General features: G+C 41.3%; 7 protein-coding genes across 8 annotated transcripts; 2 read left to right on the top strand and 5 right to left on the bottom strand.

Moving 5' to 3' along the window:
* Positions 1 to 21060: 21060 nt before the first annotated feature.
* LOC146633348 (uncharacterized) lies at positions 21061 to 25786 on the bottom strand. Its single transcript, XM_085352176.1, has 2 exons — positions 25711 to 25786; positions 21061 to 21671 (listed from the first exon to the last, which is right to left on the bottom strand). The coding sequence occupies exons 1-2, from the start codon at positions 25784 to 25786 to the stop codon at positions 21061 to 21063; spliced, it is 687 nt and encodes a 228-aa protein (XP_085208302.1).
* A 19474-nt stretch (positions 25787 to 45260) lies between these two features.
* litafd (LITAF domain containing) lies at positions 45261 to 50316 on the bottom strand. Its single transcript, XM_085352175.1, has 5 exons — positions 50283 to 50316; positions 46120 to 46169; positions 45930 to 46019; positions 45634 to 45835; positions 45261 to 45378 (listed from the first exon to the last, which is right to left on the bottom strand). Exons 2-5 carry the CDS (start codon positions 46163 to 46165, stop codon positions 45261 to 45263), a joined length of 456 nt encoding a protein of 151 aa, XP_085208301.1. The 5' UTR covers positions 46166 to 46169; positions 50283 to 50316.
* A 10264-nt stretch (positions 50317 to 60580) lies between these two features.
* On the bottom strand, positions 60581 to 68317 carry slc2a6 (solute carrier family 2 member 6). The gene is made up of 8 exons (XM_085352173.1): positions 68273 to 68317; positions 66198 to 66469; positions 63870 to 63966; positions 62937 to 63036; positions 62547 to 62740; positions 62253 to 62428; positions 61781 to 62076; positions 60581 to 60891 (listed from the first exon to the last, which is right to left on the bottom strand). Exons 1-8 carry the CDS (start codon positions 68315 to 68317, stop codon positions 60581 to 60583), a joined length of 1491 nt encoding a protein of 496 aa, XP_085208299.1.
* Positions 68318 to 69554: 1237 nt separating this feature from the next.
* ptx4 (pentraxin 4, long) lies at positions 69555 to 73059 on the top strand. The gene is made up of 4 exons (XM_085352925.1): positions 69555 to 69680; positions 70680 to 70858; positions 71081 to 72084; positions 72377 to 73059. The coding sequence occupies exons 1-4, from the start codon at positions 69555 to 69557 to the stop codon at positions 73057 to 73059; spliced, it is 1992 nt and encodes a 663-aa protein (XP_085209051.1).
* A 1379-nt stretch (positions 73060 to 74438) lies between these two features.
* clcn7 (Cl-/H+ antiporter 7) lies at positions 74439 to 91785 on the top strand. 2 transcript variants are annotated; one of them, XM_085352171.1, is made up of 25 exons: positions 74439 to 74660; positions 75811 to 75888; positions 79966 to 80031; positions 80439 to 80504; positions 80646 to 80778; positions 80924 to 81033; positions 81430 to 81510; positions 81597 to 81659; positions 81773 to 81856; positions 82029 to 82122; positions 82994 to 83058; positions 83277 to 83393; positions 83488 to 83542; positions 84040 to 84100; positions 85362 to 85503; positions 86250 to 86343; positions 86424 to 86596; positions 86947 to 86998; positions 87104 to 87231; positions 87879 to 87964; positions 88081 to 88213; positions 88507 to 88566; positions 88652 to 88828; positions 90121 to 90201; positions 90340 to 91785. In XM_085352171.1, exons 1-25 carry the CDS (start codon positions 74547 to 74549, stop codon positions 90424 to 90426), a joined length of 2400 nt encoding a protein of 799 aa, XP_085208297.1. In that variant the 5' UTR covers positions 74439 to 74546; the 3' UTR covers positions 90427 to 91785. The 2 variants fall into 2 exon arrangements, with proteins under 2 accessions (XP_085208297.1, XP_085208298.1); XM_085352172.1 differs by lacking the exon at positions 75811 to 75888.
* A 4190-nt stretch (positions 91786 to 95975) lies between these two features.
* Positions 95976 to 102190, bottom strand: rpusd1 (RNA pseudouridine synthase domain containing 1). The gene is made up of 6 exons (XM_085352170.1): positions 102126 to 102190; positions 100486 to 100709; positions 100278 to 100401; positions 97752 to 97854; positions 97497 to 97598; positions 95976 to 97296 (listed from the first exon to the last, which is right to left on the bottom strand). Exons 2-6 carry the CDS (start codon positions 100671 to 100673, stop codon positions 96878 to 96880), a joined length of 936 nt encoding a protein of 311 aa, XP_085208296.1. The 5' UTR covers positions 100674 to 100709; positions 102126 to 102190; the 3' UTR covers positions 95976 to 96877.
* Positions 102191 to 111522: 9332 nt separating this feature from the next.
* arhgdig (Rho GDP dissociation inhibitor (GDI) gamma) lies at positions 111523 to 143236 on the bottom strand. The gene is made up of 6 exons (XM_085352169.1): positions 143164 to 143236; positions 125947 to 126120; positions 125204 to 125287; positions 117027 to 117103; positions 112405 to 112468; positions 111523 to 111719 (listed from the first exon to the last, which is right to left on the bottom strand). Exons 1-6 carry the CDS (start codon positions 143234 to 143236, stop codon positions 111523 to 111525), a joined length of 669 nt encoding a protein of 222 aa, XP_085208295.1.
* Positions 143237 to 144179: the final 943 nt, after the last annotated feature.

Below are 144179 nucleotides of genomic sequence, written 5' to 3'. Positions count from 1 at the left end.
TCTTCCTTCCATCCTTCTTTCCTTTGTGACAATGCATGTGATTCTTCCTTCCATCCTTCTTTCCTTTGTGACAATGCTTGTGATCCTTCCTTCCTTCCATCCTTCTTTCCTTTGTGACAATGCATGTGATTCTTCCTTCCATCCTTCTTTCCTTTGTGACATTGCATGTCATCCTGCCTTCCATCGTTCTTTCCTTTGTGACAATGCATGTGATCCTTCCTTCCATCCTTCTTTCCTTTGTGACAATGCATGTGATTCTTCCTTCCATCCTTCTTTCCTTTGTGACATTGCATGTCATCCTGCCTTCCATCGTTCTTTCCTTTGTGACAATGCATGTGATCCTTCCTTCCATCCTTCTTTCCTTTGTGACAATGCATGTGATTCTTCCTTCCATCCTTCTTTCCTTTGTGACAATGCATGTGATTCTTCCTTCCATCCTTCTTTCCTTTGTGACAATGCTTGTGATCCTTCCTTCCTTCCATCCTTCTTTCCTTTGTGACAATGCATGTGATCCTTCCTCCCATCCTTCTTTCCTTTGTGACAAAGCTTGTGATCCTTCCTTCCATCCTTCTTTCCTTTGTGACAAAGCTTGTGATCTTTCCTTCTATCCTTCTTTCCTTAGTTTAGTTTCAGTTTTCAGATTTATTTGTCATATGCAAGTTAGCACAGGGTCAACATTGCAATTAAATGTGTTTGACGAGCAGCAGTCACTCAGCAGCATGCACAGTAGGAGAAAATATATTAAAATAAAATAAAACAATAAAGAAAATAGAAAAATAGTAAGGAGCAAAATATTAGAGAGACATGGTAAAAGAGAAAAGATGACTGAATATATATGTATCTATAAATATAAATATATGTACATTAGTGATTAAATAAGAAAATCTTGAAAAGAAATATGACGGGAGGGCAGATGGGATATTGCACAGGAATGAGCAGCAGAAAATTAAAGTATTGCACTTGTGACAAAGCTTGTGATCTTTCCTTCCTTCCATCCTTCTTTCCTTTGTGACAAAGCTTGTGATCCTTCCTTCCATCCTTCTTTCCTTTGTGACAATGCATGTCATCCTTCCTTCCATCCTTCTTTCCTTTGTGACAATGCATGTCATCCTTCCTTCCATCCTTCTTTCCTTTGTGACAAAGCTTGTGATCCTTCCTTTGATCCTTCTTTCCTTTGTGACAATGCATGTGATCCTTCCTTCCATCCTTCTTTCCTTGGTGACAATGCATGTGATCCTTCCTTCCATCCTTCTTTCCTCTGTTTAGTTTTAGTGAGAAGGGTCTGGCTGCAGCCACTGTGGAGCTCCACAGTAGCCGGAAGCACGTGACCTCCACAGTAGCCGGAAGCACGTGACCTCCACAGTAGCCGTAAACACGCATGGATACCGTGGAAGTCTTGCAAGTTGATCGCAAAGGTTAGTTAAGTCTTTCTTATATAAATTTGCCGTTAGTGATTTCATAATTCTAGGAATCGTCTAGTTTTCTTACAATGATCATGTTGCCACTTTTTTTGCGTTACAACAACATTCCTCCTTATTTTAATGTTTTTTCATCATGCTCCATGGCAGAGAAACACACAGATATGCTTTTTCCTGGGCCTGGTTTTAGTAAGAGAGCTGGATTAACGGCTTCTGTGGGCGAGAAGAAGCAAAAACCACATTTTGCATTACAGTATGATTTATTGTTGGCGTCAGAGACGCAAAATAACGAATACTTCAATACTGTACTTAAGTAGAATTTTCTGGTATCTTTACTTTACTGCTGTACTTTTTTGTGCCTACTGTATACTTCTTTATACTTCTACTTCTCACATTTTAGCACGCGTATCTGTACTTTGTAATCCGTACATTTGTAAATCAGCACGCGTGCTTTGGACGCAAGATTACTTCAAAATTTTGTACATAAATTATATTTTAGACCCTGTACTTCTTACTTCGACTTGACTAAAAAGTCGAGCCAGTGCTTTCTAAACAGAGGTATCTAAACTGTAGTAAGGAACGTGTGTACTTGTGACACCTTTGGTTAGCGTCAACACTGCAAATTTCATCACAAACAGATTTATATATTTATCAATACTTCTATTCGTCATTCTTTTCTGTACAGCTTTTTTATTGCCCAGATTTTAGTTAGCCTCTGTTCAATTGACTGTTATATGTCAATAGAAACATATCTCACAGATTAAAGTGTCTTTTAAAATATTTGGGGGTTTTTTTTCAAGAATTTTCTTCCCAAATCTATTACATGCCAAGTGTAAATTGTTATTTCTGCTAAAACCTTAACTTAAATGTGTATATGGTGTTTATCTGTTTCTCTCTGTGTTTTAGATGCACACATCAATCTGGAATTCAGGCTTAAAGCCAGAATTGCAGGAATGCAACACGTGTTGCAGAGGACTCTTTCACTGCCCTCTGTGCCCCACTTTCAGCCCTACTGTCAGGGCAAAGATTGAGGAGCATCTAAGTGTGCATATAAAAAATGCTTTGCCTTTAAAAGGTATGTTTGTATTAAATATACTTTATAGTTATAAATATGCACTTTTTTAAGCACTTCTGCAGTATCTTTGTTGACTTAAAAGTTGCTGTTGATATTGTACAGTTCAGTGCATTCATCTGCAACAAAAATAGTGTTTTTATAAAATATATTTTTATTTACTTTTCACCACTTTTCTTGACATAACTTTTGTGATCCATACCATTTTGCTTTCATTATTGAGGTTGGCTTGGATGTTTTTGTTAACATGTACAATCTGATTGTTAGACAAATTGATTGCATTCTATACAACTACATTTAAATTACATCTGTTTGTTTGTTTGTTTTTTTCTCTTACAGATAAAATGATATGCCGGTGCAGGCAGCCTTGTAGGACAACAGGACACTTTCACTGCCCTGTCTGTAAGATTACAATCATACGGCGTGGGGATATGGCAAGGCATTTATTGTCTTGTCAGCATTCTTCAATGCCAAGTCAGCCACCATTATCAGGACTGCTCCCCGCTGAACTCTTCGAGGAGACCCGTCTCCCCCCCCCAAGGTTTTGTCTTCGGTATCTGAACCATTTTCTGAGTCTTTGTTAGAACATTCATAAGCTCTACCCTCTGTGTTCAATAAAACTGCAGCTGATGGAAAGTCCATGAAAATGACATGCCCTCACTGTGGCCTTACTCTTCGTAGCTCTGGCAAGCTATTTGCACACTGGAGAGAGGAAGCCAAAGCTGTGCTTGAAGGACAACACGTGCCCATTTTCAGACTGAAAAAGCGCAAGTTCCAGGAAGTCAGTCAGGTCAGTATTCACTTTAAACAGTAGTGTAATTACATGGTTAGTGACATTTGAATAACTGTTAAAAAACTGTTCTGCAACAGAGAAATAACTATGTTTTCATCCCCATTTGCCTGACACAGGAGCCAGCAGTTGTTGAAGATCTGCGTCCTGCTGTGCAGTGGGCTGTCCAAAATAAGGCACATGTAACAATGCCCAAATATCTGTCCTTAAATCAAGGGGACCAGCAGAGGGTCTTAAGAGACATGTCAGAGGAAGAAGACACTGGAGCAAGGGACTTGTTCCTCTTTGTTTTTCAGTTTGCAAAGGACATGGAGCTCTTTTTGAAAGCATGTGCTGATGATCAGGGGCTAAGGGTCAGTGCTATGTTTGACATGTAATGGACAAATGAAGGCACTGGCTGTGTTTGTTTAATATGTTGTTGTTGTTGTTGTTGTTTTGTTTTTGCATAGTACAAAATTCCAATTAAACTTATTTCAAAATGTTGTTCACTTGATTCTGTGTCCATACTTATAATAAATGATTACAGTGAAACAGCATTAAATGTAAATGTAACAGCATTTTTTTAAACTTGTAATTTCAAAATAAAAAGCTTATTGTTGATATTAACAGTAAAGAATTGTAATCAATAATATTTTTATACATTTTAAACATTAACACTCTGGGCTCTATCCTGGCTATCTGTGGACACTTCACTTATTCTTTTTTTTGACTACTGCACTGCAGTGGACCAAAACAATGACACGGGTTTGATCTTAAGGATCTAATAGTTATGTGTGTTGTGCATGACATTGCCACACAAATATGTATTTGCAAGATAGAGTAGAATAAATTATGACGCATGAAATATTACATAGGCTGCAGTGAATTTCTGTTGATACAGCCAATTGAGCTTTGAGTTTCCCAGTCAAACTTAGCTTTGAAGCACCTGCTAAAAACACTTTTACTCTTTTACATTTCATAACAAGACACCATAGCCAAAATATTAACAAAACATATATTATTAAAAAATTCAAAGCTGCACATACAGCAACAAACACCGTTAGTAAATGTGTCCTGGAGTTTATGCAGGTGCAGAAAGTGCTGCTGCTGTAAGTCAGCCTAACAGCTTACAGATCACTTATTTTTCTGGAAAGATGGTAGGAAGGGCATCACTGCTCATTTCTACAGTCTCCCAGATCTTGGAATACAATCCCTTTGTACCATGAAACCACTTCGCAGTACTAGGAGTCCACTAAAACCTATAAAGAGAGTGATCCTGGAAGAAATGGGGCACACACTAGTGACCTCAACAATTGCAAGACGGCCTTTTCCCCGATGCTCAGATGGGGAAAAAAAGGAAGTTTCATGAAAACATTAGGACTTTATCACCGTTTTACCAGAAAAGTTAATGGTAATATATAACCTAACTGGCTATAAAGAGTAAAACATTTAGATACAATTTTGATTTTGATGAAAAGGACTGGTGCTATTTTAAAGAGTCACGTCGGTAAAAGTAGATAAATGTTTTAAGAAATATACATTTTATAGCATTTTGTGAACATACACAAAAAGTGGCCATTTTTGGCAACAAACAAGCTGAGAGAGAGTTGTATATTTTTGGCTCTCCTTGAACAAAAATAATAGTGCATAATAATCAATGTTGATGTTAATCAATTAGATGTCCCAGACACTACTATTAATAATACAGCGGTGCCTCGTTTATCGCTGGTGTTACGTTCAAAAAATAACCCGCGGTAGGTGAAATCCATAGCCAACTTTATTTTTTACAATTATTACAGATGTTAAGACTGTAAAACCCCTCACTACATGCTTTATACACTTTTCTCAGACAGGAATGAACATTTTCACACTTTTCTCTTTGTTTAAACACTCTTAGAGTTCAAACCTTTGTAGAAACACAAGTCCAGTATTATGGAATGAAACCTAAAGGTGCATTTGAGGGTGCAAAACGTTTCGTCGGCATTGTTGTGTTTGTTTGGGAGAAAACTTCCAAACGTACAGTACAGCACTTCAGAGTTACACTGCTAGCGATCGAAGATTTATGTAAATTCGACAAGCTAAACGCATTCTGTACTGTACAGCGGGAGTCCCCAACCTTTTTTGCACCACAGACCACTTTAATGTCAGACAATATTTTCAGGGAACTACCTTTAAGGTGTCGCGGATAAATACAACAAAAGAATAAAAAAAAGAAACTGTGGTATTTTGTAAATATAATAATAAACGTGACTTGAGCTGTGCGCCAACAACAATGACAGTGACATCCTCCTCTCTGCTTCTTAACGCTCTCTGGTCGCTATGGTAACGCGTAAATAGTTCTTTCAAAATAAGACACACAACTACAACCATACATTTCACACCGGAGGATCAACCCTCGCGGAACGGTACCAAAGGACTCACGGACCGGGACCGGTCCGTGGGCCTATTAGGGACCGCTCCTGTACAGGAGACACTGGACTAGATTGATTGACAATGGTCTACAGCAATCAGAACGCACAACACGATGTACTGTAAAAATAATAATAAATCAGCGAAACAGCAAGTGTCACTTTTGGCCACGAACAATTTAGGGGATGGTGAATTTTTTTTGAACAAACCCAGAGTGTTAAAAAAAAAACCCCACTTAAAACCATTTTATAGTAACAAAAACGCAATTTAGTTTTCGCTGTCAAAGTCGATTTAACCGAAGTTACGTGTTTACGGCTAGTGTGAAGGTCACGTGTTTCCGGTTACTGTGGAGGTCAAGTGTTTCCGGTTACTGTGGAGCTCCACAGTGGACAGTGGCTGCAGCCAGGTGCTCTTGGTTTTAGTTTTCAGATTTATTTGTCATATGCAAGTTAGCACAGGGTCAACATTGCAATTAAATGTGTTTGACGAGCAGCAGTCACTCAGCAGCATGCACAGTAGGAGAAAATATATTAAAATAAAATAAAATAATAAAGAAAATAGAAAAATAGCAAGGAGCAAAATATTAGAGAGACATGGTAAAAGAGAAAAGATGACTGAATATATATGTATCTATAAATATAAATATATGTACATTAGTGATTAAATAAGAAAATCTTGAAGAGAAATATGACGGGAGGGCAGATGGGATATTGCACAGGAATGAGCAGCAGAAAATTAAAGTATTGCACTTGTGACAATGCTTGTGATCTTTCCTTCCTTCCATCCTTCTTTCCTTTGTGACAAAGCTTGTGATCCTTCCTTCCATCCTTCTTTCCTTTGTGACAATGCTTGTGATCCTTCCTTCCATCCTTCTTTCCTTTGTGACAATGCATGTGATCCTTCCTTCCATCGTTCTTTCCTTTGTGACAATGCTTGTGATCCTTCCTTCCATCCTTCTTTCCTTTGTGACAATGCTTGTGATCCTTCCTTCCATCCTTCTTTCCTTTGTGACAAAGCTTGTGATCCTTCCTTCCATCCTTCTTTCCTTTGTGACAAAGCTTGTGATCCTTCCTTCCATCCTTCTTTCCTTTGTGACAATGCTTGTGATCCTTCCTTCCATCCTTCTTTCCTTTGTGACAATGCATGTGATCCTTCCTTCCATCGTTCTTTCCTTTGTGACAATGCATGTGATCCTTCCTTCCATTCTTCTTTCCTTTGTGACATTGCATGTCATCCTTCCTTCCATCCTTCTTTCCTTTGTGACAATGCATGTGATCCTTCCTTCCATCCTTCTTTCCTTTGTGACAATGCTTGTGATCCTTCCTTCCATCCTTCTTTCCTTTGTGACAATGCATGTGATCCTTCCTTCCATCCTTCTTTCCTTTGTGACAATGCATGTGATTCTTCCTTCCATCCTTCTTTCCTTTGTGACAATGCTTGTGATCCTTCCTTCCATCCTTCTTTCCTTTGTGACAATGCTTGTGATCCTTCCTTCCATCCTTCTTTCCTTTATGACAATGCATGTGATCCTTCCTTCCATCCTTCTTTCCTTTGTGACAATGCATGTGATCCTTCCTTCCATCCTTCTTTCCTTTGTGACAATGCTTGTGATCCTTCCTTCCATCCTTCTTTCCTTTGTGACAATGCATGTGATCCTTCCTTCCATCCTTCTTTCCTTTGTGACAAAGATTGTGGTCTTTCCTTCCTTCCATCCTTCTTTCCTTTGTGACAAAGCTTGTGATCTTTCCTTCCATCCTTCTTTCCTTTGTGACAAAGCTTGTGGTCTTTCATTCCTTCCATCCTTCTTTCCTTTGTCACCATGCATGTGATCCTTCCTTCCATCCTTCTTTCCTTTGTGACAATGCATGTGATCCTTCCTTCCATCCTTCTTTCCTTTGTGACAATGCATGTGATCCTTCATCCATCCTTCTTTCCTTTGTGACAATGCATGTTATCCTTCCTTCCATCCTTCTTTCCTTTGTGACAATGCATGTGATCCTTCCTTCCATCCTTCTTTCCTTTGTGACAAAGTTTGTGATCCTTCCTTCCATCCTTCTTTCCTTTGTGACAAAGTTTTTTATCCTTCCTTCCATCCTTCTTTCCTTTGTGACAATGCATGTGATCCTTCCTTCCATCCTTCTTTCCTTTGTGACAATGCATGTGATCCTTCCTTCCATCCTTCTTTCCTTTGTGACAAAGCTTGTGATCCTTCCTTTCATCCTTCTTTCCTTTGTGACAATGCTTGCGATCCTTCCTTCCATCCTTCTTTCCTTTGTGACAATGCATGTGATCCTTCCTTCCATCCTTCTTTCCTTTGTGACAATGCATGTCATCCTTCCTTCCATCCTTCTTTCCTTTGTGACATTGCATGTGATCCTTCCTTCCATCCTTCTTTCCTTTGTGACAATGCATTCTGACAATGCTTGTGATCCTTCCTTCCATCCTTCTTTCCTTTGTGACAATGCTTGTGATCCTTCCTTCCATCCTTCTTTCCTTTGTGACAATGCATGTGATCCTTCCTTCCATCCTTCTTTCCTTTGTTTAGTTTTAGTTTTCAGATTTATTTGTCATATGCAAGTTAGCACAGGGTCAACATTGCAATTAAATGTGTTTGACGAGCAGCAGTCACTCAGCAGCATGCACAGTAGGAGAAAATATATTATAATATATAAGGTCAAAAGCTTCAATAAATGATCATCGATGCAATGCTTGTTGCATGATTCTCATACACTAATAATGCTGATATTAAAATAACAGTAAAACAACCCCTTTTATCCCGTTTCACTTGACCCATAAACGTTTATAGATGCCTCTTTTAAATTTTATTTCCCCCTGGTTTCTCCCCTTACTGACCACAGCAGGGGGATCTTAGTTTTGAATCAGCCATGAATCCAGCTCACCTGATTCATCAGTGAGCTCCACCATCACCTGTGTCTGACAGGGTGGCGCTGCATACTCTTTCTTTAATGTCACTATTTTCAACCTGTTAATTAAAGTGCTTAAACCCGAAGTCGACTACGTCCACAACAAGTCAATACAGCTGTAAATGTGGCCAATTATCAATCTATTACCGATCAGTAACAACAGATAACTTCTATTTTATGCATGCTTTTAATCAACCACTCACCCAGAGGATCTCCAATCCCAGGAAATTCCTTCTCCTCATTTAATGAGTCTGTCCTCCTTCCATGCCCTGGTAACTGGTCCATCCAGAGCCACATGATCTCAAAATATACATACAACAAGCCAAACCACACCTTGGTCACACCAACCCTCCTCGGCCCCGAAGATGTCCAATGCCATCCTAGTATGGACTGAAAGTGGCTTTAACGCTGACTGTCCTGACAATCCATTTTATAACATTCCCTGGTCAGATCTGCCAATCTCCGCCCCAGGGTTTTAACCATTTTGCAATTTTCATTAGTTTCTGTGTTTTTTCTAGTCTTGCCTCCAGATTTTCAATTCTATGGCAGTTGTAATCAGTTTTTACCAATCATTTGCTAGTTTAGTCTAGTTTTTATTTTCTGAAAATCCTTAATTTTAGCTTAGTTTTGATTAGTTTCAGTTATAGTTTTAGTTGTGTTTTGCAAAACTTAAGTGTAACCAAATCCCAGTTCCATCATATCAGTCATGCTCTTCTGGTTATCCTTGGGTGTTGAGACTAATAACTATTAACTCTTGCCGCACCGAGTGTTCCTAATTTTGGTTGAAGTGAATTGATAACCTTTTTGAAGGCGATTGTTTCACACATTTATTTAGATGTCCCAGTCCTGTTATCTCGGGATACATCACGCTGCCTTATCTGGGGTTAGCTGTTTTCTGGGGATGCGGATTGAGTGGGGGAGCTCCTCAAGGAGGGGGAGTGTGCTCCCCCTGATGAGCTCTTCAAGGTAAGCTAGGTTAACCTTCTTGTGTGAGCTTTTCAAGTGCACTTCGAGGTTTGTGGGATTGTTAGTTTTATAGATGTCCCTCATAACCCCCTGATGGCCCAGTAATTCATTTTTGCGCACTGTAGTACACATTTAGTTTTTGCTTGTAGCTCTCATACTCTACTTGCCACTCCTCTAAGTCCTGATGTTTCTTAGAGAGGACAACAGTACCTTTAAAATTATATCACATGTGTGGGGGTGTGGCCTTGCCAATTGTTTTTCTTTTTCTTTTTTTTTAAACTCAGGTTTTGATTAATTTTCAAAAATAAACATCTAGTAAATAATTCGAGGGGTCTTTAAGGATTAAGCTTATTTAGTTTCACGGAGAACATGACTAATTTATTAATGTGTGCTCTACACATTGGGACTTTGTACTTATATTTATTTCACTTTTTCCTAATAGACAACTCTTTGACAAAGGCAGAGAGAATTCATAATTCAGGGGGAATTCATAGCAGAATAATTGAGCGAGATTCAAGCATAGATTCTTCTGAGGATGCGAGTCATGTGAGCCAGACACGAGAGGGTCACAACCCAATAAGAACCACACAAAGATTATCAAGATGCAGTGGCAGATGTAATAGAGAAAGACACAGGGCCACCTGAAAACTGTCGTCCTATCTGGTCCAAAACCAACATGTAGGAGAATCTGGAATTTTGATTTTGAGTTAAAAATAAAATATGGGTAAAATGCAGAAATGTTTTCCAGTAAAGTAAAAAATAAGAGTCGCAATTATAGCTGAATCCATGACATCTAATTGTTTCTACAAGATCACGTCGTTGCTAAAAGTTACCAGTGATCTCAATGTGCAAACAGAACTCCCAGTATCTGGAGTTCAAGCTCCTCTTGGCTGAGAAACCAGGGACAAACATGTGAACAAGACCTGAATAATACCAATAATGAAAAGTTCTCTCCGGAAATCAAGAAAAGGAAGCCCCAATCAGATAAGAGTGTAGCAAAATATGGTTCACTCCACTTGCCTGAAATGGTTAACAGTCCAAGGCATTTCAGTTGTAGAATGGTTGGGTGCAACAGTAAAACATATGTGAGATGTGGGAAGTGCCAAATGTTCCTTTGTGTCTCCAAATAAAAACAATCACAGTACTTCCTCAGATATCATAAACGAATTAACTTTTGTGAAATAGAAAGCCCAGTGCAATCACTTGTTCCTGAACCAATGGCTTACAGCTAGTGAAGTGTCAGTGACTTCTAAGTTGATCCCTAATCTACATTTTTATGATATTGTTATATAAATAAGTTTTAATATCCTGCTTACAAAAATTTCAGAGGAACATGTAATCTTCTTAAATAGCTCTTGAATGTTGTTAGTTTCACATTCGTGATCAATGAACTCCCCTTGTGCACTGTAGTGCACATGTTGTAAAATTTAAATAAAATTAGTTAAAAACAATTTTGTTTTTGTAATGTGTTTATTTTACCGTCCCAACACTCTTGATTTATCTTAAAAAGAAAAAAGAAAAAGAAAAAGAAAAAATGAAAATACTTATCAATGCAACTAAACACATTTTGCTATAAATCTAGTTAATTTTAGTTAGTTTTGTGAACATTCATTACAGTTTTGGTTAGTTTTCCTTTTTGTTTTGATTTTATTTCCATTAACGCAAATTTTTCCACTTCTAGTTTTCGTTATTTCATTTGTTGTCTTTCATAATAATAATTTTGCTCTGCACACTGGAATAAACATAATCAACATGATCAACATTTTGCTTATCAATTCACCATCTTATCGATTCAAATGCTCCCGCCTTATGTGGTTTGTGACATTATGTTTATCTAAATCTCCACTCTGTCTCTAAATGTTTGAAGAATTTTTCAAGTTCGGGGTCAAATTTTGAGAATTTGACCATAAGTGAAAGTTATGGCGTTATCACCCCCTTTCGGGATTACCTTTTTCCAGTTTTGATGATATTCCTCCCCATTCTCTATTTTTTGCAAGTACCCCTCTTCGGTGGCGAGAAACTGTTGGTGTGATCAAGCAGGTGCTGTAAAAACAAAAGCTCAGGACAGAACAGTCACCAATCATGTACTTCATTCAAAATTAACATATATCGAACTTCATATTGATCCTCTGAGTGTAATGGTACATTTTAATTTGCACTTCTCAAAACTAAAAACAATATTTTCTTTATTTTACTCTTGTTCTTGTGCAGCACCACCCCTCAGCACATGCCCCTGTTATTCTATCTTACTTTTAAATTGTTGACTACTTCTTTTTTTGGAAGTCAATTGTTGACTACTTCAAGAAAGCTGTCACGGAGGAGCAGGGAGGACTCGGCGCAGACTGAAATCTCAGAAAAACAGGTTTATTTACACACTCCAGGTGCACTATATACAGGTGAAGGAGAAGGGGGCCAGGGTTCCCAGGGGTGCAGAGCGGGGTCGGGAAAAGCGTCCAGAGTCTCCAAACCAAACACGAGAAATCTGCATACAGAGAACAAGGGTTAGCACGGAACTTTCACGGACAGAGCTCAAAACTGGCTGAGGCTAAAGTAGCACTGACGAGCGTTATTCAATAGTCCAGCGGCGAGGTGCTCTCAGTCACTGCCTTAAGTAGCGGGAGCAAACAAGGTGAGGAGCCACAGGTGATTGCCTACAGGTGGTGGAGGCCGGGAGCTCACAATGAGCTCCGCCCAGGCAGCGAGCAGAGAGAGAGGAGAGAGAGAAAAGACAAAACATAACATGTAGCCACACAGGGCCAGCCGAGCAGGCACGGGGACCATGACAGAAGCGCCCAAAAGGCGGGGACCAGTGTTTATCATTACATATCTCCATTTTGAGTGTGGCTGTCTATCATTCCCCTGTTATTCTTAGACCTCGGTGGAGGTTTTTTGTTTTTGTTTTTTTTTTACCTCTATAAAAGTTAATTGACTCTTTACAGTGACCCACTATGGTTAATAATAACATGTTCAGTCATGAATGGAATCAAACCTTTTCTTCACTTTAGCATTTAACATTCCCAACCATATAATATGATACATTAATCGAAACACAGCTATTAAAACACAATTTTCTTAATGCAAACATCAGTAACTCAAAATTAGCAACCAAAGGGTTCAGTCTGCAGCTCACACTCCTGTGAAGCTACAGCCTCCCCCTTTAGTCTCTGTCATTCTTCTGTTATTACAAAAACAAAACAAAGCAAGACAAAACATCCACCCTTCTTTTACAGACTGGGTGAATTGTTTGTGAACATCCACTAATCCTAAAGTCGGCACCGTGTTTGTCTCAGTACCAAGTCAGTTAAAACTTTTAGTCGTCAGTCCGTGACAGTCCAGTCACATGCATACATCCACACACATTCATACCAGAAGTTGCTGATAATGGTGTCTCACGCGCAACCTATTTGAGCCTCCCTCACCAGCAAGATGACGTCATCATTTTAAAGGAAACAGTTCCTTGTTTTAGGACTGGATTGACTCGCTGCAATCCTTTTAGGCTCAGGACTTCTCATTCGATCAGTGTCCCATATAAGTGAATTTCTCCCAAGCCCATTATAATCATGGAGAAAAAATACTTTGCAACTGTTTTCAATAAGAATATTTTATAGCGCTTTAAAGTTCAATCTCTCAGGCCTGGATTAAAGAGCTGATTTGTTAAATCAGGAACTCACAAAATACCAAAATATAACCACCGGTGGATCCTACCTCTCAGATGTTCTTATCTCAGTGCACTGTAACAAAAGCAAAAACAAACGTAAACAATAAAACACTCATATAATAACAGATACTGGGGCCCATTGTGAACATGTCCAAAGATCAAACCATCTTTCTCTCTCTTAGGGAAAGAGAACAATCCAAACCTCACTGATAGAATCAACCTAGTGTCAAACAAAACCCAAAAGTCAACCAAAACTTCACACACTATATTGTGTAGGCATACAGGCACCGTAACTCCTTTTTGCACTGACAAAAACATGTTGGATTAGCTTAATTCAATAGTGGACACTGGTTGCACACAAATGTTTTGCTTTGGCAGAAACTTAAACAACTGAGTCAAATCAACACAACCTTTTCATATTCTCTCCGAAATAAAACTCACATCATTCACTCATCATTTTCACTCTGTACCACTGCTCCTTATCAGGCTGTGTGAAGCACAGTAAACAATTCAGTGGAGGCTTTGAGCCATACACAGACATCACGCACAGACATTGTTTTCACAACCAAACTACTTTAGACCTTGTCCCCTAAATCTACACAGATCCCCTCTGTGTGGCATGAAATGCATTTAACCAATATACAATCAATGAGTTCTTATTGTTGTAACCGACTCCATATTTGGATGTTTGTGTGCAGCATTTGTTAGTAAAGCATTTTTCATTGCATCAGCGTGTGTGTGTGTGTGTGTGGATCACTTCTCAGTGAATTGAATTAGCATTTCGATTTTTTGCACGTGTGTGTGTCATTTCTCACTCAATCAACGAGTGCATATGTTCATATGTGTGTTTCTCTTCATTCTGAGTCAATGCATGTAGATGTGTGTGTTTGTGTGGGTGTTTGTGTTCATCACTTTCCTGTTCTGGTGTTCTGAATAAACCGCGGCCTGAAGCGTGCCCTGGGGTCCTGCCCTCCTCCTTTTCAGTCCGTTTGCATCCGTTGGTGCTGCTGCTCAAAGTTCTGTCCATACTGGTTCTGGCCCCAATTGAGGCAGTGCTTTTCTCCAGTGTCCTGCATCTTCTCCTTGTTCTGCTCCTCCTTAACTTGACCCTTTTGTTTCTGTAGCTCCTTCAGGCCTTGCTCCTGCTGTTGGAGCTTTTTCGTCAGGTTTGGCGACCTCCTGCTCCAGCAAGCTCCAGCCTGATTTCAAGTCCTGTGTCTGGGACTCCAGGCCTGATGGGTTCGATTATCAACCAGCTCCTCTTGAGCCATGGTCAGTTTCTGCTCTGATGCCTTGAGCTCTTACTGAGGACAGAAACCTCAGAGTCTTGACGTATAAGTCAGATTGAATTCCATTGATGTTTTCCTTGCTTTGCTCCACGGCCTTTTGCGGTTCTGCTGTTCGGCTCTTCTCAGAGGTCAGCTCCTGGCCGAGCCCCGACACCTGTGCCTTCAGCTTATTTTCTCCTGGTGCTTTTGTTCATTTCAAGGTGCCTCCTTTTGTCTCTGGCACGCACTTTTTGCTGCCCGATCATCCGTGTTGGTCCGTCACTGTCCTGCACAGTTTTAATGCAGAGTTGTTAAGGTCAGCATTGTCTTGCTCGGCCTCACTTTTCCTCCGGGCTTAATGGGCGTCTCGTCACAGCTCTGTCAGCTGAAGCTGTCTTTTTCCATATGGCAAGAATGTGAAGAGTGTGTGAGAGGGGTGTGTCCGATCAGGCACAATGCTGGTGGCTTTGCGAATGCCTCGTTTTCCAAATTCAGATTTTTATTTGTCACGTACACAGCAACAGAGAGAACAGTCTGTTGTTGGGATGGCTCAGGTCCTTCACGATCTTCCTGGCCTTGGTCCAGCACCGCCTGCTGTAGATTGAGTGCAGGTCAAGGTGCTCGGAGCGGATGGTGCGCTCAGCTGATCGCACAACCCTCTGTAGAGCTCGTCTGTCCGGCATGGTGCTGTTCCCGAACCAGACAGTGATACAGCTGCTCAGTATGCTCTCGATAGTTCCTCTATAGAAGGTGGTCAAAGTCATTGGTGGGAGCCAGGCCTTTCTCAGTCTTCTCAGAAAGAAGAGACGCTGACGGAAATCTCCCCGTGTAGTGAAACGGGCCTTGTATTTAACTCTCTCCGTCTCTGCTGCATGAGATCATTTTCCTGCAGCACTGTTGACATTTTCCAGTTGTTGTTGTGGGTCCAGCTGCTTTAGCATTTGGTCAGGGTCACATCAAAGATGGTAGACGAGTGAGCAACGATGGTGGAGGGGAGAGCAAGAGTCCAGGGTCAGCCTCGGCTTTCCGGCAAAGCAGCCTGTAATCAAGTATAAAGAGAAAAAACAAAACAAACACAAAACAAAAACAAACGAACAGGAAAATGATGTTATTTTGGCTGCGTTATTCAGAGAGGGGAGAAACAACGGGACCAGGCCCTGTGTCAGCCTTCTCTCCCCCTTTTTTTGTTTTTTCTCACCATATAATCAACTCGTGACCCACTAAGCTGACAGGACAACACAGGTACATGTTAAAATTCTTAAGATCGTGTTTAAAAGCACAAAAATTGGAATTTTCTTTCATCTAGTAATCACTTGTATTAATCAATCAGCAGAAAATATGTCACAATTTGACTTTTCTAACCACTGAATTTGTCGTGTTATCACTGGTTGGTCAGACCAGTGCCTTTTTTGAAGTTAAGTTGTTGTCCTGCAACCCAGAGAGTTTATTTGTTAGTAGTGGATAAACTTTATTATTTAACAACACGTGTATGTTAAGTTTCACTGCTTTAAACTTGCTGGAAAATCTTCACGTGTTCATGGGTGTAAGCTGTTTCTTCATTGCGTGTATCTGCGTTTGTAGGTGGGCTAATTTAACTTTTTTTTTTTTCTCAAACAAGGCATTTCTCTAACATGTGCCTCTCTCTCACATTTTGTGTGTTTTGTTTCACCTTTTTGTTGTGATGCTCCGGACGCCTTCCCAACCTCCACAAGTCTGTTGGCCCCAATTTTATGTGTTAAAACTTCTCTTAATTTCTCCTCTAATTCTTTGCTAGCTGCTGTCTTTTCCACAGCTGCTGGTTCTTGTTGAGTGTGGTTTCCATTACTATAATTTGCTTCGGCCGCTGTGCTTGTGGGGGCAGTTGGTCCAGGCCCTCTCCATCGTTCTGCTCCTCTGAGGGGGTTGGGGTGGATGAAGTGTTGGAATTTGGAGTCCCAGGTCGGCTGTTTGGCCTGCTGCTGGTTTTGCGGTCCAATAGTCGTACCTGGGCCACTCGTAGACCAGGGCCTGTAGTTCCAGTCCCCGGAGGAAGACCGTCAAGCTGCAGCCGGCCAGCGTTCAGCTGCAGCTCCACGGATGGAGAGGCAGAGCGCTTGGAGGAGGATTTCTCTGGCAGGTCGTTGGTCTGTTCAGACTTCTGTTCTGTACATAGACACACAAAAAAAACCCAAACACTGATTTAAAAAGCCATCTCTTGACCCTGCTGTCCTACCTAGTTAGAGGCGAATCGCCAACCTTCCTTTTATCTCAAAAATTCTTGAAAAAATAATTTTTAAAAAGCTAACAGATAATTTTCAGAGGAATGGCTTATTTGAACAGTTTCAGTCAGATTTCAGAGCTCAGCACAGAAACAGCTTTAGTGAAGGTTACACATCATCTTCTCATGGCCTCAGTGCAACGTTCAATGCTTCTGACCGTAATATTTTATTAAAGCAATTAGAGCATCCTGTAGGTATTGATTTCTGCAGTGGTTTGTATCATATTTATCTAAGGTTAACTATGGATGTGCTAGGACCAATTCTGTTTACAATTTAAATGCAGTATCATCAGAAGGCATAGTATACATTTTCACTGCTATGCAGAGGACACCCAGCTCTATCTGTCCATGAAGCCAGATAACACACACCAATTAGTTAAACTGCAGGAATGTCTTAAAGACATAAAGACCTGGATGGCCTCTAATTTTCTGCTTCTAAATTCAGATCAAACTGAGGTTATTGTACTCGGCCCTGAAAATCTTAGAAATATGGTATCTAACCAGATTCTTACTCTGGATGGCATTACCTTGGCCTTCAGTAACACTGTGAGGAACCCTGGAGTCATTATTGACCAGAACATGTCCTTCAATGCACATATTAAACAAATATCTAGAACTGATTTCTTCCAATTCTAATCTTTGTGTAATATCTCTGAAATAAGAAAAATCCTGTCTCAGAGTGACGCTGAAAAACTACTTTATTACTTCTAGGCTGGACTAGATGTGTCATGGTCCTGGGTCGGTGACCCAGCGCTTTTAGTTTGTTATCATTTTCTAGATGATGATGATTGTTTAAGTTCTGTGTGTTATATTCGGTCTGCCTCTGAGTCTGCGTCTGTATCTGTCTGTCTATGGTGTCACCCCATCTGTTTGTGAATCTGTCTGTTTAGTTCAATGTCTTGTCTGGTTCCATGTGTCTGAGTTTCCTGTTTTATTGTGAAGGTCTGTGTCATATGTGAGTGTGCTCAGTTTACGTTTCCCCTGTCCCGTCAGCTCAGATTCCTCCCAGCTGTGTTGCCCTCCTGTCTCTCATCCCCTGATTACTGGTGCGTGTGTGTATTTAAGCCCTGTGTGTTCTCCTGCCTGTTGCTGGTTCGTCTGTATCACTCAGTGTCAGTCTGTGTTACCCTGTGTCCTACGGTGTCCTACGGTGTCCTACGGTGTCCTACGGTGTCCTACGGTGTCCTGTGGTGTCCTGTTCCTCGTCTGCGTCTCTCTGCTTCTCATCCCATTGTCGTATGCTCCCAGGTCAGTTATGTTTTAGTTCTCCCAGTTTAGGTGTCTTCAGTTATTTGTTATGCCCCACTGTTTGTTTGCCACTACACCTCTGTAAATAAAACTCACCGGCATCTCATCCACTGCCTGCATCTTGGGTCCTTCTTCTAACTCCACACGGCTTGCCTCGGCAGCCGTGACAGTACGAACCGGCCACAATGGACCCAGCAGCATCCAACCCGCCCGAGGAGCTCCGGGAGGATATTATTTATTCTGTGGACCGTTTAATTAATTTATGGCTGGGGCATGAGGAGAAGGGATTCCGCCAAGCCCTAGCTAATCGATTGGAGCGACTGGTTTCCGGTCTCCCCTGGCTGTTCAGCTCACTTCACCCACTTGTTCAGAATTTCTTTCTGAACAAGCTGCACCCTCACCCCCCTACCGCTCATCTGCTCAGCCCACCGGAGGATATGCAGTCCGAACTGCCGGATGTGGAGTTACCCGGCCTGTCGGAGCGTTCTCCGAGGAGGAAGCAACGTTCGCGTCATAGGCGCCTCACCCCACAGCCGGGTGGTGGGACTTCAGAACCACCGGCTGTGGTGAGTGAAAAAGACACTCTTTCTGTTTCACCAGACTTTGGGACTGTTAATTCCGGGGCTGTGTTTATTCAGTTAGCCGCCCGGCCTCCAGCTCCGTTAGCCGCCCGGCCTCCAGCTCCGTTAGCCGCCCGGCCTCCAGCTCAGTTGCCACCTCCAACACATTCAGCCTCACAGTCCATAGCTCAATTACAATCACAGCCAGACTTATTACAAACCATGTTACAATCCATAGCCCAGTCTGTAGCTCAGTTGGCAGAGGAATCATTAGCCCTATCATCAGTTCAGCCTCCTGTTCAGCAGCCACTAGCCCTGCGTCCTGTGTCACCAGCTCCTCCAGTACAACAAGCTGAATCTATGCTATCCGAAGGGAATTGTTTTTCATCCGTCCATTGTAAGCAGAGAGACAAACCAGTTAATAATGTAGTCGTCCCTCAACAGCTGACCAGTTCTGAGACTGTGATGCACTCCGGGGCCTCCCCAGAGGCTGGGTTTCAGCCCCCAGCAGACTCTGGACCCCTGGAGGTTGGGAAGCCAGCTGAGGGCCACACCCGGCTGTCGCTGCCTGAGCAGAGTCGATGCTCTGTGCAGCTGCAGCCTGCTATGTGTTTGCCAGAGGACACCGTGCCTGCTGGTTCTATTCTGTCCCTGCCAGAGGCCCGTGTGCCTGCTGGTTCTGATCTGTGCCTGCCAGAGGTCCCCGTGCCTACTGGTTTAGTCCTGTGTGTTCCAGGGGCCCCTGTGCCCACTGGTCCTGAGACTGTTTCCGCTGGAGGGCCCGAGGAGCCCGTCCAGCCTCCTGCCTCGTCAGCTGGGGGGCCCAAGGAGCCCGTCCAGCGACCTTCCTCGTCAGCTGGGGGGCCCGAGGAGCCCGTCCAGCAACCTTCCTCGTCAGCTGGGGGGCCCGAGGAGCCCGTCCAGCCACCAGCTACTCCACCAGCAGCCTCATCCACACCTGCAGCAGCAGCTGCATCCACAGTTTCATCCACACCGCCGCCTCCTGCAGCGCCTCCGTCTCCGGCTTCCACGCCGCCGCCAGCTGTAGCCTCTGTGTCTTCATCCTCGCCAGCTGCAGCCTCCGCGTCATCAGCCTCGCCTGGTCCAGCCTCCGCGTCATCAGCCTCGCCTGGTGCTGCAGGGGCCTTCCAGACTTCCGTTGCCGCCGCTGCCTTCCGCGTGGCCGGCGTCCGGAACTGAACTGTTTTGGCCTCCTGTGCTGTCAGCCTCCAGGTCGGCCCCCTGAACTTGACCGTCTGGGCCTTTTTTGACGCTGTCCCTCCGTCCTGGGCCCCCTCCGCCCGCCCTGGTCGGGTTGTCTTCTGTTTTGTTTTGGTCAGTTTTTTGTGTTTCTGCTGGGCTGTCTGGAGCCAGCCCTTAAGGGGGGGGGGGGGGGGTACTGTCCTGGTCCTGGGTCGGTGACCCAGCGCTTTTAGTTTGTTATCATTTTCTAGATGATGATGATTGTTTAAGTTCTGTGTGTTATATTCGGTCTGCCTCTGAGTCTGCGTCTGTATCTATCTGTCTATGGTGTCACCCCATCTGTTTGTGAATCTGTCTGTTTAGTTCAATGTCTTGTCTGGTTCCATGTGTCTGAGTTTCCTGTTTTATTGTGAAGGTCTGTGTCATATGTGAGTGTGCTCAGTTTACGTTTCCCCTGTCCCATCAGCTCAGATTCCTCCCAGCTGTGTTGCCCTCCTGTCTCTCATCCCCTGATTACTTGTGTGTGTGTGTGTGTGTGTGTATTTAAGCCCTGTGTGTTCTCCTGCCTGTTGCTGGTTCGTCTGTATCACTCAGTGTCAGTCTGTGTTACCCTGTGTTCCACGGTGTCCTGTTCCTCGTCTGCGTCTCTCTGCTTCTCATCCCATTGTCGTATGCTCCCAGGTCAGTTATTTTTTTTTAGTTCTCCCAGTTTAGGTGTCTTCAGTTATTTGTTATGCCCCACTGTTTGTTTGCCACTACACCTCTGTAAATAAAACTCACCGGCATCTCATCCACTGCCTGCATCTTGGGTCCTTCTTCTAACTCCACACAGCTTGCCTCGGCAGCCGTGACAAGATGTTTTCTAATATTTTGGGATATCATTTCAGAGACAGAACATTACTTTTTACTTACCACATTGTTCATTCTCGCCAATGTCTGAGATGCAGCAGACGATAATTTACACTTTGCACTGTCTTCGTGGATTATTGGTTCATTTTACACAGATTATATAATAAAGTCAGTCTTGTATTCCTTGCAGTCATATCAAACACACAGGCCAGCACCAAGAAAAAAAGAAAAGTGCAAGACGCACTGAAAACGCTGACCTGTGTATCTCAATAATAAAAAAAAAAAACTATATACATATGTACAGAAATAACTCCTCAGACTAGCCGCATCATGATGGTCTCTGTGTAAGATGGAGAGGTGTTTCCAGCCTTTCCAGATACAGCGCAGACATGAGGAGTTTGCTCCAAAGCACGAGGAAACATCCATATGCCATATGTCCAGGAAAGGCTTCATTACTGATCACAGCCGGAGACGTTTCCTTGGTGGAGTGGGGCTCCTGCTGCTGCTCTCCTCCTCTGCAGGCTTCCTCTTTGCACCCTGTGTAAACCTCTTCAGAAACTGGCAGAGCACAGACATGATTACTCTGCCGTCAGAGGTGTAGTCCGTAACTCTCCATCGATTTGTCATTTCCCTTTCCTCTGTGGAATACACAGTGGAAATGACTCTGGTGATGGTGTCGCCGTCGACATCCAGGGTGCAGACGCAGTTCCTCTGATCTGCCTTGAGGACAGAAAGATCTGCCTTCTCTGGAAGCAGAGGTGTGAGGAACCGTGAATGGATGTGGGACCCTGCAGGCGGCACCATTAAACCAGCTGGTGAGTTGGTAGGAGGAGATGGAGTGGTGTTCTCCAACTGACTCTCTGGCACATGGGTGAAAGGTGTTGTCAGCAGCAGTTTGTTAAAGAATCCCCTGAAGGCAATATAAGGAAACGCCTTCGTCCCCGTAACCAGGTTATGGTTTAAGGAGAGGACCAGATTTTTCATAGAGTCCACATGGCTGGGGCTCAAAGGACGGTTCCTCAGGTTGGAGATGAACATCTGGCGTACGCTGACAGGACTCACCAGCTCAGCTACAAGAAAACAAAAAGATCATCTGTGTTAATCGTGACATAATCAGACAAATTACGGATTTAAATGTCAAAACATGGCTTTATATCATCATATGCTATTTCTACACACAGGCAATGAGAGGCCCGCAGCAGAACTCACTCTTTATGAAAGCCTTAAGATTGGTAGAAGGTGAGAAAAATGGTTTTGCACTGTAAATGACTAAATTTCATGTTTTAAACCAAAGATCACAGCACCAAACTCTGCTTGTTAGCATGTTTAAACAGTAAAAATGTCCTGCTGATAGAATTCATTTGCAAATTCACATTTTATCTGCATGTAAATTAAAAATGTACAGCTCATAGTAAAGAATAACTTTGTGTGTTCTTGGTGACTGTGAACAACATTTCATGATAAATGAATGTCATCCGTAATATTTGTGAATTATGGACACATTGTCAGTAAGGCTGCATAGAGTTTCAGTGATGTTTAATAATGAATTCATGTTCAGCACTTATTCTTATTTTATTTAAGCATCAGTCTGTTGGAAATAAAACAGCTAAAGTCAGGTGAGAAACCTCCAGCCTGCTTATTGCATGCACACAGTTTCAATTTCTCACCGAGCACATAACATACATCTGGACACCTGTACAGACACGGCAATACTCAATGCACTCACATAAATATGATATACTTGATTCAGCATCAGTAGCTATAACTGATTTTGCACATAATGCGTGCAAGATCAAATTTTGGCCACATCTCCGAGGACTCCCTAACCTCCCTCAAAATTTCCCAGCTTTATAAACGCAACGACTGCCTCTGTGAACTCTCACAGCTCCATCATGCTTCTATACAGATTCGTAATTTATTAACTTTATCGTCTAATTCAGGGCCAGTTGCTAAAACATGTAAACTCAAACCCTCCACATACAAAAACAGGACTCCAGGATGACCGCACTGACGTCAGACGTCAGCCTCCCGCAGGTTCTAATGACTGACGTCGTTTCCATGGCGCATACATTAAATTGAGTGTGTGTTTGTTTTTTAGCATTTTTCAAACCAAAACTGATGTTTCTAAAGTTTGACATATTTCACCTGAAATGTTCACACTCAGAATCAGAATCAGAATCAGAAAGGGGTTTATTGCCAAATGTTGAGCAGGTTTACAACATTAGGAAATTGCTGCGGTGCTTCAGTGCAAACATACTGTCATAAATAGCACTTAAATAGACATGAAAAAATAAAAGTAGGAATAAGAATTAAAAGTGCTACGTAGAAAGATATGTGCATGAGATATACATGAGATATATACATGAGAATAAGAATTAAGAGTGCTACGTAGATAGATATATACATGAGTGCAGGTGGTGATCAGTGCCAAACATGGAATGATGCAGTGAACACAGCGTAGGGTCATGTGTTAGTGGTGGGAACAGTCATATGGTTATTGTTCATGTGTCCAACAGCAGAGGGGAAGAAACTGTTCTTATGGCGAGAGGTTCTGGTGCGAATGGACCGGAGCCTCCTGCCTGAGGGTAGCAGGTCAAACAGACTGTGTCCAGGGTGAGAAGGGTCAGCTGAGATCCGAGCTGCACGCCGCAATGTCCTGGAGGTGTATAGGTCCTGCAGAGATGGGAGTCTGCAGCCAATCACCTTCTCAGCAGAGCGCACAACACGCTGCAGTCTCTGTTTGTCCCTGATAGTGGCTCCAGCGTACCACACGGTGATGGAGGAGGTGAGGATGGACTCGATGATTGCAGTGTAGAACTGCATCATCGTCCGTGTTGGCAGGTTGAATTTCTTCAGCTGCCTCAGGAAGTACATCCTCTGCTGGGCTTTCTTGATGACGGAGGTGATGGTGGGCTCCCACTTCAGGTCCTGAGTGATGGTGGTACCCAGGAAGCGGAATGAGTCCACAGAGGTGATGGGGGTGTCAGTCAGGATGATGGGGGGGAGTGGGGCTGTGTGCTTCCTGAAGTCCACAATAATCTCCACTGTCTTCTGGGCATTCAGCACCAGGTTGTTGTGGCTGCACCAGGACACCAGACGTTCAACCTCCCTCCTGTCAGACTCATCCCCGTCCGAGATGAGCCCAATAACGGTGGTGTCATCTGCAAACTTGATTAGCTTGACAGACTGGTGGGTGGAGGTGCAGCAGTTGGTGTACATGGAGAAGAGCAGAGGAGAAAGAACACAGCCCTGAGGGGAGCCGGTGCTGATGGTCCGGGAGTCCGAGACATTCTTTCCCAGCCTCACATGCTGCTTCCTGTCCGTCAGGAAGTCAGTGATCCACCGGCAGATGGGATCAGGCACATTCATCTGGGAAAGCTTGCCTCGGAGATGGTCTGGAAGGATGGTGTTGAAGGCAGAGCTGAAGTCCACAAACAGGATCCTGGCGTAGGTTCCTGGGGAGTCCAGATGCTGCAGGATGAAGTGTAGGGCCATGTTGATGGCGTCATCTACAGACCTGTTGGCTCTGTATGCAAACTGCAGGGGGTCCAGGAGGGGGGCCGTGAGGGTCTTGAGATGGGAGAGAACTAGGCGCTCAAATGACTTCATGACCACAGATGTCAGAGCCACGGGTCTGTAGTCATTTAGTCCAGTGATCCTAGGTTTCTTGGGGACAGGGATTATGGTAGAGGACTTGAAGCAGGCAGGCACATGACATGCCTGCAGTGAGGAGTTGAAAATGCCAGAAAACACTGGGGCCAGCTCGTTTGCACAGTGTCTGAGGGTGGCAGGAGACACACCGTCTGGGCCGGGAGCTTTTCGAGCATTCAGACTCTTAAACTGCTTCCTCACATCTGCTTCATGAATATGAAGAGTTGTGGTGGGAGGAGGTGGTGTGAAATCCTCTTTTGTGTGGGGTGAGGAGGGGGGTGTTGTAGGTGAACAGTTTGAAGGTGGTGATGGCTCTATGGAGGGGGGAGAGGTGGGGGAATTAGTGTCCAAAGTGCCTCTATTGTTGGGGCCGTTGGAGGTGTGAAGGCTGCCTGATGGCTCGTCAAAACGGCAGTAAAAGTCGTTAAGGGTGTTGGCTAAGAGCAAGTCATCAGTGGAGTGGGGGGTTTTAGGCTTGTAGTTTGTGATATTCCTAAAACCTTTCCACACAGAGGCCGAGTCATTCTCTGAGATCTGCTGCTGCATCTTCTCAGAGTGCTGATGTTTAGCAATGTCCACTTCTTTAGTGAACCTGTACTTGGCCTCTCTGTAGCAGTCCCTGTCTCCGCTTCTGAACGCCTTTCTCTTTTCCAGCCACAGCTTTTTGAGTTTAGGAATAAACCAGGGTTTGTCATTGTTATAACTCACCCTGGTGCGTGATGGCACAATGCTGTCCTCACAGAAGTGGATATAGGAGGTGACAGTGTCCGTAAACTCGTCCAAGCTGTTAGAAGCAGCCTTCAATGTGTCCCAGTCTGTAGACTCCAAACACGTGCGAAGCTCCTCCACAGCCTCGTTGCTCCACAGTTTTTTAGTCCTCACGACAGGTTTGGAGAGCTTCAGCCTCTGTCTGTACGCGGGGATTAGGTGGATCATGGCGTGGTCAGAAAGTCCGAGTGAAGCGCGGGGCACCGCGCGATAGGCCCCGCTGATCGTGCTGTAACAGTGGTCTAATGTCCTCTCCTCTCTGGTCGGGCATTTAATATACTGCTTGTATTTGGGAAGCTCATGGCTCAGATTGGCTTTGTTAAAGTCCCCAAGAGCAATGATGAGAGAGTCCGGGAATGTCCGCTCCATGTGGAGAATCTGCTCCGCGAGTGCGCTCTGAGCTGCCTGCGCATCTGCGTCTGGCGGGATGTAAACAGCGGCCAGGATGAATGAAGCAAACTCCCGCGGAGAATAAAACGGTTTGCAGTGGATAAAAAGATATTCCAGAGAGGAAGAGCAGTGCTGAGCAATCACTGTCACATCTGTGCACCAGCCACTATTGATGAAATCAATAGTGGCTGGTGCCACTATTCATGAAACCTTCCTCACTTTAAAGTACTAAAAGGCCAGTCTAAGGTGTATTTGTTTGCCTAAATACTCTATTATACTTATTAGGTTACTAAGCTTTACCATAGCGCTCATCCAGAATACGGGTGACACCAAGGGAGAGCAGGTACCGCTCGTGCCGTACTCCACTCCAGCTCATTTTTGGGGCGTTTGAATCCTCGTTTCAAGCACTAGTTTTAAAACTTTGGAAACAAACAGGTTTTCACAGCGCTATTAAACAGACCTCCTGCTCGCACTCTCATGTGAAAACCAACTTCGAACGTTGGTTTCTGCTTTTATACCTGCCGCGCTACACGTCATCCTCGTCACCTTGACTCCCAGGGTCACGCAGGCGACGCGGAGTGATTCAGAATAAGTTTCCTATAATTATCAGATTTTTTAAAATAATAATTCTCATTTAGTTTCGCAGTTTCTAATCATAAGTATTTTAATTATTGAATTATTGTAATATGTAATGTTTTTTTGATCATGAATTCGCCTCCTTATAAACAACAAGTAACTGAAAGCCATAAAGAAAATTCATCACGTTAATTAAGTCTGCTTATTTCCTTTGTTAAAATGAAGTGAGTTAGTCCCTCCGTTTAAAAAAAATATTTAAAGAAAAGAAATCACATTTATTCAGGAAAAATAAATAAAAATATTCAAATGAATGAATAAAAAATGAATATAATAAACAAACGAAACGTGTATAATAAAGTCGTTGTACTGAGAAATATGTCACTTTATTTAACTGTGCCTTTGATAAAAAGGTTTCCCCTTTTCCCCGTTGTAGTTGTACAGAGTGAAATTCACCTGAAATTTGTTACAAACTCTTCAGTACAGTGATTTATGTGCAATTTTTGAGGACTCTGACTTTAAACTATTTTACAAACGCGAATTTGAAACTTGAATAAATAGCGATCCCTTGAGCTTTTACAATAGCCTATGAAGGTTAGTATTTAAGCTCAATAAGCTGCTGCATTTATAACATTTTTATTAGAAATTTATCTCCGTAAGCACAAAAATAAATCCATAATAAAAGAAATTTTACCGTTGAAGGAACTTCAGTGTTGATCGTAGGTCCACATGGTAATGCATGTAAAAGTAGTAGTAACTGTTGTGTGCCCACCTTATTACTGAATTAGGCAGAGCACGCTGAATTAAATCAGGACATAAAGCACGGTCTTTCTCTTGCTTTATTGAATGCTGTCGATCTGACAACTAGCCATGTAACGGGGCCTCCTTCGGACCAGCACATCCAGTTTAAAAGTCATCACATTAAGACAGCCATGTGTCAGTACATGACATCCCCCTTTTCCTTAGATTAAAATTTTTAAGACTAAAGTTTGAATGTCATTTTTTTTCTTTAACATTGAACATTCTTTCTTGTCTTACTTTCGAACAATTATATTATCTAACTGCCTCACCACACAAACTGTAAAAGAAAATTCAGTAAAAATACAGTACAATCTACTGTATAAACGTGAAGGAATTTTCCATATTAGTCAATTACAGGTATTTTTCTGTATTTCTCAACTACTGCAATGCATTGTGGGGAAAAGAACCTGAAAAGGAGGGAAAAGTAAGCGCAAGAGCAGCCATTAGGCTTCTTTCAGGCTTCATCTGGATTTTGGACTCTGAAGTTGGAGAAACTGCCTTCACATTTCTGTGGTAAGTATTAAAACTCATGTTTCCTTTTATTAAAATGTTTTTCAAAAGACTCCGCGTTTTTATTTAGAAAGAATCGTTAATTCTTTCTAAATTGTTAATTAATGCCACTATCGCAAAAGAATTGCGATCGTGGCTCAAGAGTTGGGTGTTCCTCTTGTAATCGGAAGGTTGCCTGTTCGATGTGAGTGAAGTTGGCCCCCCCACCTTCTTCAAATCAAACAAAATTGATATCAAACGTTTGTGCTACGTTTGTGCTGGTTTGTGCTGCAAAAATTTTCGTTTGTGCTACTATCATTTTAAAGATATTAATAGAAATTTCTAGAGGTCATCAAAGGTCAACCAGCCCCCCCATATTAATGGAATCAAACAAAATTGATGTCAAACGTTTGTGCTGGTTTGTGCTGCAAAAATTTTTGTTTGTGCTGCTAACATTTTAAAATTTTTAGGCAAGGCAAGGCAAATTTATTTGTATAGCAAAATTCAACATTTACAGAGACATTAGAAACAAAAACAAATAAAAAGCATGATTTAAAATTGATTAAAACAAGCAAACAAACAAACTAACTAAACACACACATTCACATTCACACCTGTTCGCGCGATCTGAACCCTTATCGTAAGGGGAGCTACCAGTCCTTCTGTGGACGAGCTATTTTAATAAAATAACGTCTTGATGCGTGCTTAATCATCCAGGTAAGTAAATCCCAAAAGGTTGATTCTGTTCATCTGGACATTTTCAGTTGGAGAAACGTTTCGTCACTCATCCAAGTGACTTCTTCAGTCTCAGCTGACTGCAGGTTTCCCCAACCTTACAAACACACGTGAGTGAAGTTGCCCCCCCTACCTTCTTCAAATCGAACAAAATTGATGTCAAACATTTGTCCAGCAAATTATTTTGTTTGTGCAGGTTATGTTTCCCTAATTTTATAAACAGTACATGTACAGTGAGAGAGAGATGTTACATCTGTCTTCACTTGCATCCCAGTCATAGAAGCGTCGGAGGTCGTTCATAAGAGATTACAGGATCATCCCAAGCTCAGCAACAGGACCACTCTCAGCACTGATCAGTTGTGTTTGCTTTTGGAACTGTGTCTTAATTCCACCTATTTTGCATAAGGGTCAGTACAGGCAGAAATCTAGGTGTGCCATGGGTTCCCACAGGCCCCTGCTCAAAGTCACCAAACCAGTTCGTAAGCAGGTACAGGTGTGGCCAGAAGGGTCCTCAGAGGCACTGCTTTTCCACCACAGGCCGCCACACACGACAACACCACAGACTTTCAGGAATATACAGAAACATCGATGATGTCACAGAGACCAGGACTATCACTGTCCGGGCCAATCAGAAACCATGGCTCACAGGTCAGGTTTAAATGCTCCTAAGGTTGAAAAATGCAGCCTTCGGAGCCGGGAATTAGGTGAGTCTAAGAACAGCAAGGGCAAACCTGTCACGTGGCATCAGCTACAGCAAAGCTTCAGCGACAGCAGAAATACTTGGAGGCAGTGGCAAGGAATACAAACCATCACAGACTAAAAGCCCACTCTACAGACCGTGGTGACACAATCCCCAGACAGTGTGTGGAGATCCCTTGCCAAAATCAGTACACGCAAAGCTCCAGGTCCTGATAACATCCTTGAACAAGCACTGACGGACTATGCTGTGGAACTCACAAATGTCTTCACAGACATCTTTAACACGTCACTAGGGTCAGGCCGTCGTTCCCACATGCCTCAAAGCCTCCACCATCATTACTGTACCCAAGAAGTCATCTATCTCCTGCTTTAAGGACTACCGTCCTGTCAAACTCACCTCCATCATTATTAAGTTAAGTGCTTTGAACGGTTAGTCATGCATCAAATCAAATTATCGCTTTCCCCCAACCTGGATCCATTTCAGTTCGCATACCGGTCAGTCAAAACGCTCAACCGATGATGGAATTTCAACTGCCCCTCACTCAGCCCTCACACATCTGAACACGAGAGACTCATATGTCAGAGTGCTGTTCATAGACTTCAGTTCAGCATTCAACACTGTCGTGGTTTTCGGTAGGGAAAGAGACGACACCTTGTAGAGCAAACAACTTCGACCTTTATTTGTCACTTCCGGTACCCAACACCTTTTCACCATAAACCCGGATATACTTAAACAGATAACACCACATCCTCCTTTCTCAGAAAACAACAACTTATTGAAACATTTACTGCGTAAGGGAAACTGTACTTTCGTTACTTCTTAGAACCTATTGCAGAAACATACAGTTGTGGTCAAAAGTTTACATACACTTGTAAAGAATATAATATAATGTCTCTACCGAGTGTCCCGTTATTTCTAAAACTCTGATTTTTCTCTGATAGAGTGATTGGAACAGATACTTCTTTGTCACAAAAAACATTCATGAAGTTTGGTTCTTTAATGACTTTATTATGGGTTAACAGAAAAAAGTGATCACATCTGCTGGGTCAGAAATATACATACAGCAGTGCTAATATTTGGTTACATGTCCCTTAGCCATTTTCACTTCAATTAGGTGCTTTTGGTAGCCATCCACAAGCTTCTGGTTGAATCTTTGACCACTCCTCTTGACAGAATTGGTGCAGTTCAGTTAAATTTGATGGCTTTCTGACATGGACTTGTTTCTTCAGCATTGTCCACGTTTTCAATGGGGTTTAAGTCAGGACTTTGAGAAGGCCATTCTAAAACCCTTATTCTAGCCTGATTTAGAAATTCCTTTACCACTTTTGATGTGTGTTTGGGGTCATTGTCCTGTTGGAACACCCAACTGCGCCCAAGACCCAACCTTCATGCTGATGATTTTAGGTTATGTTGAAGAATGTGAAGGTAATCCTCCTCCTTCATTGTCCCATTTACTCTCTGTAAATCACCAGTTCCATTGGCAGCAAAACAGCCCCACAGCATAATACTCCCACCACCATGCTTGATTGTAGGCATGGTGTTCTTGGGGTCAAAGGCCTCACCTTTTCTCCTCCAAACATATCGCTGGGCATTATGGCCAAAAAGCTCGATTTTTGTTTAGTCTGACCACAGAACTTTCCTCCAGAAGGTCTTATCTTTGTCCACATGATCAGCAGCAAACTTCAGTCGAGCCTTAAGGTGCCGCTTTTGGAGCAAGGGCTTCCTTCTTGCACGGCAGCCTCTCAGTCCATGGAGATGCAAAACACGTTTAACTGTGGACAATGACACCTGTGTTCCAGCAGCTTCTAATTCTTGGCAGATCTGCCTTTTGGTGATTCTTGGTTGACTCTTCATCCTCCTGACCAATTTTCTCTCAGCAGCAGGTGATAGCTTGCATTCTCTTCCTGATCTTGGCAGTGATGAAACAGTGCCATGCACTTTATACTTACAAACAATTGTTTGCACTGTTGCTCTTGGGACATGCAGCTGCTTTGAAATGGCCCCAAGTGACTTTCCTGACTTGTTCAAGTCAATAATTCGCTTTTTCAGATCCATGCTGAGCTCCTTTGACTTTCCCATTGTAGCATTTGTGGGCGTTTGTATCCAATGAGCCCTATTTAACCTGTCTAAGAGAAGTCACCAGCTGTAGTCACTCATAATCACTCACAAGAAGTTAAGAGGCCATGCTATGAAGCTCAGTTCACTGACAACTTTCTAAGTCACCAAAATTGCTAATTCATGTTGCTGTATGTATAATTTTGACCCAGCAGATGTGATCACTTTTTTCTGTTAACCCATAATAAAGTCATTAAAGAACCAAACTTCATGAATGTTTTTTGTGACAAAGAAGTATCTGTTCCAATCACTCTATCAGAGAAAAATCAGAGTTTTAGAAATAACGGGACACTCAGTAGATCCATTATGTTATATTCTTTACAAGTGTATGTAAACTTTTGACCACAACTGTAGCTACTCTATTTTTAACTCGAGAAGCTTTGCTTTATTTAATCTCACAAGTTCAATCTTTGTGGTTTTACGACAACTCTGCCAGCTCTAGTTCTGACAAGACCTGGGACTTCTGTCTTGGGAGTCAGAGTTGTAGACATCGATAGGTTGGGAGCTGGCAGGGTATTTTCTCTGGGACTGACGGGGGTAGATGGGGTCTGTAACTTTGGTGTGGACTCTGGCAATGGCTGGAGGTGACGTCTATTTCTCCTGATGGCTCCTGAAGGAGTCTCAACCATATAAGAGCGGGGTGTGGAGTGAGAGGAGATGACAGTCCCTTCACGCCTAGTGTCTGTAATCCACACTGGTTGCCCCGGTGCGAGTGGAGGAAGTTCAGTCACCCGATGTCTCCTGTTGTACGCATCACTGTCCCTCGCCCTTCTCTCTCTCGCTTTTGCCAACACTGTATTCTTATTGGGCAGGCTGGGATTGAGTAGGGAAGGAAGCTGGGGAACTGGCGTGCGCAGTCTCCGTCCCATCAGTAGTTGCGCCGGGCTATATCCGTTAGCCAATGGTGTTGCTCTGTAAGCTAGAAGTGCAAGATATGGGTCTTTTGCCTTCTTTAGCAGGTTTTTCATAGTTTGGACATGACGCTCAGCCTCGCCATTGCTCTGTGCAAATCTAGGACTGCTTGTTACATGTCTGAACCCATAGGTTGCTGCAAAGTCTTTGAACTGTTGTCCTGAAAACTGAGGTCCGTTGTCAGTGTAGAAAAGCTCTGGAATTCCATGTCTGGAAAAGACAGATTTTAGGTGTACTATAACATCTTCCGATCTGGTGGGGGTAAGTTTGGCTATTTCCACGAATTTCGAGTAGTAGTCCACCAAAAGCACATAGTTGCTGTCATTGAGTGTAAAAAGGTCTGCACCAACTTTTTGCCATGGCCTCTCCGGGAGTTGGCTTGGCATTAAAGGTTGTACTGGGTTAGTACGCTCTTTGATGCAAATGGTGCAGTTTTTCACAAGTTCATTTATTTGCCCACTCAGACCAGGCCACCACACTGCCTCTCTGGCTCTCTCTCTGCATCTAGACATTCCCTGGTGCCCCTCATGTAGGGCACTTAGGACAGAGTGGCGCATAGCAGTGGGGATTACTAGTCTGGTGCCTTTCAGTAGCAGATTGTCATGTACAGTTAAGGTCTCTCTGTGTGGCCAATATGCTTTAATTGGGCCTATGAGATGGCTATATTCTGGCCAGCAGCTCTGACAAAAAGTCATGACCTCTGAACATATGCTGTCGGTTTTTAACTGTTCTTTTACCTGTGTGATGTATGTCGAGGTAGCAGGCATGCATTTGACAATTTCATCCACATAAATATTTGTGTCTTCCAGAAATTCGGCTGTAGCTTTTGAATCAGGGTCTTGGTTAATGGGTGCACGTGACAGTGCATCTGCTGTGAGGAGTGCTTTACCAGGAGTGTGTGAGATGGTGTAGCTGTACCTCATAAGCCTTAGGCGGAATCGTTGGATCCTGGGTGGAAGCTCGGTTAGGGCTTGCTGGCCTAACAGGCTGATGAGTGGCTTGTGGTCAGTCTCTAAGGAGAAGTGTCTCCCGATGAGGAAATCTTTGAATCTTTCACACCCCCATGTTAATCCAAGCGCCTCCTTCTCCACCTGTGCATACCTCTGTTCTGTTTCCGTTAAAGAACGAGACGCATATGCAACAGGTCTCCATTGCTCTCCCTCTTTTTGAAATAGGACTGCTCCCAGTCCATAGGAGGAAGCATCTGCAGACAGTTTTAACTCTTTGTTTGGGTCATAGAGTGCAAGAATGGGAGTTGACGTCAGATCGCCTTTCAGCTGCTTGAATGCTTTTTGCTGTGCGCAGCTCCAAACCCACTGATTTGGTTTACCTAATTGGTTTACCATCCCAAGAAAGCTGCGCATTTCACTGACGTTTGATGGCTCTTTCATTTCTGAGATTGCTCTAATTTTGTCTGGGTCAGGCTGCACTCCTTCCGCAGACAAGATGTGTCCAAGAAACTTCACTTCCTGTTTGCTCAGCTCACATTTCTGCATGTTTAGTGTGACGCCGGCCTCTTGAAGTTTACTGAGCACTGTGTGCAGTCTGGCATTGTGCTCCTGCTGATCCTGTCCCCAAATGAGAATATCATCCATGTGACAGACCACGCCTGGCAGCCCATTAAGGATTACTGACATTCTACGCTGAAAATGTTCTGGGGCAGACGCTATTCCAAAAGGAAGTCTGTTGAAGTAGAAGCGCCCAAAGGGTGTAATGAATGTCGTGTAGTGTGCTGACTCTGGTGACAATGGAACCTGCCAGAAGCCTCTGTTTGCGTCCAACTTGCTGAAGACTTTAGCTCCCGCCAGAGAACCTAGAGTCTGTTCAACCGAAGGCAGGATGTACTTTTCTCTGCACACTGCTTCGTTGAGGTGGGTGAGGTCAACACAAATACGTACTGAGTCGTTTTTTGCTGGCACCGGGACCATTCCTGCGCACCACTCCGTTGGTTCTTCTACTCTGCTGATTACTCCCATGGACTCCATTCTTTCCAGTTCCTGTTTCACTTTTCCTAACAGTGGAATGGGGACCCGTCTCGGTGTGGCCAGGGAAAAAGGCACAGCCTCAGGCTTCAACTTAATTGAATAAGGTTGTTGCATTAAGCCTAAACCCTGACACAGTTTCGGGTATTTTTCGTGCAGCACATTCATGTCAATACTGTCGGCTCTACACACTAGGTTCAGCTTGACACTCGCCGGCCTGCTTAACAGTGCTACGTGCAAATCTTTGATAATGTACACATTTTCCTGTATTCCCTGTTCACCTTTGCAAAGTGTTTCTCTGCTCATACCCAACACGTCAAGTGGGGAACCACTCGGACCAAACAACGGTCTATCTGGTTTGCATAACCCTGTCTCGTTCTGGTTTATGCTGTAAAACGTCTGGGCAGGGATAACAGATACGTCAGCTCCTGTGTCTATCTTAAATCTGACCTTGTGGTTTCTGATAGTGAGATCTGCATACCAAGGATCTGAGCCTACGTCTACAGAACCAAGAAACACGGGTGTAACATCGCTTTCTTCGGCTTCTATCACATGCACAGATTTAACAGATTTACACACTTTACTGAAATGACCTCTTTTACCACATGAGTGACAAAATACATCTTTCGCTCGGCATTGATCTTTACCATGTGCAGGGGTTTTCCCACACCTGTAGCATGATCTCCCATTAGATGTTTTGTCCTTTGATGTGTATTTGCGATCTCCACGGGGTTTGAACGTTGAATGCCTTTGTTCCTTGTGCTTAGCTGACACAGCGTCTATTTCCATTTTATTTTCCCCTCTGATGTCCGACTGCTGCTTCTTGATGGCTTCCGACTGCCTGGCTTGGTTAACCGCTTTCTCTAACGTCAAATCTTTGTCCATTTGAAGTCTCTCCGCTAGGCTGATGTCCTTCAGACCCACGACGAGGCGATCTCTTATTAACTCATCGTGCAGCGCACCATAACTGCAGTTTTCCGCTAAAGCGTAAAGTGCAGTGACAAACGAGTCTACAGTTTCATTAGCTTGCTGTGTTCTCTGATTAAAGCGGGCTCTCTCGTAGATAATGTTTTTTCTGGGAACAAAGTACATCTCCAAAGTGTCTCTTACTGCTTGATACTGCTGTCTCTGTATGTCAGATAACGCTTGTCCTCGGAGGATATCATCTGCTTCATCCCCCATGCAGTAGATGAGACTGTTCACCTGGTTAGCCTCGGAGCTAAGGTGTAGGTTGCTTGCGAGTCGAAATCTTTCAAACATCCTTATCCATTTTTCCCAATGCTGTGGCTTCGAGAAATCGAACAGCTCGGGGGGCTGGATGGTGAAAGTGGCATTCGGGGGTAGGTTGGCGTTAGCATTGTAGCCGCCATTAGCTCGCTGGTGGGGCGGTGGCGTGCGAGGCCGCGTAACTGTTGCGCTAGCTCCCGCTTCTTCGTCCGACATCTTTCGTCTCGAGAAAACTCTTTATCACTCCCAAAGTCGCTTGCTGTCACTCCCCGATGATAAGGCACTTACATCCATCCCACTTCTGACACCATGTCGTGGTTTTCGGTAGGGAAAGAGACGACACCTTGTAGAGCAAACAACTTCGACCTTTATTTGTCACTTCCGGTACCCAACACCTTTTCACCATAAAACCGGATATACTTAAACAGATAACACCACAAACACCATCATTCCCCAGCAACTCATTCACAAACTGGATCTGCTGGGGATCAGCACCTTGCTGTATAACGGGCTGCTAGATTTCTTGACAGGAAGACAGCAGACAGTACGGGTCGACAGCAACACCTCCAGCCCAAGAACACGGAATACGGGGGCTCCCCAAGGATGTGTGTTGAGCTCTGCTGACCCACGATGAGATCTACTACAGGGGTGAAGTTAACCATCTGGCAGAGTGGTACAGCAACAACAACCTGTCCCTGAATGTGGAGAAGACCAACAGCGACTCTACGTCCTCTGCAAACTGAGAAGCACAAGAGATTCAACCCCCATTATGAGCACCTTTTACAAAGGCACAGTTGAGAGTATCCTCACCAGCTGCATCACTGTGTGGTATGACTCCTGCATTGGGTTCTGCAGGAAAAAATGACGACGGCTAGTGAGAACAGCCGAGAGCATTGTGGGGACCTCTCTTGCCTCCCTCCCCAGGAGATCTACTGCACCTGCCTCATCTGGAAGGTCCTCTCCATTACAGGTGACTCCACTGGGGCTGGTTGACCTCTAGAAATTTTTATTAATATCTTTAAAATGATAGCAGCACAAATGAAAATTTTTGCAGCACAAACCAGCACAAACGTAGCACAAACGTTTGATACCACTTTTGTTTGATTTGGGTAATGTGGGGGGGCTGGTTGACCGCTGGTGACCTCTAGAAATTTTTATTAATATCTTTAAAATGATAGCAGCACAAACGAAAATTTTTGCAGCACAAACCAGCACAAACGTAGCACAAACGTTTGGCATCAATTTTGTTTAATTTGGGTAATGTGGGGGGGGTGGTTGACCTTTTGACCTTTACATTTTCATTAATATCTTTAAAATGATAGTAGCACAAACGAAAATTTTTGCAGCACAAACCAGCACAAACGTAGCATAAACGTTTGATACCACTTTTGTTGGATTTGAAGAAGGTGGGGGGGCCAACTTCACTCACATGCCGGTTCGAGCTCTGGCTCGGACAGTCTCGGTCGTTGTGTCCTTGGGCAAGACACTCCGCCTACTGGTGATGGCCAGAGGGGCCGATGGCGCAATATGGCTGCCTCGCTTCTGTCAGTCTGCCCCAGGGTAGCTGTGGCTACAACTGTAGCTTGCCTTCAGTGTATGAATGTGAGAGTGAATGAATAGTGGCTTTGTAAAGTGCTTTGAGGGGTCCCGAAAAGCGCTATATAAATGCAATCCATTATTATTATTAATTTATTTGTTAACTGGTTTTGGCTGTCTCCAGACAAGTCAAGAATATTTTGCTGACTCATTTTTTAAAATAATTGTTATTTAGGTTTAACATGACTTAAGCTTTCCATTTTAGTTAATGTTAAAATAATCTTTACTGTGATACCACCAGTTTTGCCCTTCAGTGGCTGAACCAGTTTTCATAAATATTATAGTTAGCTGTCTGAGTCTCTCTGGGTATCCGGTTGTTCAGTGATGACGCGACGAATCCTACATCTAAAGTAGTCTGCGTTTAATATGGCTTTTGTGTTGTTAACATGTTTAATATACTGCAACAACATGGGAATAGAGCAGCTGCCAGAGAATTCAACATTAATGAATCAATGGTACAGAAGTGGAGGAAGCAAGAAGAATGAGTTTAATAAAGTTTGATTTATCTGACTGCTTTGTTTCGCTTAATGTGCCTTATAATCCCGTGCACCTTATGGTCCGAAAAATACATACTGCACACTGCAGTTTAATGTTGCAAAGCACCTCTTTTTAACTTCAGTGGATATTATACATGGTTATGCTCAGGATATGTCAGCCCATTTCTACTGGAAATGCCTTTTGGTTAAACTTTCAGCAAGGAATTTGCATTTGCACTGTTAAATTTTTATATAGCTTTAATGTACATAAAAACCAGCTTCTTGTTTAAGTGAAAATAAATGCAAGGTTGTCTTTTTGCGCTAGTAATGTTGTGGAGTTGTATTTTGTCTCGCATCAATTATATCGTCAGTTATATCGTTATCGCAAATTTTCAAATATATATCGTGATAAATATTTTTGGCCATATCGCCCTGCTCTACTAGTAACTACACTCAGGTAGTAAACGGTTGTTTTTAAACTATGCTCAGTTGGTGGAAAGCGTGCCAAGAAAATATTCCCTACACCAGACCTTCCCAAAGTGTGGGGCCCGCCCCCTACGGGGGGCACAGAGCCATTGCAGGGGGGGCGCGGCATGAAAAGGGAAAAAAACAAAAAAAACAAAGCTTGGACACTGCTAGCACGGGGCGCCTACACAAACGCAAAGCAGGAGATGAAGCATATGTTTCCAAACCAACTTCATTCTAAGCCAAAGACTAGAAAATATGGTGAAGTATATCTTCCCTTCGGTTTCACCTGCACAAGTGCCGAGGTAGGTCTCTCCTGCAGAATTGGTTTTCCCTTTGTCGAGAGCAGCGCTGGGCTGTTCAAATCACGGACAAACAGTATCCCACATTCTTGATTTTTAGTTCACAAACACTTGTTGTAATGACTAACTACTCCTGACATTTTGGAGATGTTAGCTCTTTATACAGTAAAGTTACAGTGGGATACAAATAATATCAGGCCGTACCTGCCACGATTTGTTCCCCGTATCTAAATCACGGACAAACAGTATCCCACAGCTGTTTATATTTTTAAACCCATTTTGCGCAGAGAGGCATTTTTTTGAAAAATTTATTGATAGCAATGTTGAATATTATTACACAGGAAAAAAAACAATTACACATAAAATAATTACACCGTGACGCCTCTGCCTTTGTAAATGGAGGGACAGTAACTGCGTGTTTATATGTAAGCGTGTAAAACCTGAAGATAGTCAGAGACAAAATACTGTTAATCTATCTGCCATTCTGCAATTCATCTCATGTAAACAATAACATGGCGCACAGCTGATGTGAAAAAAGGCACATACCTTTGACCTTGCGTGACGAACTCTGTATTCCTCGTCCACACGTAAATGAAAAAAATGAGTTATAAAAAATCTCAGTTTTCGGTGATTCGAAACGCCGTTTACATGTGGACAAAACAGCTGCGTTTTCAAAAATACCAGTGTAGGTGTGGACGTAGCGTAAAAGAGTTAGTAGTTTACTTTCTTACTACCTGCAGATTACTTGTATTTGCTTAATTGTTTACTAAATGTTTGAGGTGTGAAATAAACCACAATTGAGCAAAATATGTGTGTGTGTGGTTGGAGGATGTGTTAGTGCGTGCGTGTGGGTGTGTGTGTGTGCGGGGGGGGGGGGGGGGGACATTTTTCTTGTAAAACAAAGGGGGGCCCAGCAAAAACAATTTGGGAACCACTGACCTAGAGAATCTGATAGCACTTCACCTTTGAACGTCATCGTGTGAAAACATATTCATCAGAGCCTCAAAAAGAAAACCTACAAACTTCAATTTTAAACAAGATTTAACAACAAAACAACTGAAACTACACTGAACATTTTTGGTGAGTACTTATATAGGTAGTTTTAAGGTCATTTGGTTCATACATCTTAATAATACACTAGACTCTTTCAAATCCCACAATTAGTTTTTCTTCAAAAATGTGCCTGAATCTTGTGTTTTACTGGGTCCTTCAACTTGAACACAAAGGAAAAAAAGGTCTGTTTAAGTTATTGAGATGTTGTTTAATGGAGCAGTAAAGTCAGGAATTCACAGGAAAAACCCAAGAATTTAATTAAAATTCAAAACAGATGATGCAGTGGCATTATGAGAAAGATTTACTTTAAAATATGCAGTATTTGAAAAAATCTGTAAGCAGTAACTTCCTTCACACAGCACACAGTTAGAGATGATTTAATCTCTTTCAGTGCATCATACCAACATCAGGTTATCACAGGAATGCAAGTAAAACTTGTACGTGCAGTGTACCTTTTTACTACTGCTGTTAAATAGTTCTCTCTGCATTATAGTTCAGCATAATCAGGTATTAAATCCCACAAGTCAGTATTTTAAATTTGTAACAGTTTGACTTAAATCTGAACTAAAAGGTTAAAAAAATGCTTTGAATCAGATGAAACTGTCATATAACTTGTTAGTGTTGTTAAATATTATATCTCTGATAATTAATGTAGATTCTTGACTATATATATATATATGAACTATTTCAATGTTTCTAATGAACAACTGCAACCCGTTCACTATATTATGTACTTTTTGGTATTTGACTTCTTCATAAAATACATATCATATTTTAATTACTAACTGACTTTAACTGATAAGTCCTGTTTGCACATAATACTTGTCCTTAGTTTAGTTCTGTATGATATAAAATGTCAGTCCCAGTCTAAGAAGTTCAAATTCCTATGAATGTGTGCCACAGGATCCCAGAAAGAGAACAATTCTGTCCCAAAAATGGCACAGCTAGCCAAAGACAGGTGAGACACTCAGACAGTTGTCGTTAGATTTTTATTGATAAAGGTGCTTGAACCTGTTGGATGCTTCAGGCTAATGAAAGAAAAACAGTTTAGTTTGCATGTTTCTGTGCTGTTTATCATTATTAGTCTTTGAAATGCTGGACTAAGTGTCAGTATTATGGATTTTTGTCCTTCTCCATCTCTCCACACAATCTACTGTATCAGTTGCCTGTAAACAACATCCCATCGGCAAAAACAGCAGCTGTTCTTCCAGCTCCTCCACCCCACAGCTGCGCTCCAAAGTAAGTTTCTCTGCTGCGTTTTCTCACTGATCTGCAGGTATCTGTCATTTATCTGCAGATGTGTGTGTGAATTATTAAAATCAGCCTCCTTTAATGATGTCGCCTTACATTCAGTTTCACAGCGTTACTCGTGTTTTTAAAGTACTTTCCTCACAGTTGTACACGGTGGTAACACATGCTCTCACTCTGGGTTTTATTCCTGTTGAAGCAGCAAGCATCAAACCAAACAGGGTACAGACCAGGCTTACATTAAGAAGCCCCCAAATGCCTTCATGCTGTACCTTAAAGAGCAGAGGCCAAAGGTCAAAGCAGAGCTAAATATCAGTAACAGTGCAGCTGTGAATGCAGCTGTGGGAGAGAGAGTAAGTGTGTAACTCTGAATATATTTATGCATCTCTTAATGTTCTGTGCTCTTGTTTGTGCATGTGTACCAGCTGTCCTGTAGTTATTTGTAGTAGCAGTGTTTCTGTGTATTTATACGAGCTGACAGTGTGTTCTTGTGATCTTCTATCCACAGTGGAAGTCGCTCTCAAAGAAGGAGCAGAAAAAATATTTTGACGAGGCTGAAACACAAAGATGTCATCACGCCACAGAACATCCGAATTGGTCAACCAAAGAGAACTATGTATGTCCAAAGTGCCAACATACAGTTCATGCATGTGCCTTTCACTGCACTGAATGATGAAACAGTCACTGCAGAGAGTTTGTATCAGCTCAAGAAAATTCTGATGTGTTTGTTTTTAGGGCAAAAAGAGGAAGAGAGTCAGAGATCGCAACTGCAGCAAAGGTGAGAGAATATTTCGGGGAAAAAAGTCAAAAATCTATTAAAAAAGAACCATTGTGTTTTTGTTTGTGTCTTCTGAACCTTAAGAGGACGCTCAGCAGGCCAAAAAACCTTGTATGAGACCAAGTCAAACAGAGCCATCTTCTAATTCAGCGATGAAGGAACCACATCAGCTGGATAGAGTCTGGGTGTGCCAGCCACAGACACAGCCAGGTGTTAACACCCTAATCAATCAGAACACAGTACTGGTGCAAATGCCAAACACACTGAACCCGGTCAGTGTGCCTGTGTGAAAATGTATTAGTCCCTCCTGTAATAAAGTGAATTATTGTTTGCAAGATGATTTGTTCCACAATGGATTGTGTTGCTGCACGGACGTTTTAGAGTGGAACACAAGTAAGTCGGGGTTGGGCCAGATTGTTAGGCTGTATGTTATTGTTGTACATGGCAGAGGGTCAATCTGAGTGGCATGACTTCTTAATAAACCTTACTACCCCGTTGGGTAGGAAATAGATATTCTGGAGTCAGTCGTGAATGAGACCAGAATATAACACCTCCTGCCTCTCACCCGGAGTCCCCTCCATTCACACCACTGATCTCCTCTACCGCACCAAGTTCCTCAAACAGAATCACCCTGAGCCCGTCTCCTTCCCCACACAGTCTCAGCATCACTCCTCTCAGTGGGAAATTCCCTAGACTGGTCCTCAAGAAAATCAAACCAACCCTCATGGATTCATTTCCATCATAGGCCTCCTCTGCTCCAATCATTCCACTCCAGACCGAGGCCTCCTCATTTTGTTAATGCAACACACGTGTATTAACAAAATAAAGGCACCGGGGCAGAGATGAAAGTCACTACTGAGCCTTTTAGGCGTCCTTCTGTTTTTATGTTTCTGTTTTTATGTGTCTTTATTATTTACATGTGTTTTTGCTGCTTTGACATATTAAAATGTAATCTGTAAAACTGTCCACTGAAATGTTACCTTAATGTCATTAAAGATTCTCTGTATTTAACATTAAAAAGTATGTTAGATTATGTACTGATAGAAATTCACAGTCTCCAGATTTGTCCAGAGTGCAGCAGACTGATCTACTCATTACGTTGAAAGCATACCTCTGATTGATCTCCCATTATGAGACTCTACTGTTTGCTGGCTGTTCCTGTAGTAAGGATATAAACTATAAACACAACTTTTAATGGTAGAGCCTCTTATATACAACTACTTCAGCCGTTACAAAAATTGTTGTTAGGAAGACACTGATTTAACTTCACAGTAATTGGAAAGGCTTAAGTTTGCAGTGCTGTTGAACTGCTGAAGTAAGATATTTTCCTCAAGGCACTTACACCAGTCACCCATTAACAATGAAACTATGGATGGGTGACATTTCTAAAATTGATAAACTTGTTCAAATACAATGTTAAAATGCTGGAACATAACAAACGAGCTCATAGCATTGAGACAGGGTCCAAACATTAAAGTTATAAACTGATCCCCATGTCACTGAGTGAAATAAGGATTTGATCCCCTACAACCCAACAAGAATTCTGGCTGCCACAGATATGTTTTGTGCCTGTGGTTTTATTTATATATAAATATATACGGTGGCCCCTAGAGACAAAGCACGTACAAACTCCAAAGCACATACAAACTGTATCCCAATTGGGTCTGCAGCCTTAAAAGCTGCATTTTAAGGCCGATTACGATTATTACGTAATCGTTACGATTATTTATTTCGGTGTTCTTTTTTCCCCTGAGATGTCATACACTTTGGATTCTAGCCAATCATTTTACCTTTGCAAGCGTAGTAGGCGGGCCCAGGTACGTACTTTCTTTTAGAGCAGAGCTACAGATTAAAAATGCCCAAGGCGAAGCGGTCAAAAGTCTGGCTGTACTTCACAGCAAAAGATGCAAACTCTGCAACAAGTTCTTTAAGGTGATACTGTGCAAATGAGGTAACACCTCGAATCTGATAAAATGCCTGGCGACACATAGCGGGGGGTTTTTAAGCCGAGAAATGCACCGTATTTGATAGCTTGCTGCAAGACCGAGCACATCTTCTGCGGGTGTGGTGCCTGTTATCGGAACCGGAGTTAGCAACATCCCCCAAGAACCCGAAGAGGAGAGTCAGTGTAGCAGAAATGATGACGGATGATGATGGCAGCAGCAGCCGTTCTTCTCTGGGTGAGTCGCTTAATGTTGTTCGTGTGTAATTTACGTTGAGTAGGCTAACCACGTGATTAAATTAATGCATGTAAGGTGAACTAGCAAACACCATCATAAGCACCGGTTCAAGCACCGGCACCGTTTCAAAAGTACCGGTTTGGTACTGTGGGATTATAATATTATTTTATGCCATGTTAGACCCCTAATTAAAGATTGTGAATTATTATGTAGTTTTAGTTTGCATTATTCTCCTGAATTAGAAGAAGGTGATAACTATTGCATTTGTTAAACTGATTTGCATTACATTAGACTGCTGATTTATTGTGGATGAATGATATTGTTTTATGATGCATTATACTGCTGAGTTATAAGAAATACTGTTCGCAGAAAGTCATCGCCTTATTTGTCTGATTAGAAGAGAACAGAACATACTGGAGTTTTCTGCCCCATCTCAGCAGGAGCAGATAAACAGGGAGCCAAGGTCGTAGCTTAGGTGCCGTGTGAGAGAAAAAATGTGAATGTTTAGGCTTTTATGATTAGGTGGCGGCCACTAAAGGCTATAAGAGTTTGATCAATGCTCCACCATTTTGAGATCTGATGCTGTCTGCGTACGGTGTCCATCTCCCACGCGTGTGATCATTAAAATCATTGTTTGACTCAACCCGGCCGGACCAGTGTTGTTATTGTGGTTTTTCCTCTTGTATCCATCCCCAATATTTGAATCCGTAACAGTACTGGTATCGGATAAAACTTAAACGATACCCATCCCAAGTCATGAGTGATATCAAGTCATTTTTGAAACAGAAAGAAGATTCCTGTTACAAGGTTGAAGCTGCAATCCGTTTTTCTGACTTTATACATTGTTTATTGATTCAGGTAAAGCGTGTCCTTTTTTAGAGAGATCTGACCAAGAGAGCAGGAGACATGGTAGAAAATAAATCATAATAGAATTTTTTAAAAGGATTGACTATAATGTAGAACACAAGAGTAGGTAAAATCACGCAGTTATAAGTTGCAAAACAGTTAATTTCTTTATGTTATCTGTACTTACTTATTGGTAACTACAGTTCTGCTCCACCCCAGCAACCACATCCTAGTTTTAACAGGTAACAAAGCCGTTTCTACTGCGTTTATACAGTAGAATGACTGTGTCGATTGCTTTGAAGTGTCTTTGGTCTGGTTTTCAGCTGCTCTGTGTCAACACTAAAAAGAAAAGATTGTATGTCTGTCCTAAACAGGAAAGGGATTCATGTAAGTGTGTGGGACTAATGTTTTCATTGTTAACTGTTAACTGCGTGACAGTGCATTTCAGGGCATGTTACGAAGTAATGCAAAAGTAATAAAACAAGCACAGTAACAAATGACTTTCTCTGGCAGTATCATACTGCATTATGTTCAAGATGGGCAATGAGTAAATGCATTACTTTTTTTGAGTACTCCATCAATGTAGATGTGACATTTCTAGAGAGAAGAAGAACCAACACAAACACAGCAGAGTTCTGTAATATCTGTTTTTATTAGAGAAATAATGTTATCATAGAGCTAATAGTAGTAAATAATAGAGCAATAGAGCATGCTCATCCTCCAGGGGTGGGGGGGTTTACTTTTGCATTGTAATTTGCAATATAATGAATGAATACATTCAAATAGTCTGAACAAAAGGCTTAACTATATTTACAGCACTCCAATATAACAAACTGTAAGCTTGTTTTTGCCTTGCCTGAGTGACACATATGCAAATATGACATTAACCCAGTATGCTTTGTGTATCAGTTTACTGAGCAATGACTCATGAAACTGGAGATGAGCCAATATATTTATTTCTGCACCCTTTTATCGTTCAATGTGTAATTTACTGCCGCTGTGATTTATTCAGAAATTGTGCAATCCCGTTATGCATAAAACATGCAATATATTCTATGTACAAACCTTCATTTTAACATTACGCATCCAAAATTTTCTGAGTATAATGATAACAGTTTCAAAGTGCATGGGGTGTTCTGTAACTTGCCAGAGCAAAAAAAAAACCAAACAAAAGCTCGGACAACACAATCACTCCCAGTCTGTTTCCTAATAATCTGATAGAAGTCATTCATGTTTGGCTTTGTCATCCATAGAAACAAGCTGCATTTACCCCTGTCACCTTTCTCTGCCAGTTTGAGAAAATGCCATTTTTTTTACCGGTTGACCATAAGACTTTATTATTTCTACGGGGCCATATCAGCCCTGGTGCTCATCATTTACAGCATTTCCTCTTCTCAACGTGCAGCACTCTGTTGCAGCGTGGGCAGGTGTGGTAAGCATCCTTGAATCTCTTCATGAAGAACGGAATCAGGCAGCAGCAAAGGACTAACCTGCAACACACACACACAGAAGGTTAGAGTCGTGCTATCATACAGCAGATGAGATCATTCTTTATTACATTTTTACATGCATATACAGACATGAAAAGAAAGAACGTTTCCACTTCATCCTTTGAAGTGTGCTGTATGCAGTGTATTTACAAGAGATAAAATTGATAAAAATCAAGTAACAGAGTTGAACAAAGAAGATCTGTGTTCAAAAGCCTTGGGGCGCTAAAAAGAAGCTAACTGATTAAAACCACTCACCCACAGCAAATGAAGAGTAAACACATGAGCCAGGCGTACGTTCCTGCCTTGTAGGTGACATTGGTCATAACCTGTTGCTGGCAGGAAGCGCAGGTCGTCATGCCGGACTCAGTCCCCAGTCCCATGTCGTAGCTTACAAACTTTTTTTTGCCTTCTCCAGAGTCCAAACCTTGACCTGCGCCTCCCCCTCCGCCGGTGTACACTGAGAGAAGACAGGAAACACGCAAAACAATGAACAACAGTATGTTTACCTTAAATCTTCTAAAAAGTGTGAGACTCAGGTGTGAGAAGAATACCTGGCGTGACAGATTGCTGTGTCTGCATGGAGGGTGGGGTGAAAGGAGTGTGGGGGTGGTAAACTCTCACGCCATCACCTTGACTTTCTACTGGACCATATGAAGAGGAAAAGGGAAAGAATCAAGCTGGTGAGGAGATGACGATAATGATCATGAATATTGACTGAGCATGTGTGAGCTGTGGGCTTACCCGGTATGATGTAGGGAGGGGGTTCCTTTTTTCCGTCTGCACTCATTTTGCTGCAAAGAAACAAAAAGGACTGTAATGAAGGGTGCGGTCAGGGCCAAATACCTGAGATCTCTCCTGTGATTCTGCTTTCCCTTTTTCTTTCCAATGCTCAAGACAAATGCAATGCTGCTTTGTGCCACCAGAGGGAACCAAAGCCTTGGCGATTGAACTGAAACATTGCCGGTTCGGTCACCATGAAAATGTCTCTCATTCCTGTCTGACACATATCTAGCCCTTCATTGTAGGGACCTTTCATGTGAGCAGCTTTTGGGAAACGCCTAGGAGCGTCTGAGTGCCAGTTGGACTGTTTCAGGTGTGGCTGCTCACAGAAACTTCTTTCTGACCTCCTTCTAAAAGAAAATCCTTGGAATTGCATTAGTGCTTTGTTTTCCCATTTCATGTATAATATCAGGCTACCAGAGAAATTACATTACTGACTTAAATGCAACATAAACCCAAAGATATTTGTTGAATTAATTAATGTTTCATTCGTTTGTACGGCTGAAATGTTACTCGTAAGGCATTTCGTGTGCACAGCTTTCTATATGTACTTGATAAAAGTATATGTATCATATGTGACAATCTTATATATGTAGTAGCAGTAGGAAATAAATAACAGTGGAATCTACTGCTTGGATAATTTGATTGTATACTCTGAGATGATACTGAAATTCAGACTTTAATACTTTAAAAACAGATGTTGAGACTAACAAACTTTGAGTGAAGTCTTTCTAATTATATTATAACAAAACGCTTCCACGTGTGAAGCAGGTGCCATCCCCCAAGGTACATGCCAAAAGGTAAAGAAATCCAACGCTGGCTCTGATATTTAAAGTATTTGATTGTATGAGTTACATGGATGCTGTGTGCCAGGTGTAACACAACCTTATTGTGATTATTTATATATTTCATGAGCGTGTAGAGCACGTGCGACATAATCATCTCCGATACACACTGCTGGTATCCAAAAAGTGCTCCTGGTGTCTCCGACCAGTGACCAGTGTCGGCTGCGATGATAAGACGAGCCAGAGGAAGTGGAGATAAATGATAAGATAAGCTAAGAGAATGTGAACATAGATTGAGTAAAAGTCAAAATCAGAGCTGAAATATCTGCCAAAAAGCATCACTGTCCAATCAGTCGTTATATCAATATCAATCTAAAGCTCAGAGATAGGATGTGAAAAATCATTTGATGTTACATCATTTAAACATAATCTGTATTCTTATGATAGAAGGCACAAATGTGATGCCGCATGGCTCACAGTATAAAAAATGTCTGTTTGTTTCCGGTGTTATCTGGACACCTCTCCCTCTGGAAGAGCATGCTGTAATTTAAATGTGTCCATATACAGCTGCCAGACGTATTTTATAGATTTGGATGTTTGCCTGTAAAATTTAATCCACTCTACAGAGTCATTCCCAAACTGAACACATTCATTTATTCACTCTATTACATCCTCACTGTGCTTCTGAAGCTCCAGCAGTGTGAGAAAGGCCCTTTGACAGTCAGAAGTCATGTGACTGGTTTGATGGAGGATCACAGAGCTTAAAGTATACTCGCGCGTTCCTCTCTGCGTTCAGCTTGTTTCCTTTTGTCTCACTTTTCTCGTTTCTCTCTTTCCACACAGACATGCACAATAACTGGGCGCTACCTTGATCAACCATTCATTCTCTGAATGGTTTTCTGTTTCTCTTACACAAACAGCCTTGTTTCCCTCACTACATTTGCAGCACACTAGCCTAACCTTAACCAAGATACGTCACCCTAAAATGTATTATTTACATTATTGGGTCTTGCTTAATGTCTCCACCTGCTACACCAGCCTAGGTAAGTCCGATTCAGAACAGAAGCTGATCGACCGCTTTATCGTTGTGTCACACATAGACATTGAGAACTTGTATACACCCATATGATGGCGCAGGAATGCGACTGAGCTGCATGCTTCCCTCTGGGTGTGCCAGCCAAAACTGTTACAACACCCTCTGAATTTGGTCGTGAGAGAGCAGGATTTTTATTGTGGTTTTTTTTTTTGCAGAAATACAATATGTTTGATGACTGTTAACAAGGAGCAGTAACGTTATCTAATGTGCTGCTTTTTCTCTTGCTGGATCTCTGTGCTCGGAATAGCCGGTGGCACATTAATTGGATAAAGTTCTTCCCAGAAGCTTCCTAGAGTTCTTTCCCTTCACATAAGGACCATTTAGCATGGGATGTACGTATGCTTTTGGGGGGGAAAGGAAATTCATGGAAATTAAGCAGGTAGGTTTTAGGTAAATATGCAGTGCAGTCTTGGGCTTATGATGAGTTCAGTGAAACTGAATGAGATGCAGAGTAGAACTTTTTGTTACATATGAGTTAACACCCTGCTGTAGGCGTGGCTTCACCGAGACTCTGGTGCTGGTCAAACCTGTGTCTCCATGTGAGAGAGGGAGGGAACTTTGTTTTTCATTTTTTTCCATGATGCATTTCAGTATTCAGCTGATGAATCAGTGGGCAGTTTAAATCTGGAAATTCCCTGATTAAACAATCATCACATTCTCTGACCTTGATTTTCAGTTCACCTTTGATAATCAGCCAAAACAATCACAGAAATCCCCTAAAAGCAATTTGAAAATGAAATACTTGGATACAGAACAAATGTATATATTTATTTACAACAACATGAAGGAACTTTTTCACTATGTGCACATGCATGTCCTTTCACTGCATTCAAAATGCAATCTTTTACATTGTTTACATGTCAGCCATAGCAACTGCTGCAAAGACCGTCCTCACTCTCACTCTGGATCAGTTACTTATGATGGTTTTTCAAGACCCAGCTGAAGTACGTCAAGAAATCTAAAACGTAACACCTGAAATTTTACCCATGAAGATGATTTGAATCCTACACCAGGCCCCGTCTGTCACGGTCCGCTGTGACGGACCGAGTGGAGAATGCGTGTAATGGACCCAGGTGCGTACACAAGTGAGCAGACGGGAGTGAGTTTTAACAAAAGGCGAGCCTTTAATATGGCTGAAAACAAGGTGTGCAAATACAGCAGGGATGGCGTGGCTAAACAAAAACCTAAACTGGGAACAAACTATGGTGAGGCTATGGCTTGGAAGACAACAGACCAGGCATGGAAACACGGAGGGTGGGAACACAGACGACGCGACACAGACTGTATGAAACACAGAGACTAAATACACATGAGGGATGATCAGGGGAAGTGGATGCACACGGGGAACACAGGTGACACTGATAATCATAACAAGACACGGCAGGAGTGAACGTAACACTGATGGGAGATGGGCAAAGTAAAGCAGGAAGTACACAGAGGTTCAAACAGGAGGAGAGAGAGCACGGGGAGAACGCAGACATAACGGGCTGGGGAAAACATAGAATAAAACACAAAGAGAGACGAGGGCTCATAAATACACAGAGGGGCACACAGGGGGTAAGAGTCACGAAGGGAAAACACATAAGGAACAACGTAACAGATCAACCCAGGAAGCATGGCCTAAATAAAGAACAAAATACAAAAATACATGAAAACTAAGAATACTGGGCCCACATGGCCCAGGACCATGACACCGTCTCTGTCAAATGCGCTAAGTTATAGTCTAATTCAATGTCCCTGCAGGTCCAGAATGTAAGTCAGTCAGACAGTAATGTTCATGGTAAATCCTGAATTAAAGCGTTTAGAGTGAACCCTTTTTTTGTAAAGGTGCAGTGTAACACACCTTTATAGCTGCATTATGCTGCACAACCTCAGTCTTTGAAGTAACAACATAAAAGTCAAGAAAACGTTGGCAGATTAGCAGAAACATGCGCATAAATAAAAATCAATATTGGCTCCTGTGTATTTCTGTTCCCTTGTGTGATTTATGCAATGTTTGAATTTTAATCATGTGATATTTGATTTCCAATTGGTCTCTTTTGTGCGATATAACTCACTTTAAATTCACTTGTCAGAAAATCCCAAACCTGGCTTTCTTATTCTTGTCGTGTCCTTTTATGTCTTCAGTTTTCAATTCTTTGAATCCTTCCCATTAAAATAACCAAACCCGATTCTCCACTCCGTCAGCCTGAACACAGTTCGTTGTTCTCTTCCTATAACACACAAACGTCTGGCAGACTTACCTTGGCTGGGTTGTTGTCAAAATGCAGAGATGAGCTTGTTGCTGATGCAGAGTCCAGACAGATTCTGGTTAAGATCTCCACCTGTCCCTCTACCTGTAGGTGAACCTCTCCCAACACACCCAAAGCTCCACCTCCACCATTTTAACCACGAACATGCTGTGGTGATGAGTCACTCCATGGTTTTGATTGTAGCTTTCAAAGGCTGAACCGGTCGTCATCTTTGAAATGTTCTTTGTTTCTGTGAGATTATTGAGGGTGTGTGTGTGTGTTACTTTAGTCAGACTAACCTGTTTCCCTGTAAGGCAGACTGAGCTGTAGAATTGTTTTTGTCCTGGAATTTGATCTGTTGGCCATCAACAAACTCTAAGTGACACATATTACAAGAATTTAGAGAATGCTAAAAAACACAGAAAAGTTGAAGATGAGGATCAAAAGAAACCTTAAGAGGTTTAACAGACTTTATTTCATCAATCAATAACACTGAATTGGTTATTATCTGACAGCCAAAAAGACTCATAGGGTTGGCTGGAGCCCCTTCGCTCTCATGGAGCAAGAGGCAGGGTTCTTATGCTGGACTAACGTTTTAATTCAGCTTTTTATCTCATGTGCCTTTTATCATTCATTCACACTGATGGGTGTATAGAAGGCAATTCCAGGCTCTTTTGCGAGCGCTCGCAAAAGTCCGTCTTAATTTTTTTTTTCTCCCTAATTTTTTTTTTTCCTCCCTAATTTTTTTTTTCCTCCGTAATTTTTTTTTCTCCCATGTCCCCTGGGGGGCTCGGTAAGAACTGCCTCTTTTTCTTTTTCTTGTTTTTTTTTCATGTTGGCGTCATTTCAGCTTACAAGATGTTCTTAAAGATTTGATTTTTTTTTTTCCAAAGCACCTTAGAGCAGTTTAACCACATTTTTATGTTCGTCACTGGGTTGCAGAGTACACCTGGGGGTTCAGTGACATGCCTGAGTGCACCTTACATGTCTGTGGTGTGAGATTTACAGCTTGTTTCCCAACACAGAAACCCATTTTGACAGGGTCGACCCCGCTGACCTTTCATCGCTGTAGACTAATGAAGCACATATTCTAAATGCTACAAGTAGGTCAAGGAAATTTTAATGAAACAGGCTGAAAATATAGAAAATGTAAAGGTAGAACATGGTGAAATGTTTCAGTTTTGAAGCATGGGAAAATGAATTATAAGGGGAACACTGATAACACCTGGGATTGAGAGGAATCTGAGGAAAATCTGCACTATAAAGGAAATCCTGGGTTGCAATGCAATATCAGAGTTTTCATTAAAACTATTACATATATTTATTTGGGTTTGTTTATCCCATCCTCATCCCAAAACAGTCATTTGGAACGTCAGTCGTACAGGTATGGGTGAGAGTGCTGGGTGTGTCTGAATTATGACAAGTGGGTGAGGTAATTGTACGTGAATGAGAGTGTGTATGTTTCGATGGGCCAGATGAGCAACATTCCAGCGATTGACCAATCCCCAAAGAGTGTGACATTCCTTAGAAAGAATGGGTTTCCAATATAATTTGTGTTTGTGTTTATTGCCCTGTTTTATATAAACTGAGAGCAGGAAATGCCCGGGCAGGGGTTCATCCAATTTGATCCTTTCTTTTAGCCAGGCACAATGTTAAAGATGATAATAATGACAATGATAATGGTAACAGCCCATTTTGCAATTCCAGTTTTATAACTGAAGACTGCAGGGAACAAAGGAAAGTAAACTCTGTCAGTTAGAGCTGATTAAAATTTGTATGACCTAGTATTATAGTATTACTCACAAAACTGGTCATTTAAAGTGAGAATAATCTAAAGTGGGTTTGAGATGTAAATCTGCTAGTACCAGAAAGTTTAGATCTGCTGATAAAGAAAACAAGGCTATCAAGGTTTTAGCCTTTAGTCTTTTGTTTTCAGTCTTAAGTAGACGGCCTAATAATCAGGGATCTAACTAATGGGAAATTCAGAACAGGTTATGAATCACAGTGTAGGAAATAACTATTTGAACCCCTGCTGAATTTGTAAGTTTGCTCACTTATAGAAAAATAATTACAGTATCTTATATTTATTGTTTATTTGTTGTTTAATTTTAATGGAGGGAGACACAATTTTAGCCAAAAATTAAGAAAAAAAAACATTACACAAAAGTTAAACTGATTTTCATATGAATGAGTGAAATAAGTATTTGATCTCTTATAACCCAGACAGAATTTTGCCTCCCACAGAGGGGCTGTCTGCCCATGAGGCACAACGATTACAATCTTCATCCATCCATCCATCCATCCATCCATCCAACACCAAGGTGTTTCCAGGCCAGCCAAGAGATATAATCTCTCCAGCGAGGAGATCCAAGACAAAGATGTGCCTTCCTCCCAGTGGCATATGCCTGGAACACCTCACCCAGGAAGAATCAATCAATCAATCAATCAATCAATCAATCAATCAATCAATCAATCAATCAATCAATCAATCAATCATAAAGTACATCTGTCCACAGAATCGGTTTCTTCCATTCCACCTCTCCTCCACCACCAGCAAGACCAAAAAGTTTCAAAGGACATCAGGGATAAAACTGTACAACTACTCAAGGCTAGAATACAAGACCATCAGCAAGAAGATTGGTGTGATTATTTGGAAATGGAATGAATCTAAAATGACCACCAATTGCACTCTCAATCGAACTTCATCCAAGATCTTTTTCATGAGATAAGAATGACCATGAGAAAGGTGGTGGATGATCCCAAACCTTTCAAAACTGCACAGGAGGAGCCTGTTAATGATCTGAAGGCAGTTGGGACCATAGTCACCGAGAGCACCACTGGTAACATACTGGGCCATAGTGGACAGAAATCTTGCAAGCTCCCAAGGATCCCCTGCTCAAGACAGCACGTGTACAGGCCTGACTTATGTTTGCCAATAAGCATATATATGAATGAAAGAAGGTTGGGAGAAAGTACTGTGGTGAGATGAAAGCAAAATCAAACTCTCTGACAGCAACTTGACCTGGCATGTTTGGAAGAACAAAAGGGCTGCGTATTACTCCAAGTAAAGTCCCTCAACACTGAAGATGGATACCATGACAAAACCCAAAAGATACTGCCAAGGCAACAAGAGTGTCTAAAGAAAAATTACATTAAGGTTTTGGTCTTCAGACCTCAATCTGAAACAGCATCTGCAACTGTGGAGCGAGATGAAAGTTCAAGTTGTCAAGTGGCAGCCAAGTAAAAAAAATGTGTGCGAACTTGACCAACTATAAGAAACGTCTTACCACCCCCAACCAAAAAGGTTATTTGAGGATCAAGTCTTAATTTCACTCAGTGACATGCAAATGAATTCTTAATGTTTATACAATGAGTGTTTTCTTTATTTTATTTTTGGTTGATATTCTTTCTCTCCCCAGAAATATGAAACTATCAGAAAATGTAGAGACTGTTGATTTCTTTGTAAGTGAGCAAACTTAAAAATTCAGCTGGGGATCAAATAAATATTTTACCAAATGTACAATCATAGAATTGTAGTTTGTCTAAATCATAGTTTGTTAAAGCAACAGATACCATTACATATATATATTTTCATATGATAGTAAAAACCTAAAATAATATTACTGCCGCCAGTGTACAGCAAGTCTTAAAAGAAAGTGAGACACATTTAAACTTCCCTGCGATTGCTGTGGTTGCTAGCAGATTGTCATAGTTTGCATGAAAGACGCAAAGTTGTCTACTAACGACTTGCAGAGTGGTAATGAAAGGTGAAAAAGTGTGACGCAAACTAGAAACAGGAAAAAAGTTGTGCCACAGCGCTGCTGCCAACATGTTTGAAAAGGTGCAGCTTTTACTTTAAAGGTTAATGATCCCTGTTTCCAGTTTGCGTTGCATGTTTTACAGCTGGTGAATATTTGCAGTAAAGTCACTACAACCAAATACAACCGTGGCAATCTGCTAGCAACCAAAGCAATCCCAACGAAGCCTTCTCCAATTGATTGGGGAATACATGTTCTTCCCTAGTGACTGGTGGTTGCCAGGAAAGTCTCTGACTGGTTTCTAGACCTGTGTAACCGAGGCTTGTCCATCAACCTCTAATAACCACTCGCCAACCAGACAGGGAATATAAATTGCTCCGTTGTTACTGGTGGTTCACAGTGCCTAAGGTGACTGGAGCAAATAAATGTAACCCTACACCGTCACCATTATTCTTACACATGTTTCAGACCTACAGTACACACTGGTGCAAAAAGAAAGCATGAGATACTTTTGCAGGGCTACAAAAATGTTTATTTTGTTGTTCATTTTGTGTATATTTGTCCAAAAAACAGTTCATAAAATGCAAAATATGGATAATAAAGAAATCTATTATAGAATTGCTTTACGTTAAACAATGTGATAGAAACGCCTCAGCTGCAGGCAAGAAAAGGCCGTCGAAGAGGACATTCATCTTGAGGAACTTGTACCTTTTTGTGGTTTGTGTGTGTTAAGACTTTAGTGTTGCTGTAACTATTTCTTCCAGGAATGCTCATCTAACAAGCTCATGTGTTGGTTCTGGTGTTGAATCAGGGTCAACGGGTTGGTCCTTGGAAATCCTTCTGTGTGCCATCTCTTATAAATCTGTCTATAAGTGATTTAATTCCAATCTATACGTAAAAAATGAGATCAATAGATTCGCACCATTCAACACAGCAGCTTCCACAAAGCTTTTCTTTGATTTTATAAGGAGCAAACCGCATGTGTCACCTAATTGGACTCATTCGCATTGGAAAAAACAATACCTCAGTTATTAAACACACCTGTAACCTTCCTCGCAAATGTGGGTGTTTAACGTCTCTAAACATCCCTACACAATCGCACACTGTGTCACACACGTGTGTCGAGGTGTCCCTACCGCTCCCAAGCATTCTTTGATCGCTTGTCACTCAAGTTAGGCAGTTAAGATGCTTTGACAACCTTCATGGAAGCATCCGGTTGCTCCCATTTCACCCTGCAGCATGACAAGAAGAACAAGAAGCCCTGTGACCTACGGTGTCCCACTCTTAGAGTTTGGGTCCTAACACAGTGAGGTCAATGTGAGATTTCATGAGGAGACACTGAGACAGCTTCCACAGAAGAGGTTCACACTTAACTCAGAGCGCCTTAAACTTTTGCAAAGCATCGTGTGTGTTCGTTTCTGTGATGTTACTAAACAACTGGGAGGATGTGGTGACACTGGACGGTGAGTCAGACCCAAACCTTGAACACTGACTGCGCCCTGCGGCATGTGACTCGGCCTGCTGAGTCACATCCAGCCTGATGCCAACGTTTTCTGCCCTTAGCTGACAGCCCACTTTTTCAATGCATTGATTAATAAGTTTTCATGCACATGCTCCCACTTATTATTATTACTTTAAGCCTTTGCCGGAGCTCTATAAGTGCCAACAGACCGTGTGTGTGATTTCAAGAATGATTCTTCCACGAACAAAATAATTTTTTAAGGTGGAGTCCCTGCCCTATGTTTCCCTATGTCTCTGCACCACACCTGCCACTGCTGCACTAAACCAGGTGGCAGTGTGCTCTTCTTCTTTGCCAGACATTCTGCCGGTCAACACTTTTTTAGCCAAAGTGTGTTCTTTTTTTTTTTTCTTTTCTTTCTGCCTGTCCCGTTTGGTTCTTTTGCCATCAGAATTATTGTCTAAAGGCAAAGAAAGATGCCCAACAGATTTACTTTACCAAATTGACTATCCCAGCCTTGCCGTAATGGTCCATTTGATTCATCTTTTATTGTTTATTTTATTTATTTCTTTATTTCTTTATTTTATTTTCACTTGCTAGATACGGGACAGACTTGAATGAGGAAAAGAAAAGGGAGAAAGGAAGAGGGGGGGAAACAGTGGAGAAGAGGGACGGGGATAAAGGGCAAAAAAAACCCAAAAACCAACTAAATAAGCAGACAAAAAAAACCAAAAAACCAAAAAAGAATACATATATCAATCACCTGGATCACCTGTTGAGAAAGAAAAAAGAAAACAAGCAGAAGAAAACGAGAGCAATACAATAAACAACATCACAATGATATATGGGAATATAACAGTAAATACTAAATATTAAACATTATTGTGCGGCACATAAGATCGACAGCACACAGTGTGCTTTGAGGTAGGAGCCAAAAAGGGTGTCGTGTGCACCCGTGTGTACACCTGTGAGCATGGACGCGTTTGTTTTTAAAAGGTTCCTTCATGTAATGATCTGCTAGAGGGTGTGTGTGTGGGGGGGGGGGGCACAGCTCCGTCCTACAGGGCATGAAGCAGGTATGGAGGAGATCAAGACTCCAGACATCCAGAGGCCCCCAGAACGCAAGAGACCAAGGAAGACCAACAGAGGGGCAGCCGCGCCACTGTCCCAGAAAGAGCTGAGGAGAGTCCCAGATGAGGGGTCACTCAGCAGCCGCGGAGCAGAAGCCAGGGGGAGTTGCAGTGACGTGCCCGTGAGCTCCGCCGGCAGCCAGCTGTGCCTGAGTGACTGAGCCCCAGGCCGAGAGGCCGGGGGCACCCCACCTCCGAAGTGGCCCGAGCGATCCCCAAGATCCAGGCCCCGATAAGCGGCCGCCAAGGAGTGAGCCGGTGTGTACCTGGACGCCCATCCCCAGACACTAAGAACCACCAACGCACCGATGTCTGAGGGAGTCCACCATTGGCAGGGGAAGTGGTGGTGGGTGGAGATAGGCCTCCAAACCTTGGAGGGCCTGAGATGTCCCCAGAGAGGTGGTGTCTGATACCCAACCTGACATATAGACACAGACAAACAGGCACACACAGATACAAACATCCATTCCCACCCTCATGCTCTCATATGCACTCACTCCACACTCAACCAACGTGGAGACAGACATAAAGAGACGCTGTATACACAATCACACTCCCCAAGCGTACTCTAAGAACTGGGTCTAGGTACCCTTGCCCCTGGAGGGGGAAAATGCACCCAGACCCAGGTGGTGTTACCCTTTTTCCCTGCGGTGGGGAGAGGCAGACCGCCCCGACTCCGCAGCAGCAGGGAGGCCCCACATTCCGGACCCCAGTCGGATGGCCAACTCCTCCTCCTGCCCCCCCGCTCCAGCAGGTCGCAGAGAACGGGGGTGAGAGAAGACTCCAAAACCTCCCTCTGCCCGCTCATATGTAGTGTTGATGCATGTGTGTTCTAAGGTGCATTTAAAACCCAGGAGGGCATGGAGCTACCTGCCAGAGAGCAGCAGGTAAGCGCATAGTCCCTCCTGATAGCCCTAAATTCTCTACGTGTATTTAAAATTGAGAGGTGGGCAACGACGCCAGGGGTGAGGTGCACACCCTGATGGTCTTTTGGAGTCCGTCTAGCGTGCCCACCCCCAAGATCCTATATGTATGTGTTATGAGAGTGTGAGTAATGTGAATGTCTAAGTTGTTAGATAAAATTGTGGCACAAGAAGCCAGAAGGGGACAGAGGGGGGGATGCCTCCCCTGCACCAAGGTGATACACCTTTACCCCAAGGCCCTGCATGTGTGGGTGATTGTGGTGGAGCAGGAAGAGGGAGGCAGCCGGAGATGGGGAGGGAAGGAAGGTGTTAAGGAATATATTCTAAAACACTTCTTCAGTAAAGACTCAGAGAAAAGAAACACACAGAACGTCTCTGAGACTCGCACCTGAGAAACTGCCCCGGTCTTTATTTTATACTTCATTGGGTGTGTGTGTGTGTGTGTGTGTGTGTGTGTGTGTGTGTGTGTGTGTGTGTGTGTGTGTGTGTGGGGTCAGAGTGTGGCCCCATAAAATCTTCCCTAAACCTGCTGGTCTCAAAGTCCAGCCAAAAGGCACTTGGACTAAAACAAGCATAGCTACGTTAATCCTACCGTAAAACAATAAGACAAGGTACGAACTCTCCCATGCTCCCAGGATGTGGGGGTGAACCAAGCCTGCTAAAAATCACACATCCTGTCACTACACAATTGATTATATGCCTCTAAGTATACATGGTTGAATATTTTCTAATACAAATAACTACATGCAGTATTCTACCATATGCAAACTTATATCACTAAAAGATTATACTGACTACTAAATACAATTTTCCCTTGACAGAAGGGAGGGGCAAAATGTGTTCAAATAAATAAAATGCATGGTTTACATCAGGAATGTCAAATTCATTTTACATCGCAGGCCAGCTTTGATCTCAAGTGGGCTGCACCTCTTAAACTCGCTGTTCATGCCAATGTAAAGAAGTTTAAATGCACATTTAATCCCTCAGATATTTTTAATAAGAAAACAGAAGGGCATCTTCAACAGTATGTCTAAATTATTCCAGTGATAAGACAAACATTGCCGTCAACATTACTCTTTGGGCTGAAATTGTAAGAAATACATTTGTAAAATGACAGAAAAAGCACATCAGACTGTCCCGCAATTAAAAACAGAAGGGTTTTTTTTTTTTCATTTGTAGAAAATTGTCTTTTTTTCTACTAAATGTTTCTGTGGACCTACTGCTGTGCTCTCCCTCTGGCCACTTCCTCTGGGAAGTTTAGTTTAGAGCTTTGTTTGTTAGTAGTTTCGTCTCTGTGTATCATACAGTAGTGCTTCCAAGCTGTGCTGGAAGTCTGACATATATAAATCTACAAAATAACAATCAGAGGTATATTATTTGTAATTTGTAATTATTCTAGACTAGTGTATAAAAATTATTACCACAATTAGATGAAAAATAGATGATTAGATGATAAAGTAATCATATGATAAAATGTAGCTGTTAAAATTGTCAGTTATGTGTATTTGCTCTGACCTTTAATGAAGGTGCTAAATGGGAACCTACTTGAGCTGGTGATAACTATTTTTAGCTAGTTGAAATCAGTCTTTAATGATGGTTAAGTTTGATTGATTGGAATCTCTCAAGCTCTCAGATCATTTTTCTAAGACCCCCCATGCCTGCTTTATAAGTATGGGGCGCCGTTTGTAAAGTGAAACATGCTGAAATTAACGGCAACATTTTTCCACATTTAGCTCAAAACAAGTCATTTTTTACAACATTTAGTAAAATATTAGTAACTTTTCATATTTAAAACAGAATTTTAAATGTTAAATCTAAATGTTAAATGTTAAATCTAAATATTATATTAACATCTAAATGTTAAATGGTAAATCTAAATATTATATTTAAATCTATATCTAAATGTTAAATCTAAATGCTAAATGTTAAATGTTAAATCTAAATGTTTAGGCTAACATGCAAATTTATTGCACTGATCAGCGGAAATACCAAAATAAAAGCTTTCCGAAAACCTCCGGTGCAAAAGTGTGCCGGTAGTGGTCAGACACGTTCTCACTCCCAAAGCGTAATAATTTTCGCTAGGTGACAAATTGTCAACATTTTATGCTTTCGGGTACCCAACACGTTCCTAAATTACGGCATCGGAAAAAGGAGAGCACATGAGAACCGTTTGGACTCAATCTACACATGTTCGTTCATTTTCTAAAAATCGCTTTGGAAAACACTATTTTACGTCATTTAACTGCTAGTAAAGTTATAGTTAGGGATAAGTTTGGTTTAGGGCTGGAACACATGGCTGGAACGTCTATTATGGCGGGACCGTCATTCCACTGGAATTCAGCCATAACCAGACCATGAGAAAGCACGTCCGGCGATTTAACTGAAAACATCGGAAGATCCGTTTTGTCGGCCATCCAAAGGTTCAGCAGTAGTGCACTCTTAGCAGCTGCAGTCTCCACTTCACAATCGCTGCAGCGCATGTCCAGCAAAATCGCTGGACATGTTTGTAGGCAAGAAGTGAAGCAGCTCATGGCGGGGAGAAGTGAGGGGGGGAGCAGACACAATTTTGCACCGGAGGTTTTCGGGAAGCTTTTATTTCGGTATTTCCGTTGATCCGTACAATAAATTTGCATATTAGCCTAAACATTTAGGTTTAACATTTAACATTTAGCATTTAGATTTAACATTTAGATTTAGATTTAGATTTAACATTTAACATTTAGATTTAAATATAATATTTAGATTTAACATTTAACATTTAGATTTAAATATAATATTTAGATTTAACATTTAACATTTAGATTTAAATATAATATTTAGATTTAACATTTAACATTTAGATTGAATATTTAACATTTAGATTTAACATTTCAAATTCTGTTTTAAATATGAAAAGTTACTAATATTTTACTAAATGTTGTAAAAAATGACTTGTTTTGAGCTAAATGTGGAAAAATGTTGCCGTTAATTTCAGCATGTTTCACTTTACAAACGGCACCCCATATATAAGTACATCATGTGAATGAGACTGATGCAGGCCTCAACTGGACTGGTTGATGGTGAACGTGCGTCCCGTCCTGAAGTAGTTCTCTATTTCCTCCAGCGAGCGCTTGCGAGTCTCTGGGATGCACACAGCATTGAAGAGCAGAGAGACGACGCACACCACCGTGAAAAGCAGGTAGGGCGCATACAGGCCGTACGTGTCCACTAAGTGTGTGAAGCCGTGCGTGAGCCCGAAGGCCGTCAGCCAGCTGATGGTGACACACACACCAGAAGCTTTACCCCTGGCAGCCAGTGGAAGCACCTCTGACATTAGCAGCCATGTGATTGGGCCCCATCCCATGGCGTATCCTAGGAGACAACCAACAATGTGATAATAAAGCTAACAGCCCACATTAAAGAAGATGACATCATGAGACAATGAAAGCAGCAGACGCCCTTTGTCAGGCACAGTCACAGCACAGAGACAGCATATTTTAGGATGTTCAGACTGGGACATTTCTTTAAGGTGTGATTAACGACGTCTGAAAACAAAACCCCTGAAGGGAAGAAGCACGCTAATGTTGCAGCATGCTAATGCTACAACATGTAAATCATTGGGGGTTTTCTCAGCTGAGCAGGTGTGACAACATATTTGTCCATCATATTTTTATGAGGATATAATGTTGACACGTCATAGTCTGTTAATGAGGCTCCAACAGCGAAATATAACAGAGCTGATGATTTAACACCTCTGATGTAATTTACACAAAGCACATGCCTGACAGGTTACTAAGTTTCTCCTCTACAACCCATAAAAGTATACATGTGTTTGTTTAAATGCTAACTTAATTGTTTATGGCGTTTGTTACCAAACAGTAATCTCTGCTGCTGAAAAATAAAGCTGATGCTTAAGTGTCAAAACCTGCAGTTCCTTAAATGACCACTTGAGGCTGACACTAGAAAAACAACGACCTAAAAACCCCAAACTGCTCAAGTCCATCTTTGATATACAGTCATTGGCGCCGCCATAGCAAATTCAACCATATTGGCAGAACAGATTTTCAGGTACTTTCACTGTATAATCTTACAGATAATATGACTTTCTGCATGGTCGAGTTTTTAACACTGATAAGCAGTCTACGTCTGTGTGACGCACTCAAATACTTTATGGATGCAGCTTCCCCCTTGGCACCTCTCACTACCACGTCACTGACTGCCAGAAACAAATAATTAAATATCTGTTGCTTTCAGAACTCACCAAATATAAACACCACGGTACAAATGATCGGCAAGACGCTCCCTGCAGTTTGGGCATTGCTCATAAAAGTGCTTCCAAAGTCATTGTGGGAGGTGTAGTCCGGAGCGGTGTGGTTTGGAGGAGCAGGGCCAGGAGGGCAAGGTGTGGTGTGAGAAACCATGGTGAGAGTCAGAGAGGACAAAAACATCAGCATGCTCGATGTGTACAGCAGAGCCTTGCGTCCTGCTTTGTCCATCAGAAGAGCTGCCACGGCAATAGAGCCGAGGCGCACCAAACCCACGATGGCAGCATCATACCTGGCAGATACAGAATCACAGATATGGAGTTTAAAGACGAACTCGACGTGTTTCGTGATTATTCTTGAGTTTCAAAGTCAATTTAAATGATTAATTAGATGTATCATTTGTGTTATTATCATTAAAGCACAAAAGGCTAAAAACAATAAAATCCACATGGGAAATAAACCACCAACCTGGGTGGCAGGGGGACATTGCTCTTTTTAAAGATGGGCTCCAGGTAAACCAGGATTGGTGTGATGCCTGTCATCTGCTGCAGGAAACGCATCCCCACTGAGATCAGGATTGGCTTGTAGTAGGTTGGTGTTCCCAGCTGAGACCATGTGATTTTGGGCTGTGTGTCGATGCTGTGCTGCATTAATGGAGTTACAACAAATGTGTTAATGTCTATGAACCCTGTAGGATGTATACTGAGGTGTCTCATATTCATCTCCAATGAAACCCAGTAAATCAACTGCTTGCCTATTTACCTGTATGGCAAGGAGCTCAGTCTGGACGTCATACTGATTTCCCCTGAGCCAGCGGAGCACCCTCTCAGCATGCTGCTGCCGGCCCATTGAGAGGAGCCTTCTGGGGGAGGAGGGCATGAACGCCAGCAGCACAACCATCAACACAGCTGGCACCTCGCCTGCCACAGCCAGCCACCTCCATGGCACCACCAGACCTGTCCATTGTATACAAAAAAAAAGAGAGGCAGTTTCTTTTTTAAGATACACCACTTAAAACATCACAACACGGTTTTATATGAGAATACCATTAAAAGCAAGAAAAGTAAGATGCACAACCAATTTTAGCAAAGACAGCTAACTATGTATAAAGCTGGCATAACTAGGTATGCACCAGCACTGGTTTGTTCCTACCAAGAGCGTAGAGCGCCAGGGCCCCAATTACAGCTGTGATCTGAGGGCAGGAGCCAAGAGCTCCTCTCACTTTTTGGTGGGAGATCTCTGAGATGTAAACCTGCAAACACACATAATATCACAGTTGCATAAAGTCAACTAGTACAAATTCAGAGAGTAAGTCAAAAGATGCCAGTAGTGTCTCCAAAAAGCAACTCAACTACACTGAGATGACTCACAAAGACGGTACAAGCACACCTGCTAAATAAGTTATTCAGCATAAAAGGAATTCTGGAATTCATGTAAAGTTCACATGTAATTTGTGTTACGTAAAATGTAAAATATTCAGTGAAATTTACTTGACTGATATACATTCAGTTTATATCAAGTGCATAAAGTTTAAGTGTTTAATTAAATATGTAAGAGAAGAGAAGAGGCGCTTACCATTATAATAGTTACATCTAGTTTCTTTAGCATGTGGAAATTCTCAAAGTTGTTTTAGCTCATGCATCCATGCTCTGTGGGTCTAGGTGAGATTCAGTACTCCATTTTTTTTAACTTAACAATATTTCCAGCTTTACAGGACACTAGATTTTTCCTTCCTGACAAACCTGTTTGCTCTGATGATGCAAATTTACTTTAAGCTCACTTGTCTTTTCAGTTCTGCACTTGTCATAAAAGTAACCAATGGTGTAGCTTATCCCATTAATGAGGGACATGTTAGACAAACTATGTTCATGCTTTCTCACACATGATTTATTCATTTTAGTGACTGTCTATCTAGTTTTAATGCAGTGTTTTTAAAACTGGATGAATTAACTGCAATCTCTTAATACTTTTCTGGGAACACTGAACACTTTTGTCAACATTTTTATAGGATGCTGTAGTCAGGTATCCATATACGTATTAGGGACTCAGAGAATACAAAAAATTATAATAACCATGGTTACCTACAGGAATGGATGCTGCAGTCATCCCTGCGGCAACGCCAGTTAGGAAACGGCCGACCTGGAGCATGGACAAGTTTATAGCTCCTCCCATCAGCATGTACCTGAGACACACATACACAGTTTATTCATTCAAAATAAATAATCTAGGGATATAGAGTATGTTTGGGGAGTGCGACTGTCTGTGCAGTGTCTATTTGTGTCTGTCTACACGTTGGGTGAGTGCCGAGTATTTGGTTGTGCATATGGGGTGGGAATGCACGTCTGTGTCCGCGTGTGCCTGTTCGTCTGTGTCTATATGTCAGGTTGGGTCTTAGACTCAACCTCTCTGGGTACATCTCAGGCCCTCTAAAGTACGGAGGCCTATCTCCCCTCACCACACTCCCTGCCGGTGGCTGATGCCCTCAGACGTTGGTGTGTTGGTGGTCCTTGTCGTCTGGGGCTGGGCGCTCATGTATGTACCGGCTCACTCCTGGTGGCCGATTGGCGGGGCCGGGCGCCTGTGGCCCGGCTGGGCTCCTTCCGGGGGTGGGATGCCCTCAGGCCTCTGGCCTCTGGGCCTGAAGCTCGGTCCTCTCTGGCACAGCTGGCTGCCGGCAGAGCCCGCAGGCACGCCACTGCAACCCCCTCTGGCCTCTGCTCCGTAGCTGCGGGGTGACCTCTCCTTTGGGGCTCTACTCAGCTCTTCCCAGGAGGGTGGCGCGGTTCCCCCCCCCTTTGGTGGTCCTCCTCGGGTCCTTGTACTCTGGGGCCTCTGGATATCTGGGGCCTGAATCTCCTCCATACCTGCTTCATACTCTGGTGGACGGGGCTGTGGCTCCCCACACTCCCTAGCAGACCGTTACATGGAGAAACCTTTGGAATACAAGCATGCTGATCCACACAGGTGTGCACACAGGTGTACACACGGGTGTTCACAGACTCGGACTACACCTTTCTTGGCTGCTGCCTCAAAGCACATTGTGCGCTGTCTATCTTGCGTGCTGCACAATATCATTTATTATTTAGTATCTACTGTTATCTACTGCTAGCTAGTTTATTGTGATGGTGCTGTTTTTTTTATTATGTTGCTCTTTGTTGTTTGCTTTCTCTTCTGTTTTTTTTCTCCATACAGGTGACCCAGGTGTTTTGTTTTGTTTTGTTTTGTTTTGTTTTGTTTTGTTTTTTTTTCTTTCTTCCCCCCTTTCTCACCGTCTCTTCTCCCCTTTGGTTTTCTTTCTCTCCCTCTCTTTCTTTCATTCTTTCTCCCTGTCCTATCCCCCAGTCATGTCTGTCCCGTTTGTAGCAACTGAAAAAAAAAATAAATTCATACTTATAATAAAAGTCAATCAAATGGACCAATATGATGATCCACTTAAAATAAATCCTCTTGGCATCTTTCTTGGCCTTAAGACAACAATTCTGATGGCTAAAGATCCAAACAGGACACAAATAAATAAATAAATAAATAAATAAATAAATAAATAAATAAATAGTCTACAGTGTAATATTCATGAAACACATCACCAGGTGCAACTTTGCAGACCTAAGCAGTGCTGCCAAGACAAGAAGATTACTCCTGGCAATCCTTCCAAATAAGCCATCATTTTTCAGCCCTGCTCATTTAACATGCTGACTGAGGCCTGTCTGAGGTTTAGCTCTTGGGTTTTTTGCAGTTTCTCTGAGCAGTGGAGTTAATCTGCTGAGACATTCACTCCTGGGATGGTTGTGGCATTGTGTTCTTCTTCTTCTGCTTTCATAGAGGTGTTCCAATCTTTCATCTCCGTAATATTAACCATCTTCGTCCCTCACTCACACCACACAGTACCACCGTACTTGTCAATGCTCTTGTCACATCTCGTCTGGGTTACTGTAATTCTCTTCTCTATGGTCTACCTCATAAATCCCTCCATAAATTGCAGTTAGTTCAAAATACAGCTGCTCGTATTATTTTCAGAACTAGATCCACTGAACATATAACACCTGTTCTTAAACAGCTCCATTGGCTCCCAGTTCATCCCAGTTTAGTGCATTATGTGCTTTCAGTGGTATTTTAGGTTTTTAAATGTTTATTAAAGTTTGGATGTCATAGCATCAAAGTACAGAATTTAGAAATAAATGATCTACTTACACAATATTACCAATGTTATAATATATGCTATAATCTTCCTCTTGTTCTGCTGTCATACTATTTATATTTTATTCCTGCACAGTTTGTGTGGAGCACTCACAATTTTGTTGTATGTGTACTATGATAACAGAGCATTTCTATTTTTTCTATTCTGTTCTATGCAAATCTGTCTGTTAAAAGTGTTAAAGAGGGCTTCATGTTGTGTATGCTGTGACTGAGACCAACCCGAGAGTTGTGGGCAACGCCGACATCATAATACTCAGCTTTCGTCCAATCATGTCATTGAGCAGTATGGCCCCTAGCCCCCCGGCTGCAGCACCTAGGGAGTAGATAGATCCGAACCAGGCGGCCTGCTCGGTGTTCATCCTGAGCCGAGGGTCGGCGTCGGGACTCTGGAAATATGGCAGCACGGGAGATGGGTAGACAAGGGAGTAACCAGAGTTGAAGTTCCCCAGGACCGCTGCAAATGCGGCCAGGTACAGTCCAGAGTTTTTAATCTAAGACAAAGAGGTGTGGACACGTTCAAACACAAGATCAACTGCACATATATAGTTGAAACTGATCTGGATGTTCAGTGAATCAATGATAGGTGTGGAAGTGTCTGAGAGGTTTGTCATCCCAAATAAATTAAAAATCAGCATGTTGTCCAGAGAGTAGATATAAAGGGGGGGGGGGATTATATATAATAATAAAAATAATATAATATTAATATAAATAATAATGAATAATGAAAAATATATCTAATATTTAAAAACTATATTTGTTTGGTTGATGTTTTGAGTTTCAAAGATAAATGAAGGATGAGATTATTGCCTGCATGACTGGTGACAGTTCTTCTATTGACAGTAGAATAACTAGAAAGCAGTATTGTGGAAACTATTTTAGATTGAGCGTCTCACAAAATACAGATGGAAGGAGTTTAGGTATAGGAAAACAAACCTATGTGAAGCAGTTTGGTTAATTAAAAGTCACATACCAGTAAGAGTTGCAACTCAGCTGGATTTTTGGGAAGAAAAGTGACCACATGAAACAAAAGGGTTGAAAAGCAGAAAATGAAAGCTTTGGTATTCAGTTATCATCAATCAGGCCCCTGCCATACAAAAATGGGACACTGAGCCAAACCCATCTTTCTACACTTGCATTTGTGCACCTGCTCTATTCAAGTGTGCGATCATGTTTGCATGACTTTGAAGGAGCAGGGACCATGATGAGAGATTTTTTAATTTTGTGATTTGTCTCTTTCTCCTTTTATGGAAATGTTTTTGCCAATCCTACTTCCTTGAAAACTTGCTTAAGTATAAATAAAGAATGTTTTGGATGCCCTGGGCGGTCTTTTTCCTCTGGCTCATATCTGTCCTGCACACGTTGCTGCAGGATGGATCGGGCGATGAGGGGGAGTCGTCCATGTGTGCACATGTATAAGATATCTTGAGTCTGAGTTCTTTTGCCTTCAACAATTCTCTCTTCACAGACCATGACAGAAAAGGGAGGTGGGAAGTGATGAGTTAACTTACAGAAGAGAAGTCACGCACAGATTTGTGTATTTTCTGTATTTAAATGTGCAAAAATAGCAAAAAGTAATCAAACCAGTTGAACTTAGTTAACGAAAGTTCTGTGGTGTTTTCCAGAAGTGGAGGGAAAAAATTCAAAACAAGAAACTCTGGATTCACCTTGAAATATTCTCGAGTAATCAGTTAAGAAAGTGACATAAAGCAAGTTGTCTGGAGTTCACAAGCTTCTTGACTTCTGTTTCATTTTCCTGTTGAGGTCATCCTAAAATGCAACACTGCAGTCAGACAAACAAAGCTATGAGCGGTTTGCTTGGAATGGAGAAATCAACATTTCGGCAATGAGCAAATCAAAGTCAGAGGATGGGATGTTTGTGTTGCTCATTGAAAGTTAAATCAGTATAGTAACAGGTGGGATTTCTTTCACTCAGGCCAAGTTTTCATTTATCATCAGAGTTTTGAATCACACTGTAAAATAAATCATGCTTTTTATTTTTCACACATGTCAACTTTACCGTCAAACAAAGAAAGATTTGGACTGTTAACCGTCAGGCTGCAGATAGACATCTCCATTCAGCTGCTGCACTGAACGGTTAGTTTATTCACATAATTTGCATAAACTCAGAGTTTAAAACAGCTCGACACCCACACTATAAACACAGCTTAAAAATACTGTCTGTCTGAAATGAGAAATGAGTTAGACCATAAACAAAGTGATGTAGACATGATCTTATTTCTGCATTAAATCTTTTAAGCTTATAGGATTTCAAATGACAATCAGTGAGCTCAGACCTGGGATGTTGATTGTCTTGGCAGCAGTGGAGTCACTTCATCCATGTTTGCTTTATGGGAGGTTTTTATAACTGGACTCAAGATTCTGACCGTTGATGATCCTCCACACGAAAGAAACTGAAGTTGTTGTTTAAAAGGAAAAAAAACAGATACAAAAATCCGCAAAAGCACCGTGTGATAAAACGTTATCACAGTGTGCCTAAATACACTGCCCAGCTTTCAACAAAGGACTTAAAAAAACAACAAAACAAACCTAAAAGGAGACGAAAAGGGCTGAATAAAAGTACAGCCAAGTCTGTTTAAAAAAGAGTACGGCACAGCATCTAGTCTGATCAAAGCATTATCTCGATCTTCTGGTGGCCAATGAGCCCGTGTAGGGCTTTCCAGGGTGAGACAATGAAATGACAAAGGCACTGACGCTGCATGTGGGACTTGTGGGAGGTCAGAATGAAAGCGAAAGTAAAACCTCTGTTTGCACTAGACTTTCACATGTGGAAAACAGTGTAACTTTTGATGGAACACTTCACTTTAACATGAGCGTGTATTTAAAGTAGCATATTGGCATCAATGCAATGAGATTCTCCATGTTTAGCACTGCGGATTAAAGCTGCAGTGTTGCAACTGAGTCATAAGAATTAAAGCAGAAGGGAGGGCTCTGCAAAAGGATTCCTGGATTGGGTCATTTGCACAAAAAGCAGAAGATGAAGAGAGCCAGATCCCCCCAGGCAGAATCAAGGGGAAGAAGAAAGTACAAGCTGCTTCTCCCTCAGCCCACACATCATGAGTTTTACAGCCACATACACAGACAAGTTCACACATAAAAGCCTGCGAACTTACTTCAGTTAACCAAAATATGTTTTTATGAGAATATATTTTGAGATTGCTGTGTTTTGAGGAAGTTCATGAAAGCTTTTAATAAATCTAAACTTCATATCCAAAGCTGAATGACCATTTCCAGCACTTTAAATAAAAATAAATGTGCTTTTATAATAACACACTTAATAAATATTGTGTATCCGATTATTGCGGGCACTTCATTTCTCTTTTGTGTTTATTAATTTGTATTTGACAGTGAAAGAGGGAGAAAGACAGAAGCAGAGCACCCGCTGAAGCCATCTGCATTTCCTCCCAGCTCCCCAGTGATTTTGTGGAAAGTGTTGTTTTCACATAGTGTGTTTCAAGACCAACCCTTTTCAGCTATGTCGTTCTCTTCTCCTTCAACTACACATTCCCAGACAAAGACCGACAGCTTGCATCTATCCTTGCTCCACTGCCCAGCACCATGTGCAGCTTCGTGGTGGGCATCTGGATGCAGGTCCTGGTTTACACGCTTCTGCTGCAGCTTCAGACTGTAAAGGTGCAGGGATTTGATCCAGTTTCCCAGAAACTCCAACGACTTAATGAGCAGGTCAGTCCCTTATTACCTATATTGCAAATAATATACAGTAGTACTTATTGTAGTATCATAAACTCACATTTTTACTTGCCTTTGCATGCATGCGGCTTATTTTAAATGACTTTTTATGTGCTAGTTATATCCTATGCTAACTCAAATCCATCCCTGTTCACTAGTCACAAAAGCTGTGGTACTAGCATTTCAATATGTCCAAAAATGTTCTTGTTTTCAAAGAATCAGGGCTGTTCTGAAGGTAAAGGAGCTGGGCCCATAGGGAGGTCTCCACACAATCTGAAAATCATCATAATTTTCAGCTGATCCAAAAAAGTTTGGTTTGAAATATAGGACTATAGCCATATGACCAAAAATAAATCAAAATCAAAATAACACCTCACTTGTGAAATGTTCTTCCATGTTAGTTTTGGCATTTCTTTCATTGCAGCATCAAAAAGCATCATCGCGGAATTTGACATTTTTGTACAGGAATGACTCAGCATCACAGCAACAGTCACCTCAAGGTGCTTTACTGTATAGTGCAAGGTAAAGACCCTAAAATAACACAGATGACCACTTATGTGCAAGAACTTGGCAACAGCGGGAAGGAAAAACTCACCTTTAAGAAAGAAACAGAACCAGGCTCAGGACCGAGCAGCAATCTGCTGCGAGTAGTTGGGGGTGAATGTTGTTGAATAAATGCACGAGAGGGTTAAAAAAGAAACACAAACATTTGCTTTTTATTAGTTTGTTTACTTTTTATGTGACACTATCAGATTAAAGTTGAATATCTGTTTCGCAATACTGTTTCTCTTCTGCTGTCATACATGTTATTAGTCATGCTGTAAAAGCACTGAAATCATGGAAAATCTCTTGCAGCACCCGATGATCAGTTGTCACGACCATGTGACACGTGTTTTTCAGTATTTACTGGAGATTTTCAGTATTTTCCTGACCTTGAGGTCAGAGAGCAAACATCTGCAGGAAGACTCATGAAAACGTTTTTTTCCCTGATAGTTCCAACAGTTCCAGGCTTTGACTCGAGCCCGTTTGAACATGCTGGCCCTGAACCAGAACAGGAGTTCCTTGCAGGCGCTAAAGCGGCGTGTTCAAGGCCTGAACGACCATTACCACCATGTATCACAGGACCTGGAACACCTAAAGCAAAGCACAACACAGGAGATAGAGGATCTCAGGTCAGAGCAACCAGGGGTAAATGTTCTGTTCTCGGAGACTGGAAGGGCTGCACTGAGAAGTAATATTAGTTTTGAACTGTAATTTCTCAGGTCATTCAGCTATTTACATGCCATACATGATAAAATGTAGCAGTTCATCCTTAGTCTGATGCTAAAAGCTGGATTTGAGAAGCAAGAACACAAGAATACCTAATCAAATATTTTCTCACACTGTCACCACAGGGAGACAAACAGGAAGCTTGAGAAGAAGAATAAGCGGCTGATGGGTCGCCTGACTTCAATGGAAAGAAAGTTAAGGGAGAACTGCCACCAGACTGAAAAAATGACAGCCGATCCTGATCAGGACTTCTTCGACCTCACTCTAGAGCTCCGAAGTCAAGAGGAGAGACTGGCTGCTCTTCAAATCCAGCGTGATGAGTTGCTGATTGGACTAAAAGGGTTGCTGGAATCCCTGAAAAACCAGGCAACACGTTTGGTCCAACTCGAGGGCCGGCTCAGTGAAGTCCTAGACGGGAATGGAAGGCAGAAGATGGGAGAGCCTGTTAGCTCCAACATCACACCTCAGGAATACAATGAACCATGCAGAAGAGGTCAGACAAATAGAGGAGGAAAGCGTAGAAGGATTCTGGAAGGACATATCCAACCCAGAGTGCAAGAAAGCAGCCAAATCCAGACGGACACTGATCATGAAACTAAGCCAGACCAACTCCATGCAGCAAGGCAGCCTAAACATTCAAAAGCTCAGATGCCAGAGTCTTATCTACAAATACAAGTCCAAAAGGAAAATCCTAAAACACATCCAGACCCTTCGCAGCCCCAGGTCCAGATCCAAACTTGGGCACAGACACAGCCCTATCCTTCCCAGCATCAGCATCAGCTAACTCTCCCCAGCATCAACACCACCCACCAGGCTCTGTCTCAATTGCAGGGCCAGACTGATCCCCAAGTACAGCAACCATCCCATTCCCATTCACATCCTGAGGAAACCCCACATTTACAAGACCCCGAACAGCATTCTAGGATGCTGCCCCGTGTTCCAAACCATTATACACCAGAAGACATACAGAACAGGACCAGTCCGGAGGCTCTTCGGCCTTATAAGCCAAGTGTTAGTGGATGGGATGAAGGAGAGGAGGACAAAAGGCACACGATGATTCATAACTTTCTGCAAATTCCTCTCAAGCACAAGATCCCAGCACAGCCAATTCCTAAGAGGGATGCAACCAGTAAGTAAAGTATCTACTCAGATACTGAAAAAGTCAAAGAAAGAAACATTTCAAAATTGTATCATGTTATCATCGAGTGAAAAGCATCACATTTACTGTTTATAGATTTGCGTAAACCCTCTTTTATCTTTCATGTACTGCCTCTCATGCAACTGTTTTTGCTGTTTAGCTCAGTTTGATGTTGCATTCATACAACATTTTAGCTTTTCCATGCACTGTTCAGTTTGTTCATGTGTATGTGTTGGCACCATGTTTAGATGAATTCGAATGCGTCTTCTTTCTCTGTCTGCAGTTTGTAACATGGACTCCATGGTGCTGTTCCCCTCGGCCTCAGCAGAAAACTATGTCACCTTCTCCCTGAGTCTACCAGCTCTTCTTGAACTCTCTCTGTGCCTGTGGCTTCGTGTGGAGACACCACATATTGGCACGCTGCTCTCCTATGCCACCGATGACAGTGACAATCAGTTAGTTCTTTACGGACATAGGTCCTCGTCTTCGTCTACACCATTTTCTGTTTCTTCTCCATCCTCACCTTCTTCCTCACCCTCTCTGGACTTTGTCATTAGAGACCCCGTGTATCGTCGTCTCCAGGTGTCACCGCTTCTGGACACTCACTGGCATCATGTCTGTGTCCTTTGGTCCTCTATCCACGGTCGATTCTGGCACTACAATGACCACCTCCTCGCCTCCTCAGGCTCTGACTTCAGGAAGGGCTGGGAGGTTCCCGGAGGTGGATCTGTGGTGCTGGGACAGGAGCAGGACTCTGTTGGTGGAGGGTTTGATCCTGCAGAGGGTTTTGCTGGGCAAATGGCTGGGTTCAGGTTATGGAACCGGGTGCTTAGCCCATCAGAGGTAGAAGGAGTAGTGGCAGGAAGAGGTGTGCCCAGAGGAGTGGTGCTTGGCATGGAGGATATAAAGGAGGTGCATGGGGCGGTGCATCATGTGGCCTGTGATTGTTTAGAGTACTGTGGCTGATAATCTAATCAAGGAAAAAAGCAGTGATCATTTAAGCAATTCCTTTTCTTTTTTTGTGCAAAGGTTATGTTTGTGAATGTAAACACTACCGTGCTATCAGTTTCTACTTTAACTACAGCACTTATAAAAGTATTATTATTCGTGGACTCTGTAGCAGGGTCAAGCCTGAGACCAGGACAGCTGGAGAACGCCAGAATCCACTCTAATAATCATAGCTACACAAATATAAAGGATGCTTTGATAAAGATTTCAAAGTATTCTTACTGAAACAAACTATAATATAATTATAATGTTAAAACTACTTTAAAAATTAGCGTTGTAATAGCGAGTGTCGCAAACTAACTAAGAGACTGTAACTAAGTTTATATGCCTACTCACGCCTCCTGCCTTTGCTGTGTTACTCTAAAATTAAAATCTGTACACAGTATGATACATGCTACACATATAATTATTACTTATTACTATTTACCTTGTTTCTTGCCTGTTTTTCTAATAGCCAATGTATCAAGCAAACTGAACTTTAGCAGCTTATGTGAATATCAATAATGTTCTTATGAAGAAAAACTCTCCACTCTCCATGACTCTCCATGAATCCAGTGCTTTCCCTCTGCAAGTGCAAGTCACATTTTTATAGCTAAATCAAATGAAACAATGAAGCTTATGGTATTTCACAAACTGATACCCGTTTCATTAGCAATTCTTTTATGCCCCTATTCCTTATTAATTACTTTTTAGCTTTATGTATTTTTAAAATCTTCTTATTTATTTTCCTTTGTTTTCCATGTGGAAAAATTTGAGTGACAGTTTTTCAGGTTCATCAAAACTATTTACATTACATGTAAGTTTGAAATAATTGTAGTGCAGAAAAAATTGATAAAAAGGAACTGATATGCTTGGAGGTATGCAGGATTTAAAAATCTCAAACTGGTTCTTGATTCAGAACAATTTTTTACATCTTACCCCTTTACCACTGCACAGGTGTTAATAACAGGCATAACCTCTACGTTCTTTGTAGACATGTTAACTAACAAGTATTATTATTATATATATTTAAAATGAAGGGAACAAACTTTGGAGCTGCAACAAGTTAAAGGCACTCCCATTTCCTCTGAAATGGTAAAGTCTGGCTGCGTTAGAGTTCAGATGAAAATAATACAGTTTACTTGCATATACAGTCTTTAGTCACCTAATTATTGTTTATAATATAATATAATATAATATAATATAATATAATATAATATAATATAATATAATATAATATAATTTTTTGCCATAACTTTCTGGAGTCTGAAATACTGAAAAACGTCAAATCCCAGCAGCCAACGCGCCCCAGGATTGTTTTTGACCCTGCACGCGAACCTTACAAAGCGTCACGAGTTGCAGAAATGATCATGGGGAGTTGAGAGAGAATAATAGTTGTTAGGCAACGACGGCTGAAGTTAATGAAGCGAACTATTGACAGCTCGGCGTATTAGCGGGGAGCCACCATGGCTAACATCACCAAGAAAGTGTCGTGGTCCAGCCGGGGCGACGACTCCGGTTTGACCGGGGAGGGCACACCGTTACTCAACGGCTCTGAGATACCGAAACCTTCCAGACAGGTTAGCATGGTGGCTAATTTACCTTAACAGCTATTACCTCCGCTGCTTCCCAAAGAAGATGCTGTGTCATGTTTTATTAGCTATCCTAGGCTTATGTTGACTCATGTTTATAAATACTGCATGGGCTATGAATGCTTTTAATCATTTTAATGCACGGCCGCGCACACAGTTTTTACTGAGGTGTTGTTGATGTCTGGTGACTGTTACTCATATAGCAGCAACATGACTTGACCCAGAGTGCATTTGAGCATAAAGTCAAATGAATTGAGGATGGAAGTGTGCAAGAATTCACGAAGACGGCGAGTACACATCAAAACAAGAGAAAACCACCAAACATGCAGAGTGTGTTTTGGTTTGCAATTCTGGATGGTAAATGCAACCACAAGTTTTGTTTGTGACTGGGTTTAGAGGGCGAAAGTAATAGAATTAGGCCTATTCAAATAAAGTACATGATGCTCATAATTTGTTTCAGTCCTCCTGGAAAATAATCAGATTATTGCTAGTCATTCGCCGTTACTTCCATTATTTCCTAACCTGTTTGACGCTGGAAAACATCCTGGGACAAATTGGATTACCTGGGCTACAGGTAAACTGTAATGTGACTGCTTTGGGAAGTGTGATTATCCCAGCACGATCCAGTTACAAGACCTGCAGACGTCTGCCTGTCAGAGTAATACTGAAATATTCTGGAAAATCCAACTTCCTTTTTTACTGTTACCGTTTCTGCCTGTGTGGCATTAGCCAACATGAAAGTAGAGTCTCACGTTAATCCCCTTCCAAATATGCGCATCCAAAAATGGATGTTTTCTCATTTGCATCAGAAAATGTACAGGTATGGAAAAGAACATGCTTTTTGTGTGCATTTTCTGTTGTAGATTTTTTGTTTGTTTTGAAGTCGAATATTTCTTCAATAAAGGGAGCAATAGAGAGCTTCTTACTCTTAAAAATCTTACCCGACATGTATAATTTCATATGAGTCCAACATCAAAAGATGTCCAAAAATAGACTTTAGTCTCCAAGGAGAGGGGAGAAGACTCTTGTGTTAGTTTCTTAAATGGATACCAGCAGTTAACAATGTAACATATCATCCTGAAAAGTCCTACACATGGCCATACTCATATATTTATGTTGTTGTCTGTGATGTCTTTAGCTGTCCGGATCAGGCAGTGTATTTCGGATAGGCAGATTCAGCACGGTGGATTTGGAAGATGATATAACATCAGAAGAGGTAAAGTTTGAGCTCCCAACATCTCCGCTCTCTCTTTGTCTTTTTCTCTTCTATTTCCCTTTATTAGCAGTTCTTGTTTTAGCCTCTTAGACCACGATAATCTTTCCCAGCATTCCCCAGCAAATCACTGCAGTTGTGACTAATGCAATTCAGCCACATGCTCATATTTGTTTACTGTGCCAATGCCTTGACTGAGATAAAGTTGAAGGTTGAGACTGAGCTGCTTCCCTCTGAATGATTTGGGAAAACCTACACAGAAATTAGTCGCTCACCAGCCAGAATAGTCCAGTGATGCTTGACTCACTAGGGGCACGTGATTGGAAACTGTCTGCTGGTTTCCACTGTGAGGCACTGCAAATAGCAAATTGATCAAGTCCATGCATTTGAATATATGTTCATTACATTCATTCATTACATTTTACTTAACTACTTCTTTGCAGGCTTAGGATACTTAAACCAGGACAAGAAATCCTCATACATACACTCTGACACACAGGACCACATACTGATACTTGAGCCTCTGTTAGCACGACAGGATGTCCCATCTGTTCTGCTTCTTCACACAAACCATCTGATTCAGTTGTGTTTTCATTGGCTGACTGGCTGGAATATGATTTCAGGCTTGTGATTTGCTTGAGTATGATAAACAAAATGTTATTTCCAGCTTGTTTGTGGCTCTGTGAAAGTAATTTCTTTACTTAGTTGCATGCTGCACAGATGGATGGCAAGCTAAAGCGTAATTTATGGTGCTGCAAATGTGTCCGTCTGCCTACGTGTTTATATTTGGACAGGGAGAGGGGTTTTCACACATCGCAGATGTGCTCTTGTGTAGCCTCACAAGATCCTGTCGTCTCGCTGCGGGAAGCGGATGATGTATGCATTTGCTGAGTTTGATTAGCTAACAAGTGGGCTGGAATAGGGAAGGGAGTGACAGTGGAGGTCACTGAATATCCAAAAAAAACCCATCTGTGTAGGTTCTCAATCATCCAGGTTAGAGCATGGCGATATGACCAAAAATATTTATCTCGATATAGATTTGAAAATTTGCGATAACGATATAACTGACGATATAATTGACACTAGACAAGATACTTTACAACTCCACAACTTTATTTGTGCAAAAAAAAAAAAAATCAAGGTATTTTCAATTAAACGAGCAGCTGTTTTTTATGTGCATTAAAGTTATATAAAAATTTAACAGTGCAAATGCAAATTCCTTGCTGAAAGTTTAACCAAAAGAATCAGAATCAGAATCAGAAAGGGTTTTATTGCCAAATGTTGAGCAGGTTTACAACATTAGGAAATTGCTGCGGTGCTTCAGTGCAAACATACTGTCATAAATTGCGCTTAAATAGACATGAAAAAATAAAAGTAAGAATAAGAATTAAAAGTGCTACGTAGAAAGATATATACATGAGTGCAGGTGGTGATCAGTGCCAAACATGGAATGATGCAGTGAACACAGCGTAGGGTCATGTGTTAGTGGTGGGAACAGTCGTACGTTTATTGTTCATGTGTCCAACAGCAGAGGGGAAGAAACTGTTCTTATGGCGAGAGGTTCTGGTGCGAATGGACCGGAGCCTCCTGCCTGAGGGGAGCAGGTCAAACAGACTGTGTCCAGGGTGAGAAGGGTCAGCTGAGATCCGAGCTGCACGCCCCAGTGTCCTGGAGGTGTACAGGTCCTGCAGAGATGGGAGTCTGCAGCCAATCACCTTCTCAGCAGAGCGCACAACACGCTGCAGTCTCTGTTTGTCCCTGATAGTGGCTCCAGCGTACCACACGGTGATGGAGGAGGTGAGGATGGACTCGATGATTGCAGTGTAGAATTGCATCATCGTCCGTGTTGGCAGGTTGAATTTCTTCAGCTGCCTCAGGAAGTACATCCTCTGCTGGGCTTTCTTGATGACGGAGGTGATGGTGGGCTCCCACTTCAGGTCCTGGGTGATGGTGGTACCCAGGAAGCGGAATGAGTCCACAGAGGTGATGGGGGTGTCAGTCAGGATGATGGGGGGGAGTGGAGCTGTGTGCTTCCTGAAGTCCACAATAATCTCCACTGTCTTCTGGGCATTCAGCACCAGGTTGTTGTGGCTGCACCAGGACACCAGACGTTCAACCTCCCTCCTGTCAGACTCATCCCCGTCCGAGATGAGCCCAATAACGGTGGTGTCATCTGCAAACTTGATTAGCTTGACAGACTGGTGGGTGGAGGTGCAGCAGTTGGTGTACAGGGAGAAGAGCAGAGGAGAAAGAACACAGCCCTGAGGGGAGCCGGTGCTGATGGTCCGAGAGTCCGAGACATTCTTTCCCAGCCTCACATGCTGCTTCCTGTCCGTCAGGAAGTCAGTGATCCACCGGCAGATGGGATCAGGCACATTCATCTGGGAAAGCTTGCCTCGGAGATGGTCTGGAAGGATGGTGTTGAAGGCAGAGCTGAAGTCCACAAACAGGATCCTGGCGTAGGTTCCTGGGGAGTCCAGATGCTGCAGGATGAAGTGTAGGGCCATGTTGATGGCGTCATCTACAGACCTGTTGGCTCTGTATGCAAACTGCAGGGGGTCCAGGAGGGGGGCCGTGAGGGTCTTGAGATGGGAGAGAACTAGGTGCTCAAATGACTTCATGACCACAGATGTCAGAGCCACGGGTCTGTAGTCATTTAGTCCAGTGATCCTAGGTTTCTTGGGGACAGGGATTATGGTAGAGGACTTGAAGCAGGCAGGCACATGACATGCCTGCAGTGAGGAGTTGAAAATGCCAGAAAACACTGGGGCCAGCTCGTTTGCACAGTGTCTGAGGGTGGCAGGAGACACACCGTCTGGGCCTGGAGCTTTTCGAGCATTCAGACTCTTAAACTGCTTCCTCACATCTGCTTCATGAATATGAAGAGTTGTGGTGGGAGGAGGTGGTGTGAAATCCTCTTTTGTGTGGGGTGAGGAGGGGGGTGTTGTAGGTGAACAGTTTGAAGGTGGTGATGGCTCTATGGAGGGGGGAGAGGTGGGGGAATTAGTGTCCAAAGTGCCTCTATTGTTGGGGCCGTTGGAGGTGTGAAGGCTGCCTGATGGCATTTCCAGTGGAAATTGGCCGACATATCCTCAGCATAACCGTGTATAATATCCACAAAACTTAAAAAGAGGTTATACACACACAATACTGTAATACTATGCTGAAGCACAGTACGTATCACTCCGCGAGGCTCCTGCCTACGATAGCCGTAATGCTCCGACAATCCATCAAGCGGTGCGGGTTTGTAGCTTAGCAAAGTCGTACTAAAACATTTGACAGATTTTTGAGCGCCGTGTACATAAAATCATTTCGAGGTCAGTAAACACAACCAGAATTCATACATAAGGCACACGGGATTATAAGGGGCACTGTCGATTTTCAGAAAAATCGAAGAATTGATTTTAAGTGTGCCGTATTTTCCAAAAAACGCGGTAATAACGAAGGTCCGCTAGCATGCTCTACCAAAATTAGTGCTTTGTTGTGTATCTGATGGACGAAAGCTAAACCAGTTCATCACCACTGAAATTGCAGCATTTTTATAAAGCAATTCTGGTTCATCCGTTTCATTCAACAATCCGCTTTCGCCCTTCTCACTCTCTGTCGCCGGCACGCTTTTTCCGCCATGTGCATATGAAAACAAAGGCACTGCCATTGCGCGTTTTACAATTCATCAGCAATTCATCCACCAGGAATTTACTGTCATCTGTGATTCCTTGTATTGATGCTAAGATTATGATTGATGCTACAATTATTATTGTAGCTTCATTTCTAGAGAAGTACATGTGTGGTTATGGCGTAGGTTACACTGTAGTGTTTCAGAGGGGTTTGTGGTTACAGCTATGATGTAGACTTTCTGGAGAAACTGGCTGGGATTGAGTTGTTAAGAAAACTTTTGATTGTCAAACCTGTCCCCTAATTTTCTTCTGAGTAAGAAAAAATGCATCTGATGCTTGTGATTCATTGTTCCACTCCCTGCTGCTGTATGTAAAATGTTTTAATGGCAGTAAAATAGTTTCCAGCCACATAACTGAGGTCAGAGGTGATGCGTTAATGCTTTTTTTTCCTCGCCCCCTGCAGGACCCTATTAGGGGCCGACCGAAAGAGATCCCACACAACGAGAAGCTGCTGTCACTTAAATATGAGGTAAAACTGCTGTTAACCAATCAGAATCCTGTGTTTCTGATAAGTCTTGAATAAGCTGGATTACACTTGGTTACTTTGATGTTTTCACAAGAAGTGAAAATGTCCTTTTTTGCCATCTTAAGGAAGAAACTAAAGACTGAGCCAGCTATAAAGATGCAACTGTTTGTAATGTTCTTAAGCAAAGTGGAACTGTCAGTACTTCAGGAGATATGCTTTGTATTGTCTTTGAAATTTTGTATATACATCTAAAAAATGCACACAAAAATTGGTCAGATTTTTGGATGTCAGTTTCTTTAAATAGATTATACAATTGAACCTAGCAGGAAGAGCTTTTGTGTGGGTGTTGTTTTTTTTTTACAGATGTATTTGATTAAATGAAATGTATTCATCTGTCTGTTTCATTGTAGAGTCTGGATTATGACAACATTGAAAACCAGCTCTTTCTTGAAGAGGAGAGAAGAATGAGTCCCATGGTGAGTGGTGCAGGAATCTTTTGCAGAAATGGTAGTTTGCCTGGGCTCTGTATGAACTCCATTATTTTCTTTCTGTCTCGAGTCTTGTGTCTGGCTGCTTTATCCTGCATCACTTCTTGTCTTCTCATCTTGTGTTTTTAGGGTTTCCGCTGTCTGGAGATCAGTCGTTGGGTAATCTGCGGTCTGATTGGCATTCTAACGGGTCTCATCGCCTGTTTTATAGACATTATGGTGGAGAAACTGGCTGGGTACAAATATCAAGTTATTAAAGAGAGTATCCTTTAGACGTGTACAGCTTTTTAGTCCTATTTTTTAGTACCACGTAAATATGCAAGGCTTAAGGAACTTTAATTTTTCTCCAAATCACTCAAGTGATTTCAGGAAAAAAAGGACACTTCCTTGACTCTGAGCCTTCACAGACATTGAAAAGTTTACAGAGGTGGGTGGGCTGTCTATTTCTCTCATCCTCTGGGCCGTTCTCAACTGTGCCTTCGTCCTGGTGGGGGGCATCATGGTTGCGTTTTTTGAGGTAAGACAGAAAGCAAAAATATTCTTGACCTTTTCTGATTAGCCTAAATTTTGAATTGGAACCACTTCTTCCCCATTTGTGTGGTTTAATAATAACATTCCTCAAGTGCAAGAATGGGTTTTGGAGAAGTGTGACATAAAAGCTTTTGCTTTTTTTCCCCTTTTTTGTTGCTCTATTACATATTCCTTAGCTACAAACTATTCAAATCGTTGTGGAAGTGAAGATTTTTGGTTAGTAATAGCACGTCTGTCAATGTCTGAGTCCTTCTTTGAAATACTGATAATTTAAGCTAAATGTGTTTCTGTTTTTGTGACAGTGCGGTTTACTAGCATGTGATGAGGCACTGTGTGTACCACGAGTCTTCACATGTATCTTTTCCTGTTCTTTCTCTTGTAGCCAATAGCAGCTGGAAGTGGTATTCCTCAGATAAAATGTTACCTAAATGGAGTCAAGATTCCCAGGGTGGTACGGCTCAAGGTACGGCCACGTAAAATACCAGTAACTTAGAATAATGGCTACACTAGATCCACCTTTACATCTTTATGTCCCGTTGTTCTTTGTAGACGCTGGTGGTGAAAGTGATTGGCGTTATATGTTCAGTAGCTGGCGGTCTTGCTGTTGGAAAGGTAAACTATATTAAAATCCTTCATCTTTTTGTAAACATACACTCAAACTGTATTTGAAACACATTTTTAAAAAAGCTTTTAAAGCTGTCCTCTTGTTTGCCCACGATCGTCAGGAAGGTCCCATGATTCACTCTGGTGGTGTTGTAGCTGCGGGAGTCTCACAGGGCAGAAGCACCTCCTTAAAACGGGACTTCAAGGTAAGCGTGTGTTGAGATCCTGAACACTAACATGCTTGTGGGTCACAGTATATATTTAGTGTGTCACATCGATTGACATTGTGACAAACTCCATATATCATAATATACTAAGTTTGTGTGTGTTTGACAATAGGAGTGGTTAATAATATGAAATATATGTGTGTTTGTGTAGATGTTTGAATACTTCCGGAGAGACACAGAAAAGAGGGACTTTGTTTCTGCTGGAGCTGCTGCTGGAGTTTCTGCTGCTTTTGGGGCACCAGTTGGTAAAAACACATAATCTGCTTTTGCTGTGTGTGAAGTTTAGCTGCTTTAAGCTCTACAACAGTATGATTATATATGCCCACACTAAAAGCAAACAAAAAATAATAGTTTGCATAATAAGATCTTTAGAAGTCTTAAATTTGATGCACTGGGATCTACAGAAACCCTCTGACATACTCTTATTAGTCTGTTGATAACTGCCTGCTGTGATTATAAAGCTGCCTTGTGCATGTTGATCAGGTTATCGTGTGAAGAGTGCTGCTGTGATCACGCTTGCTAACTCTGGATTAGTTTAAGGGTGTTATCACACCTGTAGTTTGTTTACTCTGGTCCGAATCAGCTGAGTAAAAATTTGTAGATTAACCCTGTGGTTTGGTTTGTTTTCACACAGAAAAATCCAAGTGAACTGAAATGTGTCACTGGAAACCACATGAGAATGTTCAGTCCACTCATTTGCCAGATGTGTTAATAAAATAATAATAGGGTTAATAAAAATTAAATACAAGAAGAAGGTGCTGTGTGAGAAAACCAGTAATTTATGTTTACTTAACAGCTAGCTGTTAACCCGTACAGACGTTTGCACATCTATAGCACCTTCTTGTGTTGAGAATACAAAGCACACAGGGCAACGGGACATTTTTAAGCTCAAACTTTAACATACACCTGGTAGTTGGCTTGGATCATGTTCACACCATAAACAAACTGACACTACCTCCTCCGAAGGGTCTCTGTGTGGTTGTTTTGGTCTGCACACAAGTGTGTTTTGTCACTTCTCCAAGTCACTTTTTCAGTCTGAAGGAAAAAACAAACAAAATGAATATATAAAAATGTAATGCTATTCTGGTTTCTAAACTCTCTTTCTGTGGTCGACAGGCGGAGTTTTGTTCTCTCTAGAGGAGGGAGCTTCTTTCTGGAACCAGATGCTCACATGGAGGATAGTAAGTCATGAAATGAGCATTAACCCCTATTAGTGAGCACAATATGTTGAATCAACAGCATTTCATCCAGAAGTCTAATAAATTGAACTGAATATCTTTACTGTCATTGTCGCTTAAACAACAAAATTAAAAAGTTGGCTAAAAGATTGATTAAAACACAAGTGGATAAGTTTTAGTATTTCCTACATCTCCTAAATGCTTGCTCTCCTCCTCTGCAGTTCTTTGCCTCCATGATCTCCACCTTCACACTGAACTTCTTCCTCAGTATCTATCATGGCAAACCAGGAGACCTTTCCAATCCAGGTCTCATTAACTTTGGACGCTTTGAAAGTGATGTAAGAGACTTACATTAAACATAAACAGTGTGCTTTTTGAGGTTAATTAATTTTTGTGGTCAATGTAAAAGCACCGACTTTTGTCTCTTTTCAGAGTGTGGCCTATTACTACTACGAGATTCCTTTGTTCATGTGTATGGGAGCTTTAGGTAAAGTTTTTTTGTTTTGTTTTTAATTTCTACAAATATGCACAATTCTTCATGTGGTCCATTTTGGTATACACTATCAGCTACAACCTAAAACCAATGATGCCTAGAGGTGGCATTTCCTGCCACTAATCTTCCCTAGAAGCACAGTGCCCCCCAACACATAACATGAGCTGCTCGGGAATAGTTCACTGCATAATCAGAGACCCCAAACACTGAATAGGAATGAGAATCATCGTCTAATTCTTTGCCAGTTCCGCATCAACTCATCAGTCACACTCATTTGCATCCAACCTTTCCAGTTTCTTTGATCAATATTTTTCTTTTCTTCTTATTTTCCTGAGAGTTGCATATTGCAAATCGATCATCAGTCCTGCACCCAGTGGGTGTCACTTCTAAATGTTTCTCAGACTGATGACAATACCACTGTTCTATTTCACTTACACTATCGCTCCTGTTTATTCATTTCATTAATTTGTTTCCGTTCCTGTCCTGTGCAGGTGGGTTGTTGGGAGCGCTCTTTAATTCACTCAACTACTGGCTGACTATCTTCAGGATCAGGTAAAGTTTAGATAGGACTCAAGCAAATGCAAACCAAACTGTCATTAACTCAGAAAGGAAATATTTCAGCAAAGGTTGTGAATAAAGAAGAGCATGTGTGTGCATTGTGCCAACAAAAACATCACATGGAGAGCTTGAAAATGTTGTTGGTTGACACAGACTGGGTGGGGTGCGAGATGAGGTTTTTTAAGAGAAGACTTAAAATGGATTCTCGGAAGTTTGTGATTGACATGTGTAAAAATAGCCTCAGTATAAGAACAGGTACGATCACCGGGAGGCTGACTAATGTGGGAGACGACTCGTACTGAGAAGTGTTCCTGGCTTCCTGCTCTGGAGCTGGCTGATATAAATGTACTCAGATCTTAATATAATACACACTGTGTGTAGTTTGCTAATGCTTATTCATTCTCAATCATAATCAAAACATTAAATCCAACTGTCATGACACCAGATTTTTAATAAATGAGTGTCAGTTTATTTACAATATTAATTGACAGGAAATGGGGAAACAGGTGGTCTGAGGATTTGATTTCATATCTGCAATTTTTATACTCTTTCCACGGTGGAAAGTCTGTATTAAGAGAAAGGGAGAGAGGAGGCATGCCCGATTTGGTCACGTCAGTCACACGGCTCTGTCTGTAAGCGCAGAAACCCGACTTACCTGCTGTTCCTTCTGTGTGCGAGAGTAACCAGTAAGACGAGAGATGACTTGTGGTGAGGAGCTAAAACTGCTTAATGGCTTGTTTCGAGGCTGTGAGTGCACTGAGGTGCTGCACAGGCCCAGTATAAGATAAATGAGGAAAATTTTGATATGCAACTCTTAACCCTCCAAATAAGCCTAATGGATCCTTTTAAAAAAACAACCAAAAAAAGAAAGACTTAATTGAAGCAGTCTGAAAACAAAACAAAGTTTATCTTTAATATTTCTTTAAAGATAAACTTGAAAATAAAATATTTGCCTGGCTGGACGGTCTTGTTTCTAAAAATAACTCCTCTGGTCTGAGTCTAAGGAAGTCTGTATTTCTGTCACATTTCTGAGCAGTAATTACACTCGACATTTCCAGTCACATGGCCTGAAGAGACACAAAGTCAAAGAAGCTTTGTTTCCCTCTCACCTGTTTTTATTGGACTAAGAGCTGCTTTTTTTATTTGGGAAAGTCCAAACTGAGAGATCAGCAATGTGTCAGCATTTTAGCGCAGAGCAGATTAGGGCGTGGCGTTGTACATGAAAATGTCTAAATTTAATGTGTCTGTGTGTTAGGTATGTGCATCGCCCATGTTTGCAAGTGATGGAGGCCTTGTTGGTGGCTGCTGTGACCGCAGCAGTGTCATTCACCATGATTTATTTTTCCAACGACTGTCAGCCTCTGGGGCCCGAGCGCAATGAGGAGTACTCACTGCAGGTACACCCACATTCGTTTCCACTTGACTGAAAACACTCTCTCGCTGCTTTTTTCGATTTAGATGATGATGCATAATAACGCTAAATATGGGTCACAGTGTTACAGCAGAGCCGGGCAGGATTAGTTTTAAGATGGACGGGGAGATGGTGAAATGTGTGACAAAGCAAATTAAGACCAGCACGTGCAGATTTGTAGAGGACCCTGCTCATAATGATCCTTGGCACTTCCTACTTTTTAACCTCACAGTAAAGTTTCATTTCAATAAAGTTTACCAGCATGGCGTAAAAACGGTACTTTAAAGAGATCTAAGGGGATGCAGGATGTTTCTCTCATAGAGTGCAACATTTTAAGAATTTATGTATTACCATGAAAATTGGTTGAGACATTCAGATGTCTCTTTTATATTCAATCATTCCCATGTTTGCTGCTAATTAGAAAACAGAATGTCCGGGAACAGTTTTGGTTCAGTGCACTGTGACTGAGACTAGCTGTAGATTAGAAGCTCAGATGATGGAAGCAATACCAGATTTAAATGTTATAATAGTTTATGCTTTTATAGATTTTTTTTTTTTCACTTCTGATTGGGTAGCAAAATTGTGACATCATGTTTGTATTTAGGCACTGTGGGCATCCGATTCCTAATAAAATCAGACGTGATAAGCAGTTTTTCTGTTTCTGTCTTAAGCCCTTCATTTTGTGGCTCTTGAGTATTTTGTGCCATGCATCATTTTTCTGTCTCTGTTTAGTTGTTTTGTGCAGATGGCGAGTATAATTCCATGGCTACAGCATTTTTTAACACTCCTGAGAGAAGCGTTCGTAGTCTCTTCCACTATCAGCCGGGTAAGATGGTGCACTATTGTAGTGACTTTGTTTAAACCATTATACTCTCACTAATTACTTTCTTTGTTTGTGTTTTAAAGGAAGTTACAACCCTATGACACTGGGTTTGTTTACTCTGACCTATTTCTTCCTGGCGTGTTGGACATACGGCCTGGCAGTGTCTGCTGGTGTCTTCATCCCGTCTCTTCTAATAGGAGCAGCTTGGGGGAGGCTGTGTGGGATACTGCTTGCCTCTTTCACTCCCACTAGCCCGGTTGGTGCTCCTCACAGTGACATTTGTTTTAGTTCCCATTTTGAAAACTAGCTAAATTTAATGGAGCTGACCCAACAAGTTAACATGACCGGTATCATGGACAGTATTAGCAAAGCAGTGGAAGAAAATAGTCTTTATTTTAAAAAAAAAAGAGAACTTTTAATTACTTCACAAACCTTCCTACTAAACTTGCTAGCATTATTGTGTTATTAAAAATATGGGATAGGGAAATAGGTGTTATCTGAAACATGTTAAATGCATATTTTTATTAATTTGTCTAGATTATTGTTACATTAAGCTAATATGCCAATTAACATGTGTTAAAGACTTTGCTCCATGTATTTTCATAGATTTGGGCTGATCCTGGTAAATATGCTTTGATTGGAGCTGCAGCACAGTTAGGTGAGTAACTGTCACTTTAAAAAAAAATTTTTGTAATTTTATGTATATTGTTGTAAATATTTAAATTTGTTCTACAATGTGCTGCATACTTCCTCCTCTCTGCAGGTGGCATTGTAAGAATGACTCTCAGTTTGACTGTCATCATGGTGGAGGCAACTGGAAACGTCACATACGGCCTTCCCATAATGCTCGTTCTCATGATTGCCAAAATAGTGGGAGACTACTTTCAGGAGGTGAGTGAAGTCACAGACACAACCTACTCCTCACTCCACACTGCTGAAGTTAGTCCAGTGTAGGGTGATCAGATCCCAGCATAATAAATGCTACTGTATTTTATCTGAATGCAAGTGCTTAGTAAATGCATTTAGCGTAAATTTCAATTTCATTTAATACATTAGTCTTTTGTAAACCTATATTTTCCTTTTCTGTTGAGAGGAGATAAAAAATAAAGTTTTTGTTTGTCTGACAGCAGACACTTTGTCCTAACCTGCTGGAATAATTGGAGATTTATCTGAACGTCACGACCACGCCTCACACTTACCTTCTGGTTCCATACCTATACATTGGCTTCCTGCACTGTAGGCTTTTTGTTCTCATTTTCGTGCCCAACCCTCCCCCCGCTTTTCTCAGTTCTTACACGACTCATTTGTACCCGGGGGTTTGGTCGGCCTGGAAGTCCTCACTGAGGCCTTCCACAAAACCTCAGTCTCAGGCTTAGAGAGTAGAATCCAACCACTGTAACCTTTCAAGAAACCTTGCGGATTGAATTGAGGATGTTGTCCTTGCTGGTGAAATTGCAGTTGGATCTACTGTGTACAGTTTATGATAGGAAAGTAAGGCACAGACAGCATCTCTAACCACTCTTATTTTCCTGCTTTAGGGTTTATACGACATTCACATCAAGTTGCAGAGTGTTCCCTTCCTGCACTGGGAGGCTCCTGCCACCTCCCACTGGCTGACTGCCAGGTAGGATGGATGGATGAACTTGTGTTTGTTTTTCTCACTGTTTCTTTTATTTTATAATCAGTACTTGCACTCTTGTTGTTTACCTTCTTATCACCATTGTCCTCCTCGCTGTCCAGAGAGGTGATGAGTTCTCCAGTCACCTGCTTCAACAGGATAGAGAAGGTGGGAACAATCGTGGACGTCCTTAGCAACACATCAACAAATCACAATGGCTTCCCTGTTGTCGTGCAGGTTTTGGATAGTGATGAGGTAACTGTTTGAATGTTTGTTTGTTTTTCTGTTGAAAGTTTGTGTTTGAGGTGTTAAAGGGTTGCTCGCTGCTAAGTAGTTGGTTTTGTTTCTTAACAAAAGGTCGTGTTAAGGTGTTTGTAGTCAAATCTGTGGAAAGCGTTGTTTTTGTGTCTCTTTGTGTCAATTTTTGGCACCACTTTAGCAAAGTACATAAGCTACTTTAAGAGCAGATTGGAGTTGACGCAGGAGAAAAATGTGAGACATGTTGCCCTGCAGTGTAAGAGATTATTAACACCTTCCTCTTCACTCAGCCAGCAAAACTCTGCGGTCTCATCCTGCGCTCTCAGCTGATTGTTCTTCTCAAACACAAGGTAACAGCTGATCTGAGATCTGATACGAGAGCCTGTAAAACCTGATTGCAGTTAGGCCAGTTTGCACCATCTTCTTTCCTGCCAGGTGTTTGTGGAGTTGGCCCGGTCCCGGCTGTCTCAGAGGAAGCTCCAGCTGAAAGACTTCAGGGACGCCTACCCCCGCTTTCCCCCAATCCAAAGCATCCATGTCTCCCAGGACGAGAGAGAATGCATGATGGACCTCACTGAGTTTATGAATCCAACACCTTACACTGTACCACAGGTAACAGATGCAGTAACTGCAGTTGTGCAAGCACCAACAAATTTGATTAGACTTGTAAGTTGAGACTGCTGCTGCAAAATGTTAAATTTGTGGGTTTACAGTTTTCTTTTCATTCTTTCATTAAAATGCTTTTCAGGATGGTTTTTGATGTTTTGTTTGAATGAAGTCAAACTAGGGCTGCTCGATTATGGCAAAAATGATCATCACGATTATTTTCACTGAAATTGAGATCTCGATTATTTGACGATATTTATTTAACAATAACAATGTATTGAATAATGGCTTTAAAGATTGTCAAAACAAATAATATAAAATAGTGTGCAAATACTGATAACGGTGCAAATGTTTGCAATATAAAAAATAAATGAAAAATGTAAACATCTATGTTTAGTGAACTCCAAAATACTGCATAATATTTATGCATACAAATAACCAAACATCAAGGCAAGCTGTGTAGCCACACAATGCACAATTGTATCAAACTGACACTGAGGTATGTCAACTAAAGTTGCTGCTTGAACACAAATAAAATAAAACATTGAAAGTACAATACAACTTTATTTGTATAGCACATTTAAAAGACCAGTGGTACACCAAAGTGCTTTACAATAAAAACAAGAAAATTAAGACAATAAATAAAAGACTATTAACAAAGTACCACATATGTCATTAGGTTAAGGGCACTAATTATACAACAATAAAAGGGAATATAAGAACAAAGTTACTAAGAACAGATATAGCTAAAAGATAAAGTACATAAATAAGAAATTGAACCAAATTTAAAATAGGGACACTAACTTACTAAAAGTAGTAACTTTTATAAGAAATAAATAAAAACTAGTAGGCCCAAGTCCCATACAATCTCAAAACGGCTCAACAAAACATGGTTCCTGCAACCTCTCAAAGGTTTTTAGCCAAAAACGCCAGCTTATTGACATGATCAGGCTTCAGGGATGCACGCAGGCACTTGACAACATTTCCACCAGTGCTGAAGACTATTTCTGATGAGGCACTTGTGGCTGGGATGCAAAAATATCCTCTCCTCTCCAAATAACTTCTGCTTAGCTTTCCGAGCTTCCCTCGGGTCCTCTTAATTGTTGCGATGCGTGTTCGAAACGAGAGGTGCGCTCGATTTGCCACACGGAGCAGCGCGAGAGTAAAGCACGAGGGAGGTGCTAATAATCGGCTCAGTCATTTTTAATGATCGTTGAAAGCCCAGATCGTAATTTCGATTAAAATTCGATTAATTGAGCAGCCCTGAGTCAAACTTTAACAAATCGTTCTGTCTGCAGGATACATCACTCCCCCGTGTGTTTAAGCTGTTCAGAGCCCTGGGACTGAGACACCTGGTGGTGGCAGATGATGTGAACAGGGTAAGACGGTGTGTTTATGTTTCAGTGTAAAGGATTTTTGTTTGGTTGTATTTCCCCACATACTTCACATTTATTTTGCTATGATGATTGTCCTGATTAGTTTTATTTTTTTTTTCTTTGGTTTGTCACCTCCTGCAGGTGATTGGACTGGTGACAAGGAAGGACTTGGCCAGATATCATCTGGGCAAACATGGGCTGGAGGAGCTGCAGCTTGCCCAGACATAGTGTGCCCACATACACACGCCCATAGACTGACCACATGTTGCCTCAGAAGCTGTTGACCATCCGTTTGGCAGCCCAGAAGGACGCCTTCAAGGGCCAAAGATCTCTTTTTTGAATAATTCTAAAAAACATCCACCCCTCTGTTAACGCTGAGTGACGGCATTTTCTTCTAAAGGATTCAAATTAATAGTTTTTCCAGGATAATTCCAGGAACTGTATTTTATTTAATAATTCACCAGATTTTTGCGCTGAGGCAACAAATGATGCTTGACTTTCTTGTCTTTTATTCTTAATCGTTTTGGTTATTTAGTTGTTTTTCACACACTTTTACAGAGTTTTACACACACACACACACACACACACACACACACACACACACGCACGTCAATGGCCCCAAATAAAGTTGGACTGGATCAGTTAGAATGAAAATCAATTTGCTTATATTCTAAACAAATCTGTTTAATTTTTGTTAACTTGGAAAATATTTTGCATTGTTAGCCACAGCATTTAAACCAGTGACGGATGAAGTGAATCACTCATCTCAGCAGCGTTGTGCTGGGAAACACTGTTGCAGACTGAGCATGCTCCCTCATTGTAACAGACTACATGGAAAAAATACTCATGAGCAGCATGATAAATAACCCGAGGTGTTGACCCAGCCTCCAAACTTCCAAGTTTTTAATCCAGTCAAGGATCCGTGGACCCCATCGGATCACCCCTGAGAACCCACTCCCCAACCATCAGCTCCCAAAGGATTTTCTTAGTGCATTTCTACTGTTGTTAGTCCCATTCTGCCTCCCTACTTTCATAAACTGTTAAATGTTAGTTCCTTCATGAGGTTGTGTAGCTGGATGCTGTGGAAATGCAGGTGTACAGGATGGTAACTTGCTTCAGATTGTGTGCTTCAGATTTTATATTCCTGCTGCTGCGCTACAGGATACTTTGAAGTGTTTTGCTTAGAAAATCTGATTGTGAGTTGTCGTGTTCAAGAGCTGGTTTAAAGCACAGCTACCGACCACTGAAGGTTTGCAATGATATCTGTGTTTGTGTAGTTTTGCACTGAAAGACTGCTGTTATTTATTGTACTACTTAGATTGGTACTCAAAGGTACTTTTTCCACCTCTGAAGGTTTGCACTTTGACCTGCTACTGAAGACTTCCCACGAGTGTCCCTATTGGAGCTCTGTATGAATGTAAACAATAGTGTGCCACATATCTTCTTTGCTACCCTGACAACACATTTTTCTTATTGATTGTAATCGTGTCTGTTTGTATTTCTAACACTTCAGTTAGCAGTGTTGTCGATTTCTTTGGGCTTTTATTGTTTTTACCCTTCCAGATGTAAACATGCAAATGTTGCTCTATTTTATGGATAAACCTTTTTGTGAATGAATAAAGTTTTAACTATTATCATACAACTCTTTTGTACATTTAAGAATGAGTCCAGGCACTTTTCTTTTCAAGCTCCATAGACCGGTGGTTTTCAACTACTGTGCCATAGTAGTATACCAGTGTGCCATCGCAAATTATTTCACTTCAATTAATTGGCCCAAAAGATACAATTTAATAATTACTGCCAATAATCATTGTTGGGCATCTGTGCTTTCACTGCAGTGACTTGTAGTAATTACCACCCACCTGACATGAACGAGTAATTACTAGTCAACTGTTTGCACAAAATACTAGTCCTTAGTTTAGTTCTGTATTATATAAGATGTCCGTCCCAGTCTAAGAGGATCAAATTTCTACGAATGTTTGTCACAGGATCCCAGACACAGAACAGCAGCACATAAACCCTCTGTCCCAAAAATGGACATCAGGGAAGAGCTGGGTCGTATTTGGGAAAGAATGAAGTCAGAAAGGGTGCCTTGCACTCTTGAAGATGTGTTTGTTAATATTTTGGGGGAAACATCCAACCCTCCCACTCCCTTTTCCCCACCACCTCCTCCTGCTTTCCCTGCTGGACCAGCTGCCCTGCCTCACCCAGCAGCAGGCAGAGTAGAGGATCTGTTACCTACACCCTCCTGAGATCCGCTCCTCTTCTGTCTGAGCACCAACATTCATGTATAGTTGCTCCAATCACCATGCAGCCATCTCACATGTACAGTCAGCCAGGCACAGCTAGCCAAGGACAGGTGAGACACTCAGACAGTTGTCGTTAGATTTTTATTGATAAAGGTGCTTGAACCTGTTGGATGCTTCAGGCTAATGAAAGAAAAACTGTTTAGTTTGCATGTTTCTGTGCTGTTTATCATTATTAGTCTTTGAAATGCTGGACTAAGTGTCAGTATTATGGATTTTTGTCCTTCTCCATCTCTCCACACAATCTACTGTATCAGTTGCCTGTAAACAACATCCCATCGGCAACAACAGCAGCTGTTCTTCCAGCTCCTCCACCCCACAGCTGCGCTCCAAAGTCAGTTTCTCTGCTGCGTTTTCTCACTGATCTGCAGGTATCTGTCATTTATCTGCAGATGTGTGTGTGAATTATTAAAATCAGCCTCCTTTAATGGTGTCGCCTTACATTCAGTTTCACAGCGTTACTCGTGTTTTTAAAGTACTTTCCTCACAGTTGTACACGGTGGTAACACATGCTCTCACTCTGGGTTTTATTCCTGTTGAAGCAGCAAGCATCAAACCAAACAGGGTACAGACCAGGCTTACAAGCCCCCAAATGCCTTCATGCTGTACCTTAAAGAGCAGAGGCCAAAGGTCAAAGCAGAGCTAAATATCAGTAACAGTGCAGCTGTGAATGCAGCTGTGGGAGAGAGAGTAAGTGTGTAACTCTGAATATATTTATGCATCTGTTAATGTGCATGTGTACCAGCTGTCCTGTAGTCATGTGTAGTAGCAGTGTGGCTGTGTATACGAGCTGACAGTGTGTTCTTGTGATCTTCTATTCACAGTGGAAGTCGCTCTCAAAGGAGGAGCAGAAAATAGATTTTTCTGAATCAGTGTGAAGCCGTCTCCTTGCCCACTCAGCCTCAGTGTCATTCCTTTCACCAGGTAACCTCTGCACCGGTCTTCAAGAAAATCAGACCAACCCTTCTTCTCATGAATTCATCTGCATTATTGGCCTCCTCTGCTGCACCCAATGCACTCCAGACAGAGGCCACCCTCTTCAGGAACATTGGAGAAGATTCTCTATCAATGCTTGAACGTCTTGATCTCCTCCCGGTTACTCCACAATCTCAGCAGCCCTTCTCTTGTCATTCAGATCTCGCTTATGGGGAGTCAGTTAAATTTAGATTTAACTGGCCTTTCTTTAGCACTGCACTTTATAAACTTATGTTACTGAACTGTGTTATCATTTCTGTAAATAAATAAAAAAACAACAAAAGAGGCTTCTTTCAGTTTGTACAGCAGGATGGGAGGGTATAGAAGAACTTGTTCATTACTGATCCTTTGAAGTGGCCCCGCAAAACAGTTCTTTTTACATTTTCAAACATATACCACCCGTCTGTCTGTGTCCACTAGGTGTAAGGGAAAAGCTAGATATAAACTAGCTTGAGAAAATTGTCTCAGGCAGTCAGAGGTGTTACTGTTAGGTGGAGCTGCCCCTCACATAAACGCTTTGCAACTATTTTCACTAAAACCTTTTTTTCCCAAATGAGCATATTTGTGAAAGTTAAATGTAATGCAATCAAAGTTCATTTCCATGTGAGCATTGCTAGACACTGATAACAAAAACATAGTGCCAAGTACGTTGCAAGAGCCAAACATCACAAGTGTCCTTAGAAAATCTGGACTGATGACATCTCATAAAGCTGAGAACTGTGAGAAAGATCAGGTAACAAGAAAGATAAAGGTCCAGTCCAACCATCTTCCTGCAGAATCCCTGACTCACTTCCTCCCAAGCTGTGCCTTTATATTTACTTATTTAGGATTTCCATTAGTTGCAACCAGTGTTGGGAAGGTTACTTTTAAAATGTATTCCATTACAGAATACATGCCCCAAAATGTATTTTGTAACGTATTCCGTTACGTTACTCAATGACAGTAACGTATTCTGAATACTTTGGATTACTTAATATATTATCATGCTTTTTACAACAACGTGAATGTACTATTGCTGTGTGATTTATTACTGTTACTGAAGGTCCGCGACTCCGCACTGTAGTAAAGGGACCTCTGACTAATACGGCGGGGTCCCTGTCGGCTCGTAGCCGAAAAATAGCTTTACTTTGTTGTGTGGGTCAACTTTTCTTGCGAGAGACAGAGAGAGGCGTTGAAAGACTGCTCCAACGGAACTTATTGTTTTCGGAGGAAAACACGAACACGGTGTACAGTCGAGTCTTAATAGCTTACTTACAACTGGGCTTGTCAGGCACTCTTCTTGACTGCAGTGGTTATTATTATATTTACATGCTTCCAGCTCCCGTTTTTCCTCGACGACAACTCGTACCTTTCCACTCCCCTTTTTCTCCCTCCTCGCGCTCACAGACCCATAACGTGTATGGCAGTCCATTCTCCCTGCAACACGGACTACACTGCCCATGATGCTACATTCTTTAGAGCTATGCTTGTAGCATTCTGCCTGTTAGCTTAGCACAACAACAACAACAACGAAAAGGCGCTCTCTCACCCAGGAAACACACAGTCGCAGAGAGAGAGAGAGAGCGTCACCCTGTAACCATGGCAACCGTAACGCTGCTGCCTGGAACAACAGAACGTAGCTGTCAAACAAAACCCAAACAGTCCTGACCCGCGACAAAATGAAACAGGAAAGTATCGCAGTGTAATCCATTTATTTCAACAAAGTAACTGTATTCTGAATACCACCTTTTTAAACGGTAACTGTAACGGAATACAGTTACTCATATTTTGTATTTTAAATACGTAACGGCGGTACATGTATTCCGTTACTCCCCAACACTGGTTGCAACTGATAATAACCATCATTTTCTGTTATTTCAGACACATTGATTGGAATTTGTTTTTTTAACTTGATGGACAATTGTGTTGGACTAAAAAGAAGTTTTTAATTACCTCAGCAGCAATTTGTTGGGAAACCTTGGGTCCTGGGTCTTATGTGCTTCTAATATTGACATGGACCACCTACCCAAACACTGCTGCAGACCGAGCAAACTCCCAAATACTGACAGTCCCCAACTACATGCAAAACATACTCATGAGCTGCTCGAGCAACATGACTGTAAACCAAGATGTTGATCCAGCCTCCAAACTTCCAAGATTGAAAGCCAGTCCAGGATCCGTGGAATGCACCAGAACGAGCCTGATCCACTGAGGACGCCACAGCTCGGGGTGTAAGGGCATTTGTGTCACAACACGGTTTTTCACTGATTGAAATTGTGTTGGTTTGCAAATCTAACAATTCAGTCCGCAGTGTTGTTATTTTTACACTTCTAGATTTCATCTATTACACAACTCTTCATTATATTTGATCAGCAGGATCCAAACATGAAGTGAGGGGGAAAAAAACACATCAGGCAGCCAGGTACTTTATTCATTTTATTGGCATGTTCAAACCCTGCTTCTTAATCAAAGTCATAAATATAGCTGATCCCAAGTTTTTAATCATATATACCAGTTTGAAATTCAAATGTTGTTTGTGGTACTTGATGGGATTTTAAGGGGGAAAATCCCCCCAAAATTGTAGAATAATAGTGTGAAAAATAGAAATTTTTCATGCCATTATTAGAAATAGTGGACAGATGAACTTTGTACACCACATCAGTGCTCTGTACACTCACTGGCCACTTTGTTAGATACACCTTGCTAGTACCAGATTGGGCCCATTTTTGCTTCCAAAGCATTAAAATGCTCAGTTTGCATTTCAGCAGGTCTTTCTGTCCATGTTGACGTGCCTAAATGCACTGGGTTGCTGACATGCGATTGGCTGATCCCATATTTGCATTAATGAGCAGCTGAATGGGTGTACCTAACAAAGTGGCAAGTGAGGGTATTTGTACTGGACTAAAACAGACATAAAGCTGTAAAACTGCCCACAAACATTAAAGTCCTGGGTAGGATGCTGAGTAGTGTTTACAGATACAGTATGTTTCATGTGGGACTTCATGCATGTCAGTGCTTTGTATCATAAATAACCAATCACACGAGTTTAAAAACAGTTTTTTTTCTGGGAGAAACTAACATCTGCTTTTGTAGTTCAGAAAAAGGCCAATTTCTTATAATGTTGGCACATTAAAATTAAATAAGCAACAAGGAACTCTTATTAACTTGACCTTGAGCAAGGCACTTGTTTCGCAGCTTGCAGTGGGTATAGTGTGGACATTCCAGTAGTGCAGCATAAACTATGTTCACACATGCCTTTTTGTGATCTTAACTTGTTTGTGAGAATGTAAAGGAGTTAAACCACCAAGATGCAGCTGAAATGAAACAGATGTGGACACTCAAATAAAATGCATGCTCAACATGCACGAGGAGACGCGAAACCCATGAAAAGTAATAATGATAATAATAGTAATAATAAATCAATCTCCAGCCCATTCACTCAGCCACTGCTGGCACTGTCTCCTCTGCTCCTCACTCTCCTCCTCGGTGCTCTGCTCCTTGCTTCGTTTTCTCCTCTCATCCTCCTCTTCTTTTCTCGCTCTCTCTTGCTCTTCCTTTTTAATCTTCCTGTCCTCCTCCTCCCTGCGGTGTATCAGGGCCTCCACAGTGGCATCTAGTGTCCTTAATGAGCACTGCGGGAGCCACTTGGGATCAACCGCTGGGACAAAAGGGTCTCCGGCAGTGACGCGCAGTGGCTGAGGTTCGAGGGGAATGTGGAGGAGGTGTGCGTGCAGCATCATGCGGTACGGGGAGTTGTCTGTTCCCGAGCTGTAGGTGAAGTCCCCGACAATAGGGTGGCCTAAAGCGCTGCAGTGGACCCTTAACTGGTGGGTTCGACCTGAGAAGAAAAGGAAAATTGAGCGGCAGCGGGAGGGTGACTTTTTAGGAAGTGTTTGCCTCTTTCTAAATGAATGTTACAGTTAAAAAAAACAAACAAACACAAAAACCCAGGCCTGGCACTGCCATCTTTACATGGAAGCTAAGCTTTCCTCTGCAAGAAGAAAATCTTCATTTCTCCTTTGAAACAAATGCAATTACCAGTGAGAGGCTGCAGCAGCACCTTGGTAACAGGGTCTCCGTCATATAACCCATATTCTAACACTAAGAGCTCAGTCTGGCAAGGCTTGGGGTTCTCACAACCTGACCACAGAAGGAAAGAACAGAATATAATTCAAACAACTGCTGGAAATTAATGATTTACTTTCAACACGATGTCCAGATGGAATAAATGTCAGAGTCTCTACTCATTGTTGTTCACACTCACAAGACTCAAACCAAGCCAAGTTTAAGTACCTTCTGTTCCCTCAACACACATCATATGTGTTTTTCCCTCCGTGGAGTTCTTGCCGATGGAGAAGTCCACAGTGTGTGTCTCTCCTTCGACCGCCCCACGTATCTGGAAAGTAAAAAGTGTATTTTCACTGACACGTGTCTCAGAGCACCCGCACATCCATCATCTGGTTATTGTTCTTTTCTGCAATCCTTGTTAACCTGCTCTCCTTCCTCTCTCATTCATCCCTCGTGCTGATTGGTCAAAGAACAGAAGGTCAGCTCTCTTTCTCTCTCTCTGCCTGCTCTACCTTAACTCGGCAGTACTCGTCAGGTCCTATTAATCATTAATTGAGCTGGAAATTTTGGTTCTATTAGTTAGCTTACTCATAATAGTTTAGGGAAGTAGCCTGAATCTGATGACCCACACTGTGGCCGGTTCAAGGCCTTCTTCCTCTTTTGTTTTCTTTTGCGAAGCCTGACATCTACCTTAAAATAAAACTGAAACTTTAGTGATTCATCAGGCAGTTACAGTTTCCACTAGAGCAGGGCGATATGACCAAAAATATTTATCACGATATACTTTTGAAAATTTGCGATAACGATATAACTGACGATATAATTGACACTAGACAAATTACTTTACAACTCCACAACTTTATTAGTGTAAAAAAAAAACCCATCAACGTATTTTCACTTAAACAAGCAGCTGGTTTTTATGTGCATTAAAGTTATATAAAAATTTTACCGTGCAAATGCAAATTCCTTGCTCACAGTTTAACCAAAAGGCATTTCCAGTGGAAATTGGCCGACACATCCTCAGCATAACCATGTATAATATCCACAAAACTTAAAAAGAGGTTATTTTCCACATAAACCTTTCACAATAAAGCTCAAGATCCTGTTGAGACTTTTCAAAATAAACTGAATCAAGTGAAACAGTATGCCGAGTATTTACGGGTGAGAATTAAAAAAGAGCCGTCAGGTGCTAAAAAATAGACCTTAGACTCAAACGTTAGAACAGGCTTTTCCCTGCAGTACACTGTTTAATAAATACTCACAAAGAAAACGGCTGCCGTTACAACTTATGTCTAAATGTATCGTTTCATGCATCGGTTAAAACACTCAATTCCAGGTACACGACGCCCAGCTGGAAACACTTCACGCAAGTCGAGCTGCACGAGATTCACAGAATTTACAGAAAATGTTAAATTTTTGTGATTTATATTGTTATGGGACGATAGATGTCTTATATCGGGATATGAGATTTTGGTCATATCGCACAGCCCTACTATTATGTTGAAGCACAGTACGTATCACTCCGCGAGGCTCCTGCCTACGATAGCCGTCATGCTCTGACGGTGCGGGTTTGTAGCTTAGCAAAGTCTTACTAAAACATTTGACAGATTTTTGAGCGCCGTGTACATAAAATCATTTCGAGGTCAGTAAACACAACCAGAATTCATACATAAGGCACACGGGATTATAAGGTACACTGTCGATTTTCAGAAAAATCAAAGGATTGATTTTAAGTGTGCCGTATTTTCCAAAAAAACACGGTAATAACGACGGCCCGCTAGCACGCTCTACCAAAAATAGTGCTTTGTTGTGTATCTGACGGACGAAAGGTAAACCAGTTCCACACCACTGAAGTTGCAGCAATTTTACAAACCAGTTCTGGTTCATCCATTTAATTCAACGATCGGCTTTCACCCTTCTCATTCTCCGTCGCCGCCATGCTTTTTCCGCCATGTGCGTATGAAAACAAAGGCACTGCGCATGCACGTTTTACCCATATTCTATCGCGATATTTCATTTTCCTATCATTGCCCGACATTATACCGGTGTTACAGTGAACGGTATGATATGGCCCAGCCCTAGTTTCCACTATCACTTCAGATAATGATCGCTGGCATCATTTCTTAAGCCTCAGAAAAAAAAAACTTAATTGTTCTGTTTGATTCCTCTCTTAAATTAGACGCACAGATCAGAGCAGCTGTTAAGCCATTTCTTTCTAATTCTGAACTAGAAAAAGTCATTCATGTTTTTATTACATCCAGATTGGATTACTGCAAAACACTTATAACACAACTGCAGCTCTTTCAAAATGCAACTGCTAGACCCCTGACAGGCACACAGAAGCGTGATCATCTTCTTAAATCGTTGCACTGGCTTCCTGTGAAGTACAGGATCAATTTTAAAATATTCTTCCTCACATATAAGTGCTTACATGAGCTCGTTATAATTTATCCAGCAGATCTTGTACATTTCTATGTCCCATGCGCCATCTGACTTACTGTATCCTTATCTCTTTTACTCTTATTATATTATTTCCTGTTATCTTTTTTTTTTTTACTCTATTTTTATTTATCAAATTCTGAAAGATAAAAAATATTTTATCTTTGTCAGTAATTATGCTATGGATTAAGGGACTCTAACAGCAAAAAAACAACAACAGCCAAACAAACAAAAAAACGCTTAAAAACTCATTAAATTCATTAAAGTGTCAGAACACAATTGCATGTGTTTCACTGTATTTGCAGCCCATACCAGAGCGAGGTAGAATTTGGTCACGGTGCGGTCCTTGAAGCAGCGGTAAGCCCGGCCAGCGGCAGCTTTATTCAGGGCAACACAAAGAGCTCCACTTGTGGAGAAATCCAACTGATGACAGAACCTTGTGAGAGACGAGGAAAACAATAAGACTACTCCTGCTACCAAGAACATCTGACAAGTGCAGAGGAAGTAAAGGGATTCTGACCGAAATCCATAGTAGGTGCGTGGGTCAGCCAGCTGAGGGAAGCGGTGGCGAAGCTGTGCCTGTACGGTGTTCGTCTCGTACCACATCTTGCTGTCGATGCGGATGTCCCAGTGTTTGTCCACCACGATGTAGTCATCACTGTGATACAGTACACGCAGGCTCTCCAGGCTAGCGGGCTCCGTGCTCATCGTGTGCAGTGATTAACTGGCACAAGCGCTGCAGGCCTGCAGGGACAAAGTCGCTGTCGTGACACATGTCACTGAGGGTTTATTTGAAGTACAGTACTAAAGACTTTCCTCTCACCAGTATAAAAAAACCTCATAGCTGCCACTTATATTAATTCAACAGTCAATAAATTATAGAGCATAAAACTTGATTAGTATAAACTAGCAGGCAGTGGAATGAAACCTTGCATGTTTGGGTCTTGCACAAGTGTTTCTCACAACTTTCTTTGATTTCTGCTTTAATCTCATTTAACTCGGAATAAATGGATTTTAAGTTTTTTGTTGTTACATTATGCATACTTGTGCTTGCAGGTGCAAAGCATAAGTACCAGCATAGATATGCAACATAGCTGTGCTCGTGCAGCACTTTTCTAGGCTTACTGATCACTCAAAGGTCTTCTAACATCTTAAGTACACATTCATACAGCACATTATCTTGACATGCATGTTTTTGGACTGTGGAAGGAAGCTTGAGGACCTGATGGAAACTCAGTCCAGGTACCTCTAGAGCTGGTCAAGCATACAAACTCCATGCAGAACAGCCCTGCAGGAGTTAAACCAGAAACCTTGCTCTGATGCAACAGTGCTCATCAACCTACTACCATGCTCGTGTCTGTGTCAAGGTACAATCTCTCAAGACACCCTATGTTTGAACTCCTTATGTGCAAAATTATGGTGTTTTACTATTACACTGTTTGAAGAGTCCTCCACGATCCTTTAAAAACCAGCAGGTGCCTGTCTCTCTGGGAAACTGGGCAGATGTGACAGTTCTCATGACTGAATCAAGCTTCTGCCTTCACCTCTGTCAGCGCTCTCCCATAAGAAATACACACAGACCTGACATGTACGGTTTTCCAGGTTTAGATCTGAAATTCATCTGAAAAGAAACAGCTCAATTTTGACCCTGAATAGACTTGGTGTACAACAATATTTTTGGGATTCAACTTTCATTTTGCGTATTTTGTGTAACTTTCGGAAAATGCGTCGAATTTCAGGGTAAAACAATAACATTCATGTTTAATTATTTATTATTACTGCTGTCAAATTAAAAAAAAAAAAGATCAGATTTGACCCAGAATGGAGGAGTTAAAAGGTCGAAAGGTCCTGAACGTTTATGTAGTTTCAAAAAAGCCTCCAGAGCCTCAACCGCAGTGCGCCAAACCATCTTTACGGCTGTGAGGAGAACAGACCGGTGGCCGTAGCCTGTCTTATATTCGAGGACGTTTCCTTGGCCGTGAGAGCATCCCATCCACCTGCGCGTGTGGCAGTAAATCATGCGCCCACTAGTTTGCTAACTAGTGGTTTGCTATTAGCATAAGACAACTAACCTGTGTTGTATGATAAAATATGTTTTCTGAATAAGAAAGCCCGGTTATAGGGCTTTCTTATCATAGTTAATATAACCGGAAAACTTACCGTTAATAAGGACCCAAAAAGTGATAAATGTTTTCAACAGATGTAAACATAGCCGCTTGTGACGCACTGCACTGCGCATGCGCTTCATCTTCTTCGTGCGTGTTTTGGGTCGTCAGACTAGCTTAAAAGGTGCACAGCGCCACCACCCGTGTATGACGGTGTTTATTTCACCATACATGAACGATTTACGTTTACAAACATTTTATGATTCACCTCGTTGCTGGTTTACTTTGTTCAAGGATTAAAAGTCTCCAGTATTGTGCAATAGTCTTGAACCGCCCCTTATTTCTTCATATTTTGCTTGGAAAATTTGAAATAGGAGACCTTTTAAAACATACAGAGAAATACAGTATACGAGATATGTATCAGTTTATACAATTGTAACAAGCGTGAAACTCCATATTTGATAATACCACCTTTATTGTTCAACACAGTTTTAACTGTCTTAGGCAGGGTTCTTGTAATTTCTTTAAGCAGTCTTCAGGAATAGTTCTCCAGGCTTCTTGAAGGACATTCAAAGCTCTTCTTTGGATGTTTTTGCCTTTTGTTCTGTTCTCTATCAAGATGATCACACAATCCTTCAATAATGTTGAAGTCCGGGCTCTGGGGAGGAAAATCCATGACTGATAGTGTTCGACTGTGTGTTTTTTCTATCCAGGTATGCCTTTACCGCACAGTATGTGTGTTTGCGATCATTGTCATGCTGAAAGATGAAGCTGTTGCCAATCAGATGCTTTCCAGATGGATGCGTGGTGGATCAATATCTGACCATACGTTTCTGTGTTCATAATTTCAACAAGATCCTGTAGATACTGCCTGTTGTTACTCTCTCCTGACCTACATATTGAACCAAAGATTTCCAGTTTGGATTCATCACTCCTTCAGACCTGCTTTCTTTCAGTCCAGTCCAGTGTGCTGGGTTTTTACCTCAGACTTTTTCCCCTGTTTCGCTTCTTTAAAAATGGCTTCTTTATAGCCACCCTTCTAATAGAGACCATTTATGGTGAGGCTTCAGTGAACAGTAGATGGCTCAAGTGAACAGACAGATTTCTCAGGTCACGAATCAGGTCTGAATGTCTTTCTATTTCCTAAGAACATGACTTTCAAATACAGTTCAGCTGGCGCAGATATTTTTTAGAAGCCCGCTGTTGCTTTTCTCATCCGTCACTTGTCCACTTTCCTCAAATTTATCAAGGATCCACTGCACATATGGCCAGGATATGTCAAGTTTTCAGCTAACAGCTCTTTGTGAATCAGCTTTTTGGGGCAAAAATAATATTTTATTCCTGTCAAATTGTGTTATCGTTGGTATTTTTCCAAGAATCAAATACAGAGGTGGGAACAAATTATGTGTTGCGCACAAACATTTTTCTTGTAAAACAAAGGGGGCCCTAGCAAAAAAGGTTTTGGAACCACTGCCTTAATAAATGATAAGAAAGTCTGGAAGTAAAATAAATTATAAAGAAATCAGGAATAGCTCAAGACGTCTGCACAAAGAGTAGAGAGAATGAATGGGAAATACTTGTCCTTCATCAGAGGATTTAAAGATGTGGTATTTTAGATAAAGCATCTATATTATTTATAGGCACGCTATTGGTTCACCTGTGATTTTATTACCAAGCCAAGCGAAGAGAGTGAGGAAGAAGCTTCCTGATGTTTGGTTTTTAGCCCTATGACAACTGTATTGAAAACTTTGAACAGTTACAAATCAAATCAAATCGGTTCTAAAGGACAAGCTGGTGAACTCTGGAGTGGACCATCACCTCACTACCTGGATCCTGGACTACCTCACCGACCGACCACAGTATGTGAAGACTCAGGGCTGTGTGTCGGACAGGGTCGTCTGCAGTACGGGGGCCCCACAGGGAACGGTTCTGGCTCCGTTCCTCTTCACCATCTACACTGCAGACTTCTCCCACAATTCCACCCAGTGCTTCCTGCAGAAGTTCTCTGATGACTCTGCAATAGTCGGCCTCATCACTGATGGGGACGACAAGGAGTACAGAGGTCTGACTCAAGACTTTGTGGACTGGTGCCAGCTGAACTACCTCCAGATCAACGCCAGTAAAACCAAGGAACTGGTGGTAGACTTCCGCAGGCACAAGCATTCTCCACTGCAACCACTGAACATCCAAGGTATGGACATTGAGGCTGTGGACAGCTACAGGTACCTTGGTGTTCATCTGAACAATAGACTGGACTGGACTCATAACTCAGACGCCCTCTATAGGAAAGGGCAGAGCAGGCTGTACCTGCTGCGGAGACTCAGGTTGTTTGGAGTGGAGGGCCCACTCCTGAAGACCTTCTATGACTCTGTTGTGGCTTCTGCTATCTTTTATGGTGTGGTCTGCTGGGGCGGCAGCATCTCTGCTGGGGACAGGAAGAGACTGAACAGGGTGATCCGAAGGGCCAGCTCTGTTCTAGGATGCCCTCTGGACCCAGTGGAGGTGGTGAGTGACAGGAGAACGGCGGCTAAGCTGTCATCCCTGTTGGACAACATCTCCCACCCCATGCAGCAGACTGTGACAGCACTGAGCAGCTCCTTCAGTGGGAGACTGCGGCACCCACGGTGTGGGACGGAGAGATTTCGCAGGTCTTTCCTCCCCACTGCTGTCAGACTCCATAATAAAGACTTTAACTGATCAAGCACACACATCCATACATATGCAATAATACTAAGTGCAATAATCCTTTCTGTCATCGTTGTATTTTTACTCAGTTGTATATAGTATTTGTATTTGTATTCTATTTTTATCTTATTGTATATTTATTTTATTTTATTCTACTGTATATAGTATTTTATTTTATTCTATTCTGTACAGTTGTGTACTGTATTTATTCTTATTGTATTCTAATTTTTGCCTCATAACTTTTGCACTGTCCACTTCCTGCTGTGACAAAACAAATTTCCCACGTGTGGGACTAATAAAGGTTATCTTATCTTATCTTATCAAACAGCTTGTCATCTGGACTGGAGTGAGCGGATTATGTTTATTGCATTTGTCTCATTTTATTATTTATTTATTGCCCTGTGGTACCGTTTCAGGTCAGTCCACAGTTACTGTGATGTTCATAATCCCTCACCTTCACCTCGGGACTTTAATCTGATGGGTCCATGTGACAATCCAGTATTGTGAGCAGCTGAGGTAATGAAATGCCACGTTTTGTTTATGCGCTTTGTTCAAGTCTGCCCCGGCACATCCAGGGGCATTGGAGGGCACCTGAGCAAGGACGTGCGAGAGGACGAAGACAAAGGGCTCAGATTCAGAGATGGGGTGAAGAAAACGTTTCTCCATCTTGTCACGCTTTGACCTCCTCACGGGTCCAAAGCTAATATTGTCACAGGCTGGGTCTCCGACCCAGCACTCTGAGTTTTCTTTGTATTTTTTGATATGTTATTAGTTTGTGTTATTTCCTATTTGCCTTTAGTTTAGGCAGTTATTGTTCCTGGGTTTTCTATGTTTTGGGGTTTTCTATTTATTTCATCACGTATTAGGTCTGTTAAGTTGTGTTGTCATTTCCTGTTTTATTCTGACAATGTCATGTGTTCTTTGTTCATTGTATTTAGCTTTCCTCTCCTGGTCCTGTCATTAGGTTTATGTCTGTCAGCTGTTTTCCCCCATGTGTCGCCACTTCCCCTGATCACCTCATGTCTGTATTTAAGCCTTTTGTTTTCTTCATGCCATTGTCAGTTCGTCTGTTTATTCCCACCAGAGTTACAGTCATAGTCTTAGCCTGTTTATTTTCCACCTCGGTCATAGTTATAGTTTTTGGTCTTAGTACCTTTAGTGTTTTGTTTCTTAGTGTTTTGCCAGCTCAGTGTTTTGTTTCTTAGTGTTTTGCCTGTTTGCTTTGGTCTCTTGGTTCATTTCCTGCCGTCATCGCAATAAAGGTTCACTTTTCTGTTAATCATTACTATTCCTCGTCATCATCTGCTTTTGGGTCCTGTTTCCGCACACATCGGCGCACCCCGCCGTGACAAATATAGTAAGTGAAGACTCTTTGGAACATTACGTGCTGAAACACATTGGTTGAATAAAGCACAGGCTCTTCCAGAGAGTAATCCCTGAACGCAGACAGGTAATAATGTGTGTTGAGCTAAGAGGATGAAGACTTATTATATAATTGGTGTGTGCGTTGAGTCAAATGCTGGAGAATTGGATACAGTCGTGCTGCTGTGATGCTGTTTTTCTGGTTATTGTTTCGTAACATGTCATAGCAGATCATGCACTCCGATAAGAAGGCACACATGCTTACACACAGATGCACGTGGCACTAACACAAAGGCTTCAGTCAGAGAGAGGATGAGCTGGCAGATACTGTGCAGGAGGCAAGCATCAATACTGATATTGTAAGAGGAAGTTTTTCAGCATCCTTACTGTGGATTGTGTGAAAAAAGATATCTAAAGATTCCTTGTTGCTCTGGATTTGCTTAATTTCTAACCAGCTTTCTCTATCTTGGATGTATTTTTTCTTTTTAGAACTGTTTTGATCTTTTCTGCACCACTTTGAGTTTGGTGCAAAAGTCTTTGCCGGCCATAATACGAACATTTTTACAGGTCTTTTCTCAAACTGATTTTTTTTTTTTTTTTTGCCCAGAGACGTGACAAGGCAGGCTGTCTAGATACCGTTTATTTTATATCATTTGGATAAAGCGTGAAGGACACAGCTTATATAAGCGGTATTCATTTTTTTCCAACTCTGAGAGGTGTAATTTTTCTGACCTTGCATTTATTTCTGTAGGATTACTTTCTGAGACTGCCGTGAGTATTTTAAGCCGCCTCTCCACCATGCATAATAAGTCATTTTTGCAGGCTCGCTGTGATGAGCCTATAATTACGTCGGACTGGGGTCTCCTTTTGCTGCTGGCTCTGCTGCTGCTGGCGCTGGTCTACTCCTTCCTCTACCTGCCTGCCTCCGCCCAGCGAGCCCTGCTAGAGCAGGCCCTCAGCAGCAACAACACCACCACCGCCGTGACTGACTGATTCAGGGATGAACCGTGACAGAAGCTTCATGAATGGATAAGCAGACAAGCGAGGCCATCTTACATATGTAAATAGTGTGGACTGTACTGCTTGTCATTTTGCCCAACAAAAATCAAGAAGCTGTAAAGTGTCAGTAAGGAAACAGAGACATGGATACTTGAAGATGGATTTAAAGTGCGTTTAGACTTGGAGGGGTTTGTAATGAGCCATTTAGCGCCTGTGTTTCAGAGAAGAAAAAAAGTATGTAGCTGTGTTGAAGCACTGTACTTTCTGGAGGTCCTACTGGCCATGTTGTTCCCTCTATGTATATTAAAAATGGTATCAGGCATGTGTTCCTGTGCTTCTTTTTTTTCTCTTTAAACTTTGCCATGTGTTTTCAAGACCAATTGATAATAAAATGATATGCAAATCAATGCAATGCGCTAAATCTGAACAAAAAAGGCTGTTTTGTTCTAATTTCCCAACCCTGTTACAGTCCTGTGAAAATGAGTTTCACACCCTTAATGTTTTTGTAGAAATTAAGGAGTAAGTAGGAGCCAGGTGCTGCTAATAACATGCACTTGATTCACAGATCATCAGGAAGTGTGAGAAACTCTGAACGGAGAAGCTTTGGCAGTTTGCTGGTCTGGACCATTGACAATTCCACAATCTTCCAAAGAGTGTCCCAGCAAATTCCTCCCAAGGTTAGACTGTGAAATGTTCGAGGAACCTGCAAAAAATCCAACAGCTATATCTCTGCCGGCCACAGTTAGCATATAAAAGTTCATGACAGTATAATTAGATAAAGAATGAACAAATGTGGCGTGTTTGGAAGTGTTGCCAGGAGAAAGCTCCAATAAAATCAACATTTTAGCTTGACTTATGTTTGCAAAGTTACATCTGAACAAACCACAATACTTCTGGAACAATGTCCTTTAGGCAAACGACACTAAAGTGAAGATGTTTGGCCATAAAGAACAGCACCATGTTTGGAAAAAATCAACACGATCGCGTGAAAATACATGAGCGTGTCACGAGAACAACTTAGTTACCTGCTATTCAATTTCTGCAAAGCAGACTTGGGTTTAAGACAAACAAAAAGCTCGGTTTGAATTACCTTTATTAAAAGATACAGGATACTAGATTTGACACCAATATTTAAAGATGCAGCACTTGATTGTTACAGGCTGAGGCATCAGATCCAGAAAACTTTTTTTTTCCTTTCTGCTATCTGTGCCTTACAAATGGTTCCCGTAAATACTGTATCCGCAGTATACGACCACTACTGACATCTGGATATCGCATCGCTAATATTTTTTTTTCTTTTAATCACATTAAATCCTTAAAAAAAGAAAGAGAGATTCTTGCTAAACCATGCAACACCCAACAAGCCAACATTTACAGTTAGTCTTAGACCACGATGATTCACTCAAATGGTACTTCAGAGTTCAATATGTTCAGCTACAATGAAAATATCATATCCAAAGACTTGACACAATAATGATAGTACATATTTTTTAAGGGACACCAGTTTATCCCTTGATTTACTGCTCTCACATTCAAGCTCGAAAGCTGAATATTATTCACATCTTACGTCCTTGGTATAAGAGAGAGGTTTAGAAAGGTTTAATTTAGTTCATAAGCGTATCAAATCCTTAAGGACTTACATGCATCTCTTTCTACAATATACACAGTTCAGTTCCAGTCGTTCATTGGTCTGCTCCTTCAAATAAAACATGCCACAAAGTCTCGCGAGAACTGGCGCTTCGATAGCAAACACAAAAGTTAAAACAGCATGTGTATGAAAAACGAAGGCAAAAAGGTCGGGCCTTTTTAGTTGGAGTGTAATCTGGGTTTAGGAGAGATGACGCACCATTATGAGGGGAAGAGAGAATATGTGAAAAGTTATTATAATCAATAACAGAAAACAGAAAAAAAAACATATGAGAAAACAGAAAACGGAGATGTTAAGAAAGACAGCAAATACAGTCTCAGTGAATCTAAATGATCTAAATGCACCTAATTAAAATGTATCCTATTTTGCTGCCACAGTCTCTCACTCCAAGTAATGCCCTGTGGGTTTCTAAGTGTATGATGCCAGTTCAGAGGCACAATTACGTTTGCTGTATGTTGGGAGCAGGTACGGCTGTGACACCTGTTGTTTCAGTATCTTTAAAATCACGAAATTTTGGACCTACAGTTCCTAAACTTTGATACAAAGTACCCACATTTGTTCACGACAAATAGCGCCAATTTACATTTGTGCAAGATTATTACAGATGTTTAAGGGTGATGCTAAATATGTGCTGTTCTTACTTTCTTTTCTCCTACTCCCAACTGGTCCTGGTGGATGGCTGCATTAACAGGAAGAAACCTCCGGCAGAGGTTTCTTCCCGTTAATGCAGCCATCCTCCTTCCTCCCCACCATAGCCAACTGTTCAAAGATCTATATTTGTGAGTGTTTGATGTTATATTTTACTGAGCTATCATTGGGAACATTTTTCAGCTAAATGAGAAAAAACTGAGCACATTGTCTGTCACACGTGCTAATTCTGCTCCGGTCTCTACAGGTTAATCTGCCATAAGCTAACCTTTAAAGGTATTTAATTATTAATTTAATAATGATTTGAAACTGAATTGTTCCTTTTTTAACTTTGTTGGCTGCATTTAAAAAACATTTGCAGGTACACCACAGGCGATCCTTCTTTCAGTTCCCCAGGCTTTTTCTTTAAAATGATTAAAAACCAACAGTGTTCTTTTTTTTAAAGATGTAATAGATTGGCAATGCTATTTTCTAACCCACCCTATCCCTGGTAGCAATTACAAATAACATTAGACTTATAAATAGTATTTATCTGTTAAAACCTCTAATTTTATCTCTAATTGTATGTGCACTAAAAATTGTGTTGGTCCCAAAAAATTAAAAAATTGAAAATTGAAACTTGAAAGAAAGAAAGAAAGAAAAAAAGAAAGAAAGAAAGAAAGAAAGAAAGAAAGAAAGAAAGAAAGAAAGTTACTACCTAAAAATCTCTTATCCTTAAAGCTTACAATGTTAAACACCGAACACCGAAATTTCTCATCCGTGGGATAATAAAGGTTTATTCTATTCTATTAAATCAGGGGTGGACAGGGTAAACAATGATCTTGTCCCTCACTGGTATATAACACTGTTATAACCCGCATGTTATAAGCACACCTATTCTCTCCCACCCAGTGACACCCAGACATCAGCCGCTGTATTACTTAGAAACAGATGAAAACTCTAAACTGGTTCTGAGTTGTTTATATTTCTGTAGTTGCTTCTCAACCATTTGCAGCAGAAATGTGAGATACAATCTTGAAGTGTAAGTCTCCCTAATTTTAAGGAGGAAAGTGTACCACAGGTGCACTTTGTGACTTTGAGGTTTTTTCAGCTAATCTGGTGCTTAATTGCCTCGATGAGCTGTCCCTGCTGCCGAGTTCACTCTGTGAATGGACCAAACAACCTTTCCTGTCACCGGCATGTGCCTGCCCCTCTCATCTTCTTTTGTCTGTATCTCTGCTTTTTAAACCTGAAATGCTCTGATGTGTGAATCCGAAATCTCTCCTGCTGGTTCTGCGGGAGGTTTCTTCCTGTTAAAAGTGAGTTTCTTCTTCCCCACTGTGGCCAAGTGCTTGCTCATAGGGGTTGTTTAATTGGTGTGATTTTCTTTCTAATATTGTAGTGTCTTTACCTTACACTATAAAGCACTTAGAGGCGACTGTTGTTGTGATGTTGCTATAAAAGAAAACCTGTTCTAATGTTTACTGCAAGCTGTTCAGGACATCTTGTCCCAGTTAACTCTATAATGATAAAATAAAAAAGAATAAATCCACCTTACTTACTGGACACAACAGCAGTCTCTGGAGTTTGTTTCCCTTCAGCTATAAAAATGATTTTGCCATGTTTATATTTTATTGGATTTGTGCCTTGAACGGATTAAACACCCTTTCATTACTTGCCTACACACGCCATGAGGAAGGAACTGAAAGCAAGCGGAAAGGGAGATTTCAGCATGTGGTTAACTCTGAACAATAGCAGAGAAAGAGGGCATTCTCTTTTCTAAAAGTCTCAGTCACTCGTGGTTTTCTGGAGGCCTGCGTGTAGTGCACTAAACAGAAAAGGAGGGAAAAGGTGGAAGAGGAGAGTTAGAAAACTTCTTGTTTTGGCCACTGCAAGGTAGCTCTCATGAAATGTGGCGGAAGATGACAGAGACAAGAGGGGATGAAGAATAGACGTGAAAGAAGGAAAGAGAGCAGAATTATTACTCTCTCTCTAACACACACACACAGACTCTCTCTCTCTCTCTCTCTCTCTCTCTCTCACACACACACACACTCTCTCTCTCTCTCTCTCTCTCTCTCTCTCTCTCTCTCTCTCTCACACACACACACACACACACACTCCCAATCGATTAATTCCAGTCCTTGCTGATATTGAGGTTCCACTCCCAGGATAAGTAGACGTTCTTGTCATCATCAGTGAAGCAGGACTTGATCTGATACTGGCCACGGGACATCACGCCTTTAGTTGCCTCATCGATCGGGCAAAGAAACTCCTGCTCCCCTGCGCGTGGGCCGTAACTTCCTACCATGTACACCGCCTTGTTCACTGTGAAGAGACGCAAACAGAGCATGTAGCTCTCTAACAACCTTTTCTCTGATTCTAACAATCTATCTGTGCATTCAGTGCAAACATTTCAAAGGTGCCATTTTCACCCTTCTGTACTTTTATTTTTGTACAATATGTATGTGACATACAATATTTTGTTCATAAAAAATAAAAACACAAGTCCATTTCACTGACTGATGTTCAGTGTCTTTGTTGATGGATGTTTAGTTGCATTCAAACACAATATATGGACAATATGCAGAAGCTGCTCAGCCATGAAGCTCCCTGCACAAAGTTTTTGTGCTGATGTTAATGCCCGGGGAGGTTTGGATCTCTGCAGTCGCTGAGTCATCAGCGTGTTGGTTACCCCCATCGTTAACTCTACATAGTCTGACACTTTGTGGCTGAGTTGCTATGGTTACTTAATGGTTCCACTTTGCAATAATACCACTTTAGATGATCGTCACATATTTAGGAGGGATAGAATTTAATGAACTGACTTGGTGCACCATGCTTGAATTAAGTGAGCCCTTTAGAATTACCCATTTTTCAGAAATGTTTGTAAAGGCAGACTGCATGGCTAGATGCTTGATTTTACACACCTGTGGCAATAGGATCCACCTCTTAACTTGGATTCAAAGGTTAAGACGTGTGTTCCAGCACTTTTTTTCATGACTGAACTTACTTCTCACTCCTTTTCTGTAGGTCACTTGACGGTACTTCAGGCCAGAAACGATTTCTCTGTTCACCTGCAGACACACATCGTTTCAAACATGTTCATTAATTTGTGATTTCCTCTTTCCAGGCTGCCCCCACCCCCAAAAAAGAAATCAGTTCACACTGACTCAGTGAGCAAAAGGTAAGTGAGAGTGTCTAATTCACATAATGCATAATGCAGCATAAACCGATGTAAAAAAGAAATCTCCACACAACCTTAAGGATATCTTTGCTACATTAATGGAAACACATTTTTATGTACAAAAGGAAAATGAAGTAATTAAAGAAAAAATACCAGACACGTAAACAAAATGTACATATCTGAGATTTGTAATCGTATGTGGACTAATTTAGTCCAGATCTTCTAACATGGGACACAAACAGAGATACTACAATTGCTCATCACTCACTATGCAAAGTGCCTTAAAACACAATTACCTTTTATTCAGATGAGACCACAGCTGGAAAAAACAGCTTCGTGTAATATGTAGCAGCATCCTTCCTCAGTCAATACATCCATCATTACAGTGCTTCTGCTACTGGATATTTACTGCTATCCAGCATCCTTTTGGCAAATTAAATAATTTTTTTCATAAGTAGCCCATAAGTAGTTTTTTTTAAGCAGATTTGTGTTGATTAGCTTGTATTTTATCCATTTCACAAAATGGGTTATAAGTTTCACTTTATTCGTTACATTTTAATGAGGTGAGAAAAAAATACTAGTCTCAAGGAAAAAAGAGAGAAATTCTGGGATTGTCATTATTTCTACACATACCCTTACACACACATAAGGTCTGTGGGACCTTAAACATTCAATCAATGAAGTAAACCATCGTTAAATGTAACAGCAAACTGCAGTGATAATCTTTGCCCAGCAGGTGTCCTCGCAGCACAGCTGAGCTGCTCATTCCCTGAGCTGTTTGGCTATTCTACCCACCTCTACCTTTTCCTTCAGGGCAAGGTCTCTTGGGTCCTTCCTCAAGCCCAGTACTTCCACACATTCACACTTAGACATACACTGACCTATTTTCTAGGCTTACTTACTCTTTGCTTTTCAATAAAGATCCAGGTGATAGGGTGACTCGCTCCTGGTGATTCATTCAAATTACTTCTGTATCATAACAGCAATGTTTAGCTTTCATCTCCAGGTCAATAGTATTCCCCGCACTCTCAGACAATGAGACCTATGCAGGGTTATAGATGAGCTGGCTCCTGGTTGTCTTACAATCAGCTCCACCGAATTTTAAAAATGCGATAAACTACTATCCCTACTGACTCAAGGGAAGTTCAGCTAAACTACAATTGAGTTCTGACCTTTTCTTATTTCTGTGGCAAATAATTAATGAAGTTACCCTCTGGGGAATTCACTTGGTTTCAAAAACATTTTCATCACCTCAGGTGTTTATTGTGAATGTGACAGCTAAACGTTGAGGGGTTTATTTGTAACAGAGAAAAGAAGGAAGAGATTAGAGGTGTGAGGAAGTGTGGATGGCAGAGCATGAAGTGAAAAAGAAGAGAACAGGGAAGTGAGGCAAGAGAAAGGCAGGAAAGGATGACGATGCTGGGAAGAGGAGAGGAGAGTGTGGAGGCTGGGCGGGGTAGCATTTGAATGATTAAAGGAACATTATTAAAAGAGACAGAGGAAAGGAATTGAATTAAATCACTGCTATCATCAGGCTTATTAATATAACAAATAAACTAGGAGGAATTTGGTTTGTTACTGGTGTCATGATGAGCAAACATAACTAACTAGATATTTACTTTTTTCTTTACATTTACATATACACTGAACAAAAATATAAACGCAACACTTTTGTTTTTGCTCCCATTCCCCATGGGATGGACGTAGAGACCTAAAATTCATTCCAGATACACAATATAACCATCCCTCCCAAACAGTGGTCACAAATCAGTCCAAATGTGTGGTAGTGGGCACATCTGCTATATTGAGATAATCCATCCCACCTCACAGGTGTGCCACATCAGGATGCTGATCTGACATCATGAGTAGTGCACAGGTGTACCTCAGACTGCCCACAACAAAAGGCCACCCTGGAATGTGCAGTTTTTTGCGCTATTGGGGGTCTGGGGACCCAGAACCGGTCAGTATCTGGTGTGACCACCATTTGCCTCATGCAGTGCAACACATCGTCGCATGGAGTCTATCAGATTGTCAATTGTGGCCTGTGGAATGTTGGTCCACTCCACTTCAATGGCTGTGCGAGGTTGTTGGATATTCGTGGGAACTGGTACACGCTGTCGTATACGCCGGTCAAGCACATCCCGAACATGCTCAATGGGTGACATGTCCGGTGAGTATGCTGGCCATGCAAGAACTGGGACATTCTCAGCTGCCATCTGCCCTGAACAATGTGAACCATGATTCATCCGTGAAGCGCACACCTCTCCAACGTGCCAGACGCCATCGAATGTGAGCATTTGCCCACACAAGTCTGTTACGGCGACGAGCTGGAGTCAGGTCAAGACCCCGATGAGGACGACGGGCATGCAGTTGAGCGTCCCTGAGACGGTTTCTGACAGTTTGTGCAGAAATTGTTTGGTTGTGCAAACCAATTGTTCCAGCAGCTGTCTGGGTGGCTGGTCTCAGACAATCTTGGAGGTGAACCTGCTGGATGTGGAGGTCCTGGGCTGGTGTGGTTATACGAGGTCTGCGGTTGTGAGGCCGGTTGGATGTGCTGCCATATTCTTTGAAACGCCTGTGGAGACGGCTTATGGTTGAGAAATGAACATTCAATGCACGGGCGACAGATCTGGTTGACATTCCTGCTGTCAGCATGCCAATTGCACGCTCCCTCATTGCTTGTGGCATCTGTGGCATTTTGCTGTGAGACAAAACTGCACATTCCAGGGTGGCCTTTTGTTGTGGGCAGTCTGAGGTACACCTGTGCACTACTCATGATGTCAGATCAGCATCCTGATGTGGCACACCTGTGAGGTGGGATGGATTATCTCAATATAGCAGATGTGCCCACTACCACACATTTGGACTGATTTGTGACCACTGTTTGGGAGGGATGGTTATATTGTGTATCTGGAATGAATTTTAGGTCTCTACGTCCATCCCATGGGGAATGGGAGCAAAAACAAAAGTGTTGCGTTTATATTTTTGTTCAGTGTAGAAAAAAAGTTCTGCATGCACTTGGCAATACGGAAACACATTCAAATAAAAATTTAATGTTAATTTGCAGCATTTATAGCAACGTTATCCTTTCAGGGGAATTTACAACATCAACACAATCATTAAAGTCACTTTCACACATACACCACAACTCTGAACTTAGCCTGCCGGCTATCTAGCACAAAACCTGTGTGAAGGCGCCAGTGGGAGAATATTTTGGTTATGTGTGCTGCCTCCACTAAACCACACAGAGGACTTCCCGTAGTACAAAAGCTACTGAAGTGGACAATTTCCCACAGTGTGAGAAGTGACAGCTGTGGAAAATTACCCTACCTGTTTCTGTCTCCTTATAATTTTACAGTACGAGATGTAGTCAGTTGTGCACGATATCCTTTGAACACAGTGTTCTCACTGTATCCTGTACTGTGGCTGACAGATACCTTGTCCCTTTGCAAAGACAAATTATAAATCAAAAAGACTTACAATATGTATTGATAGTCTTTGTGCATTAGAGTAAAACTGAGGAGAGGTCACTATGAGACTGATGCATGTCTTCAAATGTGGTTTATATGATGGAAACATATGAAAATGGAGCTGTTAGTGTCATATATGTCTGGGTAAACCATAATGGGCTTCCACAAAGAGGAACATTCAGCTAATGCAGTTAGAAGAGAAAATAGTTCAAGAGAGATAAAAGCCCAGAAAAAAAACATGAAACTGGAAGAGTTTGTTGAAGTGGAAAATCCCCCGAAAGCATTAAATGTGTAGCACAGTGCAGTGACAGAAAGGAAGCTAATGAAAGGGCTCCGGAGAAAAAGAAACTGACAAATCTTCCCTGAGAAATTATTGTGTGTATCCTTCCTTTGAGCCTCAGTGTGTCAGAGTGGATCACAACCTTGAGTGTGCTCCTCCAATGGCTCCACCTAAGTGACCTCTAATCCACTGCCAGCAAAGAATCAAGATGGACAGACTCTTCCAGTGAGCTGGCTGTATAAAAACGTCTTGGTGCAAACTGCCATATTCTGCAGTTCTGCCCTTGGCCTCTCAGTGTTCACGTAACAAAGACAGCTGATAACGTGAAAACTCCCACCGAGTCTTATTTCCACAGCATTAAAAGGGTTTCATCTCCAGCATGAAGCTTTACAAGCACTATAAAATTAAGCAGCACTGAAAAAGCCCATTAAAAAAAGATAATGGTCTGCTTTGATTTTGGTGGTTTGATTTTATAGCACGTGGTGGCTTACTCAGCACTGTGTCTCCCTTTCCACCTCTTAATCACTTCCAGTAGATACCTTCCCATCTGTTTGTTTCCACCCCTCTCTCTCACACACACACACACACACACACACACACACACACACACACACACACACACACACAGACACACAGTAACCCACACTAAGGCTCGCCATCCTTAATATATCCTGTGCGACTGTATCTTTCCAACTTACCTTGAAGTGTATCTTTAGTCTGTATTTCACTCCCTCCTGTAAGGAGAAGCTCTTCTCCTTCAGAGCGATCAGGTCTCCTGCACAATCAACAACAAAGAAACAATAAAACATCCCTAATGGACCACATGACATGTATGACATCACTCACTCCACATGTAAAATGACTAGAAGGGTCACCCTCTTATTGCTTCTTACATATCCAGAAATGTAGCTTACTGACTTACACAGCAACTGGAGAATTGCACCATAATATGACCACCATGATATAATTGTTTAAAGAGGGATGCCAGTGAATTCCCAGAATTGTCTTCTCATGTTTTCTGCTAAATCGGAATGAGTAAATTTAAAAAGAAAATGTGCTTAAAGTTATAGTGCATAACATTTTCCCCTTGAGATGTTAGTAGATTGCAGATTGTCCCTCCCAATTAAAGCACATAATCCTAGCTATGGTAGCTGATGTAGGACAAACATGTTTTTGGCAGCCAAAACCAAAAAGATGTGCCCCATCACGGACACAGCTGGTTAGAGTGCTTCGCTACTTTTTTACATGCTATATTTCAACATATTTTAATAAATCATGGAATAAAAAACACATATATAATCCATTAATGATTTTGCAATATTTAACACTATAACCCCAGAGTCACCATAAAATCTCTGAGTGTATTTAGCAAAGCTAAGTTTTGCCACTATCTGTGAAAGGCTGTCAGTCCACCGTTTACCTCAGCTATCAGTGCTAGAAGCGTCTATGTCTGTTTATTTGGGAGGATGCTGTAAAAGTTTGTGAAAGAAGTCAAAGAGTCAGCGCAGCTCACTTCTGACAAATGACAATAATATTGAGGTGAGTTGTTGAGAACTTTTCTGTCAGCAGGTGCTGCGGTTTTTGCCATAGTTAGCCAAACCAAGCTAACTTTTAGTTATAAAGCACTTTAGAATAGTACTTAACATTATACATTATACAATACAAAAACAACTCTCAGTCAAACACTGTGGCCAATCAAAACAAGTGGATTTTAAGAAGTGACTTAAAACAATTAGCCTCTGTTAGCATATGTTAGCCTCTGTTAGCATCTGTTACCTGCTGCTAGCTGGTATTAATGAAACTTTCTTGGAAGTCGATATAACTTTGTTGGACTCTGATGCTTAGTGAAAAAACTATTATAGGATGTGAGAATATAATCAAGGAGAAAGTGCGATTTTAAGGACGCTCTATCCAAATATTATCAGGCATATTGTTAGCTTACTGTATAACTGGCTGGTATTGTATAACCTGTCAGTTGTAGGTTGACTGGAGGGAACATGGCACTTTCCATAAAATAACCTATGAAAACGCATCAATTTCTTGGAAGATGACTAATTTATGTACTGTGTTTTTTAAATTATGAAATAACCTGAAAAAAATTGCTGACTGTACCTTTAAAGGAACTCTGACATACTGGTTATTTATTGTTACTGGGTAAAACCAGTATGGTTTCTTTGTATAGTAAAAGTGTCTCAGTTGTGTGGTGTGGTTGAATGAGTTCATACTGCAGTGGTGGCAAAGCATCCTGGCCCATTGAAAAAGCACAGAGCAATCAGAAATGCATCCACTGCCTAATCACTTTATATGTCAATTTAAACCAAACCATCAGTCCTGAGTGCTTCCTAATGGACAAAGAGAAACAAAAGAGGAAGCAAAGGAGGAGGAGATGAAGGAGAGATAGAAGAATGGGGCAAATAAAAAAAACAGATAGCAGTGATATGATGCGAGGAAGAAGTGAGGCAGTCAGAGAATCAAAGCAAGACATCTTAAAAATCCACGTAGATGTACATTTAAATTCGCAATAAATAAATAAATATAAACGCCTAACTGTTCCTACAGTATGTGGTTATGTCTTAATTTTGACAATCTGCACATCCCCTTGTGGTTTGGGAGCTTCTTGTTGCTGCGAGATAAAGTCATCAGATAAAAACCAAACATGCCATTTACCTCGGTAGCTTCTCCATCTCTATTTCTGTCTCATTTCTTTGGACTCATCTCCCTCTCTGAACTGCAGCCTGTAACCCTCCCTCTCATATAACCTCCTTTCTACCTTCCTGTGCACCTCCTTCCTCTCCCTACTCTCGTCTCAGGAGACAGAGAGAAGAGAAAAGAAGCTGGCCACCCTTGGGAGCGTCTGACTGAGAAAATAGGTCAATGTGGAAAGCTGTCTACCTGTTCTCCCCCCCTTCTCTCTTGCAAAAAAAACACAAGCAGGTATGAACACCAGCAAGTATGCATGCAAGGATACACACACACACACACACACACACAAGCCTAAACCTTACACTTTGCACATATTGCACCAATGGCGATCACTGCTTGTTATTTTTTATGCCACAAAATCACAAATTTGTAATTTTCTTTGTCTAGTCAGTTTTAAGTAGTCATTCTGGTTGCTGACCTAATTCAAAGGTCAATTATAGAATTATATTCTGTAGCAGGGTTAATCATATCTATATCTTTTATTTAATAATAATACATGGATATTACAGCAGTGCTACATGAGCATCATACTATAGAGAAGCCTTCTACTTTTTTTATTCCACTCCATTAATCTAACAGCTACACGTGCTTGTGTCACATTCTTCAGACTAGTTATTCATTTAAAATTCATGCACACTTCATATTAAATATGATGCATTAGCGCACATTAAACTCACCAGCCGTATACAAAGCAGTCATTAGTAGTTAACAGCTGGGCGGATGTGTAGCGGCACAGCAGCGAGAAAAATGTCAAAACAGCTGCATAAGTTATGATTTTGACCCGATGCTGGTGCTGCATAAGAGTCAAAGGATCACACTGGGCTGACTTGAGAAACATCCACCCAGTGGTTGTTGATACATGTCAGTCAGGGCTATAATTGACTGATTACACCACTATCTGTTAACACTGCCTACACAATTATGCCTCTGTGTGTAGTCCAGGGTTCGTTTATCATTAGCAGCAAAGGTTATTCTGAATGGGTCAGTTCATCAAACACTTCCCACCTCATCATTCATTTTAGATGTTTTTTTCCAGTTATTTTAAAACTGCATTATCTAGAAAACCACTTTTTATGGTGAATTCCTGCTTCTCTGTGGAGGAGTGTAACCCAGGTTAATACAAAGTGATGGATTACGAAAATTAACATTTTATTTATGGCGGCCAAAGATTATAATAATATATATAATTTTTTTTTTTTTTAGTGTGTTTGTTTTAAAATAAATGGCCTAAATTTCATTCAGTGCCTGCTATTTACTGGGTGAAATTGGATTTGACATCAAGCAGTGCTATAAAAAATGTCTAAAAATGTTTTACCTTCATCCCTTAAAGCATTTTTATTAGCAAGCTAATGACAGTAGGGGCCTGAAATGTTGTTATTAAGAATTGCATTTTTGCCCTGGCACCTTTTCAAGCCAATGTGGCGAACATCTTCATCTTAAACGCAAAACATCTGCAGTTCAAGACCAGAAAGAGACACAATCTCAGCTTCACAGGTTCACAAGCTAGGACCCTCCTTGTGCTGGCCCCCAGCTTGGATAAATGGGGGGGTGGGGTTGTGTCATATAGGGTGTAAACGAGTCATCCCTTCAGAAATAAGGAGCCAGCTACTTAGCTAATAGATATGATAAGTATAAGATGTGACAATATGATAATTGTGGAGCACTCAAATCACAGAAAAACGAATCAGTAACACGTTGCAGAGCAAACATTCGGACATTAGACACCAGCTTGTGGTAAAAGTGCTCATCCTCTTTCACCTCTGTTTCATCCTCTGACGCTCAAACAGCTGAGGTAAAATATTCAGGCTAGCATCCAGTTCTTTTGAATAAATCATCATGTTTTCTGTTCACTCTCAGTCGACTTTATTATATGCATTACACATAAAGGATATACCCTTGAAGTATCACTGACATAAGACACACAGAATATAATAAATGTTGCAGAGGCTGCTTGGTGTCAAGTGTGTGTCTGAATAAATGCGCAGCAGCATGCACGCTCAGCAAAACAACCCCGGGAACATGAAAGTTTAACAAAGCCAGTGCTTGCATTTAGGACACCAAAGCACCAAATGTCAAAGTCACGGATATTGCTTTGTGCAGTGTGGCCACACAGAGTGCAATATGTGGTATACAATATATTAGAGCTTTAAGTTAGACTTTTCTACTTGGTTATAAGATATTTATTATTAAACATTATACTTTTCACAGGAAAAAAAAATCTCTATCTATATACCTGATAGTCTTGCTGCTATTTCCACTGAGACAAAAAAAACCCTTAAAAAGCTATTTTTGTGCAGAAACAATTGCATTTCTTGTGTTTCAGTGCATTAACACCCAGGCTCACTCAACTAATTAGAAATGACGAAAAAAAAAAATACAAAGAAGTGTCATTCAATTAAAACTGAAATGGATGGCAACAGTAAAGAGATGTTGATGACTGGCAGGATAAGTAGAAGATGGTTTATTCAAAATAAGAAACATTAAATAAGTGCATGTGAGCAAGAACGTGGTTTTCAATTCACGTTCTTTGATTTATATTATTCCTTTCATTTAGTTGTGATTAAACAAAATCAATGTTCAATACACAGGCCAGTTTTACCTAAAGCCCTTCCCCTTCCTGATTTTTTACTTTTTTGCATTTTTGTCACATATACATGTTTCATTTCGTCACACAAAGATAACCAGCATCAATGCAAAATGCAGTTTTTAAATAATGGATTCATTTATTGAAGGAAAAAGTTATCCAAACCTACATGGCCCTGTGTGATAAAGCGATTGCCCCCTAAACCTAATAACTGGTTTTGCCACCCCTAACAGGGAGAACTGTAATCAAGTGTTTCTGATAGAAGCCAGTGAGTCTTTCAAATCACTGTGGAGGAATTTTGGCCCACTCTTCTTTGCAGAATTGTTTTAATTAAGACACATTGGAGGGTTTTTGAACATGAAGGTCATGCCAAAGCATCTCAGTCAGATTAGAATCCTAACGCTGACTGGGATGCTCAAAGATCTTCATTTTGTTTTGGGGTTTTTTTTTAGCCTTAGGACATGAACAGAAGGCCAGACATTCTCCTACAGGATTTTGAAAAAGATGAAAAAGAGTTTTCACATGACTGTATATGATCCTGTTAGAATAGAATAATATATTACATAATGTAACTGGACCACAGAGCAAAGTCTGCTTTCCACCCACCTTGTTGTTGTGACAGAGACTGGGTACTTTGATATACGAGATAAATTTCACACCCTCTGGGTGAATGAAGGGACGGCTATGATTTCAGATGTTAAGGTTAGGATGTGGACCCAAGTAACCTTGCCAAAAGTGAAAGGTCCCTGATGGGATGACCAGTCAAGCGTGCAGTCAGGCTGAGTGTCTGCTTTCTCTTCTCCCCACACACTGTCAGGTCAGTAAACTCTACTATTGTGCAATATCACCCTACATTTTTTCCAACCCTCTCCATTTCTGTAACATCAATACACACACACACACACATATACACACACAGACACACACACGCGCGCGCGTGCGTATACAAACACAGCCTAGAGTGCAAAATGGGATCTCTAATGCATCCACTGAAGTGGTTTTAGCTATCTGACTGCAACATGATACCAGCATGGCTTATAGTGTTATTATACTGCAGCTACTCTGTAGAGTCATGCTTTCGCCAATCTCTCTTCTTCTTTTTAGTTCAAAACATGAACATGAATATCTCAAAGATTAAATACTGATATATCCACTGGTCCTCCTTACTATCAAAATGAATCAGAATCAGTCATTTGGTACATTAAAAAATGTTGAAGTGTTGGATAGTTCAAAGATTTTTTTCAATCCAGCAGTGTGCACTCAAATGCCATATTTGAACTCATTTCTGGTATATAGTTACATTTCACAATAACAAAAGCATGTGGAAAAATGAAATTTTACCATGAAATTCTTAGTCACAAAGATAAAGAAAAGGTTATATAATACTAAAATTCCACAGCAATCATCCAACGTTTGTCCAAAGTTTACACAGATGGAGATAAAATGACCCGGGTTTTACATTATGAACGGAAATTTTTTTTTTTTTATAGTACAGTTTGTCATATTTACTCAATCCAGCGTGGAAGTTGAATGAAAATGTCTTTTTTTCCATTGTTGTAACTTTGATCTTGAAAAATATTCCAAGTGGTTTATTTTACAGTGCTGTGAAACTGAAATAAGCATGATTCCGAATTATTGTCATTGAGTGACTTTTTTTTATTAGTGCTGGACTATATTATATTAATATATTATTAACTAGCCAGTTATCAGACATTTTTTGATGCATTTGTCCCAAATTACAGATCCTGATTCATTTTGATGGCAAGAAAGATCAGTGAAGATGGTTTTGAGGTATTCATTCAATTCAATTCAATTTTGTTTATACAGCGCCAAATCAAAACAAGAGTCGCCTCAAGGCGCTTTATATTGTAAGGTAGACCCTACAATAATACAGAGAAAAACCCAACAATCACATGACCCCCTATGAGCAAGCGCTTTGGCGACAGTGGGAAAGAAAAACTCCCTTTTAACAGGAAGAAACCTCCGGATGAACCAGGATCAGGGAGTGACGGCCATCTGCTGCGACCGGTTGGGGTGAGAGAAAGAAGACAGGATAAAAGACTGCAACATGTTCAAACATTTCCACAGCAAAAAAAACCAACAAAATTGAAAGGGGGTCTTTGGTCTTTGGTCTTTGGACCATTTTTCAAAACAAATATAACTTTAAAAGTATTTAAAGTATTTAAAGCTAAAAATTTCACAGCATTCATTATATATGTTCAATCTTTGCATTATAAACATTTTTATGCAAATCTGCAAACGTTCTCGAAATCGACAGATTTGGGATGGAATGAATAAAGCAAGGCCTCCATTATCAGTTATTAAGGGTTTTTTTGTCCGCTTGCTATGATGATGAGCATAAATGTTATTGTAACAAAAGCTTTCAGAGCAGTGCTTGAATTAAATAATTTTTTAGGAACCTTTACTCCCCGAGTCTTCACTTGTATTGAAATGGTTCTCCAGATATTTCCAGAGGTTTGAATTCCACTTCTATGGAGAAGTACAGGAATTATGACCTGGTAAAACACAGTATCCTGCATTTTCCATAATTTGCGTTATTACCACTCATTAAAGCCTGTTTCCCTGACAAACTCATACATATTCCACACCTGCAGGTTGTCATAAAGGTTTCCACAGCCCACGCTGAAATAAACTCATGACTCACTATGACATCACCTTAGCCCCACACTCCATTCAGCTCCTGCAAGGCCACAGTAGACATTAAACAGCTTTAGTCATTGGATAGCTGAGTCTATCTGAACATCTTGTACATAATCAATGCCGTGTCCTTTAAAAATCTTTGCCACTTTGTAATGCAGTGTTTCTTTTAATGGGCAGCTTAGCCCAAGATTACTCCAATGGTTTTCATTTTGAAAACTTTAGATGTGGAAACATAGCATGCTCTTCAAGCTCCATACAGTCCAGCAGAGCCTTTTACTCTGAAACAAGTGCTCCTAGATGCTTTTCATCGCTCTGCATTTGTATTAGTGGGAACTGCACAGTACAAAATCAGCATTGCCTAGCAACCAGGTGACCTTTCTTATTAGCTGTGTGTGAATGTGCATGTATGAGTGACTGTGATTGTAACAGGCAGGGAAATCCTCACATCAGGGTGGGAAAGCAAACCGGCATGCACTTAAATACAGCGCATGCATATCAGACTTGTGAATACACACACACACACACACACACACACACACACACACACACACACACACACACACACACACACACAGATGTCTCTTATAGAAAGTGACATACACTTACAATTACCATTCAACACATGCACACACTGTAATTAAATATGAGAAAGATCACTCTCTGTCCTTAGTTTGCCACAGGGAGAAAAAAAAAAAGAGTATGTCCACTAAGCAAACATCTAGCTGTCTCCTCTCTCTCGAGCACTGGCACACCCACTGCAGTCTTACTGCACAAAAAATGCAGCACAGTGGGATGGGATGCCTTGCTTCAGGGCAAAGCACTAAACTGTTTAAGTGAACAGCAACACCATGTCGTATCCACAGCTGGACAAGGTTAGAGAGAAAAAGTAGTTTAGTGAAGAAGTGACAAAACAGAGGCACTGGGTACCTGTCAGGTCCATAGTAATTGGTTCAGGTGCATCATCGCACAGCAGGGTCAATCTGGTCACCTTGACATTAGGACCAGAGGCGTCTGAAGAGGAGAAACAGTCCATTATTGCAGAATTCAAGTACCTGCTTGGCTTTTGTTTGTTCAGTTTTCATCTTTTCTTTTTTTCCTGATTGACTGAGCTCCACATCATGAACAGTAGCAGGGAAAATGAACAAGCTGGCCACATTAGATACCACTTATTTGATCTGTAATCAGAGGCTGGCCATTGCACTAATGCTGGAGTATCAAAAGGCATCTTAAAATACAGTATCTAACATTTAGAAGCACTAGAAAAACATCTTGTCCCAAGCTTGTATTTAGAGATAGTTTCGGTATTCAGCATACAGCTTCTCTTCGAAGATAAAGTCATCTCCCCTCTCTTTGCTGCTTTTCCATTGTCTCATTATAGCCTTTCTTACAGAATTCAATGCTACTAAGCTGTAGATGAGGTGGTGCTGAGTTACAGCAGTGAGGGAGTCAGAGCTGTACTGATATCAGCTGCCATAACACTGGCTGCTGGGTTAGAGATGCTGAGACAAGCAGGTCCGTAGGAAGTGTGTGTGTGTGTATGTGCAGGTTTGTGCATCACAAATTGTTGTTGTAAGTGGATAGTATTAAAGTATAAAGCTGCAGTAAGACTGGGCACCAGCGTGATTCATGAATCTTCCTCTTCCACGGCCAAAGAATAAACACACACCAACCTGCCATCATTGCTTCTGGCCCCAGCAGGGTCTGCTTGTACTTCACCAGACTTTCATCATCCTTGTCCAGCTCCTGAATCTCCTGCAGGGACTTTTGAGCTGGAGGGTTGTAGTTGAGATTTCGCTCATCATCTTCCTCCTCGATGGGCAAGTCATTCTTTTCAGCAATCAGACCTTTGAGAAAGAAGAAAGAATATCATATTACAGATGCACATTTTCTTGCAGTTTGCAGGCTGGGTGGGACCAGTGTTTATATCATGTACATTTCCACCCCCACTTACTCACTGTCATCATCATGTTATTTTTTTTTTTTTTTTCATATTTAAACCATTAACACTAAAAAAGGCTGTTTTTAAAAAGTGAATATTGTTACACTTCACACCTTTGGACTATTAATGTTTAGATGTGTTTACTTGCAGTTGCACTACATTAGCAGGATTAAAAATTCAAATTCAAATTTTATTTGTCACGTACACAGTCATACACAGTACGATATGCAGTGAAATGCTTGGACAACTGCTCGTGACCTAAAGAAAACAAAAAAGGAAAAGGCTATGAATAAGATAGGAAATAAATATGAAAAATTAAAAAGGGAAATAAATATGAAAAATTAAAAAGAGTAAATTTTACTAGGAAGGAATAAAATATAAATTAAAGTTAAAAAGGAAATAACTGTACAACACAAATTAGAATGAAGGGTAAATTTAACTGGGAAAGAATAAGATAAAATATATAAATTAAAGTTGAAAATAAAATAACTGTACAACAAAATACACAATATAGAACTATATAAGAATGTATGAAGAAATATAAATAAATATATACACAATAACAGCAGCTGTACAAGTATTAACTGGAAATGAAGAATATAATGTCCAGTGTTGTGCAATCCACATTATGTCTTCTGCAGTGCAAATATGCTTAAAGTGATTTAAGTGATGAAGTGAAAACAATGTCCAGAATGTCCAGTGTGTGTGTAAGAACTGTATGTGTGGGTCAGTACTGTGTGGTGGTGTGATTGAGAGACCGTATTAGCACAAACTAGCTGCTATATATTTTCTAGCTGAGTATTTCATCCATTTATTTTGGAAGCTTGTTTCTGCTACTAAAAAAAACAAACATTGCCATGTCAAAATTTTAACTTATTAGATTTTAACCTCCTAGGACCTGGCGTCCACATATGTGACATTTTAGGTTGTCTAAATTTTGTCTAAATTTGGCCTGATATCCACTTACGAGGACATTATACTGCCACTGTTCTAACAGAATTTAAAATCAGTGGCCTCTTATTTGGATCTCATTTTTCTCAGAAACAAAAATGAGGTAAAAAAAAAAAAAAAAAAAAAAAAAAATCAGGTAATTCTTTGTTTTTACATTCATCAGGTCCAAATCACCCCAAATAGCAAAGGGAAATTAAAAATGCATGTCATAAAAGAGTTCGGGTCTTAGGAGGTTAAAATTATTTTGTTAATTTCAAGTCATTTTCCCAGAAAGTTTACATTAGTAAGTTGAAATTTTTACTTGTGGATGCGGAAAAATGTTTTTCCTTCTTTCAGTTTCAGAAACAAGCTTACATATAGCCTTTTATTTGTCTCATATTGTAGAGCATACTGTTCACATGCTATCCACATACTGAATAGCAACAAACAAACAGAGCAATGGTAGCGGTAGCAAGCTAAACACAATCTCAGTTGTGATTACAATTTTCAAAACTTGACACAGATGAGCACTTCTGAAACATTTGTAGTGTAAAACGCAATGCTGTCCATGGCAACACATCTAATCTGAAGAAACGCCTGGTCAAGTACAAAATAAATAAAAGCTAAAGGGTGTATTGTATTTGGTAACCTGGTAGCCAAATGTTAGCTAATGTTAGCATGCCTCCTTCCAACTTTTAAGAAGTTGAACCCACAGCACATGATGATGAAGAAATGTTTATTCATGCACTGACATGTTGTCCAGGGAGTCTAATAAGCTGTTATCAGAAATATGTGTGGTTAACATTTTTACATTAGCGGCACTGAAATTTCTTATTAGCATGCTAGTTACACTAAACATGTTAACCATATGTGAGATAGTATGCCTAAAACCTAAGTATACAGTAAGCAATAGTTGTCTAAGATTACTATTTAATACTGTTGTACGCAAACACTGTGACAATGGCATCAACATCACTGACATTATCAGACAATATGGAATTACTTTGTAAGCAAAAATTTGCACTCTATCATTCTAAAACAAGTAAAGTACCAATAAACAAGTAATTAGTACTAAATTCCAAGTACTGGTACAGGTATCAAATGTGAAACGTACTCAGCCCTTAATTACCGACCTACAAAATACCTTAGGTTTGACAAGCACCTGTATACTATCAAGAAGCCAGTTATAACTGTCTGCCTGACAGTCATCTAATTGCAAGTAAGGAGAACAACCCTGTCAGCAACTTTCCTCTGCAGTAAATATTTCTGTTATATTTCTCAGGCAACACAGGCAGGATTGCTTCATGTCAGCTATATGATGCCTTTTACTCCACATAAGTCTGCTGGCTGCATCCATCCGGAGTTTGATTTCATCGGGGATTTTGATTCAATACTGAAATTTACAGACATTCGATAATGTGTTCTGCAAGCCAAAATTTCATTTCAGCATCTCCATCTCATGTGCACCTCCAGAGAGCGATGCTTGCAGGCCGGAATAGTTATATAAATGAAAGGATGTGACCAGATAATGCCACATACATGAAAGCTTGTCAGCACTGGCTCATATTTACAGGGATGTACAAAACGTCTAAAACAGGTTGTAGAATTTTGTACATTAGATATCAATTAATTAATTTTTTTTAAGTTTAGTTTATTTTTACATAGGGACACATGTGTTATATGAACCAGGCAACACCCCACAACAAAACTAGATTGCCTGTCGCTAGTTAGGTATTTATAACAACGTTTCAGTTTAATTTTAAAATTTTTAAATTATCCCAATCAGGCTCTAGGTTTGAAGGCAAAAAATTCCACATACAAATACTCCGAACACAGAATATTGTTTGACAAACAAGAGGCAACTTGCCTTTACAACTACTATATCATGCTACTAGTTACTAAGCCCAGAACTTTCACAGGAACCACAAAGTCCCTGAGCTCATTTATGTATAAACATTTATGTATAAACTTTAGATTAGTGAATGTGATAAAATGATCAGAACTTAAAAGTTTCTAAAGCACTTTACACCCTTTTTCTCTCTTGTTAATGCAGGTGAATCATCAGAATGGGCCCTGATGAACTGATTTCATGTAGCTCCCGGGCAAAGCAGTGTGCAGGTTGTGAAACTTTTCTGGGCTGAGAAGGGCAAGAAAAGCCCCGATGGCATTACGGGCCTGTTGTCAGTCACTGATGACTACAAGCCTGTAGTTCTTAAATCTCCTATATCAGTGCATACAAATCTGAATGTGTTCCAGCTTGCCTGTAGGTCAGGCAGGATTTTCATGATGTATTGGGCACTCTACTAAATATGATTCTGGCACATTTAGAGGGTGCAAAAACCTTTGCACCCTTTTTTAATTTAATTCTTCTTCAGCTTATATTTCTATTTGAGACCTGTGAGGATTCATATCATTGATCCTGACTTGATATGTGGTTATAGCATGTGATGGTTGATGGCATTTTATCCAATCTTCTCTAATCTTCTTTCCTCCACTGGACCACCACAGGAACATGTTCTTTTGATGATTTTGTTTGTGCTCTATACTAATGAGTGTGAAAGCCAGGTACCATATTCTTAAGTAGGGAGTGCAATTGTCCTTCTTGGACTTATCAAAAACTATGGAGATGATCGTGGATTTTAGGAAGAAGCCTATAACCACCTCCCCTGTGGTGATAAAGGATACATGTGTGGAGTCTGAACTGATTATAAGCTGGACTTTGAGCTTCAGGTGGATGCTGTAGCCTGCTAGTGCATATACTTTTATCACAAGCTTTTCTTTTTCATGTCAACAGCACTTTTATGAGACATTCTTTGGTCACGGGTCACTGAACCTAAAAAACAAAAACAGACTTCAAGCTACGTACAATGTGCAGCAAACTTGCAGATGTGACCCTGAAAGACCTTCCTTGCCTGTGCAAGGTTAGGACACTGACTGCCTGATGAGCGCACTGGATTTATTTATGTTCTGCTACTAATTGTGACTAAAGGGTTTCCCAGCGATTGAGTGTGTTGCTCACTAACAACTACTTTTGATCAGAAGGTGATTGCACAGGTTGCCTGATAGAGGCAACCTTGCAAACAGTTCCAGTTTGATTTGGACTGACTGCAGTCACTCTCAGAGATTGTTGAAGGTTTCCACATAATTGCTGCCTAAGTTATAAATGCAGACAGATTGCCAACCTATTGCCATCAGTCTGAATGAGTCTTTGTCAATGAGCACATCTTGGGGGAATTGGCTCAGTTTTCTGCCAGCTGGTTATAATCTGGTTATGTTCCTGTAGAGCAGGAAGGTTGCTGAGTACAAATGTAATAGCTAAATGTGAATTTCTGTCCATGTAGAGAGCAATCGATGGGTGATTTTCAATGATTTATTTCAGTAAATTGCTCTATAATCAGAAACACGCTGCATTTAATGGCGAACTTGAGCCCATTCAATGACAGACTGATAGCAAACTGACTTCATCTTATGGCAAAATTAATGACAGGTTTTAGAGACAGTGTTGGTGTATTTGATCTCATTTTGCAGCAAATAAATAACTGAACTGGCATCATTTTTATTGGATACTCAGATATTGGCAACTGGCATAATTTGGAGTTGAAGAAAATGGTTTAAATTACAATCGCAGTCATATCGCATAGTCAGTGAAGTATTCTGATAATATTGATCATATTGCTGGGTGCCTGTTTAGTCCACCTCTACAAGCCCCTCCTTATCAAAGGATTTAAGTTGCCTCTGTGTGGCTGCAGATAACATATGGCAAAGTGCAAATATATACAAATATACTCAAAAACCTATACATCCCAGCTGACATTTGTCTTTTGAATGAATCCCTGTATTCTTAATGTTGCATTGCCTTTTTATTGCATTTTGTTTGATGGTTATGTGATTTCTGCTGATTGTACAAAAAAATTAATTTCCCCTTTAGATTGATACAGATATCCTTGATCCTTTGTAACCACTTTACAAAGAATAATGTAGCTTTGAAGACAATAAAACATTTTCTCATTAATGGACAAACGTTTTATTCATGCTGCTTATATTTCATCACAGCCCATCAGTCATATTGGACATGCTGGAATAAAATCTCTCTCTCTCTTGTTTTAAAAAATTACATTTTATGATTGAAGTTAGCAGCACATTCTTTCTAACTTCCACCCCCCACACACACAAACATACTGAGACAGAAGAAAGATAATTTCTTACATAGAGACATAACACGGTTAGAGACACAGATGCACAATGCATACCTCTAGACCCCAATTATATGTAGAAGAGAAAACGCACACAAACTGTGCCACGCACATCTATTTAGTGCCCAGTAACAGCCCCGTGTAATAACCTCTGGTTCTGTTTTTACTGTTCATAATGAGATGACACAGTGTACATCACCCCAGAGCTGTGTGTAGAGGTAATTGGATGATATGGGGGAGTACACAAACGAACGCACTTGCTTACACACAAAACACAGAGATGCACGCAAACTGAGCGGTACCTGTGCACTGTCCTTTGAATGCGTGTCTGTTACTTACAGTAGCACCCCACCCAGTCAGGGCCAAACACGGCTGCCTTCACCTATTACCATGGCAACACTTTCAACTCTGCTTTCAGTGACATCATCCTTAAAGTGCATCTTTTTTATATGACCATATATACAGCAAGAGAGCCATCGTGAATCAGCTTTAATACTGCACATATGTTTGTAAAACGAGATGTTTAATGGTTATATTCTTTTCCTGAACCCATGTTAAGTTATTGCTAGACAGCTAATTCCCTATCATCACTTACCACACTAATGTTAATAGTTATGGAGCACTAAAAGCAATGATCTTGACTTGACACATGATTTCTTCATTTGTAGTTAGTCATCGTTGTTTAATTAAGCGAGTAAGTAATAAGCCATCCATTTGCTGTACCCACTTATCCTTTTAACAGTGTCACAGGGGGCTGGAGGCAATCCCAGTTGACACTGAATGAGTGGACAGACAGCCAGTCAGTCACAGGCCTGACACACACACACACACACACACACACACACACACACACACACACACACACACACACACACACACACAGACAAAGAACCGGTCATGTTTATATTGACAGGAAAATTAAACTGCAAAGACAACCCACGCAGGGACGAGAACAACATAAAGTTTACACACACAGGCCGCTGTTGGCCTATTGGCTTGTAATGAGGCTAGAAACAGCTGCCACAAAGCACCACAGGTGACTTTAGGCACATCAAAACATTTTATCTAAATGTGCCACTAAAAATTCAGTCATTACACTTTTCATCGTAAGAAAGTTTACTCACAAGGTCAAACTCAAGAGTAACTGCCATGCTTTTAAATAACTGGCAACATCAATTAGTACAATTTCTTACTTCCCAAACCGCCAAGAGCTTTTCCTGGATTTTAACATTAAATATGCATATACTGTGAAGCATTATAGACTAGGACAGCAACAGTCGCCAACACTAACACAGAAGTGGAGTTCTCAAAACTACAGTTCCTTAAATGTCTATTTCAGGCTGAAGTCAAACTCCCATGTTAAGATGCCCAACCTTGGAATAAAAAACAAGCACAGAGCCTAGTCCAATACCAGATTTGGATTAAATTACCTTGGTTCTTTTTATATAACACTGCCTTTTAAAATGTGCTAAGGCCTGAAGATATGCATTATTAGGGACATGGCCTCTTTGACCTACTTGTGGAGCCGGTACCTGTGTCACCTCTAATTTAAAGTTAATTTGACTCACTGAACTAGAACTCGTGGCTGTGTTTGTGCCTACAGGAGTATTTTAATACAATTATGTATGGGACAGTGGCGCGGCTGCCCCTCTGTTGGTCTTCCTTGGTCTCTTGTGTTCTGGGGGCCTCTGGATATCTGGGGCCTGGATCTCCTCCATACCTGCTTCATACCCTGGAGGACGGGGCTATGGCTCCCCACACTCCCTAGCAGATCGTTACATGGAGAAACCTTTGGAATGCAAGCATGCTGATCCACACAGGTATGCACACAGGTGTACACACGGGTGTTCACAGACGCGGACTACACCTTTCTTGGCTGCTGCCTCAAAGCACATTGTGCGCTGTCTATCTTGCGTGCTGCACAATATCGTTTATTATTTAGTATCTACTGTTATCTACTGCTAGCTAGTTTATTGTGATGGTGCTGGTTTTTTTATTATGTTGCTCTTTGTTGTTTGCTTTCTCTTCTGTTTTTTTTCTCCATACAGGTGATCCAGGTGTTTTGTTTGTTTGTTTGTTTGTTTGTTTGTTTGTTTTCTTTCTTCCCCCCCTTCTCACCGTCTCTTCTCCCCTTTGGTTTTCTTTCTCTCCCTCTCTTTCTTTCATTCTTTCTCCCTGTCCTATCCCCCAGTCATGTCTGTCCCGTTTGTAGCAACTGAAAATAAAATAAATTCCTAATTATAATAAAGGTCAATCAAATGGACCAATATGGCAAGGCCATGATGATCCACTTGGTAAAATAAATCCGCTTGGCATCTTTCTTGGCCTTAAGACAACAATTCTGATGGCTAAAGATCCAAACGGGACACACAAAAAAATAAAAATAATAATAATAATAATAATACAATTATGTAACAAATAATGAACCTTAGCTTGGTTAATTAACAGACCCTTCAATCTTTTAATGATCTAGTTTGATCTAGTTACTTATTAGCATATAACAGTGGTATGACTTTTACAGATTAAAAATTATGGTTATGTGTTTTTCTTCATTTAAATTTTTACTAGTGACTGATTTTATTTTCAGCAGAACCCGGACCAGCTTATCTAGCACTACTGTCTCTCAATAGTCTCCCACCAAAGATAACAGATTTATTCACAATGCATGTGCTCAACCGGACAAAGCTGTCCTCCCTTTAATAGAAAACTGACATATTTCTTTGTCTCCAAGTCAAGCAGAGTTAAACCTGTTTCCAGAGACAATAGCTGCATGTGCCACAAGATGGCAATAGTTTAAAGGATGAATGCAAAAAGGAAGATTTATGGCACAAACCTTTGAGATGCAAGGAGAGCGACTGCTTTCACTTTAGTACGCTTTAATGATTGCTATTTTTAAATTCACTAGGCAAGTATGTCTTGCCTTGCTTGCCCTGGCCAAACACAGCTGGCATACGGTTTGTACCATAGATGCAACTGGCTAACTAGCTGAGGTAAGTTAACTTAGCTGTCCATATTTAATCTAAATATAGTCATTTCTGACCCCCAAACAATGATTTTCATCATCATTCAGTGAGACTAAGCAAACTTTCTAGTTGAAGACTATTTTATTTTAATACAATACCTAAGTAAATCATTTTACATTGTTAGTAAAAATCTCTCTTACTTGCATAGTTACATTTAAAATCATGTGGCATGTAATATATGGATGGTTCATGTCTTCATGAATGATTCAGCCACCTGTATTTACATATGAAACCCTGCAGTACAAGCAGCACGTGAGTGTGTACGTGCTCGTACATTAACACACACTGCGGGGCAAACGTGTTTCTGAGCTGCTATTTAAACCAGTTTCCTCTCTGACATCTGAGAGCTCCTCTTTGATCTCCAGACTGCTGACCTGTCACACTAACTGAATCAATTACCATTTATTTTAAAAAGCAGGCTATAGTCCACAGTGAAACCGCCTGAGTGTTTTAACATGGATTCCTTTTGAAGTTGTAGCATTTGATGGAAACTTGTCAAGCTTAGCAAAATATCTCCTCTGTTTGAACAGGTTACATTTTGACATAGGTTATATTAAATCTGTCCCAGTTAATCTGGTTCCTTATGGTGACATTGATGCAAAATACATAGACGCAAAGTTTTCTAAAGATAAAAATCTTACAGAAAGAAAAGCTCTGTTTTTGTCCAAAAGTGATTCAGAAGCTTCATTAAATCTAAACATGCAGAGCTATAAACTTCCCATATTGTGTGAATCAGAGTGTGTCCATGTGGTCCTCCAACTGTCTCAGCCCCCATCTGTGAAGTGGTATTTACTGGTGGATTTTCTTTGATGCTCATAAAACTGCATCATTAACCCACTTGCTTTCCAAACTATCGTCAGCTTCACTGAACATACTCGCTGCTAAACGCTACAAGTTAGAACCAGCCCTTTAAAATAAATATTAAAATCACAGATTTTGGTGTATCGAATGTATGTTTTCAGTTTGTTTTTGTCTTGTTTTTTAGAAAAAGGATGAAGAGAGTGCTTCAAAGAAACAAAAGATACTCGTCACCCCTAAAATGAACTTTATTGCTATTCCACAGAGTAGGTATTTATTATTCATGCGAATTTCTAGGTGCCTCTAGCTACAGTCTGAGAAACAGAAATTGATACTTAAGTCACTCTGTCATTATTTATTTTCTTCGTTTTTATTTAAATAAATGCAAATTTCAGTTTTTAAAATGCAAAAACCCAGTAGTCAAATCTCAAAGTTTAATAGTGTTTAAAGGAAGAATTAAAGCCTTGCATATGTAAGTAGAATCACAAGACACATCTGCCGGCATTTACAGCTAAACCAACATGTTTAGTGAAAGTCAACACAGCAATCTGTTTGGCGGAGGAGAGGGGGCTTCAGGGGAAGGAGGATACAGAGAGGACTGAACACATGAGAGCTGAAATGTATACTAATGGAGGCATGAGTCACAAACATGAGTGCACGCATTAAAGTTGTTCTTTCATTGGTTCCTTGGTGATGCATGTCTACCAAATCTACAGTATAGTTGATATACTTCGGATCATTTTTTAAAGGTTTAGCAGAAATTAATAGCAATAAAAACAATTAGAAACATTACTTCTCAGCTGATTTAACATGACAGCGTGAGGTTTCTCTGTGAGTGACTTTGTGTTTCTGACATCTGGTTTCAAGATGCCAAACTCTGGGCTTCCAAACTAATAATGGGTGATGTGGCAACCTCCATTTATGTCAAACATATGGCCAGAGGGCCAGAACTGGCCTGCTGAAGACCCCAATCACACTGGACTGCTTTGGAAAACGTGAAGAAGAGCAAATATTTTTGACTTTTAATTCCATTTTCATAAGGTTTACAACTTTTCCTATCAATAAAAACCTCCTTGAAGGCCATTTATACTAAACCAAAGTAACTAAATAGTAAATAAACAATAACATGAGAAGAGTTCCTGTTTTTCACTATGTAGAATAATGTAGTAGAAATGTGTAATTTTTATAGTGAGTCCTCAGTAGAATTTTTTTTAAACCACACATCTGTTACTTACAGTGCTAACAGATTTCTTCCATTTACTACACCAGCATTTCTTTATCATGTAGAAAAACTGAAACTTACTGTGGAAACGTTTTTTTCTTATAAAAAGATATGTGAGCGATTAAATGCGTAGTAAAACATCTTTACACTGACAGAAGGGGGAGTTTCACTGGTCTGACCCACTTAAGATCTAAGTGGGTTGAATACGGCCTGCGATATAAAATATTTCCAGTTTTTAGTTTTAGCTTAGCTATTCTTAAAAAGCTGCAGGCTGGAGTGGATTGTGGACAAATGAGCTGTTCATCTACACAATGGAGGCTCTGGGATGAAAATCCAGGTTAAAAAAATAAATCTTCTTTTGATATTTATTTAAAATAACATATCGCAAATGGAGCATTGTCTTGTAAATGGAAAAGGAACCTTATTGTGAGTAATCAAAGTTTCACGTCCACGACGTTCCTGCGTCTGTTTGCATAATTGCTTCCTGTCTGCCCCCTCATCTCTTAACCCAGATAACTGTTCACTGTGTCAGAAACACACTTATTCTTCTTTGTGTGTTCGATGTACGTCTGTGACAGAGCGTGTGTGCCCTCAGTGTTGATGTGCTGGGGGGGTCTATAGTCCTTTGAGACACTCTGTCACTGCTCTGTTCTAATACTATAACGAGACCTCTGGGATGCACACGCAGACTTACAGTGGGGCAAAAAAGTATTTAGTCAGCCACCGATTGTGCAAGTTCCCCCACTTAAAATGATGACAGAGGTCAGTAATTTGCACCAGAGGTACACTTCAACTGTGAGAGACAGAATGTGAAAAAAAAATCCATGAATTCACATGGTAGGATTTGTAAAGAATTTATTCGTAAATTAGGGTGGAAAATAAGTATTTGGTCACCTCAAACAAGGAAAATCTCTGGCTCTCACAGACCTGTAACGTCTTCTGTAAGAAGCTTTTCTGTCCCCCACTCGTTACCTGTATGAATGGCACCTGTTTGAACTCATCATCTGTATAAAAGACACCTGTCCACAGCCTCAAACAGTCAGACTCCAAACTCCGCCATGGCCAAGACCAAAGAGCTTTCGAAGGACACCAGGAAAAGTATTGTAGACCTGCACCAGACTGGGAAGAGTGAATCTACAATAGGCAAGCAGCTTGGTGTGAAAAAATCAACTGTGGGAGCAATCATCAGAAAATGGAAGACATACAAGACCACTGATAATCTCCCTCGATCTGGGGCTCCACGCAAGATCTCATCCCGTGGGGTCAAAATGATCATGAGAACGGTGAGCAAAGATCCCAGAACCACACGGGGGGACCTGGTGAATGACCTGTAGAGAGCTGGGACCAAAGTAACAAAGGTCACCATCAGTAACACACTACAACGGCAGGGAATCAAATCCCGCAGTGCCAGACGTGTTCCGCTGCTGAAGCCAGTGCATGTCCATGCCCGTCTGAAGTTTGCCAGAGAGCACATGGATGATACAGCAGAGGATTGGGAGAATGTCATGTGGTCAGATGAAACCAAAGTAGAACTTTTTGGTATAAACTCAACTCGTCGTGTTTGGAGGAAGAAGAATACTGAGTTGCATCCCAAGAACACCATACCTACTGTGAAGCATGGGGGTGGAAACATCATGCTATGGGGCTGTTTTTCTGCCAAGGGGACAGGACGACTGATCCGTGTTAAGGACAGAATGAATGGGGCCATGTATCGTGAGATTTTGAGCCAAAACCTCCTTCCATCAGTGAGAACTTTGAAGATGAAACGAGGCTGGGTCTTCCAACATGACAATGATCCAAAACACACCCCCCAGGCAACAAAGGAGTGGCTCCGTAAGAAGCATTTGAAAGTCCTGGAGTGGCCTAGCCAGTCTCCAGACCTCAACCCCATAGAAAATCTGTGGCGGGAGTTGAAAGTCCGTGTTGCTCGGCGACAGCCCCAAAACATCACTGCTCTCGAGAAGATCTGCATGGAGGAATGGGCCAAAATACCAGCTACTGTGTGTGCAAACCTGGTAAAGACCTATAGTAAACGTTTGACCTCTGTTATTGCCAACAAAGGTTATGTTACAAAGTACTGAGTTGTGTTTTTGTTATTGACCAAATACTTATTTTCCACCCTGATTTACGAATAAATTCTTTACAAATCCTACCATGTGGATTCATGGATTTTTTTTTCACATTCTGTCTCTCACAGTTGAAGTGTACCTCTGGTGCAAATTACTGACCTCTGTCATCATTTTAAGTGGGGAAACTTGCACAATCGGTGGCTGACTAAATACTTTTTTGCCCCACTGTATATACAAAAAGACACACATAGCTGAAAATAAAAAGGAAGCTTACAGGCCTCTGCACAGCCAGTAACAGCTATAATATGACTGAAAAAGGCTGTAAAAGCATATCGGGAGACTGTGCAGGCAGGGTTTGTTTCCATCTGTGGAGCTGCTGGCAGAGTGTGGTCTCTCCTGCCACAAATGACTGCACTTGATCCGTCACCTCTACGATTTCAGAGGGGTGATGCAGACATCCTGTCAACACTGGAGACACTCGTAACACTTAATCATGCTAACCAGCAAAGCACTGTAATCTCTGTCCCCGTTTTGCCCTGCTGATGAAAAGCTGAGATGACAAATAAATGAGACCAGCTGCTGGTCATATTGGCACATTCACGAGTGACAGTCCGTCTTTGAAATAACATAATGATACTGCAGACATCATTCAGTATGATTTTCACCTGCAGTTTGCAAAGTGCTCAACTTCCTTTAACCTCTGAAAATTCTCTTTTACTCATGACAAAAACTATAAAGTGTGCTATTGTTATTAGAAGAACACCATGCATGCTAAATTGTTTACATCTGTTTTCCTAAACTAAATCAAAATTGACTGCAATCATAATGTGGGGTTTCTTCATATCATCGCCATCTGCAGCCATCAAAAGTTTTTCAGTAAACCCGCTTATTCTGTCAAAACCCAGATCTCAAGCAGGACAGCATCAGTAATAAATCTCTATTATGAGACAAAATTGGCTGATTGCTGGATCAAGAAAATTCCTCCTTATATGTGAGCCAAGTCAAAAGAGGCTGAAAGGTTGAAAATGTCATTTTCACCATACCTTCTAAATGAACCCAAACATAAATGTGGAAATCAACTAATGCAATTTGTTCTGACATTAGGCAGTATATCCCCCTAGTGGCTGTGATCCAATTCTCATTCAATTTAGTAAGTAAATAAAAAGTAACAAGAAAGAGCAGTGCTGGCTTTTGCCAGAAAGTAAAGTCAATGTGTCATCCTCCAGTTCCAAGACGCTTGTGGTCATAACACCATGGTGCTGTTCAGCAAAAAAAACCCTGACTCACTGCATATAAATTTAACAAAAATGAAATTTAACAAACCTCTAATAAATAAAGTCGAAATTCAGGTGCCCCTTTTTGTCATACTGATGCTCTCCCTCTGTTGTCTCCCCCTGCTGACCATCAGAAGGACTGCAGAAGGACTGCTGAGCTCCGTATTCTTGAAAATTCACAAACTAAGGTTTGCCATATATTTAATGTTGCGATAATTAAATGTAGTTCAATTACGATTATTATTTCAGTTCAGTTCAGTTTTATTTATTTAGCATCACTTCACAGCGACACTTGCCTCAAGGCATTTTATATTGTAAGGTGAAGATCCTGCAATATAAGAGAGAAATCCCAACGTTCAGATGGCCAACTATGAGCATGCACTTGGCGACAATGGGAAGGAAAAACTCCCTTTTAACAGGAAGAAGCCTCTGTGAACCAGCTCAGGGAGGCCATGTGCTGCGACCGGTTTGGGATGAAGAGAATGAGAAAGAAAGAGAAGAGAAAAGAAAAGGGAGAAGACAAATGTTAACATAGTGTTAATTATGGCAAATGTTAAATATGTAGTTGTGGTATATGGACACATATGGACTACAGAAGAACTGTTCCGTCCATCATAGCAGGTCGAGTAGCCGCCTGAAGCTATAGCAACATAACTAATGGTAGATTCAGGGTCACCTGATCCAGCTCTAACTACACGCTCTATCAAAAAGGAAAGTTTGAATCCTAATCTTAAAAGCAGAGAGGGCGTCTGTCTTCCCAATCCAACTTGTATTACTGCTAACACAGCAATGGCATCTTTACCTTGCAAGCTAATGTATCATTATGCTTGATTATCCACTGGCTTTCGCAAATTTTGTCATATGAGCAGACTGGGGAAATGAACCTGCACCCTTTAATCATCATCCTCTTTTGTTAATGTTTGGCACACACGCACACACAGACACCCAGGCGCAGTAATATGTCCACAGCTGCTCTGTCAGCCTTGATGAGACAGCAGGTTGTCTAATTGACTGACTTGATTGCCCTCATATGTGTCTGTTCACCCATAAAAACCTCATTTATCACTAATAGGACAAAAAAAAGGAGGCGGGATGATGAACGTAAACAGATACCAGGGATAGTTCAGTAGGTAGAGTGGTTGCCCCATGATCGAAGGTCGGGGTACGACTCCACTGAACAGCTACCCTGAGGTACCCTGAGCACACTGCTCCCCGGGCGCTGCATTGGTGGCTGCCCACTGCTTCACTGTGTGAATGGGTTAAATGCAGAGGAGTAATTTCCCTACGGGGACTAACACATACACATTATTATTATTAGATACAGTGGTTTTCTTAGATCTCTTATCTGGCACCTGACAGCATGTGTGCATGCAGACCTGAGTGGTGGAAGTGAGCAAGAGACGGCAAGACAGGGGAAGGATTAGGGAGGGAAACGCGGAAGTTATGTTGTTGAATCTAAAGAGAGAATAAAGAATATTTGGATGAAAAAGAGGGGCAGACGTGAAGGAAGAAGGAGGCAGGTATGGAGCATCAGCTCTATTCAGATGGAAAAAAAGGAAAAAAGTGACAGTATAAACGAGAAAAGAGGGGGAAGCAAGCATGGGAATCACGTGGGTTATAAAATGCAGAGGGACTAGAAAAGAAAAGAGATTTCCATGAGGCATTTTCAAGGCCTGCTGCTCGCTGTGTGAGACAGTGTTTGCTGATTGACAGCTCAGGAAAAGCGTTCAGCCACTTGGGCCTCACCCACTCATCCAGTGTCTCTCTCTGTATCTGCCACACATACACACAACACTCTTTGTAAAATATCGTGAGCTGCTCCCTTTTCTTTCCAGGTAACAGCTGCTGACAGAACACGTCAATCTCAAGGTATCCCTCTGCTTTCTTTGTTTTCTGGTGATGTTTATTTTTTTTTCCAATACAATAAATCCCCATCTTCCTTCTGCCCAGTTTCTTCCTCACCTGCTCTAACCATTTCCACCTTCCCTCTTTGCTCTCTTATGTTTCTTCGCTCTCTTTCCACCACAAACTCCACTGATATGCTTCCCATTCATCCTAGCTTTATCATTTTGCTCCTTCGTCTTGCCGTTTATCTTCCAACTCAGTCACCTCCCACGTTCCTATCAAATTCTCCTACACGTCCTCAAAATTCTGTCCTGGCCAAATGACGATATTTGATGTGTCATATCCACAGGGAAAAAAATGTACAGAGGATGCAGGGTGCAGATTTTTTTTGCATTTATCTTCAACAAGAAACGATGCAAAGATTACCACAGTCAGATTTTGATTGTAAGGAACTAGTAAGTGTAGCATGTTTAAGGATATTGGACATGATATGATGAATGCATCTAAATGAAGGCATGGAAGCATGAGCGAGTAATTTTACTTTGAAAATCCTAATTAAAGGTAGATTAACAGAGAAAAACTGTCTTCAGTTCGAGAAATGAAAAGCAGCTGAACTTTAGGCCGCCCGAAACTGAAGCACTGAGCATTCAGTCTGCAGGAGAAACAAGCTGAGAGCTGTAACACTGCTGCACACCTGGAGCGGCACGATCACGTCAAACTGCTGTTTGAAATTCATACAGTTAATAGAATAGATTATCTGTGCCTTTCTTGGCTCTGAAGCACATTACTTCTCCACTTAAGAGACCTCACTCTCACCGCTCCTGTGGCTCTGTCCTTAAATCATGCTCGTTTTTCTTTTCTAAACCTTATAAAACACACACTTATACACACACCTGTGTGAAGGGAAACCCCAGCGCTTTACCACCATCTGGTACTGCACCAGGGTTCAACAATACTGCAGTGTAACAGACACGCTCGCACAGTTTTATCTTGCATTTATTATAGTTTTGCAAATGCAGAAGATGCTGTTAAAAGTAATGCAGAACGTTGGTGATGTAATATGACTCCTGCATACTCTGTGTAACCTTCTAAATGCACACACACCCACACACTGACGCACACACCTTTTTCCCTCACCATTCCCATTAATGAACAGACACATTTTTACAAAAAATGTCAAAAGCTGGCAGCATGCATGCAGATGCACATAAAGACATGCGCATGCATACACAAGCCACACACATGCACACAAAGAGACACGCGCAGGATACTGTAAGATGTGATCAATAGCTATTGATCTGCCACCTTTGGCTTGTCTTGGCAGCGCTTCATGTCAGACATAAAAATGTCCACACCCGGAAGAATGGAGACAAATTGCACACAGACTCACAGATACACACACACATACACATATGAACATCTCTTAAACACACACACAGAAATTAGATTTTATCTCTAAATCATGAAAATTCAGCACAAATCGATAACTGATTAGCAGCAACATTAACTTCAGTCACTGAAGTTACATTAATTCACACACACAAAGACACACACACACACACACACGCTCGCGTGCACTTCTTCATCGCCTCACCTCTGTAGCACATAGTTAGCCAGAGCAGCTCCAGCACCTGACCGCCAAACTCACACACATCCAATCCCAGCATGGTGCCTCTCTGCGGGGCTTTACTCTGTGAGACGGCAGGCTGAAGTAGAACCAGAGAACCTCCACAGGTAGCAACAAAGTGGCAGAGCAGGGATCGATTAAAAAAAAAAGAATCCACAGAAGTGTTTGAATAGAAAGAAAAGAGGTCAGGCAAGCATCTCTTCCTCTGAGGAAATAACAAGAAATACGTATTTACAGGTGTAGAGGGTTAAAGAGAAAGAGGACCGGCGTGAGAGAAACAGCAGAGGGAAGCAAGGAGGTATCCTTGGGTGTGGGTGTGGATGTGATAGGATGTGTGTGAGCTAGGAAGAGAGAGAGAGTGAGAGGGTGGAGGGAGGTCGAGGGAAGGGAAGCAGCAGACGTGAGAAGCAGCCGGCTTTCTGCGCTGCTTCTAGTCTTACATACACTAGAGTTTAGTGACAAAAGGAAAAAAAGAGATCTAAAGGCTGAGGATGCTGTCAGCTGTTTCTGGATGCAGTAAGGGTGCTGGAAGAACAGCGGTAGGCAGACGCTGGCTCAGCCGGCAGAGCTGTCTGCAGTTTAGTGTGTGTGTGAGTGTGAGTGTGTGCGGTGCTCAGACGCTGGCTATCGATTCGCAGACAAGCATGGAACCCCTCCCCTCCTGCATCCCTCCCTCCCCTCCTCATGCCATCAGCCCAGCGACTGCAATGAGCTCATCCTTTTACCCCCCCCCCACACACACACACACACACACACACACACACACACACACTCTCCCCCTCCCTCCTCCGCTCTTCCTTGCATCCCCTCCTTCCTTTCTTCCACACCTCACTCCTCGCGCCCCCTCCAACTCTCTCATGCTTTCAATTCCCCTCTTCGTTTTTCATTACTTTTACGAATTCTCACGTGGCGTCCGCTCTCTCCTCCTTCACCTTTGTATCACAGTGTCAAGCCAACTCTCTCTCTGTTTCCCTATTTATCTC

The sequence above is a fragment of the Diplotaxodon limnothrissa genome, linkage group LG4 (assembly GCF_057381915.1).
Source record: "Diplotaxodon limnothrissa isolate DT_005_m linkage group LG4, D_limnothrissa_male_GT1.1, whole genome shotgun sequence".
In the NCBI taxonomy this organism is placed as follows: Eukaryota; Metazoa; Chordata; class Actinopteri; order Cichliformes; family Cichlidae; genus Diplotaxodon; species Diplotaxodon limnothrissa.
This window is presented reverse-complemented; position numbering and strand designations above follow the sequence as displayed.

Bases quoted from the DNA above. Each gene is read 5' to 3' on its own strand.
- LOC146633348 (XM_085352176.1), bottom strand. From the start codon at position 25,786: ATGAGCTGGAGTGGAGTACGGCACGAGCGGTACCTGCTCTCCCTTGGT. The intron at 21,672-25,710 runs GTAAAGCTTAGT...GTTTTCTTGTAG, and splicing joins TATTCTGGATGAGCGCTATG to CTGAGCTGGTGAGTCCTGTC.
- rpusd1 (XM_085352170.1), bottom strand. From the start codon at position 100,673: ATGAGCACGGAGCCCGCTAGCCTGGAGAGCCTGCGTGTACTGTATCAC. The intron at 100,402-100,485 runs GTCAGAATCCCT...GTCTCTCACAAG, and splicing joins CGCACCTACTATGGATTTCG to GTTCTGTCATCAGTTGGATT. The intron at 97,599-97,751 runs GTACTTAAACTT...TTCTGTGGTCAG, and splicing joins GTGTGTTGAGGGAACAGAAG to GTTGTGAGAACCCCAAGCCT.
- ptx4 (XM_085352925.1), top strand. From the start codon at position 69,555: ATGTGCAGCTTCGTGGTGGGCATCTGGATGCAGGTCCTGGTTTACACG. The intron at 70,859-71,080 runs GTCAGAGCAACC...CTGTCACCACAG, and splicing joins CAGGAGATAGAGGATCTCAG to GGAGACAAACAGGAAGCTTG. The intron at 72,085-72,376 runs GTAAGTAAAGTA...CTCTGTCTGCAG, and splicing joins TCCTAAGAGGGATGCAACCA to TTTGTAACATGGACTCCATG.
- arhgdig (XM_085352169.1), bottom strand. From the start codon at position 143,236: ATGCTGGGATTGGATGTGTGTGAGTTTGGCGGTCAGGTGCTGGAGCTG. The intron at 125,288-125,946 runs GTTGGTGTGTGT...TCTCCTCTTCAG, and splicing joins GCCAGAAGCAATGATGGCAG to ACGCCTCTGGTCCTAATGTC. The intron at 112,469-117,026 runs GTAAGTTGGAAA...GTGTGTCTGCAG, and splicing joins GACTAAAGATACACTTCAAG to GTGAACAGAGAAATCGTTTC.
- clcn7 (XM_085352171.1), top strand. From the start codon at position 74,547: ATGGCTAACATCACCAAGAAAGTGTCGTGGTCCAGCCGGGGCGACGAC. The intron at 81,511-81,596 runs GTACGGCCACGT...TGTTCTTTGTAG, and splicing joins CCAGGGTGGTACGGCTCAAG to ACGCTGGTGGTGAAAGTGAT. The intron at 85,504-86,249 runs GTACACCCACAT...GTCTCTGTTTAG, and splicing joins ATGAGGAGTACTCACTGCAG to TTGTTTTGTGCAGATGGCGA.
- litafd (XM_085352175.1), bottom strand. From the start codon at position 46,165: ATGAGTGCAGACGGAAAAAAGGAACCCCCTCCCTACATCATACCGG. The intron at 46,020-46,119 runs GTAAGCCCACAG...CATATGGTCCAG, and splicing joins CCCTCCCTACATCATACCGG to TAGAAAGTCAAGGTGATGGC. The intron at 45,836-45,929 runs GTATTCTTCTCA...GTCTTCTCTCAG, and splicing joins ACAGCAATCTGTCACGCCAG to TGTACACCGGCGGAGGGGGA.
- slc2a6 (XM_085352173.1), bottom strand. From the start codon at position 68,317: ATGGATGAAGTGACTCCACTGCTGCCAAGACAATCAACATCCCAG. The intron at 66,470-68,272 runs GTCTGAGCTCAC...TCTTTGTCTTAG, and splicing joins CAAGACAATCAACATCCCAG to ATTAAAAACTCTGGACTGTA. The intron at 62,429-62,546 runs GTAAATAGGCAA...CCATTAATGCAG, and splicing joins CTGAGCTCCTTGCCATACAG to CACAGCATCGACACACAGCC.